The sequence below is a fragment of the Bufo gargarizans genome, chromosome 7 (assembly GCF_014858855.1).
Source record: "Bufo gargarizans isolate SCDJY-AF-19 chromosome 7, ASM1485885v1, whole genome shotgun sequence".
NCBI lineage: Eukaryota > Metazoa > Chordata > Amphibia > Anura > Bufonidae > Bufo > Bufo gargarizans.
This window is the reverse complement of record NC_058086.1, coordinates 20622048-20745230: the sequence shown is the minus strand read 5'-3', so window position 1 is coordinate 20745230 and position 123183 is coordinate 20622048. Positions and strand designations below refer to the sequence as shown.

At 44.6% G+C, this 123183-nt stretch overlaps 1 protein-coding gene across 2 annotated transcripts; it reads right to left on the bottom strand.

The window, feature by feature from the left end:
• Positions 1-11093: 11093 nt before the first annotated feature.
• On the bottom strand, positions 11094-121143 carry LOC122944029 (inter-alpha-trypsin inhibitor heavy chain H3-like). Of its 2 annotated transcripts, XM_044302229.1 has the most exons (21): positions 121017-121143; positions 116553-116674; positions 114569-114586; positions 99102-99268; positions 92710-92814; positions 80399-80561; positions 78578-78688; positions 75263-75388; positions 74068-74184; positions 70305-70473; positions 59786-59911; positions 56749-56930; positions 49504-49643; positions 47829-47995; positions 45435-45476; positions 43177-43206; positions 39368-39481; positions 34731-34935; positions 22260-22432; positions 21579-21690; positions 11094-11367 (listed from the first exon to the last, which is right to left on the bottom strand). In XM_044302229.1, exons 1-21 carry the CDS (start codon positions 121027-121029, stop codon positions 11220-11222), a joined length of 2550 nt encoding a protein of 849 aa, XP_044158164.1. In that variant the 5' UTR covers positions 121030-121143; the 3' UTR covers positions 11094-11219. The 2 variants fall into 2 exon arrangements, with proteins under 2 accessions (XP_044158164.1, XP_044158165.1); XM_044302230.1 differs by lacking the exon at positions 74068-74184.
• Positions 121144-123183: the final 2040 nt, after the last annotated feature.

Below are 123183 nucleotides of genomic sequence, written 5' to 3'. Positions count from 1 at the left end.
TGTTATGGGGGGGATCTGTGGATGACACATAAGATAAGATGCTATATATGTGTCATCCACAGATGCCCCCACAATGATCCCCCATAACAGTGCCACCCACAGATGCTCCCATAACAGTGCCACCCACAGACCACCATTAGTTCAAAAGCACACCTTTTGGTTAAAAATATTTTTTTTCTTATTTTCCTCCTCAAAAACCTAGGTGTGTCTTATAGGGTGAAAAATATGGTAATTAATTATAACTTTTTGTGAATTGGGACATTTAAACTTGCTTTTTTTAAATTTTTATTCCAATTTAAATCTAGTAGGGATTGGAGTCGGTTCATTTTTTGCCAACTCCAACTCCAGGTACCCAAAATTGCCTCCGACTCCACAGCGCTGCATTTGACGCCCCTGCACTTCCTGAAGCTCCATTGTTCCACTGAAGGAAAAAGCACACCAGACCATTATGGCGCCCCCTCCACTGTGGCGCGTAGAAAACATCTCAGGTGGGATCTGCTCGTCATGCCAGTAACGTTGGAAATCATCAAGGTTAAATTTTTTTCTCATCAGAGAATAAAACTTTCTTCCACCTTTGAATGTCCCATGTTTGGTGCTCTCTTGCAAAGTCCAAACGAGCAGTTCTGTGGCGTTCAAGGAGACGAGGTCTTTGAAGCCCTTCAGTCTCAGATGCCGTCTGATGGTTATGGGGCTGCAGTCAGCACCAGTAAGGGCCTTAATTTGGGTCGAGGATCGTCCAGTGTCTTGACGGACAGCCAATTGGATCTTCCGGCTCAGTGCTGATGAAATGCTTTTGGGTCTAACACTTGACTTTTTTTTGTTCCATAACCCTTAGGATCATAAAAAATGATAATTCCAAATGACTGTCTCACTGCGTCCCACCTGTGTCCCCCCCCAGCTTATGCAGTTCAGCAACCCGACCACGTTCAAAAAGGGAGAGTTTTTTTTGCCTTTGTCATCACAACGTGCGACTACCTGACAGAGAATGACAATGAATCCACAGATTTGGCCTTTTAAGGCCCCTTTCACACGGGTGAGATTTCCGCCCGGGTGCAATACGTTCACCTCACTCACTGAATCCTGACCCATTCATTTCTATGGGGCTGTGCACACGAACAGTGATTTTCACGCATCACTTGTGTGTTGCGTGAAAATCGCAGCATGCTCTATATTGTGTGTTTTCCACGCAACGCATTCCCCATAGAAGTGAATGGGGCTGCGTGAAAATCGCAAGCAAGTGCGGATGCGGTGCGATTTTCACGCACGGTTGCTAGGAGACGATCGGGATGGAGACCCGATCATTATTATTTTCCCTTATACCATGGTTATAAGGGAAAATAATAGCATTCTGAATACAGAATGCATAGTATAATAGGGCTGGAGGGGTTAAAAATAATAATAATTGAACTCACCTTAATCCACTTGATCGCGCAGCCGGCATCTCTTCTGTCTTCTTCTTTGCTGTGTGCAGGAAAAGGACCTGTGGTGACTTCACTCCGGTCATCAGATGATCCATCACCATGGTAAAAGATCATGTGACGGACCATGTGATGACCGAAGTGACGTCACCACAGGTCCTTTTCCTGCACACAGCAAAAAAGAAGACGGAAGAGAAGCCGGGCTACGCGATCAAGTGGATTAAGGTGAGTTAAAAATTATTTTTTTAACCCCTCCAGCACTATTGTACTATACATTCTGTATTAAGAATGCTATTATTTTCCCTTATAACCATGTTATAAGGGAAAATAATACAATCTACCGAACACCGATCCCAAACCCGAACTTCTGTGAAGAAGTTCGGGTTTGGGTACCAAACATGCAGATTTTTCTCACGCGCGTGCAAAACGCATTACAATGTTTTGCACTCGCGTGGAAAAATCATGCATGTTCCCGCAACGCCCATGTGAAAGAGGCCTAAAGGCATGTGGTCCGAAAATTTGGATCAGCTGAAAAACAGCCTGTTTCAGTTTAATCGTTATTTTTAATTAATTGAATGCTCAAAAAATGTTTTGTCTCACTCCCATTTCTTCTTGTTGCATATTGAAGCTCTACTTGGAACCTTGATAAGATCCAACAATGTAAAATATGATTTTTTGCCATTTTTCAAGTAGTCTTAAACTTTTGATCAGGATTGTACCTCGGTGGGTGGGTATTTAAATATGGTGGCCGCTCAAGAGCACCATAGCTGCTGGGTGCTGTTTTAACCCCTTAAGGACCCATGACGTACATGTACTTCATGAGGTCTGGGGGAAGATCGGGGTGGAATCGCTGCACCATGGGTGCTCTTACCGGCAGGCAGCTATGCCCTGCAGCTCCAAGCGCTGCGATTGGATGATCAATGTGTCGTCACATCGCAGCACAGGAAGCTGTCAGCAGCTGCTGGGAGGAGGTCAGAGGACAGTGGCCGGTGCTGAACTGGTCAGCACCGGTCACCTCCGAGGTGAGGCAGGGAACACCAGTGTTTTGGGTCCCCTGCCAGCGCTGCGATTGGCTGAAACAACGCTCCAGCCAATGGCAGCGCTATAGCTGCACAGGAAGAGGCAGAACGTCCCTGCATGCAGCCATTCTAGCTAGTGACTGCTTGCAGATAGGTTCTGTGCCTCTGTGGCTTGCTGGGACTTGTGCTGTACCACCACTACGAATTTAACGCCTTTGCTGCTGAAAAGAAGAAAGAACAACAACATCTGGAATAGCTGCACAATTTTTGCAGTCCCCCCCATCCTTTTTTTAAGGACACCATTTGGTCCGTGCATTTATTTATTTTTTTAACCATTTTCCAGCTCTGCATCACTTTTTCTGTTTGCAACCTGTGACCGCCAATGCTTTTCAGTGCGTACCTGCCTGATCAGCACCTGCGGACTATTTGTGCAGATTTTTTGGCAAATTTTTTTCATATAAAATTTTTGGGGGTTAAAAAAGAACTGGTAGTTAGGGCTTTATATAAATATATATAGAGTTATATATTTCTATATAGATATAAGTAAAAATTTTAGCCAATGTAGTAATGTTTTATACGATCTTTGGTGCTCTGCAGCGCGCACAATCAGTAGTGTGCTCAGTAGCATTTGCACATTTGAGGGTTTTTTTCTTTTTCACATTTGTGTGTGAAAAAATAACTGCAGTTAGTGGTAGTTAGTTTAAGTTAGTTAGTTAGATAGATACATAGATATCTCTCTCAATTTCAGTTAGTCAGTTTAGATTTCAGCACGAACGCACCATCTGTGTACGTGCATTTTGCAACCACTGAGCACCGATCAGTAGTGTCCATTACTGATCGCGTCTGCTCAGTTTGCGCTGCAAGTAATTTTTAATTTTTTTTTGCTGAAAATGTTTTTATTTTTTTAGAACTTTTCTTCTAAATTTAAATTTCAAATTTATTACAAGCCCCTTCAAGTGTGAAAACACTACATACACTCCCCACACTAAATAAAGGTTTACACGTTTCACACCTCAATAAAATAAAAATGTCCCATTCATCCCAACGACTATATTCAGCTGAAGGGGCATACGCCATGCTTGCCTCCGATACAGAGTCTGCCAGTGAGGAAGAAGAGGATGCCACTTTCCTCTACCCCCTCATCCTCATCCGCTGATGAGGGACCCTTTAGACCAGGCATGCTCAACCTGCGGCCCTCCAGCTGTTGTAAAACTACAACTCCCACAATGCCCTGACGTAGGCTGTTTAGGCATGCTGGGAGTTGTAGTTTTGCAACAGCTGGAGGGCCGCAGGTTGAGCATGCCTGCTTTAGAAGGTGCCCCAGGGTAGCAGCGGAGGCAGCCCCCCAGAGTGAGCCCACATGGACCCCACCCCCTGACCATTATCAGCCCCAAATTCCGGAGTTCGTGGGCCACTCAGGAATTCTGATAGATTGTGCGGACTTCGCTGAGCTAGATTTTTTCAAAATCTTCTCTGAAAATTTTGTAAATCTAATGGTGACCGAAACCAATTTAGACGCCCAACAATTCATTGCTCAGAACCCGAGTTCTCCATACGCTAGACCCCTAGGTTGGACCCCAGTAGATGCAGCAGAGATGATGAAGTTTTGGGGACTCGTGCTGCATATGGGCGTAGTAAAGAAGCCAAACGTTAGACAATATTGGAATTCTGACATTTTCTACCAGACTCCAATTTTCAGTCAGACCATGAACCCGAAGCGGTTTGAATGGCAGCTAAAACCCATGTCTCTGTAGGTAACACATAGAAAAGGTCTATCTGGTGTATGGGAAATAGACAGTTCTCTGTGAGCAGGCTAAACGCCATGTCTGAAGAGGACCTCACCAGCAGGAGAACCTCTCTGTATATAACACATAGGAAAGGTCCGTCTGGTGTATGGGAAATAGACAGTTCACTGTGAGCAGGCTAAACTCCATGTCTGAAGAGGACCTCACCAGCAGGAGAACCTCTCTGTATATAACACATAGAAAAGGTCCGTCTGGTGTATGGGAAATAGACAGTTCACTGTGAGCAGGCTAAACTCCATACCTGAAGAGGACCTCACCAGCAGGAGGACCTCTCTGTAGGTAACACATAGAAAAGGTCCATCTGGTGTATGGGAAATAGACAGTTCTCTGTGAGCAGGCTAAACTCCATGTCTGAAGAGGACCTCACCAGCAGGAGAACCTCTCTGTATATAACACATAGAAAAGGTCCGTCTGGTGTATGTGAAATAGACATTACACTGTGATCAGGCTAAACTCCATACCTGAAGAGGACATCACCAGCAGGAGAACCTCTCTGTATATAACACATAGAAAAGGTCCATCTGGTGTATGGGAAATAGACAGTTCACTGTGATCAGGCTAAACTCCATGTCTGAAGAGGACCTCACCAGCAGGAGAACCTCTCTGTATATAACACATAGAAAAGGTCCGTCTGGTGTATGGGAAATAGACAGTTCACTGTGATCAGGCTAAACTCCATACCTGAAGAGGGCCTCACCAGCAGGAGAACCTCTCTGTATATAACACATAGAAAAGGTCCGTCTGGTGTATGGGAAATAGACATTACACTGTGATCAGGCTAAACTCCATGTGTGAAGAGGACATCACCAGCAGGAGAACCTCTCTGTATATAACACATAGAAAAGGTCCGTCTGGTGTATGGGAAATAGACATTACACTGTGATCAGGCTAAACTCCATGTCTGAAGAGGACCTCACCAGCAGGAGAACCTCTCTGTATATAACACATAGAAAAGGTCCGTCTGGTGTATGGGAAATAGACAGTTCACTGTGAGCAGGCTAAACTCCATGTCTGAAGAGGACCTCACCAGCAGGAGAACCTCTCTGTATATAACACATAGAAAAGGTCCGTCTGGTGTATGGGAAATAGACAGTTCACTGTGATCAGGCTAAACTCCATGTCTGAAGAGGACCTCACCAGCAGGAGAACCTCTCTGTATATAACACATAGAAAAGGTCCGTCTGGTGTATGGGAAATAGACATTACACTGTGATCAGGCTAAACTCCATGTCTGAAGAGGACATCACCAGCAGGAGAACCTCTCTGTATATAACACATAGAAAAGGTCCGTCTGGTGTATGGGAAATAGACATTACACTGTGATCAGGCTAAACTCCATGTCTGAAGAGGACCTCACCAGCAGGAGAACCTCTCTGTATATAACACATAGAAAAGGTCCGTCTGGTGTATGGGAAATAGACAGTTCACTGTGAGCAGGCTAAACTCCATGTCTGAAGAGGACCTCACCAGCAGGAGAACCTCTCTGTATATAACACATAGAAAAGGTCCGTCTGGTGTATGGGAAATAGACATTACACTGTGATCAGGCTAAACTCCATACCTGAAGAGGACCTCACCAGCAGGAGAACCTCTCTGTATATAACACATAGAAAAGGTCTATCTGGTGTATGGGAAATAGACATTACACTGTGAGCAGGCTAAACTCCATGTCTGAAGAGGACCTCACCAGCAGGAGAACCTCTCTGTATATAACACATAGAAAAGGTCCGTCTGGTGTATGGGAAATAGACAGTTCACTGTGAGCAGGCTAAACTCCATGTCTGAAGAGGACCTAAAAAGCAGCAGATCTGATGGGGCTCATGCTGAGCTTTCCTTTGACCATGATGATGGTGAAATCACAGGTTACCGCCAGAGTATTGCAATCTGGATGTATAATTTGATGGTAACATTTCACAGATAACACTTGATGAATAGAAAATTTGAGCCGATACTTTCGTTTTCTCGGACACTGGAAGGCGGACATTTCTCAGTGATTAGAGGCTCCTCTGCAGCATCATCTGAGGTCACACCTTGTTCTAACAGGACTCGGGGTGAAGGGCGTCCATGATATGGATTCACGTTTTATAGTGATATTAAACAGTTAGGCCTCCTGCACACAAAAGTTTTTTGTTTCCGTTTAGCAAAAGGCTTTTTAAATCCCATATATGGAAAAAAAACGGAATGTACTCCGTATGCATTCAGTTTCCGTTTTTCAGTTCAAAGATAGAACAGGTCATATTATTGCCCGCAAATCATGTTCCGTGGCTCCATTCAAGTCAATGGGGCTGTAAAATGAACGGATACAGAATGCATCCGTATGTTTTCCGTATTTGTTCCATTTTTTGATAAACCGTCTATTGAAAATTTTATGCCCAGCGGAATTTTAGAATGTAATTACTGTATATGCCTTGTTTCCGTTCCTCAAAAAACGCAAACCAAACAGAAAAACGGAACGGAAACTGAGACAGTACTGAAACAAAAAAATTAAAAAACGTATCCTTTTAAAACGGACTTCAAAACCATCCGGTCTTCTGCAGGAGGCCTTATAAGGATTAAAAATAAAAATGAGATTTTCTACCACTCATCTGTTCAACTTTATTTGGCAAAATTTTTGTAATGGATCACATACCACAAAGGGTTAAGAAGGTCCTTACGGAGTATGGAGTTTAGCCAATTCACTTTGAATCAGCTAAATCCCATCATAGTTCTGTACCTAACCACTAGGGGGCTAAGAGGTCCGTACCGTGTATGGAGTTTAGACGGCTCCTATAGAGTTGGCTATTCCCCATACTTAGTAAGGACCAGGTCCGCACCGTGTATGGAGTTTAGCCAAATCAATGTGAGCTGGCTAAACACTAGCTCTGTTCCGGACCCGTCCACTAGGGGGCAAAAAGGTCCGTACCGTGTCTGGAGTTTAGACAGCTCATAGAGAGCTGGCTATTTCCCATACTGCAAAACGACCAGGTCCGTTTGGTGTCTGGAGTTTAGACACAACCGTGACGGAACACACGAAGCGGAAGAGCGACCCAATCACGAAGTCTCGCCCTGTGACAGCGCGCTCTGGAGACCCTCTTGTACGCGTGCCTATCCCGCGCATGCGCTATACAAGTGCCGGAGGTTCTTTTTTTTCCGCCTGGCCCCGGTAGCCGCCGAAATTTTGCTGTGTCACCACCAGGTCATCTTCTAGTTTCCGATTACGTAGAAGAACGTCCTGCCCCCTAGAGGTCAGCTCTGAGTAGTGACATCATCGGTCACTTTTCTCCATAAGAATCCCTAAACAACTGTATTTTCTACTTTCTGTTTATTATATGACGAAAACACGGGGAATTAGGAAAGATTGGTTTCTGGGCTAATTTGCGTTTTATAATTTGGCTGAAGTTGAGCTCAGTGTGGTGGCATTTATGGAAATCTATGCGCATGTGCAGTAACCTTTCCTTGCCCGTACACGAGAATTCCATCAGTTTTGCTTCTGGGCGAAAAAATAAAAAAATAAAGTTTAGAAATATATCCTAGCACCAGAGCTGGTGTGCCCCCCGTCCTTCCGCAGGCACAGTCCTTAGGACTGTTTTCACCTGACAATTATGGCCATGATTCCGGGAGCCTGAAGTTGGTTTCTTATTCGCATGATTTGTATTTTTGGGGTTTGTTAGTTTTTTTTAAGAATTTTGAGGAGACCTCGCCAATAATAGAAAAAGTTGCAGTGAGTGTATACCCATTTTCACTCAGGAAGCCCCCCTGATATGAGCAGTTCATGCTCCGATGTTCCCCCCTGCCCTGCGCTGTTTACATATTTACACTGCCAGGCGGAGGCTTCCGCTTAGCGTTGTCGCTGGTGACATCACTAGCACTGTACTCCGTATGCATTCTATTTCCATTCCGTTGAAAGATAGAACATGTCCTATTATTGCCCACAAATCACGTTCCGTGGCTCCATTCAAGTCAAAGGATCTGCAAAAAAACAGAACACATACGGAAATGCATCCATATGTCTTCTGTATCCGTTCCGCTTTTGCAGAACCATCTATTGAAAATTTTGTGCCCAGCCCAATTTTTTCTATGTAATTACTGTATATGCCATACAGAAAAACGGAAAAGAAATGGAAACATAATGGAAACAAAAAATGGAACAACGAATCTGTGAAAAACGGACCGTAAAACACTGAAAAAGCCATACAGCCATGTGAAAGAGGCCTAACGGACAAGGATAGTACTGTTCTATCAGGGGCCAGCTGTTCCGTTCCACAAAAAACAGAAAGCACACGGACGTCATCCGTATTTTTTGCGGACCGCAAAGTAATGAAAAAGCAATACGGTCGTGTGCAATAGGCCTAATTGTGAAAATTTGTCTGGACTTTGATTTTAAAACCATTAAAAAATAAAATTGAATGAATGGTTTTGCCAAATTTACAGCCCGCAGAGCACAATGGGAAAATCAGGTCACCTGTTATTCCCTTATTACCTGTAATATCTCTGGGGCTTTCACTGAATTCTGTGGGACGAAGATTGCTTCACAATTTTAATTATTGAATGACGCCTTCAGTCCACAAGATTGCATTAAACTGAATGCATTTAGACTATAGCTTCAGTTAAACAGTTAAAATTAGGCCTCTTGCACACGACCGTATGGTTTTTGTTGTTCGTTTTAAACGGATCCGTTTTTTTTTGTTTCAGTGGTGTTTCTGTTTCCGTTCAATTTTGCCATTCCGTTTGTCCGTTTGGTTTCCGTTTGTGATTCGTTTTTTGCGGATCGGGAATGGAAGCATACAATAATGTTTAAACAGTAAGTACATAAAAAAATTGGGCTGGTCATAAAATTTTAAATAGATGGTTCTGCAAAAACGGAACAGATACGGAAGACATACGATGCATTCCGTTTTTTTTCGCAGAACCATTGACTTGAATGGAGCCACAGAACGTGATTTGCGGGCATTAATAGGACACGTTCTGTCTTCAAACGGAAATACGGAAACGGAATGCATATGAAGTACGTTTCCGTTTTTTTTGCAGTCCATTTGACGTGAATGGTTCCGTATACAGAACACAAACGGAACGCAAAGAAACGGAAAGGGAACGGGGAAAAAAAAAAGATTGCGTGCAAGAGGCCTTACTTGCCATTCAGCTGCCTTAGCGAGTGCAAATATACATGCAGCTGAACAAAAAAAAACATCTAGTCGAGACATCAGGGGAAGCGCCCGCAGTCAGTCAGACTCACGTGAGCACAGCTCAGACTGTGGTGTGATGGAAATGTAAGTAGTAGTGAAATCCTCTTCCTGCCAAAGGTGTGAAAACTAGAATATTGTCAAAGCCCCTGAGGACCCCTTTAATTCACCTAAAGTGAATCCAAATGCTTCTTAGTTTTCTTAGCAAAATATGAACCCAATAAAAAAAAAGTCAATCATCTCTGGACGGTGGAGCTGGTGCAGAGGATAGGAGTGGTAGTGGCCCTGATGATGTTATGTCATGGTGTTCTTCAGGGGTTTGGTGCAGTGAAAAGGAGATGTGAAAGGATCAGCCAGACATAGAAGAACAACAAACATTTTTATTTACTGAGTGCAAAGGATGAGTTACAGTACATCCAATACAAGGTGCAATGTCTCTATCCTCAGATGATGAGGTATGGTGGCAGGCAAGATGGCAGACAATAGCACTCTAGTCCTTTTCTCTCTCCTGATTTCCTAACAATAACCTGGTATTTGTGAAATGTAGGCTTTTACATGTGCCTGTACTGAACTGTGGTGATGGTGTCTTAAATCGTTATCCCTTCACCTGCAAGGGAGTCTGTAGTGGTGATCACTCTGCTGTCCGTAAATGCTGTAGCTTGCAGATAATCTGGGACCGTGCAGGAATAGTGGTCATCACAGACAAGCTGTAACTTTAGTCCCAAGGCCCATGGATTGGGAGCAGATGGACAAGCTTCCTCACTCCAGGCATGCTCAGCTAACTCTCCCTAGAGCTCCCCCTCCTTGAAGAAAGTAGGACCAGCCAACTCCAACAAAGAATGGGGGGAATAGAATGGTAAGTACTATTCCAAATGCCAGCCATACCTTATCATTCATGAAGCATACAGCAGATACATAACACATAAATGATATTACAATATATAAAAAGATATTGCAGATACCCTATCTGAGGTATTGCAGGTACAGTATATATACACAGGTACAGGTATATAGCCTATATCCTTTCTAAAATGTTACTGGTTCAATAAAGCCAAGATCACTAACCCAGTACCTATGGAACTTATTTTTTTTATTTTTTAATACAGATGGAAATTAGTTAAAGAATGTCCATATATACAGGGGAAAATGGTATTAGCCTGATGGGACATCTTTAAAGCTATAATAGCAATGTGTGCGGTAGAGGTCAGTCGTAGAGTGCTAGTTATGGGGACTGATGTTACATAGTTAATACATTTGAAAAAATACATCAAAATTGCCAAAGTTGCCAAAATTACCATCCATTTCCATCCATCCGCATGTGAAAACCCCTCTTAAATGTATCATGCTTATTTTTATTTATAAAAAAAATTGTGATTTCAATATTCTCTTCATTTAAAGGGGTTGTCCCAAGAAAAATTTTGTAAAGATAACACACCAGCACCTGGATCTTAATTCTTTTGTATTTGCATGTAATTAAAGATTTTGTATTTATTAAATAAAATGTATCTGTATAGCTCCACCTGCTGTTTGTTATTTTTCTTATTTTTTTGTCCTGTTCATTGAGATGGCCGCACATGCCCAGTTTCATCCGTCAACTGCCTCCTGAGCTGTGATAGGGAGGCCATGGACACGCCCCCTGAGCTGCAGCAGAAAGGACACTCCCCTTCGGCATTCAACTTGATATAAATCTAGCAGAGCAATGAATGTGGAGATCTCTGAATCCATGTGAGGTACAGGGCTGGTCCTAGCTTTGTTAGAAAGGTATTGTCATGTACTATATGATGTCTGATTTTCATGGGATAACCCCTTTAAACCCAATCATTCCTGGTAGGCAAAGCTAAAGATATCAGGTACAATGTAATCAGTATGGGTTCCATCGATTAGTCCTTCTCCATTGGAATTCACAAACCAGCAGGGAGTTTTAATGCCTTTCCTGGGGTCCGATTTGTAGTCTTTTTCCGAACTCCTAAAATATAATAATAAATATTATAAATAGATATTATTTGTATACTTTCTTTTAAAGTAGCACTCTGGAAAAACGGATCCATTGTTATGCCTATTGCAGTGGGTAATGCATGGCACTTGACATACCATAACTCCATTTATTAGGGTGCCAGCACATGGTGCGGATTACACATGGTTTTTCCATGTGGGTTTTGTGCGGAAAAAAACACTGCAAAAAACCAGCAAAGTGTATGAGACTAGACAAATCTCAAGTGCACTTTGCATTTTTTTTTTTCCTTAGGTGTGGAAATTGACCTGCTTTGCACAAAATCGTGCCAAAAGACTATTAGTCTTTTCGGACCATTTTTTTTAACCCATGAGAACTAAGCCATTATCCTTATGAGGGCTTTTTTTTGGGGGGGGGGGGGGGGCAACATGTTTATATTTTTATATTGTATACAACGTAGTAGAAGCTGGAAAAAAAATCCAAATGGGATGGAATTGGAAAAAAAATGCAATCCTGCCATAATTTTATGGGTTTCGTTTTTACACGGTAAAACTGAGCTGTTACCTTCATACTACGGATCAGTATGATTATAGCGATACTACATTTATATAGTTTTTCTTGTGTTAATACTTAATAAAAACTTTGAAATTTTTTTTTGTTTTTTTCTTTGCTTCACCATATTCTGACGCCCATAACATTTATTTATTTACATCTACGGAGCTGTATGAGGGCTAATTTTTGCAGGATAATCTGTAGTTTTTTATTGATTAAGGCCTACTGCACACGAACGTGTGCTGCCCGTTGCCGTATTACGGACCGCATTTGCGCATCCGCAATACACAGGCGCGGTTCCGTGGGCATTCCGCATCAGGGATGCAGACCTATTCACTTCAATGGGTTCGCAAATCCGGAGGTGCGGAAGGGAATCACTGAATGGAACCCTACGGAAGCACTACGGAGTGCTTCCATGGGGTTTCGTCCCGTACTTCTGATCAGCAAAAATATAGAACATGTCCTATGTTTTTGTGGAACGGGCGGATCGCGGACCCATTCCAGTGAACGGGTCCGCAATCTGCTGCCCCACGGTCGGTGTTCGTGCAATTTGCGGCCTGCAGCATAGCCACGGGGCGCACACGTTCGTCTGCAGGAGGCCTAATTGTCACGATTAGTGTGGGGGGGAGGAACTCCACACTGAGCACAGGAGGGAAGGAGAACAGTAACTGGGCCTGGAAACTAGGAAAGAAACAGGTCAACTCCTAGACAACCCTAATCCGGGCCCTGATTACCTATCAATATGAATAGACCTTGAAGGTAGGAATATTCATAAGCAGGATACCTAGGCCCTGATTTCCCTATAAGGCCCTGTAATAAGTATTGGACCAGAGACAACCCATTCCTCCCCAGATGGACATATATAAGTCTCTGTCTTAGGCCCAGATACAACAACAGGGAATATAACAAATACATAGAAACGCGACACTTAACTTCTGTAGAGATGGAAGAACAGGAACACCAGAGAGGATCTCACACCAGCTCAGCCAAACCCAAATGAAGCTATCTACCGCATAGTCAGAAGGGTGGGGTGAAACTATAAAGGGTAGAAGTGATGACCACTGAGCAACAGCTGAGAAAAGGGAAATGGTCATTAACCCTATCAACACTAAATCAAGAGAAATCAAGGAGGCTGTTAGATTCCTCCACGCTCAGCCAATCTCCTTGATTTCCTGACATCAGTCACCTGAGGGACCGTGACACTAATAGAGAGGAAAATTCTGGCACCCGAGGTAACCACTGAAATAAAATCACCATTTATTTAAAAAAAAAAAATACATTGAGTGTATATGAATTTTTGCAAACTTTTTATAACATTTTTTTAGAGGTGAAGTGACAGCAATTTTTTTCTCTGTTACGACATTCACCATACTGGACAAATACGCTTATATTTTAGTAGTTTGGACATTTTGGGATGCAGCAATTCCTATGATCTTTATTTTGTTTATTTTTAATATGAAGAAGAGGGGGTGATTTGAATATAGATATTATATATATATATATATATATATTTTTTTTTTTATATACAGTACAGACCAAAAGTTTGGACACACCTTTTCATTCAAAGAGTTTTCTTTATTTTCATGACTATGAAAATTGTAGATTCACATTGAAGGCATCAGAAAAATGAATTAACACATGTGGAATTATATACATAACAAAAAAGTGTGAAACAACTGAAAATATGTCATATCCTTGGTTCTTCAAAGTAGCCACCTTTTGCTTTGATTACTGCTTTGCACACTTTTGGCATTCTCTTGATGAGCTTCAAGAGGTAGTCACCTGAAATGGTCTTCCAACAGTCTTGAAGGAGTTCCCAGAGATGCTTAGCACTTGTTGACCCTTTTGCCTTCACTCTGCGGTCCAGCTCACCCCAAACCATCTCGATTGGGTTCAGGTCCGGTGACTGTGGAGGCCAGGTCATCTGGCGCAGCACCCCATCACTCTCCTTCATGATCAAATAGCCCTTACACAGCCTGGAGGTGTGTTTGGGGTCATTGTCCTGTTGAAAAATAAATGATGGTCCAACTAAACGCAAACCGGATGGAATAGCATGCCGCTGCAAGATGCTGTGGTAGCCATGCTGGTTCAGTATGCCTTCAATTTTGAATAAATCCCCAACAGTGTCACCAGCAAAGCACCCCCACACCATCACACCTCCTCCTCCATGCTTCACGGTGGGAACCAGGCATGTAGAGTCCATCCGTTCACCTTTTCTGCGTCGCACAAAGACACGGTGGTTGGAACCAAAGATCTCAAATTTGGACTCATCAGACCAAAGCACAGATTTTCACTGGTCTAATGTCCATTCCTTGTGTTCTTTAGCCCAAACAAGTCTCTTCTGCTAGTTGCCTGTCCTTAGCAGTGGTTTCCTAGCAGATATTCTACCATGAAGGCCTGATTCACACAGTCTCCTCTTAACAGTTGTTCTAGAGATGTGTCTGCTGCTAGAACTCTGTGTGGCATTGACCTGGTCTCTAATCTGAGCTGCTGTTAACCTGTGATTTCTGAGGCTGGTGACTCAGATGAACTTATCCTCCGCAGCAGAGGTGACTCTTGGTCTTCCTTTCCTGGGGCGGTCCGCATGTGAGCCAGTTTCTTTGTAGCGCTTGATGGTTTTTGTGACTGCACTTGGGGACACTTTCAAAGTTTTCCCAATTTTTCGGACTGACTGACCTTCATTTCTTAAAGTAATGATGGCCACTCGTTTTTCTTTACTTAGCTGCTTTTTTCTTGCCATAATACAAATTCTAACAGTCTATTCAGTAGGACTATCAGCTGTGTATCCACCTGACTTCTCCACAACGCAACTGATGGTCCCAACCCCATTTATAAGGAAAGAAATCCCACTTATTAATCCCGAACAGCTGATGCCTTGAGCCGCGTACCTGGTCTGGCCGTTTGAATTGCTCCCGCATGTTCTCGGAGGTCGCTGTCGGAGGACGCCTGGCTGCCGCTGCTGGTTGCTGCTGGTGCGGGTGTTCCGCTCTCCTGTTGTGCCCCTGGACCCGGCTGCCTCGCTGCTCCGCTTCCTGTCCTTGCTAGCTGCTGCTCTGCCGTTTCGCAGCTCTCCCTGCCACTGCACCATCTGCTCCTCTGGACTTCCACCTTCCACCTTGCTGCTCCTGTCTGCCATTGGACTGCCTGTTACCCGGACGGATCTCTCGCTGCCACCCCACATCCATACTGCCGTTTCCCCTTCCCTTTGGTTTCGAACTGCTGTTGCAACTACGGCGGGGGTCGGAACTAAGGCACTGGACACGTGAGAACCGAGTTTGATTTATTTTCTACTCGCCGTACTGCTGATCTTTCCGCCTCACTACTACAATGAATGTATAACTTTTGTTGAAAAGTTCGGGTTTGCCTATTGCCTTTTTTCCCCCCTCCTCTCCTCCTCTGCGGTGCCTACTGCGGTGCCTACTGAAGGGGGAATATTGGAACCAACAGGGGGGAAAGGGGAAAGGAAAGGGAAATTTAGGGAGAGAGAGAGGTGGGGGAAGGGGAAGAAAAAAGGAAGGAAAAGGGGGAAAGGAAAACAGAAAGGAAAAAAGAAAAAAAAAAAAAAAAAAGAAAAGAAGGGGAAGAAAGGGGGGGAAAAAAACAAAGAAGTGGGGAAAATGGCACCAAAACGACGCTCAGCGGACTCCTCTGTTATTAAGCTGGGGGCTAAGACTCCAGAGAATAAAATTGACAAGTTTTTGAGATCGCCCTTTCTAAATGAAAAAAAATCAAGCTAAAATTAAACCTCCTGCCAAGCTGAAAAAATCTGCTAAAATTCCCCAAAATGATGATTTCTCTGAGGACGGATTAGAGGATGCAGATCAGGAGGCAGGTGAGGAAAGTCCCTCTGCACAAATACGAACTGAATATGACCCATTTGTCTTGGATAAAATCCTCTGTGCTGTGGAAAACAATGGCATTTTAGTCCAAGGAATGTCCACTCAATTGGGGTCCGTGCAGAGCGATATTTCTCTAATAAGAGAAGACCTAGCAAGGATACGGGATCGAGTCCTTAGTGTGGAAAAAATTGTTGACTCCTTACAAACTGACATGGGCATGTTGAAATCTAAAACGCTACTTCTGGCCTCAGAAAATCAAGCACTCCAAAATAAGCTAGAGGACCTAGAAAATTGGTCAAGGCGTAATAATGTCCGTATAATTGGATTTCCAGAAGGAGCTGAGGGCCGACATCTAGAGGAACAAATTAAAGATGTGGTCAGGCACAGTCTCGGCAGCGATAATTTCTCTTCCATGTTTCAAATAGAAAGAGCCCACCGAATTCCAGGAGGGAAGCCTACACCAGGAAGACCGCCGCGCGCAATTTTAATTAAATTGCTACTGTCCGCCGATAGAGATATGATCTTGAAAAGAGCAAGAGAATGCTCACCTATTGAATATCAGGGCACTAAATTGCTCTTTTTTCCTGATTTTGCGCGACAGACTCAGGAAAAAAGAAGAAACTTCATAGAGATAAAGAAACGCTTGGCGGCTAAGGAGATCAAATATTCCCTACAGTATCCAGCAAAATTAAGAGTAATCCATAAGGGGACTTCCCTCTACTTTGAGACACCACAGCAAGCGCTAGACTGGATGGATCAAATAGGCATCTGAAATCGCGCACTATTATGATTGAAGGGATGGAAGGGAGGGGGGGTTAGGCCGGGGGAGAACGGCCGGAGGTTAGAGGTTCGCTGATTAGCTCGGGCGGATCAAGGGAGAAGGGGGGGGGGGGAGGAATCCAACCTTGCAGGAATGGGTTTTTTTTTTTTCCCTTCTTTTTCCCTTGTTATAACTGATGTCCACTAGGATTGTAGCTTGGAATGTCAGAGGGCTCGGGGAATGGGTTAAAAGGCAAGCGATCATGGATGCAGCAAAGAGATATCTTCCAGCAATCATCTGCATAGTTGAAACTCATCTAACTAAAGAAACCCTGTCCCGTCTGACAACGGGATGGCAGTCTCAATCATATCACTCCACCTTTAGCGGCTCCTCCAGGGGTGTTTCGGTTCTTATTCATAATTCCATAGATTTCACCCTTATAAAATCACATATAGATGACCAGGGCAGATTTATTTTTTTACATGGCAAGCTGCATGGCCATAGTTATATTCTTGCCTTTTTCTACATACCTCCGCCATTTTCAATGTTCCCACTGCTTCAGCTAATGTTTTTTTTCGAAAAGAGACCAGAATGCCGCTTAATCCTGATGGGGGATTTTAATGCGGTTATGGACCCCAACAAAGATAGATTTACATTAGACGCAGAAAGGGGGAGGAACTTTTTTAATTCTCCGTTGCCTCAGTTTTGCTTAGAGGTGGGACTGGTGGACATATGGGAACATTTTTGCAGAGGAAAGAGAGTTTATTCTTGTGTTAGCAGGGGCGGCAGAGCAATGTCTAGGATCGATCTAGCATTCACCAATGAGAGCAACCTGAGTAATATCCGTAAGATGCGATATGGGGTAAGAACAGTTTCAGACCACACACCCGTTCTGGTTGAGGTTGGCAGCGTGGAGAATAAGGACATTAGGGGGCTAGGATTTAAGCTGAATCCATATTGGCTCACTATTATGGACAATCTTCAGTCGATTAAACTACTGATGTCCTCCTTTTGGGAGGTGAATCTACCCTCTGCTAACATCAACATAGTATGGGATGCCTTTAAAGCATTTCTGAGGGGTTTTTTTATAAGTGAGATTGCCGCAGTAAAGAGAACGTTTAGGAAGAAAGAGCAGGAACTGGACAAGACGGCTGCCCTTACAGCAGAGCGATATGCTAGCCAGCCTACTGAATACAATAGGGAAGAGATGCAGAAGGCTAGTTGTGCCCTAGGGAAATATGTAATAGAGAAGGCAAACCATAGGGTATTCTTTAAGGGGCTCAATTATTTAATCGAGTCTGGACGCCCGGGTAGGCTTTTAGCTAGAATAATTTCACAACAGGAAAAAAAAAAAATAATCTATTACTTCGATCCACAACGCAGAGGGGGAAACTATAGCAGATTTGGGGGGAATTGGGAATACCTTTTTACAATACTTTGCTCAGATATATAGATCCTCCCCAGGTCTGTCATCTGAACTGGCGATGCGGTTCCTGGAGAGAATTCCACTTCCTACTTTAAATGAAGCTCAAAAGGAATATTTGGAGGAGGGGCTGTCCCTCATGGAGCTGCAGGAGGCTCTTGGATCCATCTCGGGGAACTCATCGCCAGGATTGGATGGCCTTCCATACGAGGTCTATCGCAAGTATAGCGAGGTGATTCTCCCCAGGTTGCTACAGGTTTTTTCCCAAGCAATACAGGAAGGGCAACTACCATACTCTATGATGGAGGCCCTTATTGTTTTAATTCCAAAAAAGGATAAGGACCCGGCAGAACTGAGCTCCTATAGACCAATATCCCTATTAAACACCGATGCTAAGTTACTATCAAAAGTCCTGGCTAGGAGGCTCTCGCGGGTTATGCCCACCATTATCCACCCAGATCAAAATGGCTTCATGCCAAAAAGGGGTACCCATAACAATCTACACAGGCTATTCATGAATATTCAGTCCCCGGGGCATGGTGCCCGCTCCATCCTGTCGCTGGATGCAACTAAAGCCTTCGACAGGGTGGAGTGGATCTTTCTCTGGGAGGTCATGAAAAAAATGGGCTTTGGTCCAAGATTCATGGGGATGGTTCAGTTACTCTATAATTCTCCTGTTGCTAGGATCAGGATCAATGATTTGACGACAGAGAGTTTTACCTTGGGACGGGGCACCCGTCAGGGTTGTCCCCTTTCCCCTTTTCTATTTAATATTTATATCGAACCTTTAGCTGCCATGATAAGACAGGACTCGGAGGTGGCCGGTTTTGGCATAATGGGGAAGCATGACCGAGTATCCCTTTACGCAGATGACATCCTGGTTTTTATCCATCAAACAGACACCACTCTCCCTCGAATAATGGACCTTGTTGGTCTTTTTTCCGATCCATCTGGACTGCAGATCAACTGGGATAAGACCGTTCTCCTCCCTATAGATGAGCTGCGAGGTGAATGGAATAACCAATTAACAATTTCTGATTCAATAAAGTATCTGGGGATAACAGTTTCTGCCAAACCTCAGGAATATTTACAACATAACCTGATTCCTTTGCTGATGAAGTTGAGAGCCAAAATTAAGATATGGCAAAAAATCCTGCCAGCAAGAGCGGATAGAATTTCATTAATAAAAATGGTAGTGCTGCCCCAGGTTCTTTATATCCTGCGCAATTCGCCCATATGGATCCCAGACAAGTATTTTAGACTGATAGATCGTATGATCAATGATCTATTATGGGGGAGGAAGCGCGTGAGACTGAAGGCACTCTATTTTTCCATGCCTTACAATCGGGGAGGTCTTAACCTCCCCTATTTTAGGGGCTACTTTGTGGCTTCCCAACTCTGTCTTTTTAATGACTGGGAAAATAGCCCTTTTTGTAGTAGAGTGGTGAAAGATTCAGGCTTCTCGGATTTTTTCACCGTACTGGAATCTGACTATCTAGCAAATATCCCGAGCGGATACTCACTTTTTTGTAGAATGGCCATAAAGACCTGGCTGGCCATAAGGAGTTGGTGCGGAGTTAAGGCATCACTCGTCTGCACCCCATTATGGCACAACTCAAAACTTCTCATTTTAAATTACTTAAGCTGCCGCCAGTATTGGAGGATCAAAAATGTTCAGTACCTACATCAAGTAGTCAGTGGGGGACAAATTTTGTCCCTCATGGAACTAAGGGCAAATTTAGGTGAGGTGGCTTGGTATGCATATTTTCAATTGAGGTCCACACTCTCTAGCACTCTAAATAGTCACTCTTTTATTATAGATACTCCCGCATTTTTACACGATTTAATTTGTAGGAAAATTGTTACGAGAATTAAATTATCATACTGCTATAGACACTTAATGGATAATTTCTTTTTGGATGTTCTCTCTCCAGGGCAGAGAGCTTGGTCCTCTCTCCTTGCAGAGGCGGGTCATCCAAATTGGGATAAGATAGGGGAAAGCTTAAAGCTGGTTTCACACAATTTTAACCACATTGTTGTACAATTTAATATTTTGCACAAAATTTATGTGACACCCTTATGGCTACATAGAAGAGGACTCAGGGTCTCCTCCGAATGCCCACCTTGTGGTGACTCCGAGGCAGATCACTTACATATGTTCTGGGATTGCCCAATGGTGAGCAGGTATTGGAGTTTGGTCCAAAAAAAACTGGCGTGTAAACTTAAAATTGTTGTCCCTTTGTCCCCCAGGATATGGGTCCTAGGAGACCTATCTGAGGTTAATTACCAGCCCACAAAATGCCACCTCTTGATTAAAGTGATGTTTTTGGCTAGACTACTCATTTCTAGAGCTTGGTTTTCCTCTTCCGCCCCAGACTGTAATAACTGGCTGAGTTTAGTTGAGAAAGTGAAAAGCTACGAGAAGATACTTCATAAACAAAGAGGATCCTACTTGAAGTGGAGTAACCTATGGAAAGACTGGGACACAGTTAATTAATTAATTATGATTTTTTTTTTTTTCCCTGCAAGGTGGGAGGGTTGGTGGGTGGGGTGAGATAGGGGGATACTCCATTTGTCCGGCTCGCTCTATATGTATTGCACCGGGGAAGAATGTGAAGATATATTTGAGCACATGAGGATCTCTAGGAATGTTGAGGATGGGGGGACTTTCCGGCATTAAAACAAAGGTTGTAACTTTTGTTTATTCAGAAGGCTATATACATCTGCTTACTAGGCTCCGGATCCTGCCATCCTCCTCAGCTAGAGTCCTCCATTTGATTTTTAAAATATTTACACAATTATGGATATTTCTATGCAATTATTGTCAATTACGTCCATAGACTAGATTTGACGGACGGATGGACTATAAATTATTAGCTATGTATTTTGGTTATTAATTTCCTATTAAAACAATAAAATTTATAAAAAAAAAAAACCTGGCAGGGCACACCTGTGAAGTGAAAACCATTTCAGGTGACTACCTCTTGAAGCGCATCAAGAGAATGCCAAGAGTGTGCAAAGCAGTAATCAAAGCAAAAGGTGGCTACTTTGAAGAACTTAGAATATGACATATTTTCAGTTGTTTCACACTTTTTTGTTATGTATATAATTCCACATGTGTTAATTCATAGTTTTGATGCCTTCAGTGTGAATCTACAATTTTCATAGTCATGAAAATAAAGAAAACTCTTTGAATGAGAAGGTGTGTCCAAACTTTTGGTCTGTACTGTATATATATTTGTGGCAGGCCTCAGACCCTTCCTTCAACTGAACGGATCCCTTGATCTCAGCACGATGAAGCCATTCAAGCCCTGGGATTGCAACACTTCTGGGGTTTCACCACAATTGACCTTGGCATCTGAGAGGTTAAATGTCCGTTCCGGGTGTCTGCTATTAAAAACAGCAGAAATCAGGAGGCTATGGCGCCCATACATCTACAGAGGTCGTGATTAAGGGGTTAAATAAATACATTGTCCTAATAAGCCTGGAAATATACCTCATCTAGATTTTTCATACATGAGCTGAGCGGTCTGATAGATTTTAATGAGTAAGAACTGGTCAATACAGACAACCATAGCTATACTATTTCAGGAACCTCACACTTGCTGCCTAGATATTGAGTCAGAAGACATACTAAAAACTCATTTACTACCTTGTCACGGTCAGCTGCTTATTCTTCACGTTCATTGTTGCAACTTGTTTGCCTGTCTTTTCATTTTCTTGAAGGTTGGATATTTCATAATCAATACCATGAAAAAATTGTCCTTTAAAAACAAAATATGCAATAAAGCTGCAATGAAATATGATAAATGATGAAATCTGTAATAAAACACAGATTATAAATATTTCTCAATGATGACATAATGGTAGACCATAAAATATTGAAATATTAAAGGGTTTGTCCAAGTTATTTTTATTGATGACCTATCCTCAGCATAGGTCGTCAATATTAGATTGGCGGGGGTCCGACACCTGGCACCCCCTGCCGATCAGCTGTTTACTTCATTGTTTACTTGCTGTTCGTTGCATCTACAACGGTAAGAAGGTGTAATTACTGTACACCTAAGCCGTCCCATTCATTTCTATGGAACGGCTCGTTCCTATACACTTGTATAGGAGCAAGCCGTCCCATAGACGGCTTAGATGTAATTACACCTGCTTACCTCTGCAGATTCGACGGAGAGAAAGGAAACCATGAAGAGAAGGCAATGCTGATGCAGTCTCTTCACCCAGCTGATCGGTGGGGGTGCCGGGTGCCGGACCCTCACAGATCTGATATTTATGACCTATTCTGAAAATAAATTGCAAAACACAATATACTGAGAATGCTTACCCAAAAGTCCATGTACTTCTTTAGAAAATGTATGGTCATCTACAGTGTAAAAGCCTAGGAAATTCATAGGAACAGGATGATTTTTCCAAACTTCATGCAAAATAATGAAAAATGTTGCTCCTTCACCAAATGATAACGTCAGATTTTCTTTCTTGTTGATTACCAGATTAAACCTGAAAGATTTCATACATGAGACCCTTTCTAGACTTTGAAACTAAACATTGATACAGTCCAAGAATACAGAGCATGTTGTATTTTAATACTGTGTTTTATATACCCCAATTTGTTCAATAAAGAGGATGTCTCCTTAAAATACTGTACTGTAAGGCCGAATGCACACGGCCGTTGTTCACGGCCGTGAGCGGTCCGTGGAACCACGGCCTGGATTCCTCCTGAGAGCAGGAGCGCACGGCGTCATTGGTTGCTATGACGCCGTGCGCTCCCTGCTGCCGCCACAGTACAGTAATACACTGGTATGATCTATACCAGTGTATTACTGTATTGCGGCGGCAGCAGGGAGCGCACAGCGTCATAGCAACCAATGACGCCGTGCGCTCCTGCTCTCAGGAGGAATCCAGGCCGCGGTTCCACGGACCGCTCATGGCCGTGTGCATTCGGCCTAATCCTAATTGTATTACAAGCAGGAGACTCCATTATATGCTATACTTCTTTACTGGACTCCAATCAACAGCAAAGTTTAAATAAAAATAAGAAAAAGAAAAATATGTCAAGAAACATGCAGTGAGATACACTGGCAGCCAATCAGAACACAGCATAGGATATATAAGCTCCTGTAATGTGCCAATCCTCCTCTTTCTTTGCTGTTGACTCCAGCTAAGTGTACCGTTTTTTAAATTCACCTCATAGATATTTACCACATATAGCTACTACCACGGTACCTCACCATTTCCTGTGGTAAAGTGGTGCTTGTTTTGGGTTATCACCCAAATCTCTTACACTTCCCCTTAGTGTTAGGATCTTACTTTACCACTTCCCTGCTACTGTCCTCTGGTGGCTTAATCCACTCCCTCCGACGAGTCTGCATTTTCTCCCCCATGAGAAGACGCTGCTCTCCGCTGTGTGAGACCGACAGCCAACGCTGGTCATCAGCTGTGCCTCTCTGCACACAATCCCCTCACTGCCTCAGACTTGACACTGAAGAGATTTTCCCGCCAAATTTCAACTCTCTGCTCCATTTACCACAAGTATCCTTTCATATAACAGTTACAGTTTTTATACACAGTTTCCATCATAAAAGTATCTATATATGTCTTTCTGATAGCATTTATAAAGGGTTAGCTTTATATAGACAGTGAGAACACACAGAGAGAATGCACCAAACAGATAAAACACTGACTATGCTGGCAAGACATAAGTAAAGGTATTAAAAGCTGAGACTTTTGCCAATATGTTCCAGTCATGGAGATATCGGAGCCCACATGCACCACGTCACGGTTTCTCAGCATAGCAAGGGGTCCTAACGTGTTCACACCATAGTCAGAGCAGTGGTTAGGACCCCTTGCTATGCTGAGAAACCGTGACGTGGTGCATGTGGGCTCCGATATCTCCATGACTGGAACATATTGGCAAAAGTCTCAGCTTTTAATACCTTTACTTATGTCTTGCCAGCATAGTCAGTGTTTTATCTGTTTGGTGCATTCTCTCTGTGTGTTCTCTATGATTGCTACATTCTGTGTAGTTTGCTCTTGTGGTGCATGTGGACCGCGTCGATATCCTCCATTGTATGCATATTTTGCTGGGGTTAGTCGATTACTGCGGTCCACATGCGGTCGGGCTGCTCCCCTAACTAAAGACACGCTACAGTGTCATGGGCTGAGCAGCTCCTCCAGAATTGCCACTAAATTTTTTTTTTGTTTTTCATTTTCTGTCTTATATAGACAGTGGTTTGGCATATTGTATCTACATTCTGCCTCTCCTAATCACCTCATAGGTTACCATCTCATTATCACCAGCTGCTGTGCTATGCTGTGGTGCAGGGAGCTAATCACTCACTCTCCACACCACAAGCACAGGACATAGAATTTTGCCATATGTTACATTATTGAAATTCTTTTATTCCTTGACAATTGTTCATATAGTCCTCATGGCTGAAGGGAATGCTGAAGCAGCCTCAGACCCTCAGGGTCTTAAATTTTTGGACAAAAATTTCATCCAGTCTCTGATGGAACAAACCATACAAAAGTCAGTTCACGCGGCATTAAACTCTGCTATGTCATCTATGCACGAGGTTATTAATAAATCTGTGGCCCAAGCCATATCTCATTCCGCCACTCCAAATTTACCTCAAGCGATTCCGGCCACTCTGTCGGATATTTTTTTGTCAGCGGAAGATTCCGCATCTAATATCGCGCAGGACTTTGTGAACTGCAGAACCAAAGGTGTTGTATACATTTGCCAGTGCAGCTGTCCCCTAGACTACATCGGCAAAACTAAGAGGGAGTTTAGGAGAAGGATTTGCGAGCACATAAACGACATAAAAAAACAAAAAGATACACCGGTGGCCCATCATTTTAACAACTGTCATAAGGGGGATGTGGCCAGTGCTCGTTTTTCTGTATTGCAGGTACTCCCTTTACCTGAAAGAAAAGGTGATTGGGACAAAAAGATTTTGAAAAAAGAGGCCTTGTGGATCTATCGGTTCCAGTCCCAATCTCCACTGGGCCTTCACGAAAGACTAAATTTTACATGCTTTATCTAATATTTTTCCCTGTTCCTGATAATGCATCTTTTTTCTGTCGGTGGGTAGTTGTAATTATCGTGTTGGTATGTTAGCCCCCAACTGATCAAATCGATGCGTAAAGCATCTCATTTTATAGGTGACTCTAGTATCCGATCACCTCATCTTTATAAAGTTCTGTGTGGCCTCCCTCCAATTGTTAGGGGGTAACACAGAGAATTATCAAATTTTGGTTTATAAATTCATTTATCTATCTGAAAAACATGTATGAGATCCCTTTGCCCCTCCTGTTTAAGACTCCTACTGGAGGGTGGAGAGACACTTATTACTTCTAACAGCTAGCCATATACCCTTTTAGATGGTCCCAATCTCTGAGGGGCCTCTTTTAAGGGCTTCTGCAGCAACTGTCGGCATAGGGGGTGCATCTCGTCCGATGATGCGTTCCATCGCTGCGTTGCACCGGGCTCAAGTGACTGACGTTGCGTCACTTCCGGTTTCGCCGTGTGCTCCACCTTGCGTTCCGTGTTCCCGGAAGTGACTCGTAGACACTTGCGGCTCAGCATGCGTTCCAAAGGCCGGAACTAGCTCTTAGAGCGTCCGGAAATGAACGCTGGACAGCATGAGCCCTCAAATAGCTGTCTCCTCCGTAGTGGGAGTCAGCTTTGGACCCACAAGGCCCGTCTTGTTGTCTGGATAAACCCCCATCTCTCCCGCCGGTAAGTTAAAATAGCTTTCTGAAGCATTGTATATTTGTAAATCTATGGGCCTTGACCTGAAATGATGTCTATCTATAACTACTGTCTGTGGGAATGTCACACCTTTTATGCATTAATGAATTCAATGAAGCAGCCTGTTTAATTATGTTTTATATCCAATACTGAGGGCTGTCCTGGAGTCATGTATAGGTGTCCTCTGTGCGGCTTTTTTCTGCATTGTTGACTTGCCACTGACAGCCTCTTTTTCTAGTTACACCCTTTTTTTTACTCATTTCTAGGCATCTTTGAACGGGACAAAAGAGGTATTCCTTCCTCTTGGGGACCGACAATAAACGTATTGTGGGCTTGATATCTGGTCACAAAGTTAAGTACCACCAATCATATTACCCCCTGATGAACCTAATAACTATTAGGCGAAACGCGTCGGGGATTATTAGTGAATATCAGATTTTGTTTTTATAAAGAATAACGGTGACATTTATTCCATAAAGAGCACCTTTTATTCTTTATTATCCTGGAGTATTTGTTGTGTAGGGATAACTAGGGACCGGCTAGCACTAGGTTGGGGGACAGGGAACCTCCACCACCAGGGGGCCGCCCTGGGCACAGCAGACCTCTAGGGATTCTAGGGGTAGCTGGTTCTTGTTTCTAGCCCTGCAATTTAGCAGGCTAGAATTATTTCCCCGTACCCATCTATTTATTTAAGTGCATACCCTGTCACTATGTGTGTTTTTCCTCTTGGGGGCTACTACTCCCCCACTAAGTAACCCTAATAAATGTAGGTTTTTTTAACTGTTGGTATATACATACCTATACCCACTTATTTAATAAAGGTATTTTTAAAAAGTCACTTTCTATTGACATATGCCCTAATATCGCGCAGGGCCTTCACAGACAAGGCAAACGCTCTTACAAACACTGCTTTATAATTACCGATCCTCAGCGCAAGAAACAAGCCAAAATGGCTAAAACTAAAGAGGATCAGGTTCATACTTCAGGTTCATAGAAAAAAGCGTACATTCAGATGTCAAAAGTTTACATCCCACACCATCCGCCCCTGAGGAGTTAAAAACTAAGCGGGCTCTAAAGGCTTTGACTTCCCTAGTTAAGCCCAAGACATATATTACATCTCTGAGCGAATCTTCCTCGGATGAAATTGTCTCCTCTGACAAAGAGGAGAATTCGGAATATGAAGACATTTACGATGAGGAAAAAATAATTTGGCTCAAATACTGCGGATTCTGCCATTTTGGATGCCGCAGGAAACCCATTTTTCAATCCTAATGATATTAAACACCCCAGATCAGGGGAATGGGTGCCCCAAGCCCAGGTGGCTAAATTTCTAAATTTTTGGATAAGAAAACCCCTGGATAAGTCGGCCTGTAGCAAATTGCGGGCAGAGTGCCCTATACCCACTTTGCAATCAAAAGTGGCAAACACCCCTGACTTAGATTCAACTTTGGTGAAGTATTTAGCCAAATCGGGGAAAAACCCCAAGAAAAGCGTGAGCCGCTTCTTCAGGGCCATTCAAGATCGATTTTTGGATTTACTAGGGCCCTTAACAAAAATCCTAGATTTGACAGAGGAAGCCACAATTTCAGATGCCCCTATAGATTTATAGTGATAAGCGGGAGGTGCCATATTCGATTTCGCAATATTTTGCGAATATTCGATTCAATATTTGTTTTATATTTGTCAAAATCAAATATTCAGCATTATTCTATTTATCGCGAAAATTATGCGATTTAATTATTTGCGTATTGCGATTTTATTTTAACTGTATAAGGCATAAAGGCAACTTTCCTATTGGTTGACTATGGCACTATGTCTATGTGTATTATACGAATGTTCGCTATATTGCTATAACTTCGTATTTTAGAATATTCGTAATATTCTAAAAAACAAAGTTATCGAGATTTTGTGATATTCGTTAAATTCTTTTCTATGTCGCTCGCTATTATACGTATTGTATTCTAAATAATTCTAATTACTGATTTATAATTTTCCTCTTCATGTAAGATAGTTTATGTCATGCGATAAATCAGCAATTAAATATACAAGTGAATCGCATCGCATAAGGGCTGTATGCTATTGGGTTGGCTTGGTCAAATAGACGAAGATAGAGAATATAGCACTTCTTATATCAACAATTCTACCAAGCCAACAGTTACTTACAGTTGGCTTGGAAGAATTGTCGAATATAGCGAATATAGTGCTATATTCTCTATCTTCGTCTATTCGACCAAGCCAACCCAAGAGCATACAGCCCTTATGCGACGCGATTCACTCACATATTTAATTGCCGATTTATCGCATGACAAACTATCTTACATGAAAAGGAAAATTATAAATCAGCAATGACTCATTACTGATTTATAATTTTCCTCTTCATGTAAGATAGTTTGTTATGCAATAAATCGGCAATTAAATATGCGAGTGAATCGCGTAACATAAACTATCTTACATAAAGAGGAAAATATAAATCAGGAACGATTACTAATGAGAATCGTTACTGATTTATAATTTTCCTCTTTATGTAAGATAGTTTATGTTATGCGATAAATCGGCAATTAAATATACGCATGAATCGCATCGCATAAGGGCTTTAAGCTACTATATGCTATTGGGTTGGCTTGGTCGAATAGACGAAGATTGAGAATATAGCTCTATATTCGACAATTCTACCAAGCCAACCCATTAGTGATAGTAGTAATTTTTACTGTCACAAAATTTGTCATAGTAAATTACTAGCACTAATTTTGTGATATTAAAGTAAATTACTAATATGACTAATGGGTTCAGTTGGAAAATAAAAAGAAAATTCGTTATAACGAATATATCTTAGTATATTCGAAATATTTCGTGAATTTACGAAGTTGTAATATTCGTACGAATATTTCGCTATTCGAATATTCGCGCTCATCCGTATAGATTTACGAGAGCGGTGTGTTTATTTGGCAATATTAACGCCTCCATTTGCATGGAAAGAAAACTTAGTATTTTAATGAAGTTGGACCCCCAACTTATCCATATAGCATCATCTAACAGTAACACCCCCATCAGATGGCTACCTTTTTGGGGATTTCTTTATTAAGGCATTAAACAGATACGTAGGATTGTTTTCATCACTTGACAAAGCACAATCCTACATGAAAAAAGTTTTCCAGGGTTGTGTTTTTGGGAGGGCTGGGAAGAGAAGAGGCCAGTTTCCCAGCCATCCGACCCACGTAATTCAATATCCAAGAGGCCATCCCCGAGTGGACAGACATCCAGCTCCATCTCACTCCTTCAACCCAACGCCCTTTTTTCCCGGTAGAGGCCAACCCTGGAGGGCGAGAGGCCATAGAGGTTTTCCGAGAACCAGACCCTCGGCAGGCGAGTGTCCCCAGCCAGTATTTTTCACAAATACCCCTAGGGGGCAGGATAAAAAAAATTCCCACGTTTGGTCTCTGATTACATCAGACTCATGGGTCTTAAATACGGCCTCAGGATATCAAATAGAATTCCTATTTCCACCAATACAAACACACTCACCTCATCCAATAACTTTCTCAGAGTCAGACCGCACACTAGTTCAACTAGAAATAGAGGAACTCTATTCCAAAGGCGCTATTATTCCAATACCCTCAGAATCCCCAGGATTTGTAAGCAATCTCTTTCTAGTAAAAAAGAGAGATGGTGGTCACAAACCAGTTATCAATTTGAGATTCCTCAACAGTTTTGTGCTTTACCAACACTTCCAAATGGAGGGAATTCATCTCCTGAGAGACCTTTTGTTACCGCACGATTGGCTGGCAAAAATAGGTCTCAAGGATGCTTATCTCACAATACCTATGCATCTACTGTCCCAGCCATACCTCCAATTTGTTTGGGAAAGCCAGAAATGGCAGTTTGCCAGCTTGCCTTTCGGTCTTTCCACCACTTGGTGTTTCACCAAACTATTAAAACCAGTAGTATCTCTACTGCGGTTCTGAGGTGTTCGTCTGATAATATACTTAGACGATTTACTCATTATGGCCCAATCTCTGCCCCTCATACATCTCCACATTCAGTGGACCACGACCTTGTTGACCAATCTGAGATTCCTTCTAAATCTCGAGAAATCTGTTCTAATTCCCTCTCGGGAAGTAGAATTCTTGGGTTTTCTCATCAACACTCAGTCAGCCATTCTGAGTCTCCCTCCCAGGAAACTGAAAACCATCTGAAGAGAGATTCGGTCAGTCTTGAACAGACAGCGGATCTCACTTCGCACTTTAGCTCGGATAGTAGGTTGGCTATCCTCCTCCATTCAAGCAATTTTCCCCCGCTCCTCTACATTAGCGAGCCCTCCAACACTTGAAAACCCATCACCTCAGGGAAAGTTTGTGATATTCAGACGAAGTATCCCTTTCCTCGGATGCCAAAGAGAAACTCCTGTGGTGGTTGGATCACATCTAATTATGGAACGGGAAGGCCATCTTTAATTCGGTTCCAGATCTAATTCTGGAATCGAATGCCAGTTGCAGCGGATGGGGTGCCCGGTGCGGCTCCTTATCCACTGGTGGCAAATGGTCCGAAGAAGAAGAGGCGCTACTTCACATCAATTGCCTGGTTTTTCTCCCTCAAGAGTTTAGCAAGACACAGATCGCACTGTTGCATTCTCTTGCCGATGGACAACAACCCTGCAGTACAGTATGTGAACCGTTTGGGAGGCACCAGATTAGAAATCCTGGCCAATATAGCGAAATAATTCTGGCACTTTTGTCTCGACAAAGACATTACACTGAAGGCGGAATATCTTCCGGGCCTTTCCAACTCAGTTGCAGATTGGAACTCCCGCTTCCTAAGGCTGGGTTCAGACCTGAGCGGAACGCGCTGTAAAACGCTCAACAGGCAAGAACCAATGATTCCCTATGGGAATGGTTCTCACCTGAGCGTTTTACAGCGCGTACAATCGCGCTGTAAAACGCCAGACGCCCCAAGAAGTACAGGAGCTTCTTTGGGGCGTCTTGTCTCGCGTTCCCGTACATAGACTTCAGCGGGAAAACGCGACAATGGGCGTTCGCTTGTCTCTGTATGCGCGATTGCAAACGCCCGTACAATCACGCATACAGAGCGTACATTCAAGTATGCTCAGGTCTGAACCCAGCCTAACAGACCACAGTGACTGGCGTCTAGATCCTATGATTTTCCAACTCCTCGACTCACTGTGGGGCCCTCTCCAAATAGACCTTTTCGCATCATGAATAAACCGCCAGCTTCCCAAATTCTTCAGCTGGCATCCCGACTCAGAGTCGTTAGGCACAGATGCCCTCCTCCACCTCTTGGCTTCGAGAACTCTATATGCGTTTCCCCCCTTTGCTCTCATTCCGAGAGTACTGTTGTTGACCAGAACCCAGAAATCGACGATAGTCTTTATGACTCCGTTCTGGCCTACTCAGTCTTTGTTTCCTCAACTTCTGGGGATGACCATAGACTTTTCACGCTTATTGGCAAATCATCATTCGATTCTCCTGGACCCTTCCGGGAATCCTCATCCCTTAATCTTGTCAGACCTACTTCATCTAGTAGCATGGCTCATCTCTGGTCAGCAGAGTTTGATATCGGACTTTCCCACTCAGCTCAGGATATCCTCTCAGATGCTTGGGCCCTGGGTACCAGGTCTGCTTACAGATCAGCCTGGAGACTTTGGGCTGATTGGTGCTTACAACGGAATGTGGATCCCGTTCACGCACCTATGGTACAGGTCCTGAATTACCTATCAGCATCGGACGATTAACGTTTATCGTTCAGCAATTTCTTTTTATCACGCTCCGCTCCAGAATATGTCAATAGGTAAACACCCCCTTATCTGTAAGTTAATGACATTCCACAGACTTCCTTTACCCAAGTATCATTCTACCTGGGATGTTACTGTGGTACTTAATCTTTTTGTCTCCTGGGGAGATAATCTCCTATCGTTAAAGCTCCTTTCTTTTAAATTGGCTACTCTTCTATGCCTCCTCTCTTTCAAAAGAGTCTCCGATGTCAGAGCCCTAGACATACCCCAGAGACAATTTTCCCCACAAGGCGTATCCTTCTCCATTTCCCGGCATACTAAGACCAATTTTCCCTCCGTTTTTTACCCTGCCTTTCCTCAACAAGAACATTTGTGTATTGTTTGTTGTCTTAAGGTCTACGAACATAAGACTGAATCTCTTAGGCAACCAGCTCATTCCTAATTATTAATATCGTTTTGTAAACCTCACCTTCCGGTTTCATCCCCAACTCTAACCAGATGTATTAGGCAGTCTATGCAATTAGCAGGTATCGATACCTCCGTATTAGGGGCTCATTCCGTTCGGGGTGCCTCGTCTACAAAGGTTAGGCAGGCTGGTGCCTCTCTATCTGACATTCTTAAGGCAGCCGACTGGTCGTCAGAATCCACATTTAAAACATTCTACTTTCGACCTGAACTTCATACTTCCATGTTCTTAATCTATTTGCATAATATAGAGTTCAAGTTTATTACTCATGTATTGTATTAGCTTTAAACATGCATAGAATGGAGTCTCCTGCTTGTAATAAAATTGGAGATTTTCCTAGCTGTTTGTGCAGGAAAATATAGATTTTATTTAAGACAGGAGACGAACATTATCCCACCCTATAACCCACCCTGTTTCTGTTCTCGTCTAGTTTAATATTCTTCTGGGAGTCTTCAGTCGATCTCTTCCCTCGACATGGCTCATTGAATTTTGGATGATTTCCAGTTTTTCGTTCAGGAAAGACATGTGAGTTCGTTATTTCTGTTTGTTTACATCAAAGAAAGAGGAGGATTGGCACATTACAGGAGCTTATATATCCTATGCTGTGTTGTGATTGCCAGTGTATCTCACTGCATGTTTCTTTACATTTTTTTCTTTTTCTTATCTTTATTTAAACGTTGCTGTTGATTGGAGTCCAGTAAAGAAGTATAGCATATAATGTTCATCTCCTGTCTTTAATAAAATCTATATTTTCCTGCACAAGCAGCTAGGAAAATCTCCAATTTTATATAGTCTATTAGTGCCTGGGTGTTCTGTCCCCACATGAAGGCGAATGAAGGTGTAACTGATGATGACCTTGTGACTGTCCTACCTTCGTATCCAAGCAGTGGAGCAGACCGGACCGGCAGATGCTCAGGTTAGATGGATCCAGACGCAGACATGAGGATGCAATCAAACGTGGGTTTATTTGATCCAGAGCAGTGACATACAGTGATGCAGTAGATGCTGTGATGTGGATGTCTTTGCTGAGGCTAACTGCTGAGGCAACTGCTGAGGCAACTGCTGGTCAAAAACTGATGCCTTCACAAGCCAAGGTGTGAGTCTCCAGTCACAAGGAGTGCAGCACTGAAAATGGCTACAGGAAGTGACCAGGACCAAGGCTGCAAAAACCACGCCCAGCAGAGAAAAACTTTATAGATAAGGAACAAGGCGTGCAGCATACGAATTCCGGCCAGCAGATGGCAGCAGAGAAACAATACATAGAAACAACATAGTAAAAGGAGATATAATAATACGGTGCAGGAATTAAATTTGAAAAGAACAGCACACTGGGAAAGTCATAAAGGAGGAGTCACCTTCTTGGGAATTCCCACTTTTTTGTTAGGCCTCATGCACCCAGCCATGGCCCGGCCATTGCCGTATTGCGGCCTGCAAACAGCGGGTCCGCAATATGTGGGCACCGGTCGTGTGCTCCCCGCATCACAATCCGGAGCTTCGGTGCGGAATGGAGGCACGGAACCTCACAGAAGCCCTACGGAGTGCTTCCGTGGTGTTTCTGTCCGTGCCTCCGCACAGTAAAAAATAGAACATGTTAAATTTCTTTGCAGTGCGGACCGATCACGGACCCATTTAAGTTGAATGGGTCTCAATTCGTCCTGCCTGCCGCACAGACGTTGCGGTCCCCAAAGCACGGAACGGCCGTGTGCATGAGGCCGTAGGGAGAGTTCACATCACCGTTATTTTTCCATTCTGCATTCAAAGAAAAATGGCTCAAACTGATGCCAAATGTGCATAACAAATTTCTTTTTTACAGGATACTTTTTTTTTTTTTTTTTTCTGTTCTGATGGATCAGAAGAACGGAAAAATAATGGTGATGTGAACTCGCCCTAAGTAACATCAGTTTCTGCATTGGCAGACGCGGACAGTACATTATATTAAATGTAAAATGGCCAGTATGTAATCCTATGGTTGATCATGTAGTAACCACTGTACAATGCAAATATAGTGCACACAAAAAATCTGCAGACCCTTTTATTTTTTTTCACATTTTGTTATGTTGCTGCCTTGTGCTAATATAACAATAATTTCCCCATCAATCTGCACTCAATACCACATAATGAGAAAGTGAAAACAGAATTTTAGAAATTTTTGTTAATTTATTAAAAAGAAAAAACTAAAATTTTGCATGGACATAAGTATTCAGACCCTCTGCTAGGACACATTTAGACTTGGACACCTCTCATTTCTTAGGATAATCTTTGAGATGTTTCTACACTTTGAGCAGTCAACAAACTGTCCACTCTTTACATTTCAGACCTACTCTCCACACATGTAATCTCTGATCCTTCCTTTGCTCTCCTCTTGTCTGCTCCTCACACAATCTTCTTCACGACTTCTCACGTGCATCATCCATACCCTGGAATGCACTACCCCAGACTCTCCCCCAACATCCAAACTTTAAGAAGTAACTGTAAAACACACCTAAGGAAAAGCCTACAACCTACAATGAGAGAGAGAGAGACGGAGAGACAGATCTTTTCAAAGCAATCAGAGCACTTTGGATTCTGTTAATTAACTAATTTGGACACATATTTAATTGAACAGTTGATTCGGCCAACTTGGTTTCCAATAGAATCTTTAGAAGATGATAATCTCTAATTTTGAACCATCGCATGTAGCGTCCTCTCTCCCTCTGTACCTGCCCGTCAAACAGTTTATTCATATTTATTGTACTTGTTTTAATTTTATATGGTCCATGTAGAGCCATTTCTGTACAGCACCCTGGAATTAATAGCGCCTTGAAATAAATAATGATATTAAAAAGTTTCTTACCCTTCCTTGCTTATAGAGCCTTTTTTCTGCCATGCAAGCGTCTTCTTGTTTTTATGGTTCAAGACTGTGATTTTGTCAGTGGTCACCTCAATTCTTATCTTCTTTTCTCTATTTATAATCCCAAGTCTTCCAAAATAGGTTTGATTTGATCTCGCATTGTTGCCTGCTTTCTCTTTTCCAATAAGTTCTCCATTTACTGAAATACCTTAGGCAGAATGCAGCAAAACTGGTGTTAAGCTGAAGGAATGATGTAAGCATTTTTATCCTAAAACTGAAAAATATTCATCTACAGTACTAGTGAATTTTAATGTAGATTAATAGTGAAAGTCTGGTAATTATGTTTTATTCACTTACAGAGTGTAACAGACAGTGAGTGTGGACCCAGTGCGCCAACTTGCCAGTTTGACTTTGGTCTAAACCTAATGGCGTTGTCCTTGCAGTTCCCTGGTATTCACCCTTTAACCACTATGCAGGGATCTGGACTTCACTGTAGGGAAGCAACCAGGCTGCTACCTCCTAGAGTAGTCCTGGTTTAGTTGACAGCTGACCCATGGGCAGCACCAAGGAATCAGGAAAAAGGTGTAGTCTGAACACAGTCCAAGATCGGGGCAGGCTGAGTATGTGCGTATTCCAAATAGCAATTCCAAGGTCGGGGCAGAAGGCAAGGAGTAAAAACGACAAAAGGGCAAAGTACAGTACACGTGTAATGGGGAGCCGGTGACGCGCTTCCTCCTTGCAGCGCCACCGGCATCCCGTCTTAGTGAAGGAGTGTCTCCATGGGGAATAGGGGGCGGGGAGGACCCGGCCGCGCACACCTCCTCAGAGCGGCCGGCGTTCCCCTAGACTACGAGCAGCAGGGGAGCTGAGCACCGATAATGGAGGCCAAACCAAACCACAAACCATCGGATACAAAAAAGACCACCCAAACGGTCGAGTAAACGATAAAGCAACCAAAAAGTAGTCAAGAGTATACTTAGCTGATGGTCATGATGAGGGTCAAACTGAGAGGTCCAATGATGGTGGTCTCAGGAAGGGCCTCCAGGGGGCAAAAAAATGAGAAGGAGGGGGGGAAACGCGTCGGGACACGTGGTTTAACAACCAATATCTAATACATACTAGTACCCAAACATCCATATGGGCTAGTATACCAAGGGCATACCAAGGGCATCATAAGGATAGACAGCATAGGCACGTGGACGGAGTGTGCCTACCATCAAGGCACATCTTCGGGCTGAGGACTTGATAAGGGACATTACAGGGATAGACACTGATTTGGCACGTGTTGCCCCGGTGCTTTCCCTCCCCCCCTTTTTTTGTGTTCTTTAAGCCTAGCTTTCTGTCTGATCCAGACTTTCTCTATTTTGTGTAGTCGGTTGTGTGTGTTGTCTTTGCACTACTATGTATCCCTTTGGTAGGGAGTATTTATTTTAGATTAATTTAATAAAAGTAAATTTTTAGGTAGTCGTTTTCAGTGATAGCTATTAAACAGGCAGCCTGCTTGCCACAGGTTGCCTGTGATTGGTCTTTTGTTACCCTCACCAGCGTTCTCTTAGATTGTGTATCTCGTGTGTGCTTTGACCTCGGCTCTGTTTGTAACCTCCTTTTGTACTTGACGTGACCGTTTGGCTTCTGACCTCGGCTTTGTTTGTGACCTCGACCTTGCTAGCTCCTTTTGGTATTTACGCGTACTCCTGGCTTGACCCTTGCTTTGTCTATGGTATTTGTATTTGTCTTTAGGCCCCTGCACTTATCTAAGAAAGGGACCGTTGCCAAGTTGTACGCCATCAGTTAGGACGGGCCATGCGAGTAGGTAGGAGGTGCGGGTGGATATTAGGGCTTATGAACAACTCTCTTATTGTCCCCTATGGTGGAGGATGCAGTGTTTTATACTTACTATACTAATACCACTATTGTCCTTTGGACTATAATCACACCTCTTAATCCTGCACCTTTATACTGCTTTAAGACTTAACTTTTATTAATATACGACTAATACTATGTTACTAAAAGGTAAGTGATTTTAAAATTTCCAGCAGACTGCTCAGCTATCACTACTTTGTATATACTATAATATTCCTGCTATTTCTTCATAGCTAGGATTAGGGGGCAGCGTTGCTCATATGTTTTAATACAGCTACGACTCAGTGAGGCTTCAACAATACTAAATTAACAAGCAAGTGAAAGATACATTGCCCCTATACGCAAACTGGCAGCGCGTAGCCAGTAGGGGAACAATGTACTAATCCTAGCTATGAAGAAATAGCAGGAATATTGTAGTATATACAAAGTAGTGATAGCTGAGCAGTCTGCTGGAAATTTTTAAATCACGTACCTTTTAGTAACATAGTATTAGTCGTATATTAACAAAGTCTTAAAGCAGTATAAAGGTGCAGGATTAAGAGGTGTGATTATAGTCCAAAGGACAATAGTGGTATTAGTATATTAGATATCAGGGCTGCACTTATCCGCCCCTACCGTGACAACACGTGTAGCCAGACAAGAGATCACACCTTTGCTGGTTACTAGAGACTAGAAAACCTCTAAGCTCAGGTGAGGAGGTGAAACCACAGCCCAGCTAAATAGGGAGGATGATCAGCACCTTAGTCAACAGCTGAACAGTGAATGAATGAAAGGATTAACTCTTACAGTGCTGAAAGGAAGTTCACTGAGCACTTTATGTGTTAAAGATAAAAGTATAAGTATACCTTTATGGGCTAACCAGAAAATTATATTTGCTTCTGGAGCACTGAAGCCCCTTCATCAGTCAGGTTTACAAATGATTGACTGAGAGAAGAGCCCAACATTTAAGAAACTTTACACCATGACATTGTAGATGGCATAATACATCACTAAGATAAACCAAAGCGATAAAACAGAGACTTATGTTACGGATTGAAGGACACTAGGAATGTTATCGAAAGGTGCACATACAAGTTAGATTAATGTCAGGCGAACCTACCGATCTGTGTATGGGGGTGCCCCAACTTTTACCCAGGGACAGAAGATTTTAAGGGAAAGAAGGATCTGGCATGTACAATTTCAAGACCCCTAATACATTGTTCTCAACGTACTGAGCTTAGTTCCCTCTCCGCACTGACAACATATACATTCTCAGCCGAACTGAGCGTGCATGTTGGGATCAAGAAGAACGACTGTTCACTAAATGAGTGTTCAGGTGACAACTATTGTATTGTAACTTAGTGATGTAGGTGTGTGGCCACTTTCAGGACTTGAGATCTGGAGTCATTCATATGGGTCTGCCCATGTAATAAGCAATAAATCCAGTCCTGTAGTGCTGCATGCAAAATATGACCTATAATAGCGATAAACAAGGCATATGTCTGCTCTACATTGCCAGTTACAGTGGAAAAATAATAACAATGATATAATAATAGTAATAATTATTAAAATTAGTACATAAATAAAATAATAAGTAAACACAACATTGCATTTTCTATCTTTGAGGAACAGACTAAAAAAAACTAAGTAAAAAAAAGCATAAAAACAAAAAAATAATAAAGGTAAAAGTAAACGGTTTTAAAGTTGTCTTGTTCAAAAGGTAAAGGTTGATGGACTTGTACCTTTTTTTCAACCATACTATGTAACTATAAAGTAGCTTATGTAAGGGTTTTTCTGAAATTCCAGCAAAAATTATGAGGTTTTGGCACAGTTTCAGAAAAAAAAAAGCAACATGGCTCCAATGTGTGAATTAACTCTAAGGCCTCTTTCACAAGGGCAAGATTTCCGCGTTGGTGCAATGCGTGAGGTGAACGCATTGCACCCCCACTGAATCCATTCATTTCTATGGGGCTGTGCACATCAGCGGTGATTTTCACGCATCACTTGTGTGTTGCGTGAAAATCACAGCATGCTCTATATTGTGCGTTTTTCTCGCTACGCAGGCCCCATAGAAGTGAACGGATGTGGTGCGATTTTCACGCATGGTTACTACGAGATGATCGGGATGGGGACCCGATCATTATTATTTTACCTTATAACATGGTTATAAGGGAAAATAATAGCATTCTTAATACAGAATGCTTAGTAAAATAGGGATGGAGGGGTTAAAAAAAAAGTTAAATAATTTAACTCCCCTCATCCACACCCGGCTTCTCTTCTGTCTTCTTCTTTGACGACTAGGAGGTAAAGGACCTGTGGTGACGTCACTGCGCACATTACATGGTCCGTCACATGATCTATCACTATGGTGATGGACCATGTGATGAGCGCAGTGACGTCACCAAAGGTCCTTTTCCTCCCAGGTCCTCAAAAGAAGAAGAAAGAAGACAAGCTGGGCTGCGCGAACAAGTGGATGAGGTGAGTTTAATTTTTTTTAACCCCTCCATCCCTAATTTACTTAGCATTCTCTTTTAAGAATGCTATTATTTTCCCTTACAACCATGTTATAAGGGAAAATAATAAAATCTACACAACACCGACCCAAACCCGAACTTCTGTGAAGAAGTCCGGTTCGGGTCTGGGTACCAAACATGCCGATTTTTCTCACGCATGTGCAAAACGCATTAAAATGCTTTGCGGCGCCCGTGTGAAAGAGGCATAAGTCTTAAGACTCTCCCAAAATGTGTCAAATATTAAATACTTAGAATAAATAGTACTCATAATGGGTTAAAGCTTACCACGCTCTCGATCCTCAACAAGATTCAGGATCACACCCGGCTCCTCTTGAATATTAAAGCACAAAGCATCGTTCTTTTGAGGAACATTTATCACAAAATGAGGGTCTGAATCAACTGTTGATAGAAATGACGACAAACAGTAACAAACAAATACTTCTGCTGGGACAAGAGCTTCTGCCTGTTGGGAGCTCTCCACTAATAAATGGAAGTCTCGCTCTATGGCATTCATCTGTACTATAGAACATATTAAATGAAGATGATTTCTTAGGTGTTTTACATATGAGCAATAAAGACGGACCGCAAAGTTGGCATTGGATTACTTCCTAATATCAGGCAGCAATTAGTTCAGAATTGATTCCCTCATCTCATCTCTATTAGACATACAATATAAACAAAATGCAGGAAAAGCAAGCGGAAGAGGATTTACAGGAACCCATTCAGATAATGCAGAACATGTCTTGTGTGAGGACATGCTGCAGTTTTTCAAAAGCCCTGTCTGACGCAGCTTTCTTCCAGATTTATTTAAATGGATTTTACACTGCAATGCAAACAGTAAACTCTGCCACAACTTTCTTAACCTCTTTACAGTCACATTAAAATTGGAAAAACCCTCCCAATATGATACATTTTTATAGTACTTTTTTAATATGTGTCTGAAGTAAATCTTCAGTACACTGCACTCGAAATTGCATTGTAATACAAGTACTCACTCCATTCAAGTGAATGGAGCGGGTACTTGTAATTACACTATGCCACCGCTCCAGTGGAGCCAGGTGCAAGGAACACAGCTCCTCGTCTCACAGCTGATCGGTGGGGGTGCCGGGTGTCGGACCCAGTCTGATCAGATATTTATGACCTATCCTGAGGATAGTATTCTGGGCCGGATAACTCCTTTTAGGACCAGTAACATTTTCCTCCTTTGTGTTCCAACAGTCATAACTTTTAAAAAATGTTCTTCTAATTAATCTAATATTTATCAGTATTAGTTGTAGGTTTACTTTTAGAGGCAAAGACAAAAAAGCTGCAATTTTAACATTATTTTGTTGAATTTAATTACAGACGGTTCATTGTGTGGTATAAATAACATAACTTATGTCTGTCACTACAATGATGATAATGACACATTTCTATATATCTTTTATAATTTTTTTCTCTCCTCAATCAGGCTGTCAACTCCCCAACTGTCCCCCGATAATAAGCCCTAGCGCTATTTTGCAGAGTTTTTGGAGTAGGCTTAAAATATAAGCCCTACTCCAAAAATAAGCCCTAGATACAGCTGTATTTTATTTTATATAAAGGGAAGGTGGGGGAAATGTGCAGACTGCAGCAGCTCAGGAGCACTCACTAATGGCTCCTGAGCTGCCATGAAACTGTGGGTGGGTAGTGCAGGCTTCAGTGAATTAGCCTTCAGTGAAGCCACCAGCCCGCGCATACATCGCGGCACTAAGCAGCACCTGACGAACGGGCTGGCAGCTTCACTAAATGCTAAATTATGCCGGCAGCCCGCGCTTCCCTTTACTTTCACGTTGGGCGGGCTGGGGGCTTCTCTGTATGCCCTGTACTGCCGCGAGCCCGCACGTTTTTACTTACATGAAGGAGGCAGCAGGAGGAGCTCCTTCTCCTCTCTGCTGCCTGGAGGAGCTCCCTACATCTCTCCCGTGCAGTATCTGCTCTCCCTGGTTCGGTAGATTGCTGACTAGGTCCCTTGGGTAAGGACAGCTCAAGGGCAATATACGGTCCAGAATGAAAAATGTGTGGCAAATATGACTATAACCCCCCCTCATCCATAGGAATGCACCCATGTACTGCAGTATATGGGTGCATCCCTATGGATGAGGGGGGTTATAGTCATATTTAATAAAAACACTGTCCAGGGACTGTTCTGTAATTGGCATGTGTTTATATGAAATATGTTCATGGAGCCAAAATAAGCCCTACCCCAATAATAAGCCCTAACCCTTATTCGGAGAAAAAAATAATATAAGACATTTTCAAATAAAAACGGTAGATGGCTAGATCTACTCCCCCAACCAGCAATGGGAGGGGGAGGGGAACCACCTCCCAGAGGCAGGGCATTCCAAAACTCTGTCATGTGCTACACCTGAGATCTGCATATAAAGGAAACCTGTCATCACTTTCTAAACCTATTTATCAACTCACTTTTCTATACATACTTTTTAATACATTAATAATAATATTAAAATCTATTCTGAATGAACTATCAGTTCAGAGAAAAACCTAAAATAGATGTTCCCGTCATACATGTAAATGCACCTTAGATGAGTCCTGTCTCCTCCATGCTTCAGAGAGGAGTCCAGCGTTCTCTGACTCTGAACCCAGCCACGCCCACTGTGAAGGAGCCCAGCACCGCCCCGCATCATCCAAATCTCCTCCTTGCTCCCCGACGTCACAAAGCTAGAGCGCCGTAATCTCGCGCGAGCTAGCGCAAGCCCAGTTCATTCCCTGAGGCTGATACCAGCACAGGGAAGAAACACTATGCATGCGCTAGCTCACGCATCGCGAGATTATGGCGCTCTAGCTTTGTGACGTCGGGGAGCAAGGAGGAGATTGGGAGGATGCGGGGCGGTGCTGCGCTCCTCCACAGTGGGCGTGGCTGGGCTCTGGAAACGTTAGTAACAGCTCCTTGGGCTTCTTACTTGCCTCATTTACATATATATAAAATCTTTTTTTTTTTACACAATGAAAGCACACAGAGCTATGGGGACTGGGTATTGCGGATGTGCTAGCGGCGATCTAGCAGCCCATGTCCTCAGCTCTTTACCCAAAATCCCGGTGACAGGTTCCCTTTAACAGTATAAAAATACATATATGTTTATACGTCCCACAGCAAACAATACATAATACAAAATACCACAACACATTTGCAGCGCATAATTCACTTCTATTACGGCACTTTTTCTGAATCAGGACTCTAGCCTCAGGTATTTTTGCCCTGAAAAACTGCATAGTGTGAATGGGATAAAAAGTCAAACATAAAAAATAGGTATAAAATAAGAAGACATCTAAATTACTAGGACATCTTCATGTAGCTATCGGTGAAACAAAATAATGGCTATTGTTCGCTTGTGTATATTGGATTACAACAGTATTAATAAAAATACATCAGTTCTTTCCTCAGACTGAGACCCTGAGGGTATCTGGTATTCAGGCTGAGTACCCAATATGCCTCACGCTGCAAAACCCTCTTCTTCATATTACCACCTCTTAAAGGAACAACTACTCTTTCAATCGCATAGGTGCGGAAGCCAGTTAAAACTACGATTATGTACTGTTATAAAATGATTAGCCGCATTTGCTGTACCCATTGCTGAGGGGTTAGTAATGTAATTAACATGTTCCAACAGTCTTGTTTTAAATTTCCTGCGGAAACTCCCTACATACATGAGATCACACATTGTACATTCAATAACATAAATAATGCCCATTGTATTGCAATTAATATAGCTTTTTATCAGGAATGTTTCTGTATGTGTGGAATTGTGAATTTTTTTTGTTGGTGTGGCATATCTACACGTTTTGTATGGGTGTCCTCCACATTTGGTAAAACCTAGATATTTTATCCAGGTACCCGAGGATTTATTTGCAGTACGTGTGAAAAGCAAAGGGGAAAGAACCAGTAGCCAATGTACTAGGTCGCCTTGATACTATTCTGCATCCACTTTTTAAAGTAAATAAGGAAATGAAGATTGCAGACTGAAAATTATCGCAACTTGAGCACTAACATATAAGAAAAAAGATTTTCCTGGGTAAAAGGTGTTCATGGCCTTTAAATATAACGAATAACTTACCCCAGTTTGCAGACCCTTGAGTATGCGGTGCTGTAATAGAAACACTGGGTTTATTTAAATTGTTTTATAGCGTATGACTAGGATATATTCAAGTATAGGATTTATCTATTACTGAATCTTAGCCATAGAGGAAAGAAAACAAATGGATAGAGAGGGCACTTCTTGGGTGTAATATTTAGTGTAATTACAAGGGAATGGGACCAGCACTTGTAATTACACAGTGTAATATTGAATAATATAATATTGACTTGCATGAGCGCCACCTCCTCTTCAAACAGCTGATCAGTGGGGGTGCCGGGAGTCAGACCCCACGATCTGATATTGATGACCTATCCTGTCTAAGGGTACTTTCACAGTAGCGTTAAAGGGAACCTGTCACCGGGATTTTGTGTATAGAGCTGAGGACATGGGTTGCTAGATGGCCGCTAGCACATCCACAATACCCAGTCCCCATAGCTCTGTGTGCTTTTATTGTGTAAAAAAAAAAAAAAAGATTTGATACATATGCAAATTAACCTGAGATGAGTCCTGTCCCTGATTCATCTCATGTACAGGACACATCTCAGGTTAATTTGCATATGTATCAAATAGTTTTTTTTACACAATAAAAGCACACAGAGCTATGGGGACTGGGTATTGCGGATGTGCTAGCGGCCTCAGCTCTATACACAAAATCCCGGTGACAGGTTCCCTTTAAAGAGTTCCATCCTAGGGGCTCAATACAAGAACAAAACGCTTCAATTTTGTCCTAATGCATTCTGAATGGAAAGCATTCCGTTAAGTATGCATCAGGATGTCTTCAGTTCAGTCACTTTTACGGTGCTGCAGTATTTTCTCCGGCCAAAATTCTGGAACACTTGCCGGAATGCCGGATCTGGCATCATTTTCCATTGAAATGTATTAATGCCGGATCCGGTACCAAGTGTTCCAGAAAAACGGATCTGGTTTTCTGGTCTGTGCATGCGCAGACCCTTAAAAATGTAAAAAAATAATAATACCAGATCCGTTTTTCAGGATGCCACTGGAGAGACGGATCCGGTATTTCAATGCATTTGTCAAACGGATCCGGAAACAAATGGTATTCGTATGCACACGGATTTCAGCATCCAGCAGGCAGTTTCGGCAACTTTACAGCAGCACCATGGGCCATAGACACAATGGACAGGAGAGGACCTCACTGACTTACATGGGAGAGTTTTCTAGGCATGCTCTGTGACCCGTGCAGAGGTCATTGCACAAGGAAAGAATAGATAAGCTCTGACAAAGTATTGTGAATGGGGGATCCTGTCTTATCTGTACAAAGAGGTGATATCATTACAGGCAGGATTAGAATGATATATAACTGCAGTAAAGTGATCTGTACAGACCAAGAAATGGTGCCTATTATTAGGCTTGGTGGCCAGTGCCAAAACTGTAGGATTTTATAATTTTTGTTTAAATATAGTGGAAATGGAAAATTAAAAATAACATAAAAATGGTTAAAATTAAGTTACTGTATATCTCATACAATTAATGTAATTTACAGCAGTGGTATACCTACCATAGAGGTTGGGCATGCAACTGCTGTAAGCTTGTGTTGGCAGACCTAGCACTGAACTGCTCCCCCTGCTTTCCATGACACACAGCATGCACATTCATTTAGATACCACCGGTTCAATACTAGCTGTATAAAACCATATGACGCTAGCTCCTCCAGGTGATGGTGTGAATGGCGGCATGCAGTTCGAATTATATTAGAATTCGTCAATCATCATAATATTTATGTTAAAGTAATTATGAATTCTGTGTTATAAATGAATACAGAGATCTTAAATTGTATGTTCACTTTTTTGTTATATGATCACATCATATTTTTTCTCTAAATGGGACCAAAATTCAAGATTCATTTCATAATATATCTTTAGAAGGGTTAGAGTTCATGGTGTTTTGGGGATACAAATTTAGCCATAGAGTTAAAGGGGTACTCCAGTTTCATAATGAAGAGTACGCCAAACACTGGTAATGTTTGCCTCGTATACCTATTTTTCCCTTTCTCTTGTTTTCAGCTTCACTACACCCTGGCAGGATGTTTACATGAAGAACTTCCTGTTTTCATGAGCCTTTTTTTTTTTAACTAAACCCAGCATGCTTTGCTCTGTAATGCTGTGCTATACTGTTCTCTCTGCAGTAGTAGACATGTCAGAAGAGCAAATTGATCCACTTTAAACATAAAAAAACAAGATTATGTAGTTATTATTTTTCTTTTGTTAAATGCTTACGTCTTTTATGTGGAAAGGACGACGCAGTAAAATCTCTTTGCACTGCAAACAATGAAATGAAAGTTAATTGGGCAATATTTTATACTTTTAGGTTGAGTTTACACACTCTATTTATGGCATGCGGCCGAAAAACCCATTCGTGGCGACCATCGGCTGCGTGATTTTGTGGCTAAAACCAAAGTATTACCCAAAAAATCTTGTGCCACAGCGAGAGGGTGGAGTTTTTTTTCCAGATGTGGCAGCTGGAGTGTGTAAACCGGACCTTAGGATATAGATATAGTGCAAATATTTACCAAACTTCAAAAAACTGTATAACTAGGTTGGGTTCACACCATATTTCTGATGTATGTTTAGCACGTACGCTGGGAAAGCTCCTGGCGTGCATGCAAAATCTGTCCATAGGGTTACACTAGCCAGACTGAGGCTAAAAGAGTGACCTTTTGGCCTCTGTCTGGCCAATATATGACAGTGTACCAGAATAAGAGAGGTATGGAATAGTGTAGTAGATACACTACTTCATATAACCATATCCAGTAAGAAAAAAAGGATACATTAAATGAACACAATTTTTTTTATTGGGACCCACTGTATGCCATCTGTCACCGGCGTTCTGGAGTATATATTAAACAGAGGACATAAATGTGTATAAACTGAATCTTACATAGTAATGTCACAGTTTTCCCATATTTGTGGACACAGTAAGTAAAGCTATGGACACAGTTAAAAGCATTTGGAAGAAACGCATTAAAAGACCAATTAGAAGTGTGCTTGTAAAACATTCTTTTAATTGGCCTTTATTAAAAATTTGCAGCCTCTTGCTCCCAGCAGCCTGCCTGTTTACATACTCAATGCTGGCTGTTCTTTCTCCTTTCCAGTGAAATCAAATTACTAAGCTCAACTATAGGTTTTTGCATTGTTCTACGGTATTCTGTGGTATTAGTGACTTTTTAAAATCATTTTTTTGGTGTGTTTTTTTAAGGCCTCTTTCACACGAGCGTGGCGTGTGAGGGCCCGATAAGATGCGGGTGCATTGCGGTCATGTGCACAGCCCCATAGAAATGAATGGGTCCGGATTCAGTGCGGGTGCAATACGTTCACCTCACACATTGCACCCGCGCGGAATACTCGCCCGTGTGAAAGGGGCCTAAGTGAAAATGCCAGCTCCAAGTGTTACTGTAGCTGAAAGTATATGGGAAATATGAATTACAGAACACAAAAGCTTCTTTTTTACTCCTGCTGTTTTTGTTAGGTGGTGTTTTTGTCTTTATGGTTTCTTTTAAAAAAATCCAGCATGCTGTATCTGCATTTTTACATCTCTTTTAAAGGGGGACAATGCCTGAAAATATCTCAGTTCACAAAGCCATTTAGAACATAAAACACACAAACCACATGCGGTATGGAAAAAAGGAAGCAGTTTTTCTGGCTTAGGGTGGGTTCACACTAGCGTTAGGGATTCCGTTATGGCTTTCCGTGATAACATGGTTATAATGGAAAATAACAGAATGCAAAACGGAAGCCTTTAAAAGGCATTCCGTTTGCTTTCCGTCCTAATAGAAGTCTATGGGAAAACATAACGGATCCGCCTGGGTCCCATTGTGCAAGACGGAAAACAAAGTCCTGTCGACAGGACTTTGTTTTACGTCTTGCACAACGGGACCCAGACGGATCCGTTTTGATTCCCATAGACTTTGTTTAGGACAGAAAGCAAACAAAATGCCTTTTAAAGGCTTCCGTTTTGCATTCCGTCATAATACAAGTCTATAGGCAGAAGAACGGATCCGTCCTTCCGTCTTATGGATTCTGTTATTTTCTATTATAACCATGTTATAACGGAATCCCTAACGCTAGTGTGAACCCACCCTTAAGTGGTAAAAAAAACACAAGTGCAGATTGTTGTGTGTAGGGACCCTTAAAGTGTGTTTATGTGTTTTCAGGAGTGCAGAGATAAGGAAAAACTGTTGAAATGGAAAAATGTTTAAGCCCAAAATAAGGACAATGCTCTATTAGAAAACATAGCTGCTAAAAGTGTCCATATCCTTTAAAATGGTAGTCCCAGATATTGATTCTGATGACCTATCCTCAGGATAGGTCATCAATGTCAGATAGGTTTGAGATCTGACAGCCGGCTCCCCCAGCACAGCACTTCTGTGAGTGACGGATGAACGTGAAGTCACTGGCCTAGGAAGAAACCGCATTGCTCACCAGTGTGCCACGGTCTCTTCAAACAGCTGAATGGCGGAGAAGCCGGTTGTCAGACCCCCAGATACAGATTTCCCATCCTGAGGATAGGTCATCAATGTAAAAATCTGTGAAAACCCCTTTAAAACTGCAATTGTGGGAAACCATCAACAAAAATTGTATTTTTGTGTGTTGCATCTGTAATAATTCTCCTACCTGTACTTTCCACAAATTTATCAGCAATTATTTCTTCTTTGACCTTGCTTTCTTCCTCTGGCTTTGTAACTACCATTGATGTTAAAGGAGTCACAAATTTGAACTTTAGGGAGAGCTCGAGCGCTTGTGCTGTTAGGTTCCCTTTTTCTGATGGGTTTGCATGAAGTCTTGGATTAAACAAAATTATTTTAAAACCCTAAATGTAAATCTGGTTACAGGTAATTTGGTGAGCTGTTTTGGTTTAACAATGCTCAAAAATCATCTACAACATTTTAATGAGTTATAGGCATAAAAAATTTGTATGTTTACTTTTCCCCATTAGGCATAATATAATTTTTCTTACCTTAAAGGATTGTCTCATCACAGACAACGGGGGCATATCGCCAGACAGACAAAAACAGTTGCATGCAATGGCACTTATGCCGGAAAGCGCAGATCCCACTATAGTCAATGGGGTCCGGCAGTGAACGGCAGAATCTGGTTGGGAGGGATCCAAAGATCTTAGGCAGGCTGTTCTGTGCCGGGACAGCCTGACGGATTTGATAAACTGAGGTGTGTGAACCTACCCTTAGGTGCCTTTGGACCCTCTCTAACTCTGCTATGTCTTTGTTATGCACAGTTACCCAAAATTGTACACAATACTCCATGTGCAGTATTACAGTGATTTGTAAAGTGCTAGTTCTCATCATGGGCATTTATGACACTTCTGCTTATCCTTGGCAGCAGCTGCCTGACACTGGCTGCTACAGTTACAGAATGTTTACTGTAAACTAAAAATCATAAATCCCTGTCCAAGTCCTTTTTAACACTTGCAACATCCCCTTCATTCCCTTAAACCCTCCTTCAATCTCTTCCCCTGCATCATCCAGACAATTCTTCTCTTAAAACAGAGATCCATGTTCAGTGGCTACTCGGATAGTTTAAAGAGTCGCTGAGCTTTCAAAAAACGTTTGTAATGTCACAGCATCGTAACAAAGGTTTTGATTGAGGGTACTGAGTGCTTAGTCCCCGACTGATCGTTAAAACAAAGAGAGAGAAGTGCTCACATAGTAGTGACCTCCACCGATTAAAACCTTGGATATGCCGCTATGACATATGAAACGTTTTTGGAAAGCTCAGCAGTGACCAGCCTGTTTTGGGCCTTACTGACCAAGTGTTTTTCTTCCTTTTTTCATCTTTTTTCTTTAGTGCTATACTGACATTGACCAGCAGGCTGCGCCAGAGATTCACAGCCTGCTGGAAACTACTCAAGGCAGGATTGGGGCCTTCATAAGACCCCAGCCTGCATTTACACACATCGCCACCCTGCGATCGCATTTGGGGGGTGTCAATGGGAGACAGAGGGAGTCCGCTCCCTCTGTCAGTGCTTTACATGTGGCGGGCGCCATTGCCCATGGCATGTAAAGCGTTAGCCCTGATCGGCGCATCTGCATCTGGGCTGTTAGAGCAGGACCGCGGCTCTCGTGAGACCCATGCAGCACCCAGCCTAAGGCCCCTTAGTGAGCGCCGTAAAGAGATGTATGGGTTGTCACTAAGGGGTTAACATTGTTTGTTACTGTAGAAATTGAAGTGGAGCCCATTGGTTTCTTGGCCCCATAGCATCTGCTGTGCTTTTTACCCTGTAAGTCATGCCTTGAGTCTAGAATTCTGTACTACATTCTACCCCTTTACTTACCGTTTCTCTAAGAGCTGCTGTATGGTTAGGTATGCCCAGAGTCTCTCTGTAAAGTCACCAAAGATGTATTTTTGCTGCTTGCTCTCATCATCCTTTTCTTGAAGTTGGACATTTTCAGTATATTTTAAAGATGCATCTGCCTATTCATACAATAGCAGTAAGTTAAACCAAAGAAATCTAGATGCTTATTTGTCTGGTAAAGTATTTTCCTCTGTACAGAAAATACGTATCTCTTTCATATTTATATTCATATAAAACTTCTGCAGCAGAAAATCTGCAGCGAATCTGCAATCGGCTGCAGAAAAAAACTGGCCAAAATGGGCTGGCTTTCATGGTGGCATTGCTGGCAGGATCACATCAGATCTTCTGCTGCTTTCAAGATTTGCATTGCAAAGTGCAGCATACCGGACTGCAGGGGATGGTGTGGTGGATGGTGAGGTTGGAGATATTGCAATTGGTGGTATCAATGATGGTGGTGTAGTATTCTTGGTGGATAATCTCTTGCCCTCTAGCTTGCCCTGGACCACACCCTTTCTTCCCTCTGGACCCCCTTTGGCTTTGGGGCTCCTGCCTAGTGTTATGTGGGGTGCCCTTGGTGTTGATATTTTTTGAAGAGCAGGATCAAAGATAGGGGCCCGCAGATGAATGGTGGTGGAGTCAATAACCAGGCCCACTTGGTTGCAATAAAAAAAGTCTCTCTTTACTGAATAAATAGTAGGAGTAGTAGTTCATTCAACAGCAAAAGCCACAGTTCTGCCTAATTTCACTTTCCAATCTTCCCAGACAACCACAAGCATACAATTCCGTTCTCATTAACTTTTTCGCCATTTCCCAGGCTGCGGGGCACAGATCTTAGATTTGGGTGGTCAACCCGACTCCAAGTATGGTGGGCACCGAATTATACCCTGTCTACAACAAAGTCTTATTGCCATAAATATGCTGTACCTTACTGTCTGAATCCTGCATAGACTTGATGGTTTTAAACCTTTGAATGTCAGTTCTTTGAGTTAAGTTGTTCTCTGGCAGCTTTCTGTCACAGGGATGAAGATTCCCTGGACCAAGCTTCTCTTCAGGCTGGACCAAGCTTCTCTTCAGGCCTACTTCTCAGGAGTGCACTAATACATGTGTTGCCACTAGCTTTGCTCAGCTAAGACCAGGGGATGGGATCAGCTCATCACCCTGATACTGGGCAAAGACTGCCAGTGTTGACTATTTGTTTCCCATAAATAACCATTTGAGATACATAGTGAATAAAAAAAGTAAGTGCTTCAACAACAAATCACAACATTTAACATATACACAGTACCACGTCTCGCTTCCTCAGGGGACCCCCTGAGGAAGCGAGATACAAAACGTGCATCAGGGCCTGAGCTACATTGGTCAGTATTAAGATAGCCTTAGGCCTCATGCACATGACCATTGTGTGCACCCATGGCCGTTGATCCGCTTTCCGTGATTTTCTGCGGACCCATTGACTTTCAATGGGTCAGTTGAAAACTCGGAAAATGCACCATTTGTCATCCGCCTCTGCGATCCGTGTTTCCTGTCCGTCAAAAAAATAGGACCTGTCCTATTTTTTTGACAGACAACGGTTCACGGACCCATTCAAGTCAATGGGTCCGTGAAAGAACACGGATGCACACAAGATTGGCATCCACGTCCGTGATCTGTGGCTGTAGGTTACTTTCATACAGACGGATCCGAAGATCCGTCTGCATAAAAGCTTCGTGAAAACTCAGATCCGACAGTATATTCTAACACAGAGGCGTTCCCATGGTGATGGGGACGCTTCTAGTAAGAATATACTACGAACTGTGTACATGACTGCCCCCTGCTGCCTGGCAGCACCCGATCTCTTACAGGGGGCTGTGATCAGCACGATTAACCCCTCAGGTGCCGCACCTGAAGGGGTTAATTGTGCGTATCATAGCCCCCTGTAAGAGATCAGGGGCTGCCAGGCAGCAGGGGGCAGACCTCCCTCCCTCCCCAGTTTGAATATCATTGGTGGCCAATGTGCGGCCCCCCCTCCCTCCCTCTATTATATTATCATTGGTGGCCTGTGTGCGGCCCCCCTCCCTCCCTCTATTGTATTATCATTGATGGCCAGTGTGCGGCCCCCCCTCCCTCCCTCTATTGTATTATCATTGGTGGCCAGTGTGCGGCCCCCCCTCCCTCCCTCTATTGTATTAATATCATTGGTGGCCAGTGTGCGGCCCCCCCTCCCTCCCTCTATATTGTATTATCATTGGTGGAGAGTGTGCGGCCTCCCCCCCCCCATCATTGGTGGCAGCGGAGAGTTCCGATTGGAGTCCCAGTTTAATCGCTGGGGCTCCGATCGGTAACCATGGCAACCAGGACGCTACTGCAGTCCTGGTTGCCATGGTTACTTAGCAATATTAGAAGCATCATACTTACCTGCTGCACTGTCTGACCGGCTGGGAGCTCCTCCTACTGGTAAGTGACAGATCATTAAGCAATGCGCCGCACAGACCTGTCACTTACCAGTAGGAGGAGCTCCCGGCCCTTTACAGACAGCACAGCAGGTAAGTACAAACCGGATTTCAAAAAAGTTGGGACACTAAACAAATTGTGAATAAAAACTGAATGCAATGATGTGGAGATGGCAAATGCCAATATTTTATTTGTAATAGAACGTAGATGACAGATCAAACGTTTAATCCGAGTAAATGTATCATTTTAAAGGAAAAATACGTTGATTCAAATTTTCACGGTGTCAACAAATCCCAAAAAAGTTGGGACAAGTAGCAATAAGAGGCTGGAAAAAGTAAATTTGAGCATAACGAAGAGCTGGAAGACCAATTAACACTAATTAGGTCAATTGGCAACATGATTAGGTATAAAAAGAGCTTCTTAGAGTAGCAGTGTCTCTCAGAAGCCAAGATGGGTAGAGGATCACCAATTCCCACAATGTTGCGCAGAAAGATAGTGGAGCAATATCAGAAAGGTGTTACCCAGCGAAAAATTGCAAAGACTTTGCATCTATCATCATCAACTGTGCATAACATCATCCGAAGATTCAGAGAATCTGGAACAATCTCTGTGCGTAAGGGTCAAGGCCGTAAAACCATACTGGATGCCCGTGATCTCTGGGCCCTTAAATGACACTGCACCACAAACAGGAATTCTACTGTAAAGGAAATCACAGAATGGGCTCAGGAATACTTCCAGAAACCATTGTCAGTGAACACAATCCACCGTGCCATCCACCTTTGCCAGCTGAAACTCTACAGTGCAAAGAGGAAGCCATTTCCAAGCAAGATCCACAAGCTCAGGCGTTTTCACTGGGCCAGGGATCATTTAAAATGGAGTGTGGCAAAATGGAAGACTGTTCTGTGGTCAGACGAGTCACGATTCAAAGTTCTTTTTGGAAATCTGGGACGCCATGTCATCCGGACCAAAGAGGACAAGGACAACCCAAGTTGTTATCAACGCTCAGTTCAGAAGCCTGCATCTCTGATGGTATGGGGTTGCATAAGTGCGTGTGGCATGGGCAGCTTGCATGTCTGGAAAGGCACCATCAATGCAGAAAAATATATTTAGGTTCTAGAACAACATATGCTCCCATCCAGACGTCATCTCTATCAGGGAAGACCCTGCATTTTTCAACAAGATAATGCCAGACCACATTCTGCATCAATCACAACATCATGGCTGCGTAGGAGAAGGATCCGGGTACTGAAATGGCCAGTCTGCAGTCCAGATCTTTCACCTATAGAGAACATATGGCTCATCATAAAGAGGAAGGTGCAACAAAGAAGGCCCAAGACGATTGAACAGTTAGAGGCCTGTATTAGACAAGAATGGGAGAGCATTTCTAAACTTGAGAAACTGGTCTCCTCAGTCCCCAGACGCCTGTTGAGTGTTGTAAGAAGAAGGGGAGATGCCACACAGTGGTGAAAATGGCCTTGTCCCAACTTTTTGGGGATTTGTTGACACCATGAAATTCTGATTCAACATATTTTTCCCTTAAAATGGTACATTTTCTCAGTTTAAACTTTTGTTCAGTGATTTATGTTCTATTCTGAATAAAATATTAGAAGTTGGCATCTCCACATCATTGCATTCAGTTTTTATTCACGATTTGTATAGTGTCCCAACTTTTTTGGAATCCGGTTTGTATGATGCTTCTAATATTGCTAAGTAACCATGGCAACCAGGACTGCAGTAGCGTCCTGGTTGCCATGGTTACCGATCGGAGCCCCAGCGATTAAACTGGGACTCCGATCGGAACTCTCCGCTGCCACCAATGATATTAATACAATAGAGGGAGGGAGGGGAGCACACTGTGCCACCAATGATATTAATACAATAGAGGGAGGGAGAGGGGCTGAGGGGAGGCCGCACACTGTGCCACCAATGATATTAATACAATAGAGGGAGGGGGGTGGGGGGGCCGCACACTGTGCCACCAATGATAATACAATAGAGGGAGGGAGGGGGGGCCGGGGGGAGGCCGCACACTGTGCCACCAATGATAATACAATAGAGGGAGGGAGGGGGGGGCCGCACACTGTGCCACCAATGATATTAATACAATAGAGGGCGGGGGGGGGGCGCACACTGGCCACCAATGATATTCAAACTGGGGAGGGAGGGGGGTCTGCCCCCTGCTGCCTGGCAGCCCCTGATCTCTAACAGGGGGCTATGATACACACAATTAACCCCTTCAGGTGCGGCACCTGAGGGGTTAATTGTGCAAATCACAGCCCCTTGTAAGAGATCGGGTGCTGCCAGGCAGCAGGGGGCAGTCATGTACACAGTTCGTAGTATATTCTAACTTGAAGCATCCCCATCACCATGGGAACGCCTCTGTGTTAGAATATACTGTCGGATATGAGTTTTCACGATGTAAATCAAATCCGATGGTATATTCTAACATAGAGGCGTTCCCATGGTGATAGGGACGCTTCAAGTTAAAATATACCATCGGATTGGAGAAAACTCCTATCCGATGGTATAATAGGGACTCCTGACTTTACATTGAAAGTCAATGGGGGACGGATCCGTTTGCAATTGCACCATATTGTGTCAACGTCTAACGGATCCGTCCCCATTGACTTGCATTGTAAGGCCTCTTTCACACTACCATATTTTTTTCACGGCCAGGAAACACGGATCACGGATGCGGCTGCCAAACGGTGCATTTTCCGATTTTAAAAGTCAATGGGTCCGTGAAAAAAAACTGAAAACGGCACAACGGCCACGGATGCACACAACGGTCGTGTGCATGAGGCCTTATTGGTGTGGAAGATTAATTCTGATATGCACAGGCGTGACTCCTAAGTAGCCATTTTGTTTATTGGTGTAAAAACATTTTAATCTGTAGCATCAGGTTAAACTCTTTAGCATTAAATTAACCCTTTAGGCCTCGTGCATGCCGTTTTTTGCGGTCCGCAAACCGCGGATCCGCAAAAAAACGGAAGCCGCCCGTGTTGCCTTCCGCAATTTGCGGAACGGAACGGGCGCTGGCAATATAAATGCCTATTCATGTCCGCAAAGCGCGGACATGAATAGGACATGTTATTTTTTTTAATGGGGCCGCGGAACTGAGCCACGGATGCGGACAGAACACGGAGTGCTGTTCGCATCTTTTGCGGCCCCATTGAAGTGAATGTGTCCGCATCAGAGCCGCCAAAACGGCTGCTCGGATGCGGACCCAAACAACGGTCATGTGCATGAGGCCTTACAGTGATCCTCCAGGTCACTTCAAAAGGTTGAAAGTCTCTGGTGACACCTGCAGCATAAATTGACATGCTGCGGAGTCTTTTTTCCAGCATGTAAATACTACAAATTGTATGCACAAAATATTGCTTTAGAAAGTCACAGCATTTACACCATGTGTAGCTGTACCCTTAGGCCCCTTTCACACGAGCGAGTATTCCGCACGGGTGCGATGCGTGAGTTGAACGCATTGCACCCGCACTGAATCCTGACCCATTCATTTCTATGGGGCTGTTCACATGAGCGGTGATTTTCATGCATCACTTATGCGTTGCGCGAAAATCGCAGCATGCTCCTCTTTGTGCGTTGCGGTGCGATAATCCACGCAACGCAGGCCCCATAGAAGTGAATGGGGTTGCGTGAAAATCACAAGCATCCGCAAGCAAGTGCGGATGTGGTGCGATTTTCACGCATGGGTTCTAGGTGACAGTCTATTCACTGTATTATTTTCCCTTATAACATGGTTATAAGGGAAAATAATAGCATTCTGACTACAGAATGCATAGTATAATAGTGCTGGAAGGGTTAAAAAAATAAAAAAGTTAACTCACCTTATCCTCTTGTTCGCGTAGTTCGTTCCCGGTCTGTTCTTTGCTAGCTGTGGGCTTGGGCTAAAGGACCTGTGGTGATGTCAGATCACATGCTCCATCACCATGGTGATGGACCATGTGATTGGAGCATGTGATCTGACGTCACCACAGGTTGCAGTGCATAAATACAGATGATGTCCATGTTGCATCTGTTTTTGTTTTTTCTTGGAACCATTGACTTCAATGGGTTCGTGGGCCACACTTTGCAGCCAAGTATAGAACATGTTCTATCTTTTTGCAGAATGAACATAGGAATGCGGAAAGCAGACAGATGATATGTGTGCTTTCTGCGTCCAAATGTACATTCAACAAAATATAAAACATGAACTATTCTTGGCTGCAAAATGCAACCCAAAGACCCATTGAAATAAAAATAATAGATGCAACACGGAGGCCTAATCCATAGTTAAATCCAACACACACATAGAAATGTTGGTAACTATGTACGGTATACAGTATGTGTTCACGAACATTTGGATGTCTGAAAGAACCAGGGATTTCAACTGGAACAGCTCCCTATTACTGTTCTTGCACAGATTGCATGTTATACAGCCATAAATGGCACTCATAGAAGTCTATGGGACCCTACCGTACATCCAAATGCCTCTGATTTCATATAAAGACATACAGAGTTATATTCTGAGGAATTCATACTAAATGCATCAGAAAAAAATGTGGCATGCTCCATCGGACCCTTGACCCTGGTGCCCCTGATAATTATGGTTTATACCTGGTAGCCCAGCACTTTATGCCTTTCGCCAATAACCAATTAGTTTGTTAGACATCCCTAGTTATCTAGTGGTCCATTGGCTCAGTAATATCCCTGGTGGTCAAATAATCATTACAAAATATGCAGAGTGTTTTTAGCAGTTAATGATGATAAAAACCATAATACTTCAATATAACAATTTACCTGCAACTGCAAGTCTGCATCCGAGTCTTCATATATGCGACGGGCAATTCCTGAATTTTCCAGTGCTAACTTCTCCAGAAAAGGATAATTGACTCCTTGGCCAAAACCAAGACTGTACAAGGTGTATTTGCCCTGAATGGCTTTCTTAGCATTTTCCTCGATTTTTGCAGGGTTTGATTCACCTTAGGAGATATTACTTTGTTTACTTTTTAACCCTCTCTGAGACTTTTAAGGAACATTCCCCCCACCCCCACTCTACAGCCTTTGTAAGTAACTACAGCCATATTCCCAGCAGGTGTAAGCCATGTAAAGTAGTATGACCTTAAAGGAGTGAGGCCTGTGTCACATATGCATGCAGCGGAATTTGTCCGGCCTATTAAAGTGAATGGGGCTGGATGGCGGTGCGGTTGCTTCCGGCAATGGTGGAATGCAGAGAGATTCAACAGGCTGTTTCCTAACTGATCTCAAACCGCAGATGTTAAACGGGTCTAATACAGTTTTAACATTTTATTTGATCTAAATTGTCAATAAAATTGTATGGAAACATGAATAGATCTTGGGCCTGTATCAGCAACATGCGTGTTACTGCACATACACTCACCCATGCAGCTGCATGTAGAAATCAGCTGCGGCATAGATGAGTGGATTCACTACAGTGAATTCCAGAGCAGCTTATAATACAGTCCTGATCAAAAGTTTAAGACCACTTGAAAAATGGCAAAAAAAAATCATATTTTACATTGGTGGATCTTAACAAGGTTCCAAGTAGAGCTTCAACATGCAACAAGAAGAAATGAGAGTGAGACCAAACATTTTTTGAGCTTTCAATTAATTGAAAATAACGATTAAACTGAAACAGGCTGTTTTTCAGCTGATCCAAAGTTTAGGACCACATGCCTTTAAAAGGCCAAATCTGTGCAAACATGTGGATTCATTGTCATTTTCTGTCAGGTAGTCACACGTTGTGATGGCAAAGGCAAAAAAACTCTCCCTTTTTGAACGTGGTCGGGTTGTTGAACTGCATAAGCAGGGTCTCTCACAGCACGCCATCGCTGCTGAGGTGGGACGCAGTAAGACAGTCATTTGGAATTTCTTAAATGATCCTGAGGGTTATGGAACAAAAAAGTCAAGTGGAAGACCCAAAACATTTTTATCAGCACTGAGCCAGAGTATCCAATTGGCTGTCCGTCAAGACACTGGACGATCCTCTACCCAAATTAAGGCCCTTACTGGTGCTGACTGCAGCTCCATAACCATCAGACAGCATCTTAGACTGAAGTGCTTCAAAAACAAAAAACATTTTCAAAGACCTCGTCTTCTTGAACGCCACAGAACTACTCATTTGGACTTTGCAAGAGAGCACCAAACATGGGACAGTCAAAGGTGGAAGAAAGTTTTATTCTCTGATGAGAAAAAATTTAACCTTGATGTTCCTGATGGTTTCCAACGCTACAGGCATGACAAGCAGATCCCACCTGAGATGTTTTCTACGCGCCACAGTAGAGGGGGCACCATAATGGTCTGGGTGCCTTTTCCTTCAGTGGAACAATGGAGCTTCAGGAAGTGCAGGGGCATCAAACGGCCGCTGGCTATGTCCAGCATGACTGAGGGCCCTCGTCTGTGTGGTACCGACTGGGTTTTTTAACAGGACAACACTACAGTACACAATGCCCGCAGGACAAGGGACTTCTTCCAGGAGAATAACATCACTCTTTTGGCCCATCCTGCGTGTTCCCCTGATATAAATCCAATTGAGAACCTTTGGGGATGGATGGCAAGGGAAGTTTACAAAAATGGACAACAGTTCCAGACAGTAGATGGCCTTCGTGCGGCCGTCTTCACCACTTGGAGAAATGTTCCCACTCACCTCATGGAAACGCTTGCATCAAGCATGCCGAAACAAATTTTTGAAGTGATAAACAATAACGGCGGAAATACTCATTACTGAGTTCATGTTTGGAAGTTGGATTTCTGTTTTGTGGGTTTTTTTTTTGGAGGTGTGGTCCTAAACTTTTGATCAGCTGAAAAACAGCCTGTTTCAGTTTATTCGTTGTTTTCATTAAATTGAATGCTCAAAAAATGTTTTGTCTCCCTCCCATTTCTTCTTGTTGCAATTTGAAGCTCTTCTTGGAACCTTGTTAAGATCCAGCCAAAATCAAATATGATTTTTTGCCATTTTTCAAGTGGTCTTAAACTTTTGATCAGGACTGTATGTGCATTATATACACATTCTAGCGCCAATGTCTTTAAGGGCTCATGCACACGATCGTATGTATTTTGCGGTCTGCAAGAAATGGATCCCCATAAAATACGGATGACATCCGTGTGCATTCCGTATTTTGCGGAACAGCTGGCCCCTAAAAGAACAGTACTATCCTTGTCCGTAATAGACAATAGGACATGTTCTATTTTTAGAAACAGAAATATGGACATACAAACACGGAATGCACACGGAGTAACCTCCTTTTTTTGGGCGGACCCATTGAAATGAATGGTTCTGCATACGGTCTGCACAAAAAACGGAACGGACACGGAAAGAAAATGTTTGTGTGCATGAGCCCTAAAACGCAGGGTCTATGTATTGCCACACCCTAATCCCTTCCCAGTTTAGTCATATGGTGCCAAACTCCATGCGACCTCACTGGTGAGACTGGGTCGTGGCATTCTGCCTCCTGTTCTACCAGATATATCAGGAGAAGTGACAGATTCACACACACACACACACTTGGTGCTCCCAAGCGGTACAGCCCTCCTGGGTCACATACCACTTAGGACATGTCACTGCTGCAGCCAGTCATTGGCTGCAGCGGTGAATGTGACTCCAGTCTGTGCAGAAGGTTTACCTATGAGGACCAGAAGTCCAAAGAAGACAGCCTGGGACCCATAGGGATGGAACTGAGAGTCGGGGAGCTGGTAAGTATGTTTCCTTTGGGAGTTAATTTGACTAAACAAATTAACATTGAAAACCCCTTTAAGGGTTCTCCTGGGAGATACATATCTTAGTGTATCAATTTAAAATCACTTGTATTTTACCTACCTGTATTGGGGTCTCCATCAGTAAGAAGAATAATTAAGGAAACACTTCGCTCTGGAACAATTTTAAGTTCATGCGCTTTATTCAGCTGCTCCACAGCCATTAATACTGGACTATTAATGTTTGTAACTATAATAAAACATATTATAATGATAAGGTGCATGTTTACATTTCACTGACTTTCTATATAGAATTAACATACATAAAACGTTGAGTACTTTTCCCCCTCTCTCTATTAATATGAGCTGATTGTGTATGTTTATGGTGGATTTGGAAGTAGAGCGATAACTAACAGTTCTCTCTTGTGGACGTCCAGTTTAGAAATCCAAATTTGCAATCTGCTGGTTGCTGCCTCCACTAGGTGGCAGTACAGTGACAGCTTCTTTTCTGATTCTAGTTCGGCTTAGGAGTCCCTGCTCTGACTCCATATATAGCTATATACATATATGGAGTCAGTGCTTGGGGACACCCCAGTGTATTTAAATCTAATTTCTGAAACTTTTCTGCCAGGATTTGAAGTCCCAAGCTTGTACATTACAGGCAAGGACCTTATCCACTCAACTATAAAGCCGAATGCTAAATTGTGTCAGAAAAACCTCATAGTAGTTTCTGATTTAGTGAGTATTCCTATTCAGCAGAAGACTTATTTTATATTTTTGTGCAGGTTAACATATATAGTGCAGTGGTTAACATCCTTGCCTCTAATATACAAGCTTGGTAGTAGGGCTGAAACGATTATTCGAATAACTCGATTAAATCGAGTCAAAAAATTCATCGATGCAGTTTCCCTGCATCGAGGAATCGTTTACATCTCATGATCACGGAGCGGGAGTGAAATTAAGCGTCTCACTCACCGCTCCGTGTCCTCCGGAGGTCAGAGAGGCAGGACTGAGCCGGCCGGCACAGAGGAGGGAGGAGGAGGGAGTCCCTCCCTCCCCACTGTGCGCGGCTGCCGCTGAACACCAATAAGGACAGAGTAGGAGGTGGAGCGGAGGGACTGTGGCCACTGCGCCACCAATGAATGTGCCGGCCATATCCCACAGGGTCCCCCTCCTCCCCCCCATCATTGGTGGCAGTGTCAGTTCCGATCGGAGCCCCAGCAGTGTAATGCTGGGGCTATGATCGGTTACCATGGCAGCCAGGACGCTACTGAAGTCCTGGCTGCCATGGTAAGTTAGTGAGCAGAGAGCAGCGCATTATACTCACGTGCGCTGTGGCCGCCGGTCGCTCCTTCTTCTGTCTGTGCGGCGGATTGCTAATGCTTACAGCATTAGCAATGCGCCGCACAGACCTATGAGAAGGAGCGACCGGCGGCCACAGCGCACGTGAGTATAATGCTGCTCTCTGCTCACTAACTTACCATGGCAGCCAGGACTTCAGTAGCGTGACTCCTGGCTGCCATGGTAACCGATCGGAGCCCCAGCATTACACTGCTGGGGCTCCGATCGGAACTGCAAACTGCCACCAATGATGGGGGGGGGGGAGGAGGGGGACCCTGTGGCCGCTGCCACCAATGATTAATACTGGGGAGGGAGGGGGGTTGCGTTACCAGAGGGGGCAGGCAGATCAGAGGCTGGGGGGAGGCAGATCAGAGGCTGGGGGGAGGGGGGAGGCAGATCAGAGGCTGGGGGGAGGCAGATCAGAGGCTGGGGGGAGGGGGGGGGAGGCAGATCAGAGGCTGGGGGGAGGCAGATCAGAGGCTGGGGGGGAGGCAGATCAGAGGCTGGGGGGGAGGCAGATCAGAGGCTGGGGGGGGAGGCAGATCAGAGGCTGGGGGGGGAGGCAGATCAGAGGCTAGGGGGGGAGGCAGATCAGAGGCTAGGGGGGGAGGCAGATCAGAGGCTGGGGGGTAGGCAGATCAGAGGCTGGGGGGGGAGGCAGATCAGAGGCTGGGGGGGGAGGCAGATCAGAGGCTGGGGGGGAGGCAGATCAGAGGCTGGGGGGGGAGGCAGATCAGAGGCTGGGGGGGGAGGCAGATCAGAGGCTGGGGGCAGGCAGATCAGAGGCTGGGGGCAGGCAGATCAGAGGCTGGGGGCAGGCAGATGGAGAGAGAGTGGTTAATGGAGGCTGCAGGCACCACCTTGGCATGTATAAAGTTATTGGTTTAGAGAGGGGTTAATGAAGGCACCTCCAAGGTGCTTTCATTAACCTCTTCAAACCAATAACTTTATACATGCCTAATGCCAAGGTGCTTCCATTAACCCCTCCAAACCCAATGGGCATGTATAAAGTTATTGGTTTGGAGGGGTTAATGGAAGCACCTTGGCATTAGGCATGTATAAAGTTATTAACCCCTTCAAACCAATAACTTTATACATACCTAATTACGTACGTTATTTTAAGTAGCTTTTTCTTATTAGATTACTCGATGAATCGAGAAATATAATCGATAGAATACTCGATTACAAAAATATTCGTTTACTGCAGCCCTACTTGGTAGTTCAAATTTCAGCAGAAATAGAGATTACATTTATATATTTTATATTGTTTTTTAGTAATTGTAAAAAATGTATGCCACAAAATAAATGTGTAATTGCTAATATATATTATATATATATATATATACTACAAAGAAAAAATATGGGAGATTCAGCCCGCACAACCCCTAGCAGGTGCAGATTGCTATGGCGAAATACAGATACAAACGCAAAAACGCAAAATGCAATCGCACTCTGCAACCAGCACTCTGCCCTGCCTCTATGCTGGATGTTGAAAAAGGCATTGGTGTACATTTTGGCCAAAGTGTAATAAGCCACTCACCACGTCAAGGTCGCCTTAATGAGTGGTCCCTAACACTAGTTCCTGTGTGGCTGTCATGGCCCATAAAAGGTAGGAACAAGTGTTAGGGACCACTCATTAAGGCGACCTTGACGTGGTGAGTGGCTTATTACGCTTTGGCCAAAATGTACACCAATGCCTTATTCAACATCCAGCATAAAGGCAGGGCAGAGTGCTGGTTGCAGTGTGCGATTGCATTTTGTGTTTTTGCATTTGTATATATGTTGGTAAGGCTGATTAGTCAGCCTGCATTTGTGGGAGGGGCGGAGGCTCTTCATATACGAGCCACACCCTCACTCACAGGTGTGTGTTTTCAGGTGCCATTAGCACACTAGCTTCTCTGGTGGTAGGATTCTTTCTTTGCAGCATGGAGCTTGTTATTTTGCTCTCTGCTACCGTAGCATGCACGCGCCATATTACGTAAGTAGGTTGGGCCAGGGCCGTCTCTCCAGGCCGGTCGGATCCGACTTTGCTAGCGAACGGGAGGCTTTGCCTCAGAATCTGCTACCTCAGGTTTGCTCGTTTGGGCCTAAATACTTCCATTTGCTTTTCATTTTTGTTTGTTGGTAATAAGAGTTGGTTCCTATAAATCTTACAAGTTTCACTTTGCTTCGTTCGTCTCGCATGAAAAGTTTCTTTACAGCAAACCGGCTGAAGTAAGAGTTACCCGGGCTGCACCTGACGTCATGTTTGGAGATCGGATGCAGTGTTTATTGTTTAGGCCTTTTGCTGTAGCTGTTCCTTGCCATGTGTCCCCCCCCCCCCTCTTTCCCCCCCGCTACCACCATCTTTAAACTTAATGTATTTCACTTTCGTAAGCCGTGTACCGGGGTGGGCTCCCCAGGATACAGCAAAGTCACAGACATGGAAGCAACACTGACACCAGCTCTATATGCAAGAATATAAACTTTACTTTGGAAACAGTATTAACACAAGTACAAACAGTATAAGTAATACCCCAGGCCCACAGTCACCGTCCCTGTCCGAGGGACAGGCCTAGCCTGCTGGCGTACACAGCAGAGCCTACAAGTCACACTGTGCCGCTATAGAAGACACACCTAACCGGTGGCAGACGCAGCAGAGCCTGCAAGTCAATTACTGCGCTGCAGTCCAGTACAGTAAGGCCTAACAAAGCTATAACCCTATCTAACTAGCTAATACAAGGCCTAGGCTAGTCTCTCGTTACTTTAGGCGCCAAACAGTGAAGTACAATTGGTAATCAGGTGTACTGACCTGCATCCGTTCTGGGCCCTAGGATGCCGCTTACCCAGGATGGACACCAAGCTCTCAGCAACCGTGCGGCCTTGCTTGATGCTAAGGTTTTCTGTCCATACACTGGAACTGGTCTTCCTGGGACAACCTCTCTTTCAAAGCGCTGGATCCTGACAGGGGACAGCAGACGCTCTCCTTCCGTTGAGTGTCCATTCACTGCCGGACATCTGCAAGCCAGGATGGAATCGGATTCAGTCCCTCACAGCACAATCCTTCCACCATGTCAGATCAACACTTACTGGTTCACCCAGAAGCATGCTGACTGTGCTGCAAAACAGCGGCCTCTAGTGCCCGGAATGCCAAATGACAGCTCCAGTACATTTAAACATAAATATACAGGCAGAGCTTATCCACAATCTCACACTTTCATGCTCTGCTGTTATCCTGAGCGGCATTTACACTTTCGGCTTTTATTTCATGTCTTATGCTGCATCCGCACATCCTTACTATACTGCACTTTTCTACTCTTGGTTCGTATTCACTCAGATTGGTCTCACATTCAAGCTGCACTCACCTGTTGGCTGTTACATCTCATTCCGTCCCCAGCCGACAGCCGGATCCGTATTACATGCCTGTTATTACATGTTGTATAATCTGCTTACAGCCATAGCTGCTACTGTTACTCCGTTTTCATGCTCTGGACGCACCACCCTGGTGTTCCCACCTTGCTCCACTCACAACCAGAGCTGCGGTTATACCAATTTTCATGCTCTGCTTATACCCAAAGTTGTGTTCACACTTCTCCTGCTACACCAGGTCGTATACCCCACTCACCAAAGCCGCTTTCCATGTCTGCGGTCACATCAAGTTAATATTTCATTCACATCCAAAGCTGCGTCCGCATGTCTGCTTTTCACATCTTGTCCTATACTCCTTTCACTACTAGAGCTGCGTCCACATGCCTGCTTTCGCATCACGTCAATACTCTGCTCGGTTTCAGGTTGTATTTACACGTCTGCTTTATACCATGCTTTTCATGTGCTACCCATACTCAGAGCTGCGCCTATACCATGTTTTTAGGTACCACTCACATCCAAAGCTGCATTCACCCATTTGTTGTTACATCATGTGTTGTACTCTGCTCCCACTCAAAGCTGCATTCTCCTGTTTATTGCTACATCATGGTTTTGCTCAATCTCACCGGGGCAGTCTGCACCCACCGCTCTGGTACCTCTCTCCTGACAAACATAACTGCGTTCTTTTCAGGCTATGTTTCCTTCCTCAGTGGTCTGTCACATTCCATAGGCCTACTTTCTGGTTAATCCTGGTTCGTATTCACTCAGACTGGTCTCCTTTTACTTCTGGTTTGTATTCACTCAGATTGGTCTCCTGCCCCAGTTCACCAAACAGCTCCTCAGCGGAGGTCAGTGGGTCGATAGGAGTACGTTTCCTGCTATGTTTTCACAAGCTGTTCATTTGTTTGTCACGATATGAGACTTCTCTTAGCGAACTTGCAATGCCTCAGGCATTTCATGTTTACGTTTATGGTTCACGGTGGTTAGTGTTTTATGTACGCACGTGCTTCGGATTACTAATGTCTATATTTTTAACACCTGTCGGCAGTGATGTTCCTTAGGCCACCTTCTAGCCAATCATCATTCAAGTCGCTTCATATGCCATCAGGTCCGGCTTACGTTTTAATTACTTAATTTAATTGCTTCAGCCCCATGGCTTCAGGGGTCTGACCAATGGTTGTCTGTCCACCTGTGCAGCTATGCTTTTGAATGACTCATATCTTTACCTGCTTGCCAGCTTATGTTATTAATTTTAGTTAATGTCCGTTATTATCTCCATTTTGTGTCACGTTTCCCTTCGTCTTTTCAGGTCATGCAGTTGAACTATTGGGGTCACCTTCCACGTCAGTCAGGTCTCGTTCCTAACGATATTTCACCTTGCATGTTATTCAGGCCACGTAGTTTATCTTGGGTATCGCCTGCCACATCGGTCAGGCTCATGGTTTAATTCACGTGCACCTTATTCATGTCACTTTTCATAGTTATAATTCTTTAAAAAAAAAAAAAAAAAAACTCGGCCCCATGGCTTCGGGGGCCCGACGACTGCTTCGGCCCCATGGCTTCGGGGGCCCGACGACTGCTTCGGCCCCATGGCTTCGGGGGGGCTGACGTCTGCTTCGGCCCCTTGGCTTCGGGGGCCCGACGACTGTTTTCAGTCCTGCTGGGCTGATTGCCTGGTTGGTTGTCCATCTGTGCATCTAGGCTGGCCCCTATGTATCGCATACATACCTGCTTTCCTAATAATCCATGTTGATCGCTCCATGTTGATCCATGGCTTCGGGAGCCCGACGACTGCTTCGGCCCCATGGCTTCGGGGGCCCGACGACTGCTTCGGCCCCATGGCTTCGGGGGCCCGACGACTGCTTCGGCCCCATGGCTTCGGGGGCCCGACGACTGCTTCGGCCCCATGGCTTCGGGGGCCCGACGACTGCTTCGGCCCCATGGCTTCGGGGGCCCGATGACTGCTTCGGCCCCATGGCTTCGGGGGCCCGATGACTGCTTCGGCCCCATGGCTTCGGGGGCCCGACGACTGCTTCGGCCCCATGGCTTCGGGGGCCCGACGACTGCTTCGGCCCCATGGCTTCGGGGGCCGACGACTGTTTTCAAACCTGCAGGGCTGATTGCCTGGTTGGTTGTCCATCTGTGCATCTAGGCTGTTTTGGCCCCTATGTATCGCACACATACCTGCTTCCCTAATTTCCTAATAATCCATGTTGATCGCTCCATGTTGATCCATGGCTTCGGGGGCCCGACGACCTGCTTCGGCCCCATGGCTTCGGGGGCCCGACGACCTGCTTCGGCCCCATGGCTTCGGGGGCCCGACGACCTGCTTCGGCCCCATGGCTTCGGGGGCCCGACGACCTGCTTCGGCCCCATGGCTTCGGGGGCCCGACGACCTGCTTCGGCCCCATGGCTTCGGGGGCCCGACGACCTGCTTCGGCCCCATGGCTTCGGGGGCCCGACGACCTGCTTCGGCCCCATGGCTTCGGGGGGGCCGACGTCTGCTTCGGCCCCATGGCTTCGGGGGCCCGACGACTGCTTCGGCCCCATGGCTTCGGGGGCCGACGACTGTTTTCAAACCTGCAGGGCTGATTGCCTGGTTGGTTGTCCATCTGTGCATCTAGGCTGTTTTGGCCCCTATGTATCGCACACATACCTGCTTCCCTAATTTCCTAATAATCCATGTTGATCGCTCCATGTTGATCCATGGCTTCGGGGGCCCGACGACCTGCTTCGGCCCCATGGCTTCGGGGGCCCGACGACCTGCTTCGGCCCCATGGCTTCGGGGGCCCGACGACCTGCTTCGGCCCCATGGCTTCGGGGGCCCGACGACCTGCTTCGGCCCCATGGCTTCGGGGGCCCGACGACCTGCTTCGGCCCCATGGCTTCGGGGGCCCGACGACCTGCTTCGGCCCCATGGCTTCGGGGGCCCGACGACCTGCTTCGGCCCCATGGCTTCGGGGGCCCGACGACCTGCTTCGGCCCCATGGCTTCGGGGGGGCCGACGACCTGCTTCGGCCCCATGGCTTCGAGGGCCCGACGACCTGCTTCGGCCCCATGGCTTCGGGGGCCCGACGACCTGCTTCGGCCCCATGGCTTCGGGGGCCCGACGACCTGCTTCGGCCCCATGGCTTCGGGGGCCCGACGACCTGCTTCGGCCCCATGGCTTCGGGGGCCCGACGACCTGCTTCGGCCCCATGGCTTCGGGGGCCCGACGACCTGCTTCGGCCCCATGGCTTCGGGGGCCCGACGACCTGCTTCGGCCCCATAGCTTCGGGGGCCCGACGACCTGCTTCGGCCCCATGGCTTCGGGGGGGCCGACGTCTGCTTCGGCCCCTTGGCTTCGGGGGCCCGACGACTGTTTTCAGTCCTGCTGGGCTGATTGCCTGGTTGGTTGTCCATCTGTGCATCTAGGCTGGCCCCTATGTATCGCATACATACCTGCTTCCCTAATTTCCTAATAATCCATGTTGATCGCTCCATGTTGATCCATGGCTTCGGGGGCCCGACGACTGCTTCGGCCCCATGGCTTCGGGGGCCCGACGACTGCTTCGGCCCCATGGCTTCGGGGGCCCGACGACTGCTTCGGCCCCATGGCTTCGGGGGCCCGACGACTGCTTCGGCCCCATGGCTTCGGGGGCCCGACGACTGCTTCGGCCCCATGGCTTCGGGGGCCCCACGACTGCTTCGGCCCCATGGCTTCGGGGGCCCCACGACTGCTTCGGCCCCATGGCTTCGGGGGCCCCACGACTGCTTCGGCCCCATGGCTTCGGGGGCCCCACGACTGCTTCGGCCCCATGGCTTCGGGGGCCCCACGACTGCTTCGGCCCCATGGCTTCTAGGCTGATTTGACCCCTATGTATCGCATACATACCTGCTTCCCTAATTTCCAATAATCCATGTTGATCGCTCATTTTTTGTTTTTACTGGTCCGGTTCGCCCTACAGCATTATTGTCATGTTTTACGCAGATATTTTGTCTTTCTTTAATTGTTCATGCTTTCGTTCAGGTCCTGCCAGAGGAAGAACAAGTAGGGCAATTCGCTCTAGCATTTTAGTCTCTGATTGTAGTCGATCATATCTTGTCAACCAGGTCCCCACGCAAAGTCTTTGCCTTTTTACCACGACCAGGAATTCATTTTCGCCAGTAGCTTCATTGCATTGCATTCCCTCACTCATGGGAGGGCATAGACAGAATCTTGTATATTATGGCTTCATAGCTTCTTGCCGCACTAACCTCAGACTCCCTACAACCACGTTGAATCGGATTTTGGACAAGGTCCAGCATTTTCTCACGGTAGAAGATACAGATAGTAGGCCGGTCTTCACGTCTCAAGCGTAAAAACAATTCTCAGGGGCGCACAGTAGAACAAAGCGCGGATAGCTGTTGTCTGGGTAACTATTCAAGGATTCTCTTCCTATCTACATGGTTCATTTTGGCCCTCATTCCTGCATAGTCTAGGCAGTTAGGTTTTGGTCCCACGATCTCCTGACGCTAGGGCATTGCCAGTACTCGCACTAGAACCAAACTTTACAAGTTTCAGTTGGTTTTTATGATCCATTTTACAACGTATTCTCGGTCCTCCATTCCGCTTTGGTGCAGTATCCGCAATATTGAGCATCATGTCTCTGGCCTTGTCATCCACAAGATGGGTTGTAGGTTTCCTACTGGTCTTGCCTCACATACCCCGAATTTTCGCTCTAGATCCCGGATGCCTTGCAGTTGGCTTGGGGATTAGTTTGCACATGCCATTCAAATTCCTTTTCTACCCTACTTGGCTTGGTTTTTGCCCACTTATAGGCCTACCCACGATCATGGCTTAGGGCACACAACAAGCCATTTAGTCAGGTCAGCTAAGACACGCCTAGCTGGGTTAGGTTGTTCCTGTTGTTTTCTCCCTAGGGTTCTTCGGATACCTCTTGGCCGTAGCCATGACCACAAGTTGGTAAGGCTGATTAGTCAGCCTGCATTTGTGGGAGGGGCGGAGGCTCTTCATATACGAGCCACACCCTCACTCACAGGTGTGTGTTTTCAGGTGCCCCACCCTCCCTCCCTTATCTTCTCATTTCCACAGGGTATGCCCACTTATAGGCCTACCCACGATCATGGCTTAGGGCACACAACAAGCCATTTAGTCAGGTCAGCTAAGACACGCCTAGCTGGGTTAGGTTGTTCCTGTTGTTTTCTCCCTAGGGTTCTTCGGATACCTCTTGGCCGTAGCCATGACCACAAATATATATATATATCTATCAATATAGTGTTCGGCCGAGCATGCTAACCTGCATCAGTTTTTTTTTTTACAGGGGCTCAGGCTGGATGATAAACCTGGTGCAGGACAAAAGACAAAGGGTACTTTCACACTTGCGTTTTTGCCTGATCCAGCAGGGTTCAGCAAAAACGCTTCTGTTACTGATAATACAACCATCTGCATCAGTTATAAACACCATTGAAAGTCAATGGCGAACAGATCACCACTTATGTACACAGCCTCATTGAAGTGAATGGGTCCGGATTCAGTGCAGGTGCAATGTGTTAACCTCACACATTGCACCCGCGCGGAATTCTCACCCGTGTGAAAGGGGCCTAAAGATGGATTTACATGGCCAGTATTAAATGCCTGTGTATGGGCCACAGTAACATATTTTGCACCAGGGACCCGGAGCTTCCTGTTATGCCTCATTCACACAGTCAGAGTTTGGTCAGTGATTTCCATCAGTGATTTTGAGCCAAAACCAGGTGCGGCTCTAAACACAGAACAGGTGCAGATACTTCTGGCGCAGATCCTTTATACCTGTGTAGCTTTATGTCTGTGTAGCTCCACTCTTGGTTTTGGCTCAAAATCACTGATGGAAATCACTGACCAAAACATTGACGTGTGAATGAGGCATTCCATCTTTGTTTATTTGGCACAATATAAATTGCTGGTGGATACATTTACATAAGACAATTTAACTTACGGCCATCAGGAATAATCGACTTGACGAAAGTTCTAGCCTCTTCCAGGTTTTCTGGAGTTGCTTTAACTAAGGAATCTTTCCAAACTTGACCATCATCGGAAAACAGTATGAAATTAAAGTGATCATGCTGGGCCGTGTCATTCAGAATGCGAAGAAGGGCTTGTTTTGTCTAAATACAGACACATTCTTGAAGTATACATGCATACACAGCATGTAGGGCTCATGCACACTAACGTACAGTGCCTTGCAAAAGTATTCACCCCCTTGACTTTTTTTGTATTTTGTTACATTACAGCCCTAAGTTCAGTGTTTTGTTAATCTGACTTTTATGTGATGGATCAGAACACAATAGTCTAAGTTGGTGAAGTGAAATGAGAAAAATATATAAATAAAACAGAAAATTGGCATGTGCTTATGTATTCACTCCCTTTGTTTGGAAGCCCATAAAAACTCTCCAAACAAGTAAGGGACAATGTTGTTGAGAAGTACAAGTCAGGGTTAGGTTATAAAAAAATATCCAAATCTTTGATGATCCCCAGGAGCACCATCAAATCTATCGTAACCAAATGGAAAGAATATGGCACAACAGCAAACCTGCCAAGAGATGGGCGCCCACCAAAGCTCACGGACCGGGTAAGGAGGGCATTAATCAGAGAGGCAGCACAGAGACCTAAGGTAACCCTGGAGGAGCTGCAGAGTTCCACAGCAGAGACTGGAGTATCTGTACATAGGATGACAATAAGCTGCACCCTCCATAGAGTTGGGCTTTATGGCAGAGTGGCCAGAAGAAAGCCATTACTTTCAGCTAAAAAGAAAAAGGCACGTTGTGCGTTTGCGAAAAAGGCATGTGGGAGACTCCCAAAATGTATGGAGGAAGGTTCTCTGGTCTGACGAGACTAAAATTGAACTTTTCAGCCATCAAAGAAAACGCTATGTCTGGCGCAAACCCAACACATCACATCACCCAAAGAACACCATCCCCACAGTGAGACATGGTGGTGGCAGCACCATGCTGAGGGGATGTTTTTCAGCAGCCGGGACGGGGAAACTGGTCAGAGTTGAGGGAAAGATGGATGGTGCTAAATACAGGGATATTCTTGAGCAAAACCTGTCCCACTCTGTGCGTGATTTGAGGCTCGGACGGAGGTTCACCTTCCAGCAGGACAATGACCCCAAACACACGGCTAAAGCAACACTTGAGTGGTTTAAGAGAAAACATGTAAATGTGTTGGAATGCCCGAGTCAAAGCCCAGATCTCAATTCAATAGAAAATCTGTGGTCAGAATTAAAGATTGCTGTTCACAAGTGCAAACCATCTAACTTGAAGGAGCTGGAGCAGTTTTGCAAGGAGGAATGGGCAAAAATCCCAGTGGTAAGATGTGGCAACTGCTCATAGAGACTTATCCAGAGCGACTTGGAGCTGGTATTGCCGCAAAAGGTGGCTCTACAAAGTATTGTCTTTAGGGGGGTGAATAGTTATGCACATTGACTTGTTCTGCTATTTTGTCCTATTTGTTGTTTGCTTCACAATAAAAAAAAAATACATTTTCAAAGTTGTGGGCATGTTCTGTAAATTAAATTATGCAAATCCTCAAACAATCCATGTTAATTCCAGGTTGTGAGGCACCAAAATACGAAAAAATTCAAGGGGGGTGAATACTTTTGCAAGGCACTGTATTTTTTTTCGGTGTCCATTATGTTTTTTCGGCTGTTTGTATGCGGAACTATTCACTTCAATGGGTCCTCAAAAAAAACGGAAGTTACTCTGTGTGCTTTCCATTTCCGTATTTCCGTTCCGCAAAAAAATAGAACATGTCCTATTATTTTCCGTATTACGGACAAGGATAGTACTGTTCTATGAAGGGCCAGCTGTTCCGTTCTGCAAAATACAGAATGCATACGGATGTATTTTTTGCGGATCCGTTGTTTGCGGACTGCAAAATACATACGGTCGTGTGCATGAGCCCTTAGGCTATGAAAATATACACATGAAAGTGCTAGCAGTCTGCAGGAGTGGTCTGCAAGAAGACACTAGGAGAGCATGTGATACCAATAAATGTCATATCTGATACATATATAAGATACATATTTCATTGAATATGAAACTTGAATATTCAGTATATGCAACTGCTGCATCTGAAAAATATTTTACCATTTATTTTCATCTTTGATATTTTTTGATATTTTTGAGTCAATGTTAAAAATGGATCCAGCAGGAAGGAGAGGCTTTAGCTAAAAAAAAAACTGCTTGAAAAAATGTATCATAAACTGCAGCAGTTTAAAAAAAAGTGGGTGCCTCCACCTTAATAAATGGTGCAACTTACAAATATAACAAAGTGAGATTCTACTTCACAGATTTCTGAGAGTTTCAGTAGAGACACTAGACAAAGTATAACTACAACTTGCATAAAGTTTCTTTGTACAATGACTAAGGCCTCTTGCACACGAACGTTGTGTGCCTGTGGCTGTATTGCAGCCTGTGTGCACTCCGCATCACGGATGCGGACTGATTCACTTCTTCTATTTTTTGCGGTGTGGACGGATAACGGACCTATTCAAGTTGAATGGGTCTCGATCCATCCTGGCCGCGGTGCGGACGTTGCCCATGCATTGAGGACCGCAAATGGCACGGAACGGATGCACAATGTTCGTGTGCAAAAGGGCTTAAGCCTCATAAAATCTGAAAAGAAAATGAGTTTAAAAGGGTTTTCTGTAATTAGGCTCCACTCAGATGTCTGTAGTATATTGTGGATCCACAAATTGCGGATCCGCAATACACCCGGCCGGCACCCCCATAGAAATGCCAATTCTTGTCCGCAATTGCGGACAAAAAATAGGACATGCTCTATTTTTTTCCGGAGCTGTGAACCGGAAAATCGTGGCAGCGTTCCGGATATGCGGATGTGGAGAGCACATAGTGTTCTCCCCCATCTATTCCTGCCCCATAGAGAATGAATGGGTCCGCACCCGTTCTGCAATTTGCGGAACGGATGCGGACCCATTCTATGGATGTGTGAATGGACCCTTATTATGGGGTTTTAGATATGCTCATGTAATTGCTTACCTCATGTATATCTTCCTCATGCTTTTCTTTTTCAGTTTGGAACTGTTTTTACCATGTAAACCTATCATCCTGTATATAGCACTTCCTGTTGCTGTATCCAACCAAACCCATGATGCACTTCTCCTTTTTCTGCCACAGTTCCAGCACCGCCCCTAACAACGCCCAGCTACTTTGTAGCTCCTCCCACCCAGATATTTACATAGACACTCCTCTATTACTGCCCATAATAACACCCAGCTAGTTTATAGCTCCTCCCACCAAGCTAGTTACATAGACACACCCCTATCATTGCCCTTAACAACACCCAGCTAGTTTATAGCTCCTCCCATCCAGCTAGTTACATAGACACTCCCCTATCACTGCCCCTAAAACCCAGTTAGTTTATAGCTCCTCCCACCCAGCTAGTTGAACAGACACTCCCTTAACACTGCCCCTAATAATGCCCAGCTAGTTTATAGCTCCTCCCACCCAGATAGACACTCCTTTATCTCACTTATGGACATAACATCACAGGAAATATAATAAAGCTGCATGGACATGGTCATGTGACAGCCCAGAACGAGAGATAGCAGCAATACAGATAAAAGAAATACAGAATTACAGCTACCTATATAAATGATTATTTTAACAAGATATTGATGCAACCTGGAAAACAAACCAACTATGAATGACTCTTAATTTGACATAGATGTATCTTACCTGCTCCATTTTTTGACCAATCATTGATCCACTTTTGTCTATGATGTAAATTACATTTTTTGTTACACTAGGCAATTTAGAGGGAGCAAAAAAGTGAACAAAGTATCCATTGACAACCTAAAAAAAAAAAAAGAACACAGATATTTCATTGCTATTGAAAACCATATTCTTCCGGATCAACGTACAGTTGATTGGGCACTGCCAGACCTTGGGCCATCTGGTGGAATTTATTCTGAGATTTAACCATTCATTTCACTTTTAAGTATATCTAAAATACTCATTTGTGTTCTCGTCTTTAGTAATATTTTCCCTATAGGCCATTTATTAGTATATGTATTTTCCCAGCTCTACATTAGTTTTTTTTAGCAAGAGATAAAGTGTAACTGTTATGTTTTAATAAAAAAAAACATTTTGGGGCATATGTTACTGCTGCAGGAGCATTATGCATAAAGCAATCTTTAGTTTATTCACATACAACTGTTTTCCTCAAACTTTTCCCTTAGTTACTGCAGTTCTGAACCCTGCATTATAAGAATCTGCTCGAGATGGCTCCTTGGCCAGTTCTCTGAGGCCAAAACTGCCTTTCCTCACTTCTCATACAAACTTGCTGTAGCCAGCAACTTCCAGCCAGCCAATCAGATTTGATTACTGAGAGACACTCCTCCTCACTCTGAAGCCTAATGCAGGCATGCAGTGTGAAGGACCGCCCCTCCGTCTTCTGTATACACTGAGCTGAAGACAGGGAAGACATAGCAACACTCTGTTAAAAGGGTTTTCTGGGAATTTTTTTTTACTGATGGCCTATCCTCTGGATAGATCATCAGTATCTGATTGGTGGGGGTCCGACACCCGGGACCCCCGCCAATCAGCTTTGTAAAACTCCCAGAAACCCCTTTTAAGGGACTAATTGAAAGGAATATGGCATATTAATGAAAGCTGTTCTTATTAGGTAATTACAGATATTTTGACAATCATTGACAGACTAATTCAGGTATACATGCCTAGCTCTAATAAAATAGCAAATAACCCAAAAAATATGACAGTTGCACTTTAAAGGGATTTTCCAGAATTAGGAAAACATGTCTGCAGATATGACCCGGGTATGGTGCTGTTTCTAGAAGGAAGCATTGTGTTTCTACTTTTGAAAAACGTAATAGCTAATTAATTAGAATGTACAGTAATTATAAAACCTCACCTGTATGTTTCCAGGGGATTGTCTATTAACATCATAGGTCACAGTAAAATCTCCATCCAGTAACGTGGTATTACAGTTGGCACATGATCGCTGCTGATCTATCGTGGGTTTAAAAGAGATATGACCCTAAGGACAAAAAAAAGTCACTGTAAATATTTCATGCTGTCAGCATTGTGCTGCATTGGAAGCTTCAGCATGGCACAGCATTGGGCGCACTGGTTGGCATAGTATTGGGACAGCAGGATGCACAATTTTGGAGGCTGGGGCAGCAGCAGACACTACTGAGGGCAGCAAATGCTACATTGAGGGAAGCAGATTAAAGAACAGATCAAGAAATTACATTTTTTTTTTTTTATTCATTAAAGTGAATCTGTCACCATGAAAATGCAGTGCAATCTGCAGGCAGCATGTTATAGAGCAGGAGAAGCTGAGCAGATTGATATATAGAGGTATGGGAAAAGGTTCAGTATAATTTGAAATGTATTCATTTAAGTCTTTGCCTAGGAGTCATAAGGCCGGTCTAATCAATGATTGACAGATAACTCTGCACGACCAACCATACACAGATAGCTGTCAGTTACTGAATAGGACCGTCTACATGACTCCTAAGCATAGACTGAGCAGAGATTTAAATTACCAGTATTACTGAATATTTTCCATTAAAACTATATATATTATTCTGCTCAGCTCCTCCTGCTCTTCATGGTGGCATTTTCATGGTGACTTGATCCCTTTAAATTATGACTTAAAGTACACTCATTGACAAAATAAATAAATAAATAGCCCATCCAGATTGAAATATTGGATTGCTGCAGAACTTGGCATGCAGATATGTGTCAGGCAGCTATGTAAATGATTACAGGTGTGATCTGATTAGACATGGGGTCTTATAAAGTCATAGAAAATAATGCACTGTAGTAATAGATGCAAACATAACATATGGACTAAGCCCTCACTCTAATGATAAAATCTGAGACTCTTAGCCAATACATTTTGATCAAAATACATCTGTGCCCACCTACCGAGCCCCAAGGTGGTCTCAGTTCAGGCAGGTCCTACGCTAAACCTCCCTATGCCGTAATGAATTTATTTTCAGGAGCGTAGACCCTGCACATATAGTGTGTTCTCCTAGTTACCTCTGTGTGCATCAGCAGCCAATGAGAGGTGGAGCACACACACCTATATGTACCACCTTAATCAAGGTTGCCTATTAGATACAGTGAGGAACAGAAGTATTTGAACACCCTGAGATTTTGCAAGTTCTCCCACTTAGAAATCGTGGAGGGGTCTGAAATTCACATTGTAGGTGCATTCCCACTCTGAGAGACAGAATGAAAAAAATAGTAATTAGGAACTCACATTGTATGATTTTTTAAAGAATTTGTCTTGCACTGCTGAACATAAGTATTTGAATACCTGAGAAACAGCAAGAATTCTGTCTCTCAAAGACCTGTTACTGTGCATTTAAAAAGTCCACCTCTACTCCACTCATTAATCTAACTTAGTAGCACCTGTCTGAGCTCTTTAAAGACACCTGTCCACCCGACAGTCAGTCAGACGCCAACTACTACCATGGGCAAGACCAAAGAGCTGTCCAAAGACACCAGAGACAAAATTGTGGACCTCCACAAGGCTGGAAAAGGCTATGGGGCAATTGCCAAGCAGCTTGGTGAAAATACTCTGAGAGACAGAATAAAATTGCGGAACAAATGCGGACCCAAATTACGGACGTATGAATTGACCCTTAGCATAGGACCTGACTGAACTGAGACCAACTTGGCGCTGGGTAGGTGGGCACAGATGTAATTTGATCAAAATGTATTTACCAAGTGTCTCCGATTTTATCATTAGAGTGAGGGCTTAGTCCATATGTTATGTTTGCATCTATTATTATAGTGCATTATTTTCTGTGACTTTATAAATGTAGCCATGTACTGTACATCCGCAACATTCATTATCATATTGTGCAGGATGTTTTATATCTTTTTTTCAGTGATTTGTTAGACATGGGGTCTTGCCATAAGAGGGTATACAAGTGTTTCCCCTCTATAGAAAGGCTCTCAGAGGCTTCTTTTGAGTAGTGTACCCTCTACAGTGCTCTCAAGGATATTTTGCTCAGTTGACAGATTTTGAGAGGGGGTGCATCATTGAACTGCGAGAAGCAGGATGAATTGCTCGCCATCTAGGCCATTCTCGCCTAGCTGTTACGATTTGTTGGCAGTAGTGGTTACGTGAGGGCAAGCACACACTGCAAATATGCTCCAGATAGCCTGGATAGCCAACCAGTAGAGAGGATAATTTGATCCACTGACAAGCACAAGTAGCTCCCACAATTTCGTTGTCCATCATCCAAACACAGGTGGCACCTTTATTACACACCCCTGTCTCTGCCCAAACCCTTTCCAGGTGCTTAGCAAAAGGAAATTTGGTGTTGCAGTGCCCATTACGTGTCCTGCCAGTGACAGCCAGTTACCATTGCTCATTTGCAGTGGTGTCATGAACAAGAAACCAGGATTGCAATGGACTGGAACCATATCATCTTTAGCAACAAATACAGGTTCTTGTATGGAGGCCTGGTGGTGAACGCTTCAATCCTACTTTTTCTGTGGGGGTGGCACACTGTCACAAATGCTGGTGTGATGATTCGGGGAGCCATCGCATACGACAGCAGGTCACCCCAAGGACACTAACAGTTCCTGCGCCACATGTGTTGTCTCTCATGGCAGGGCTTCCAACTTGCATTTTCAGTGGGATAATGCTCGCCTACACACAGCAAGGGTTTCCCAGGAATGTCTCCGTCTTCCTTCGCCTGCCCAGTCGCCAGATTAATTGCTAATTTTTGCATTTATGGGACCACCTGGGATGTCAACTTTGGCAACCTTCAAGTGTGCAGGATGTATAGGCCCAGCTGTAACATCTGTGGGCAAATGTGCCTCAGGATGCCATATGGAACCAGTATGCCTTCCTTGCCCAACCGTATCTCGTCTTGTATCCAGGTTAGAGGCAGCCCGACAGGGTCCTAATACTTCCTGTATTAGGACCCTGTCGGGCTGCCTCTAGCCTTCTATTGTACAATTTTCCCAAATAAACCAATCATTTGACTCTAATATTGTAATCACTTACATACAGTATATCCTCATTCCATTCACACATAAAAAGTTTCATTCACTCCCAACAACTCATTCTTGGTGTGTTCACTTTTTTGTGAGTGTATAAATGTTAGAAAGCTATTAATATATTTCTGTACATTTTTTGTATACTGTGATGTTGAATTTATAGTAATTTTTACTACTGCATAGCGCACAAAAAAATTACCTGTTCACCAAATAGAGATTTTTTGATAGCAGATTGCAGGTCATTGCTTATGAAAGATGCTTGAGCATCTAGAAAGCTGATCCCTTGTCCTTCATATATGTCTACTTCAATCTAAATGAGAAACAAAATAATTAGGGCAATATATATAAAATTCAACTGGTAAACTGCAGTTCTCTGGACTGAGGACAATATCACAGAGGATTTCCAGAACCTCATCCTTGCCTTAGTGTATACATGCTTATTATGTACTAATTTGTTTTCGGCTTGAAGGGGCTGTGCAAGAAAGAAAGGTTGGAGGGGGGGTTGACTGATTTCCCTTGTGTCATGTGACCATTTGTCAGGAAGTAAGGAGAGCCAATCACAGTCGCGACCAGTGATCGGCTGCGGCGATGTCAAGTGAGGGAGCTCAGCAGAGCATCACAGGCCGGGAGGAGAAGAAGCAGGGAGCCAGCGCCGGGAAGCAGGTAAATAAGCAACTCTTTTAGTGGTGGTTAAGTAGTTAAAAATCATTCTGTTTTATTGCAAACACATCCTTCCCTAACCTTTTGTTAAGTACGTGGAGGGCTTATGCTTGTAAATAGCTTCCAATCTAAATATGCAGAGCAGAACTGCTAAAGGGGTTAACCAATGAGATAAAACTTTTTTAAAGTAGGTGCAGAATGGGTTAAAAAATAACTGAAGCATTATTCCCCTCACCAATCCACCACCACTGCCAATCTGATTCTCACTGGGGGCCTGTCGGTCTCCTCTTCTTGTTCCCAGCTCTACACACATGAAATGGCAGCGAATATCTGCTCAGCCAGTCATTAGGGACAGCGGCCACTTACCTCAGTCAGTGATTGGCTGATAGCGAATCTCGTGTAAGCATCAGAATGGCCGTGGAAGGAGATTGTTAACGGGTTTTTTTGTTTTTTGTTTTTAAATCATTGTAGCCCTTTTCTAAACATTTTATTCCATCAGACAACCCCATTAATCGTTGGGGATGGATGAAAAGCATTCTCATGCTTCATGAAACAATAACCGTATGCATATGTCTGATGTCTTGTCTGATATGATTAAAGGGGTTGTCCGGATTCAGAGCTGAACCTGGACATATCCCCTTCTTCCCCCACTCAGCCCCTCTGACATTTTATGCTCCGATGCTCTCCCTAGCCCTGCGATAAATCGAGCAGGGCAAGGGCTTTTTCTGGAGATCCGGCTCTCCATGGGTAAGCTCGGCGCAGGTTTCTGCCTAGCAGTGAGGCTGGTGATGTCATTGACACTAATTGGCGGGTATTAGCACTTCCCTAGCCTGTAAAACGGCTAGAGCAGAGCTACAGCCCGCCCATCAGTGTTGATGACGTCACCGGAAACACTGCTAGGCGGAATCCACCGCCCAGCAATGTAAAAATTTCAACAAAAAACGCTTTCTAGCTGAGTGGGGGAAGAAGGGGATATGTCCGGGTTCAGCTCTGAACCTGGACAACCTCTTTAACTAAAGAAAGTACCGATTAGGCTGAGTTCACACTTCAGTTGTTTAGCCAGTTTTTTTCCATCAGTTATTGTGAGCCGAAACCAGGTGCGGGTCAAAAACACTGAACAGGTGAAGATCTTTCCATTACACCTGATCTCTGTGGAGGCTTCACTACGGGTTTTGGCTCACAATAACTGATGGAAATAACTGACCAAATAACTGAAGTGTGAATGGGCCTTGAACTGTCCAAGCCATTAAGGTCCAAAACCTGGCTCTAGCACATTGACACAGCTTTACTATTTGTATTTGTCTACAGGCAGGAGGAACAATGCACACTTTGGATTATATTAATATTGCATAGACTTCACCTGAAAGCTTTTAACAAGAGTTTTAGGCTGAACTTTGATGAACATCTCATACTTTCCAAGGCGACGTTTCAGCATTTCTTCATAGACCAACTCAAATGTGACTTTACTTTCTGGAGCCACATTAACAGACACAGTGAACTTCTCCGTCTTCCTTCCAGAGGCCCTGAGTAAGTCATCCACATGTTCATATAAAGTCATACATAACAATTAGGCCTCTTTCACACGTCTGTCAATGGTTGACGTGGACAGCTCATGTATCCACCAACCTTATATTGTTTCATCCTAATATTTAACCCTAACATTAAAGGGAACCTGTCATCAACTTTATGTTGCCCAACGGCAGTATAAAGTAGATTTTAAAAGTTAAAAGTAAGTGGTTGCCGCGAACCAACATCACAATCATTGCAGACTGGGCCTGGAAAAGAGTCCCGGCCACCTGAGAAGAGTCCTGGTTATTCATAAATTCCTGCTTTCCTGCCCACCTGCTGATGACTGACAGTCTTCTACCTAGTTTTCTCCCTTTCTCTCTAGGAGAGAACTGCCAATCATCAGCAGATGGGTGAGAGAGCAGGAGATTATGGATAACTATGACTCTTCTCAGGTAGATCTGACTCTTTTCAAGTCCTGGGCTGCAATTATTATGATGCTGGTTCTCGGCAACCACTTACTTTTTGCTCATGAGTGACACACGGCTGAAATCAGTATTTCTGTCACTATTTTATACTGCCCTCAGTAAGGTCAGCATAAAGTTGATGACAGGTTCCCTTTAATTTGTTAAACAGAAGAAAGCAAAGGAAGCCCAAGTCATCAAGGCAGTAATAATGAGCATAGGCCAGAGTTACATGGATCATAAGATTGCCAAAGCCTCCATCCCCATAAATAAAAGAATCTATAAAAATGGTGCTGCATAGCCACATGGAAGCTAAATGTAGTACTGCCATTCTCAATATTCATAAATTAGTTTTCAATATTTACAGTATTTACATAAATATTGAACATTTTTTATTAGATTATCCACAGTATATATAAATGATGTACAGTGTGCAGTTTACAGCAGAAACCATGGGTCATAGATACAATGGACTGGCGGGGGGGTTGGGGTTGGGGGACGACAACACTTCACTGACTTCTATGGGAGAGTTTTCTAGGCATGCTCTGTGACCTACTGTATACAGAGGAGGGAGTAGATAAGCTGTGATGTCACTTATTCTGAATGGTGGATCCTGTGCTATCTATACAAAGGTGATATATGTCATTCTAATCCTGCATGTAATGATGAGGAGATAACGCAAGTAGGGCTACTTTCACACTTGCGGCAGAGTGATCCGGCAAGCAGTTCTGTCTCCGGAACTGACTGCCGGATCCGGCAAAACGTATGCCAACTGATGGCATCTGTAAGGGTACTTTCACACTTGCGTTGTTTGATTCCCGCAGGCAGTTCCGTTGCCTGAACTGCCTGCCTGATCAGGCAAACTGTATGCAAACGCATGTAATTTTTTCTGACTGATCAGGCATTTTTCAGACTTATCACCATCCTGATCAGTCTGAAAAATGCATTGCAATACCGGATCTGTTTTTCCGGTGTCATCCGGCAAATCGGATCTGGTATTTATTTTTTTCACATTTTTAAAGGCATGCGCAGACCAGAATACCGGATCCGTCAATGCAGCAATTTGAATGCCGGAGATAAAACCGTAGCATGCTGAGGTATTATCTCCGTCCTGAAAAGTCAAAAAGACTGAACTGAAGACATCCTGATGCAGCCTGAACGGATTACTCTCCATTCAGAATGCATTAGGATAAAACTTATGAGTTCTTTTCCAGTATTGAGCCCCTAGGACGGAACTCTATGCCGGAAAAGAAAAGAGCTAGTGTGAAACTACCCTAAGTGCTCATGCCCACGAATGTGTGTCGGCAGGTCCGCAATACTTGGCCACCGGCCGTGTGCATCCTGCATCACGGATCACAGACCCATTCACTTGAATGGGTCAGCGATCCAGGAGATGCGGAACGGAGGCACGGATCAGAAGCCCATGGAAGCACTACAGAGTTTTTTGCGGTGCAGAGGTACGTACAGTAAACCCACGGAAGCACTCCGTTGTGATTCCGTGGGTTTACTGTACGTACCTCCGCACCGCAAAAAAGTAGTGCATGCACTACTTTTTTGTGGTGCAGACCCATCGGATGCGGATGGCGGACCCCATTTAATATAAATATTGACCTGTGAATTAAAAATAATATCATTAAAATTCTTTAAAAATATGTTTAGCACTAAAACATGATTTAAAGGCTATGTACATTTTTTATTATTGCATTGTACTCATTTTGAGCTAAAAATAAAATAAATGGTCTTTACTACGTATATGGAATCCTTTTTTCTGTACAGATCTGAGATGCTCTAACAGAGAATTTTCTCTCTCTTCTGTCAGCCAGCTAACCTGATCGGCCCCTTATCTCTGATCTCTGACCTTATAAACACTCATTAAAGCTCAGTTCTTCTCTAACTGATAAGAATGTGGCTTAAATAAGTGTTTATGACCTCTTAGGCCTCATCCATTCTGTTTTCCGTGGAAAATGCGGACAGCACATGTGCCTATTGATTTAAATGAGTCTATTCACACAGTTGCTTGCGGGTCAGTAAAAAAAATGACAGAGACATGAACTACTTTGGTCAGTGATGCAGACCAAGCACATCCTATTGAAGTCTATGGGTCCGTGAAAATCACGGACAAAACACGGTTGGCATCTGTGTTGTGTCCGTTTTTCACGAAAGACAGATAGGGAATGCTCTTTAAAGTCCATGGATCACGAATGACACACGGAGGATAAAAACGGACAAACAGACAATCCACGGATCCATCACAGACATCTTCATGGGTTAAATAAGGCATGAATAAGGAAATGAACAAGGCCGGCCTAAGGGGCTAATAAGGATTATTAGATGACGATAAACAAAATGAAAGTAAAAAGTACTATTCACACAGCTAGACAAACTGTTAACCCTTTGTGACAGAATGGCTCAATATTTTTAATAAAGACCAATTGAAAAAAATGATTTTTAGGCCAAAAGGAGTACAATGCAATCATAAAGAAAATTTGCCTCCAAAGGTGTACAAAGCTTTTAAACAAAAGTTTATTTTCTGATTTCTTTTAAAAAGTTACTATTTCAGAGCATAAACTCCATACTCGACCTGGGAGCAGAGTTTTTAAGTCCGTCTTTTAAAGGTGGCCTGAATGGCCACCCTACCTGTCCCTGAATTGTGGCCTCCACAGCACTTCGCTCCCTTAACAGTGTTATCCACAGCACCATGCCCCTTTAAAGCTGACCTACAGCAGTGAAGAAAAATGGCTGGGTTGTTATGGAAACCTGGTGTAAAACTGTGTGTATGTGAAGACTAAGGGCCTGCAAGCTTCTATTGGCTGATAAGTGTCATGTGACTAGGCTTCTATTGGCTAAGGCTACTTTCACACTAGCATTTTAGTTTTATGGTATTGAGATTTGTCATAGGGGCTCAATACTGGAAAATAACGCTTCAGTTTTGTCCCCATTCATTGTCAATGGGACCTAAACTGAACAGAACGGAGTGCTCCTCTGCATTCCGTTCCATTTAGTTGCGTTCCCATACCGGAGAGCAAACCGCAACATGTTGTAGTTTGCTTTCTGTCCTGGGATGCGGAGCAAGACGGCATCCGGCATGAACCTCAATGCAAGTCAATGGGGACGGATCTGTTTTCTCTGCCACAATATGCCACAAAAGAAAACATGTCTGTCCCCCATTGACTTTCAATGGAGTTCATGACGGATCCATCTTGGCTATATTAAAGATAATACAACCGGATCCGCTCATAACGGATGCAGGTGGTTGTATTATCAGTAACAGAAGCGTTTTTGCTGAACCCTGCCGGATCCAGTTAAAACGCTAGTATGAAAGTAGCCTAATGCATTTTTTGCGACTATCTCAGGAACGATACGTGCTAGAAACCTGAGACCCGGTCTAAAACCTTCCCGGGCACCTGATGTACCTGTGTGCAGACATACACATACACTTTAGAGTTAAAAAAATAAAAACTTCCAAAAGGAAGGATGAACAGGAGTCTACTACAAACAATAGGGAAATGCAACACACAGAACCCAAACAAAATACAAAAAGGGAAAGGAAAGCCTTAACTTCAAAGAGGCTATGGAAGCACCAGGAACTCAGCTGAGATCCAACCACAAACAATTCACAAGCACAGAAGCTATAAACCGCACAGTATAGTGGGAGAAGCAACTATAAATACGGAAGGTTAAATGACCACATAATCAACACCTGGAGGCAAGGGGTGTGGACATTACCAGAAACAATACAGACACCTATTGATCCACAAGGAAAACCTGGCAGATCAAACCATGTGTTGCCAGTCTCACAGATCTCCTGCCACTCACTGTCTCTGGGACATCCGTATGTCTTGATGTGCTGTTTCTTTCAAATTTAATTAATGCACTGTATTATTATATCTCCTTTTACTATGTTGTTTCTACGTATTGTTTCTCTGCTGCCATCTGCTGGCCGGAATTTGTATGCTGCACGCCTTGTTCCTTATCTATAAAGTTTTTCTCTGCTGGGCGTGGTTTTAGCAGCCTTGGTTCTTGTCACTTCCTGTAGCCATTTTCAGTGCTGCACTCCTTGTGACTGGAGACACACATCTTGGCTTGTGAAGGCATCAGTTTTTGACCAGCAGTTGCCTCAGCAGTTAGTCTCAGGAAAGACATCCACATCACAGCATCTACTGCATCCCTGTATTGTATAACCGTATGTTGCTGCTTCGGATCAAATAAACCCACGTGTGATTGCATCCTCATGTCTACGTCTGGATCCATCTAACCTGAGCATCTGCCGGTCCGGTCTGCTCCACTGCTTGGATACGAAGGTAGGACAGTCACAAGGTCATTATCAGTTACACCTTCATTCGCCTTCATGTGGGGACAGAACAGTCAAAAACTGCCTTAAAGCCATATCCCCCAGTAAATACCCGTCTCAAGTCCAATGCCCGGCTACAGGTTCCCTCAGAGCCCAGTGCCACACTCAGGAACCTCCCTTGCAACAGGCCCACTCGCAGCAAATCTGCCCGGCAACAGTGCACGTCCCATAAGCCCAAGGGGAAGCACGGCGTGTCCGCAGTAGATATACTCTTGCCTGGAAGTCCTCCACTACTTGCCAAGCTACTTTCTACATCCTATGTTAACCCTTGCTCGCATGATATAAGAACTGTTTATGCACGCGGGGCCTCCCTCAAACCAAAACCCCGCAATTCACTGAAAACACTTTAGGAACCTTATCGGGGTGCCTCATCTGAGCCGCACGGCAATTTTCAGCCCCCAATTCGAAAGTTCATTTTCTTAAAGAGACAGCGCACCTTAAATCAAAATGGCCGAAAATGACCTCGTACAGTTCCCCAGTGATGAAACAAAGCAAATGCAACCTGATACTGATCATTATGAAGAGCTGGAGGTAGAACTCACACTTCCAGCAGACCAAGTCACACGACCAAGGCGCTCTCTCAAACCAACTATAAAGATCACGGAAAATTATCACACCAGGAAAGATGAGCTATGTGACAACCTGGAAGAGCTATGGGAACGTGTTTCCTCCCTCATATCAGGAATTAAGTCCTCCTCAGGCGATGCCACCAGCCTACAAGTTGCCGCCGGGCGGCTGAACGCAGCCCACGAAAGATACAAGAGACTGTCCACAAGGTATATAACCTTTCTAAAAGACTCTAATATTGAAGAAGCCCCGTCAGAATTGTGCAAGGCAGAATCAATAGACAGACAAAGAGACGCCATGGTGCTGGATGCTAAAGATAAAGTGGAACTCCGCATCTCTCATTTGCAAGAAACTAGATCACACAGATCGTATTCATCCAAACATTCCTTGCGGTCCTACAGATCATCATGCTCTAGAAGCTCCGCCCTGAGCGACAGATTACTAGAGGCCCGCATAAACGCAGAGCAATCCAAAGTGAGGCGTTCCTTCACCGAAAAAGAAGTCCTTGCGAGGGCAGAAGCACAGACGGCGGCCAAGAGGGCTGAAGCGGAGGCAGAAGCCAAGAGGGCAGAAGCAGAGGCGGTGGCCAAGAGGGCAGAAGTGGAAGCCAAGAGGGCAGAAGCGGAGGCAGAAGCCAAGAGGGCAGAAGCAGAGGCTCGAATAAAGATCCTTGAATCAGAGAGGGAAGAGGAAATTGCATTAGCAAAAGTAAGACTACTTGAGCAAGCATTGAGCCAAGGCCTTGATTCAGTCTGCTTACCACCAGAGGAGATAGACGATCCAGTTGATCGCACCAGCGACTATGTACTGAAACAGTTATCTGCACCACCCCCAGTGTGCAGTACTGTCCAAGCCAACAACACTGAAACCTCCAAGTCAGCTCTACCTGCAGTGCCAGCGATACCCACAGCACCCGAGCGACCCAATAACAGTCGCCCAGACGCGCCCTCTCAAGGGCAGTTATTACAGCAAGATGGCTACCAGGTGTTTCCTGGCCTACCTCCACAGCTCAAGCGGCAGTCATCAGAATCTACAGAGGCTAGACCACAGCTCAACCCTGCAGCAACATCATTCTACCCGGAAGCATCTCACCCTTTCACGCCACGCAGCCTATACGCCCCAGGGGCATCACAAGTTGTCATGGCAACAAGCAGTGAGAGATCAGATATGTCTGAGTTTGCCAGGTTTATGGTGAGCAGAGAGCTAATTAACACCAGTCTCTCAAAATTTGATGACCGTGCGGAGAGCTACAGAGCCTGGAAGGCAACCTTCAAAGCTGCCATCGCCAACCTCAACCTAACTGCAGAGCAGGAGCTCGACCTCTTAATCAACTGGCTGGGCCCAGGCTCCACAAATCGCATCAAGAGCCTTAGAACTGTCTATGTGGGACAAGCAGAAGCAGGTCTCGCTACAGCCTGGCAAAGACTCGAACGCACCTTTGGCAGTGCAGAAGCAATAGAGAAGGCACTATTCAGGAGACTGCAGAACGTTCCCAAGATCAGTCTTAAGGATGTCCACAAGCTTCAGGATTTAAGTGATTTGCTCATGGAACTGGAGCTCGCCAAAAGAGATCCTCGTCTGTCCGGGCTGTGCTACCTGGATACTGCCCATGGGGTGAACCCAATTGTCGTGAAGCTACCATACAGCCTGCAAGAGAAGTGGGCGGCATCAGTCTCAAGGTACAAAAGAGTGCATGACGTCACCTTTCCCCCATTTATTCATTTCTGTAGGTTCATCGATGAACAGTCCCAGATGAGGAATGACCCCAGCCTCGACTTCCTGGAGTTCAATACTACAGCTTCAGTGACACCATCATCAAGGTATGAAAGTATTGTGCATAAACACAGAGACTTTAAGAGCAGCGTGAATGTTAGAAAGACTAACCTACCATCATCTGCAGTACCCACTGGTAAACAGTACACTACCTCATCAGGAGACAAGGCCTTCAATCGTGAATGTCCCATTCATAAAAAACCACACTCACTGAACAAATGCAGAGGATTTAGATCCAAAACCATACAGGAGCGCAAGGAAGTCCTCACCGAGCTTGGGGTATGTTTCAGGTGCTGCGCTTCATTGGAGCACATGGCTAAGGACTGTAAATCCATTATCAAGTGTGAGGAGTGTCATAGTGAAAGACACGCCTCAGCTATGCACCCAACTCCACTTACAAGGGATTCACCGGCTGCTGTCACCACCAGTCCCGCTCCAAGTCATGGCGGGGAGCCCCAAAATAACGCTAACACAGCCACTGCTGTTTCCTGCTCATGCTTGGACGTATGTGGGGAGGGCCAGAGTGAGAAATGTTGTGCCCGCATATGCCTTATCAAGGTCTACCCGGAGGGGCTACCAGAAAAGGCAGTAAAAATGTATGCCATCATTGACGACCAAAGCAATCGCTCCCTAGCAGGACCTAAATTCTTTGAAGCCTTTGGAATAAAGGGACCGTCAGAACCCTACATCTTAAACACCTGCTCGGGTCGCATAGAGACTAGCGGCAGGAGGGCACAAGGATTCATCGCTTGTTCCGTCAGTTGGAATACAGAAATACCTCTACCGACGCTGATCGAATGCGATCAAATACCCAACCATAGGGATGAGATTCCTACCCCGGAAGCTGCATTTCACCAACCACACCTAAGGCACCTAGCCAACGTTATCCCACCTATGGACAACAACGCCGAGATTCTACTCCTGCTTGGCAGAGACAATCTAAGGGTACACAAGGTGCGTCAACAGTGTAATGGTCCCGACTATGCACCATACGCCCAGAGACTGGACTTGGGATGGGTAGTCATAGGAAATGTATGTTTGGATCAACAAAGAATCCACTCTTTCAAAACGTACGTGCGTGGAGATGGACGCACAACTTGCATTAAGCCTTGCCCTAATCACTACGAGGTGAAAGAGAAGCCTCCAGACCCCATACAACCACCTGACGACATTCCTCCCTTCTTTGCCGACAACTTGGGAAGATTAGTCTTTCACACAAGCAAGGACGATGATAAAGTAGCTTTGTCAGTAGAAGACAGAGAATTTATTAAGATAATGGACAATGAGTTCCTTAAAGACGAAACCAATCACTGGGTTTCTCCATTACCCTTCCGAGCTACCAGGGTGAGACTCCCGAACAATAGAGAACAAGCTCTGTCTCGATTTAACTCTCTTCAGCGTACTATGAACAGTAAGCCTGAGATGAGAGAACACATTGTTGCCTTTGTCGACAAAATATTCCGCAACAACCATGCAGAACCAGCTCCATCCTTAGGGAAGAACGACGAGTGCTGGTACTTGCCTTTATTTGGAGTGTACCACCCACGAAAACCTAATCAAATTAGGGTTGTTTTCGACTCAAGCGCCAAACATCAAGGTGTATCTCTTAATGATGTCCTTCTTACAGGTCCAGAGTTTCTGCTTGAAGAGGCGGACAAATATGTACAGGAAGCTTTCAGCATCCAGGATCCGGAAAATGATCCAGAAATCCGTGCTGAAGTTAGCACATTAGTCACTGGAACTAAGCAAACAGCCAGCTTCGGTTGTCAGCGCTTTGAGCGTTTCTCCAGTTGGATGAGACTCGTCAGAACTATTGCAAGGTTAGTGCACATTGCAAGATGTTATCATAATACTCACCAAGATAAAGATTGTCATGGTTGGCATGCCTGCCATAAACCCTTCTCTGCTGAGGACATCTCTCATAGTGAGTACCTCATAATACGTCACGTCCAGCAGGAAAATTTTAACATAGAATGGAAGTGTTTGTACAACAAACAGCAGATTCCTTTAAAAAGTCCTCTCGCCAACTTAAATCCAGTTATCGACAGTTTTGGCTTGCTGAGGGTTGGTGGTCGTTTGAATCAAGCCCACCTGGGAATTGCAGAACAAAATCCTCTCATCATTCCCAGCAAACATCATATCACCATCTTGCTAATCCGACACTACCACGAAACGGCCGAACACCAAGGCAGGCAAATTACTGAAGGCAAATTACGGTCTGCAGGCCTTTGGATTATAGGTATGAAAAAACGTGTGGCCCAAGTACTGCATCAGTGTGTGCACTGTCGTAAAGCAAGAGGAAAACAACTACACCAACAAATGGCCGACTTGCCTGCAGATAGACTATGTACAGACCCGCCTTTCACCTATGTTAGCCTAGATGTCTTTGGGCCATGGATGGTATCCGCACGCAGGACCCGCGGCGGTCACGCAAACAGTAAGCGTTGGGCCGTACTATTTACTTGCATGAGTGTGCGAGCAGTTCACATAGAGGTGATAGAATCTATGGACACATCCAGCCTTATTAATGCCTTAAGACGGTTCTTCGCAATCAGAGGACCAGTAAAACAATTGAGGTATGACCAGGGAAGCAACTTCATTGGAGCCTGTAGAGAACTTAACATCGACACCAAGTCCATTCAAGATCAGTTGGCGGAAAAGGGTTGCACCTGGATTTTCAACCCTCCTCACAGTTCCCACATGGGGGGCTCCTGGGAGAGAATGATCGGCATCTCACGCAACATCTTAAGTTCTATGTTGATGGATGTAAACTCGTCTAGACTCACACATGAGACTCTAGTTACTCTTCTCGCTGAAGTTTCAGCCATTATCAATTCAAGACCCCTTGTGCCAGTGTCTATGGATCCTGAGACACCAGCCATACTGACTCCGGCTATTCTACTTACCCAAAAAACTGAGAGTACGCTTATTCCTAGTGGAGAATTCACTCATGCGAACATCTATCAAAAACACTGGAAACGTGTACAATATCTAGCAGATTACTTCTGGAACAGGTTGCGAAAGGAGTACCTCAGTGTTCTTCAAGGAAGAAGAAAATGGCAACACCACAAACCAAACTTGAAGGAAGGAGACCTTGTATTGATGAAAGAGCAACAAACCGAAAGGATTGACTGGCCTGTTGGGCTAATTTCAAAGGTTTTCCCTAGCAAGGATGGTAAGGTCCGGAAGGTGGAGTTGAAGATCTTCAGGAAAGGCGAGCTTAAAACGTTCTCAAGACCAATCAATGAACTCATCTTAATACTACCCATCGAGAACGTCCCTGACGGGTGAACAGGACTGTATTTAGCTTCGCAGATCTTCTCCATTCCAAGTTGAAAACAGGACTATCTATGTTTTGCATTCTAACATGTTTTTTTTTACAGGTTGTTTATATTTTATGGACATTCGTCATAGTGAAATCCCCAAAGTGAATTTCAGACGGGGAGTGTGCTGTTTCTTTCAAATTTAATTAATGCACTGTATTATTATATCTCCTTTTACTATGTTGTTTCTACGTATTGTTTCTCTGCTGCCATCTGCTGGCCGGAATTTGTATGCTGCACGCCTTGTTCCTTATCTATAAAGTTTTTCTCTGCTGGGCGTGGTTTTAGCAGCCTTGGTTCTTGTCACTTCCTGTAGCCATTTTCAGTGCTGCACTCCTTGTGACTGGAGACACACATCTTGGCTTGTGAAGGCATCAGTTTTTGACCAGCAGTTGCCTCAGCAGTTAGTCTCAGGAAAGACATCCACATGACAGCATCTACACTGCTACTGCATCCCTGTATTGTATAACCGTATGTTGCTGCTCCGGATCAAATAAACCCACGTTTGATTGCATCCTCATGTCTACGTCTGGATCCATCTAACCTGAGCATCTGCCGGTCCGGTCTGCTCCACTGCTTGGATACGAAGGTAGGACAGTCACAAGGTCATTATCAGTTACACCTTCATTCGCCTTCATGTGGGGACAGAACACTTGATACATCCTTGACAGTAACTAGCTGGGTGGGGGGAGCTACACACTAGCTGGGTGTTGTTAAGGCAAGTGATAGGGGAGTGTCTATGTAACTAGCTGGTGGGAGGAGCTATAAACGAGCTGGGTGTTGTTAAGGGCAGTGATAGGGGAGTGTCTATGTAACTAGCTGGGTGGGAGGAGCTATAAACTAGCTGGGTGTTGTTAGGGGCAGTGATAGGCAGTGTTTATGTAACTAGCTGGGTGGGAGGAGCTATAAACTAGATGGGTGTTGTTAGGGGCAGTGATAGGGGAGTGTCTATGTAACTAGCTGGGTGGGAGGAGCTATAAACTAGCTGGGCGTTGTTAGGTGCGGTGCTGGAGCTGTGGCAGAAAAAGGAGAAGGGCATCATGGGTTTGGTTGGCTACAGCAACAGGAAGCACTACATATGGGATCGAAACCAACCAGAGTGATATGTATATATGGTGAAAACAGGACGGGTGAGTCCAAATTGAGAAAAAAAAAAGCTTTAGGAAGAAGTACATGTGATAAGCAACTACATGAACAGATCTGTTAAAAAGCATACTAATCCAGTCACCACGTTGCATGATTTAGGTGGCAGAGACTCTTCTGTAGCAGGGATGAGGAGGCTAGGATGTATGCATGTTTCTCCATAGATGATATGTAACCCGTGTGTATACATTGTTGCAAGTAATGAAATTAAATGTGAACATTTTTAATAACCTGAAGAACAAGGGATCAGGCATTATGATATCCAACACACCCAATTTCCAGTCAGGCTGCTCCCAAATACAACAGGCTGTTGACAGATCTGATTTGTATCTTAAACTGGGTTCTTATCTGCTTGTCCTATATAGTTTTCCTCCAGCACGGTACAGAAACTGGGGAACTGATTATATCACTAATCCCATCAATTGTGTCCAGCTCTGGTATAAAACATTGGCCAGACACAGCTGATGTATGTGGATCCAGACTAATATAAATGGGCATACAATACATTCACAGTTTCTGCTCACTGTATCATAGTGATATTTACCTGACTAGTCCAGCTGTTTGGCCCCTTGATACAGCTTTATCATACTGTTTCTTAGCAGCTTCCTTTTCCTTAATCACTCCTGAATACGTTACTCCGTCTATTATCCTGTAAAATAGATTTGGTGCTTAATCGTAAAGCTAGGGCTATTTAGTAACTTTGGCCCACACCAAAGTGAATAGAGTCGTGTTGTGACCTGTGGATTGTCACGATCCAAGATTGGCAAGAAATCCAGCATGGTTGGTCACAATGCAACCCCATTGACTTGCAGTAGTTGCAATGCAGGAAGACAAGGCATACACTTTTTAAACCAACTTATTGTATAATAATAATAAATCATGCTAACTACTAAAGCAGTGAGAAGAGTTCTCTCGAAAAACATTTGGCCAACTACTAGCTTTTTTTTTTTTTAAAGCTCTTTTTAGATCTGTGCTGGAGGCTCTGCATATTCCATCAAAATAAAAATAAAAATGTTGCACCATGCAGCATAATTTTTTTCCAGTAAAATGATGGACTCCATGACAGAAACCCGAATTTTTAATCAGTCAGTGATCAGGAGTCTGGTCAGGGGCACCAAAAGCCCATCTAGTATAGGCCTTGTCAAAAGGTTACTGATTGAAAATGGGTATATAATTGGGTTAATAGATTAGACAGGTCTGGAAAACCAAGAAGGGTGCAAATGTTTGCAAAAGCCTGAAGAGTTCAGGCTTGAAATGGGCTTGAAGGACATTCCAGGACTGGAAATACTGAAAGAAGGTCGTATATAAAACACTATACGTGAATCTTAACTGGCAAAGATGCACAGACCAGAATTATCAAGGGACACCTGAACCAAATAATTTACCTGCAATACAACCCAGAAAGCAACCCCTGGAAGGGTATAAAGATGAGGTTAGTGAGGATTATACCACAGTAGGGTAATGGGAGAAAGTGTGAGGCCCATTCTTGATCCTCAATGAACCATATGCTATGATCCACATCAGAGCCAGGGGCGTAACTACCATAGCGGCAGACCATGTGACTGCTATGGGGCCCAGGGCAAGAGGAGGCCCAGTCTTAGTTATCTTCTCTTCTACTGGAAGTAACTTAGTCAGGACTCTCTTGGAAAAAGGCCCAAGGGTCATTGAAAAGGGTTTAGGCAGAAACCTTTCTGTCCTGTGTGGGGGGCCTGGTTTGATCTTTTGCTATAAGGCCTTTACTTCTCTATGTACGCCACTGATCAGAGCCATTGTCCTACAGGAAGAGGAAGGCTTATACTGATACAATAGACTAGTTAGGCTCCTGTATGAGCTCAGTAATTCCCCTGCCAATACTACGGCCTCATTATTTAGGTCAACATTAATGCATGAGTAAAATATAACAAATGGAAGGCAGTGAAGTGAAGGTTTATGTTTGGGACCAAAATACATGTTTGAGTACCAACATGGTGTTTAGGGGCCGGTAAAGAAGTCAAACTGAAGCTAGGAGTTTGACCTTGAGAATAATGCAACCAAAACAAACCTTCGAAGAGCCAGAATAAAATATTGAGTAAAAGTAAAAGGGAGACATGAAAGAAATATAGAGATGAAGGCAAGTAAATAAGAAATACAATGTGGCTCATAATTCACAGTGATAGATGCTGCCTTGATATCACGTGAAGAAGTTTAATAGACGTTATTACTGGTTTCAAATTGAGAGAAAAGAAGCTGCAGACGTTCAAGGAAAATATCCAAGAATTTTATCCAGTCAACATACCCCAAAGAACAACTAGCAATTAAAAGATAAGATAGTAACCTGGAATTAAAGGGAACCTGTCACCGGGATTTTGGGTTTAGAGCTGAGGACATGGGCTGCTAGATGGCTGCTAAGCACATCCGCAATACCCAGTCCCCATAGCTCTGTGTGCTTTTACTGTGTATAAAAAGAGATTTGATACATATGCAAATTAACCTGAGATGATTCAGAGCTTGAAAATATGACTCTTCTTTGGTCACACAAGTAAGATATGACTCTTTTATGTCAATTTGCATATGTATCAAATAGTTTTTTTCTTACACAATAAAAGCACACAGAGCTATGGGGACTGGGTATTGCGGATGTGCTAGCGGCCATCTAGCAACCCATGTCCTCAGCTCTATACACAAAATCCAGATGACAGGTTCCCTTTAAAGGAACCACTGCTGATTTAGTCCAATTCACCCTCAGACCTAAAAATGTGCTGAATTCAGGCTGAGCAAGGAAGCTAAGAAAAGACCATCACTAGTCATTTAAACCAACCTAGGGATAAGCAAACCTAGGGATATGAATAATGGTTGAGAATTGTCAGTGCTAAGAGTTCAAAAGCCATTGAAAAGACACGTAGGGTATCATTCTTGCTTCATTCCGCCTCCTAAAGAGAAGGGTTTAGAGATATTAAGATTAGTGTTGAGCGAACCCAGGTTCGCCGGGTTCGGCCGAACTTCAGGTCAAAGTTCGGGTTCGGGACCCGAACTTGACCTGAACTTGACCCCGAACCCGGACGCCATTAAAGTCAATGGGGACCCGAACTTCACTTTATTATTTTCTGTTATAACATGGTTATAACGGAAAATAATACTATTAGCTTTTTCAGATCTGAGTTTTCACGATCGTGAAAACTCAGATCTGATGGTATATTGGGGATGGGGACGCTTGAAGTTAAAATATACCATCGGATTGGAGAAAACTCAGATCTGATGGTATATTCTAAACCTGAGGCGTTCCCATGGTGATGGAGATGCAAATCTGACAGGGCGCTGCCATCTGCGGCACCTGAAGGGTTAATTACGTGGATAGCAGCTCCCTGTCAGAGGTCGAGTGACGGGAATGTTTCTACAATGTTTGCATTGGCGGGAGTGCGCCCTCCCCCCCTGGTATTAAAATCATTGGTAGGCTGTGCGCCATCCCCCTACCCCCCCATCATTGGTGGCAGCGGCAGTTCCGATCGGAGTCCCAGCAGTGTAATGCTGGGGCTCCGATTGGTTACCATAGCAGCCAGGACGCTACTGAAGTCCTGTCTGCCATGGTCAGTTAGTCAGCAGCATTATACTAAGGCCTCATGCACACGACAGTTTTTTTTCACGGTCCGCAAAAACGGGGTCCGTGGGTCCGTGATCCGTGACCGTTTTTTCATCCGTGGGTCTTCCTTGATTTTTGGAGGATCCACGGACATGAAAAAAAAAGTAGTTTTGGTGTCCGCCTGGCCGTGCGGAGCCAAACGGATCCGTCCTGAATTACAATGCAAGTCAATGGGGACGGATCCGTTTGATGTTGACACAATATGGTGCCATTTCAAACAGATCCGTCCCCATTGACTTTCAATGTAAAGTCTGGAGTTCTTTTATACCATCGGATTGGAGTTTTCTCCAATCCGATGGTATATTTTAACTTGAAGCGTCCCCATCACCATGGGAACGCCTCTATGTTAGAATATACTGTCGGATATGAGCTACTTCGTGAAACTCAGATCCGACAGTATATTCTAACACAGAGGCGTTCCCATGGTGATGGGGACGCTTCTAGTTAGAATACACTACAAACTTTGTACAAGACTGCCCCCTGCTGCCTGGCAGCACCCGATCTCTTACAGGGGGATATGATAGCACAATTAACCCCTTCAGGTGCGGCATATCCCCCTGTAAGAGATCAGGGCTGCCAGGCAGCAGGGGGCAGACCCCCCCCCTCCCCAGTTTGAATATCGTTGGTGGCACAGTGTGAGCCCCCCATCGGGCCCCTCCTTCCTCCCTCTAATGTTAGAAATCGTTGGTGGCACAGTGTGCGCCCACCATCGCCCCCCCCTCCCTCCCGCTATTGTAATAAATAGTTGGTGGCACAGTGTGCGCCCACCATCGCCCCCCCTCCCTCCCTCTATTGTAATAAATCGTTGGTGGCACAGTGTGCGCCCACCATCGTCCCCCCTCCCTCTATAGCAGTAACAACATTGGTGGCAGTGTGCGGCCTCCCATTCCCCCCCCCATCATTGGTGGCAGCGGAGTTCCGATCGGAGTCCCAGTTTAATCGCTGGGGCTCCGATCGGTAACCATGGCAACCAGGACGCTACTGCAGTCCTGGTTGCCATGGTTACTTAGCAATAGTACAATAGTAGAAGATTCATAGTTACCTGCTTGCTGCTGCGATGTCTGTGTCCGGCCGGGAGCTCCACCTACTGGTAAGTGAAAGGTCTGTGCGGCGCATTGCTAAAGAACTGTCACTTACCAGTAGGAGGAGCTCCCGGCCGTTCACAGACATCGCAGCAGCAAGCAGGTAAGTATGAATCTTCTACTGTTGTACTATTGCTAAGTAACCATGGCAACCAGGGCTGCAGTAGCCATGGTTGCCATGGTTACCGATCGGAGCCCCAGCGATTAAACTGGGACTCCGATCGGAACTCCGCTGCCACCACTGCTGGGGGGGGGGGAATGGGAGGCCGCACACTGCCACCAATGTTGTTACTGCTATAGAGGGAGGGGGGCCGATGGTGGGCGCACACTGTGCCACCAACGATTTCTAACATTAGAGGGAGGGAGGGGGGGGGGCGATGGTGGGCGCACACTGTGCCACCAACGATATTCAAACTGGGGAGGGGGAGTCTGCCCCCTGCTGCCTGGCAGCCCTGATCTCTTACAGGGGAATATGATAGTACAATTAACCCCTTTAGGTGCCGCACCTGAAGGGGTTAATTGTGCTATCATATCCCCCTGTAAGAGATCGGGTGCTGCCAGGCAGCAGGGGGCAGTCTTGTACAAAGTTTGTAGTGTATTCTAACTAGAAGCGTCTCCATCACCATGGGAACGCTTCTGTGTTAGAATATACTGTCGGATATGAGTTTTCACGAAGTGAAAACTTAGATCAGAAAAAGCTTTTATGCAGACGGATCTTCGGATCCATCTGTATGAAAGCAACCTACGGCCACTGATCACGGACACGGATGCCAATCTTGTGTGCATCCGTGTTCTTTCACGGACCCATTGACTTGAATGGGTCCGTGAACCGTTGTCCGTCAAAAAAATAGGACAGGTCATATTTTTTTGACGGACAGGATACACGGATCACGGCCTCGGCTGCAAAACGGTGCATTTTCCGATTTTTCCACGGACCCATTGAAAGTCAATGGGTCCGCGAAAAAAAACGGAAAACGGCACAACGGCCACGGATGCACACAACGGTCGTGTGCATGAGGCCCAACATGCGCTATGGCCGGCCGGCGCTCCTTCTTGTAAGTCACAGGTCTGTGCGGCGCATTGCTTATGCATTGCAGAAACATTCCCGGCACCCGGTCTCTGACAGGGAGCTGCCGTCCACGCAATTAACCCCTCAGGTTCTGCGGATGGCAGCGCCCTGTCAGGGGTGCGTCCCCATCACCATGGGAACACCTGGGGTTTAGAATATACCATCGGATCGGAGTTTTCTCCAATCCAATGGTATATTTTAACTTCAAGCGTCCCCATCACCATGGGAACGCCTCTGTATTAGAATAAAATAACCCGAACACCGAACCAGGACTTCATTGAAAAAGTCCGGGTTCGCGTCCGTGTACCAAAAAACTTAAAGTTCGGTACGATTTGTTGGAATTGTAGCTCTAAGGGATTCATAGAGTAGTGGACAAACTCTTGTCTCATTACAAATAGATGCAACCTGTGCACCCAAAATCTTACAAAACCAAGTAGAGCCAGCAGCAGTAAGAGGTCTGGGAAAACTTGGTGACAAATTTTATTTTATATTGCCAGAAATATTGGCTGCCACCTAGTTCACAAAGAAGCAGCTATTAATAGAGAATTTTCAATAAACCTATAGGGGATGAAAGCTCAAGGTCTTATGTTTACAAGTTATTTTTCATTTTTTTTTCTTTTTTAGGGCTTTTTCATATTTGACACATTTTTTCCCTCCATTAAAAATCTGGTTAGTTGGATCATGGACATACTCTTGCTGGTGATCACTGCTACACAATAAAGTTACAAAATGGGAATAATGTGCAAGTGATAGTCATAGAAAAGTGGAAACAAATACAGTGATGTCACAGACCAGGGATAACTGACACAGTGATGTCATATAACAGAGGTATTAAATACAGTGACGTCACAGAACAGGAATAACAAACACAATGATGTCACAGAACAGGGGAGTCAAATACAGTGATAACAAAGTGATGTCACAGATATAAAGGCAATGATGTAACAGCACAAAAAATAAGCATGATAAGGATAATGTACAGTGAACTTGCAGCACAGACAGAATAAACCCTGATGTTCTCATATGTGGTGACTTCAGGCCCTAAGGCACATTTGTAGCCTCTGCTCTCCCATTAGTTGTGACCCTATCTCCGTGTACCAGTGTGTGTTACAAGCTACTGTATAAATGTAAACCTGCAACAACTACACATATACATTTGTAGTACTTACATGCTGAAATTAGTGATAAAAGCAGTTTTTGGTAGATCCACATCAAATATGGCTTCTTTTGATATATTGGCACGATTAACAGCTCTGCTTGTGATGACATTATGGGCAAAGCGAGATGTCACCTGACTGTTGATGTCTATCCTGTAGAACTCTATGTCCTTCACTGGCTGAATGGAACAACAATACAGTGGATTATTATAACATGAAAAAGTAACTTAAAGGATAACTGTCACATTTAGACCCTAATTTCAATTTTCATATATGTAGTTACTAATAACATGATATTCCAGAATCAGTTACTATTAGACTGACTTACCCCATATTTAATAAGATTCAGCCCTTAGCAACCAGTCTGTATAAAACTGCAATTTCACTATTCAGTTAAGATGGCCGCCACTGCCCTCACCCTGAGGCTAATCCCGCCTGCCCCCACTAGCCAGTAACAATAGCCCCCCAAAAGTGTCAGTAACCAGAGCCCTGCCCCCTAAAGGGTTAATCTACTGCAGCACAAAGGGGTCCTCTTACCACATGCTGCTTTCATTTATACACTGAGCAGATGGCAGATCTCCCTTCCCTAGTGTGCGCTGCTCTAACTCTGCATTCTCCAGCTCTGCTGAGTGAGGGAGCGTCTGCCAAGCGCAGGGACAGGGAGAAGTGCACACAGCCCAGGCACTGTTATCAGCTGCTGGGGAGGACCTGGCTTTAATCATTTACTACAGTCCCTGGCCTGCTTCTGCGTCCTCCGTCCTTCAACACATAGACGGACCTGCCTAACAACCTTATTTTAAGCACAGGTAAAAGCAGGCAGTACAGGGAACAAAAATGTGGAATTAAGGGGTAATTGAATACAAAGTGAAAAGTTTAAACAGGGCCACCAAGGAGATATTAATCACCACAATCCAATACTCCCAAGAAAAATATACGACAGTTATCCTTTAATTAATAGTCTTCAAGCTTTTTGAAGGACACATTTGTTAAGGTTTGTGTCACGACCCTTGGCCATGGTCGTGACTCCTTGGGAGCCGCATGCTGTCACCCGCGGTTTGCCGTTGTCAACCGCAGCTGGGAGCACTTAGTTGTTTGCCTCAGGTGCAGTTGCCGCGGACAATAGGCATGCGTGCGGTTGCCCTTGGCAACGTGTTTCTGTGTGCACTCCCTTTGTCCGTTGGTTGTGCACGAGGTGGAGTTTGTGTGTATGCACGTTTGTATGTCTGTGTGCACTTTGTGTTGTGTGGTGTGCACTGACATCCGTTCCTTCACTGCAGTATCCTTACTTACTACAGGGCGTCTATCACGAACTGCGTCCTTGATCTAGTTCATAACTCTACCTCAAAGCTTTGGGTGGAAATTGAAAGAGATATGTCTCCTCATTTAGTGCCTGGACTCTTTTGGCTCCCGGCAGATACGTGTAGCCAGATCCCACATTTACATTTATCTCCTTTACTGTCATCTTTAGCTTCACTATGGGATAGATTTGCTCCTAAGTAGAGTTGAGCGGACACCTGGATGTTCGGGTTCGAGAAGTCAATGGGGACCCGAACTTTTCGGCACTAAAAAGGCTGTAAAACAGCCCAGGAAAGGGCTAGAGGGCTGCAAAAGGCAGCAACATGTAGGTAAATCCCCTGCAAACAAATGTGGATAGGGAAATGAATAAAAATAAAAATTAAATAAATAAAAATTAACCAAAATCAATTGGAGAGAGGTCCCATAGCAGAGAATCTGGCTTCACGTCACCCACCACTGGAACAGTCCATTCTCAGATATTTAGGCCCCGCACCCAGGCAGAGGAGAGAGGTCCCGTAACAGAGAATCTGGCTTCATGTCAGCAGAGAATCAGTCTTCATATCATAGCAGAGAATCAGGCTTCACGTCAGCCACCAATGCAACAGTCCATTGTCAGATATTTAGGCCCAGCACCCAGGCAGAGGAGAGACGTCCCGTAACAGACAATCTGGCTTCATGTCAGCAGAGAATCAGTCTTCATATCATAGCAGAGAATAAGGCTTCACGTCACCCACCACTGCAACAGTCCATTGTCAGATATTTAGGCCCAGCACCCAGGCAGAGGAGAGAGTTCCCGTAACAGAGAATCTGGCTTCATGTCAGCAGAGAATTAGTCTGCATGTCATAGCAGAGAATCAGGCTTCACGTCAGCTACCAGTGCAACAGTCCATTGGCATATATTTAGGCCCAGCACCCAGGCAGAGGAGAGAGGTCCCGTAACAGAGGATCTGGCTTCATGTCAGCAGAGAATTAGTCTGCATGTCATAGCAGAAAATCAGGCTTCACGTCAGTCACTACTGCAACAGTCCATTGTCAGATATTTAGGCCCAGCACCCAGGCAGAGGAGAGAGGTCCCGTAACAGAGAATCTGTCTTCATGTCAGCAGAGAATCAGTCTGCATGTCATAGCAGAGAATCAGGCTTCACGTCAGCCACCACTGCAACAGTCCATTGTCAGATATTTAGGCCCAGCACCCAGGCAGAGGAGAGAGGTCCCATAACAGAGGATATGGCTTCATGTCAGCAGAGAATTAGTCTGCATGTCATAGCAGAAAATCAGGCTTCACGTCAGCCACCACTGCAACAGTCCATTGTCAGATATTTAGGCCCAGCACCCAGGCAGAGGAGAGAGGTCCCGTAACAGAGAATCTGGCTTCATGTCAGCAGAGAATTAGTCTGCATGTCATAGCAGAGAATCAGGCTTCACGTCACCCAACATTGGAACAGTCCATTGGCATATATTTAGGCCCCGGCACCCAGACAGAGGAGAGGTTCATTCAACTTTGGGTAGCCTCGCAATATAATGGTAAAATGAAAATAAAAATAGGATTGAATGAGGAAGTGCCCTGGAGTACAATAATATATGGTTAAGCGGAGGTAGTTAATGTCTAATCTGGACAAGGGACGGACAGGTCCTGTGGGATCCATGCCTGGTTCATTTTTATGAACGTCAGCTTGTCCACATTGGCTGTAGACAGGCGGCTGCGTTTGTCTGTAATGACGCCCCCTGCCGTGCTGAATACACGTTCAGACAAAACGCTGGCCGCCGGGCAGGCCAGCACCTCCAAGGCATAAAAGGCTAGCTCTGGCCACGTGGACAATTTAGAGACCCAGAAGTTGAATGGGGCCGAACCATCAGTCAGTACGTGGAGGGGTGTGCACACGTACTATTCCACCATGTTAGTGAAATGTTGCCTCCTGCTAACACGTTGCGTATCAGGTGGTGGTGCAGTTAGCTGTGGCGTGTTGACAAAAGTTTTCCACATCTCTGCCATGCTAACCCTGCCCTCAGAGGAGCTGGCCGTGACACAGCTGCCTTGGCGACCTCTTGCTCCTCCTCTGCCTTGGCCTTGGGCTTCCACTTGTTCCCATGTGACATTTGGGAATGCTCTAAGTAGCGCGTCTACCAACGTGCGCTTGTACTCGCGCATCTTCCTATCACGCTCCAGTGCAGGAAGTAAGGTGGGCACATTGTCTTTGTAGCGTGGATCCAGCAGGGTGGCAACCCAGTAGTCCGCACACGTTAAAATGTGGGCAACTCTGCTGTCGTTGCGCAGGCACTGCAGCATGTAGTCGCTCATGTGTGCCAGGCTGCCCAGGGGTAAGGACAAGCTGTCCTCTGTGGGAGGCGTATCGTCATCGTCCTGCCTTTCCCCCCAGCCACGCACCAGTGATGGGCCCGAGCTGCGTTGGGTGCCACCCCGCTGTGACCATGCTCATCCTCATCCTCCTCCACCTCCTCCTCATCCTCGTCCTCCTCGTCCTCCAGTAGTGGGCCCTGGCTGGCCACATTTGTACCTGGCCTCTGCTGTTGCAAAAAACCTCCCTCTGAGTCACTTCGAAGAGACTGGCCTGAAAGTGCTAAAAATGACCCCTCTTCCTCCTCCTCCTCCTCTTGGGCCACCTCCTCTTCCATCATCGCCCTAAGTGTTTTCTCAAGGAGACTGTCACAAGGGTGTCAAGAGCCACGCCTGACTCCGTTGTACCCGGGGTCAGGAGGTCGCAGCGGTTGGCTGCACGCTCTATGTCAGATAGGGAAGTTTCCTTATTGTAGCTTTCTGGGTTTGCTTTACAAACCCTTTTGGCTCACTCAGGGATCCGTAGCTCCTTCTCTCAGCTGTTCCTTGTCCAGCACTCCCAATCCTCCTTATATTCCCCTCTCACACTTCTCTGGTTGCCAGATATAGAGCTTCCTGCCTGGACATCTATTCTGACCCACTGGAGCTGTGTTGCTGCGTTCTCTGAGTGTTGCCTTAGAACGCTACCCTCCGGATCCCTGTTGGACCTTTGTGGACAATTGTTGCCGTCCACCTGGGTGTTTGTGTTTGTCTGTCCTCTCCCTGGTGTTTCCCTCTTAGTGCAGTGGTGAGGACTAGCGATCCCACCGGCCCGTTCATTATCTAGGGCTCATTTCAGGGAAAGCCAGGGTTTAGGCACGTGATCGCCGCACGGGTGAGGAACCCGTCTAGGGACGTCAGGGCAGGCAGGTGCCAGCTGCAAGGTGAGTTAGGGGTCACCACCTTTCCCTCTCCCTTGGGCAGGGCTTTCCCTGTTTTCCTCCCTGTGCGTGTTGCCGGTCATTACATTATATCTGGCCCTTATTTTTGTGTAGGTAAAAAAAAAAAAAAAAAAATTTTTTTACCTACTTAGAATCCAGTATGGATCCAATTGCTGCTCTGTCCGAACAATTTCATGGCCTGTCTTTGGAGGTGGCAGGATTGAAGGCGTCGGTCCTCCAGCAACAGCAGCAATTACAACAGACCGCAAGCCCAGCGGTTGCTACTGGTAACCAGGTTGTTGCGGAACCCAAGGTCCCTCTCCCTGACAGATTTTCTGGGGGAAGGGACAAGTTTTTGACATTCCGTGAGGCCTGTAAACTATACTTTAAACTGCGTCCTTACTCCTCTGGTAATGAAGAACAGCGGGTGGGTGTTGTTATTTCCCTGCTGCAGGGGGACCCGCAGTCCTGGGCGTTCTCTTTACCTACTGATTCCCAGGCTCTTCGGTCAGTGGATGAGTTTTTCGGGGCCTTGGGTCTCATATATGACGACCCTGACCGAGTCGCACTGGCTGAATCAAAATTACGGAGACTCCTACAAGGAGAGCGGCCGGTAGAGGAGTATTGCTCTGACTTCCGTAGGTGGGCTACGGATACCCAATGGAACGACCCGGCTCTCAGGAGTCAGTTCTGCTCTGGGTTATCCGAAAGGGTTAAGGATGCGCTTGCATTGTATGAGACCCCCTTTTCCCTTGATGCAGTTATGTCCCTTTCTATCCATATAGATAGACGCCTTAGGGACAGGTTGAAAAAACCAGAGCCATTGGTAACCCCTCCCAAGCAGCAGTTAGTCCGTACGGACTTAGACGAGCCTATGCAGCTAGGAGGAACTACTCGCTAGGTCCGTCCTCCTGAGGTTCGCCGTAGGCGTGGGGGTTGTTTTTTTTGTGGGGAGAGGGGTCATTTCATTAACATCTGTCCTTCTTTCCTCAGAAACAAAAAAACCGTCGGAAAACTACTAACCCCAGGCTGTGTGGAGGATGTCAGCCGGGGGGTATACGTTTCCTCCATACGTACATCGCAATTTGTGTTGCCAGCGGTTATTGTTTTTGGTGATAAGACAGAGACTGTTTCTTTCTTTCTAGACAGTGGAGCAGGGGTAAATTTGATAGATGCCCATTTTGCCCGCACTATGGGTTTGTCTCTCTGTACGTTACAGAGACCTATTCCCATATTTGCTATAGATTCTGCTCCTCTGTCTCAGAGAAACCTCACCCACATCGTTCATAATTTACACCTTCGGGTAGGGGACCACCATAACGAGATGCTCTCATGTTATGTTCTGGAGGGGCTTCCCACTCCGGTGGTGCTGGGCCTTCCCTGGTTGGTAGCGCACAATCCAGTGGTGGATTGGCAGGCCAGGGAGATATTGGAGTGGAGTGAGCCGTGCAGAGAAAATAGCAATTGCTTAGTCGCCTCCATAACTACCCTACCTACATTTGTTTCGGACTTTGAGGACGTTTTTTCTGAAAAGGGTTGTCAGAAGTTACCACCTCATCGTCCTTATGATTGCCCGGTTAACCTTATTCCCGGCGCAAAATTACCCAAGACCAGGTTATATAATCTTTCAGGTCCAGAAAGACAAGCCATGAAGGATTATATCTCCGAGAGTTTGGCTAAGGGACACATCAGACCCTCTTCTTCACCCGTGGCTGCAGGGTTTTTCTTTGTTAAAGAGAAAGATGGGGGCCTGCGTCCTTGCCTAGATTTTCGTGAATTAAATCGGATAACAATCCGAGACCCATACCCTCTTCCTCTCATTCCTGACCTGTTTAACCAGATTGCGGGTGCTAGGTGGTTCTCCAAACTCGATCTTAGGGGGGCCTACAATCTGATTCGTATTAAAGAGGGGGATGAGTGGAAAACAGCTTTTAACACCCCTGAGGGGCATTATGAAAATCTAGTTATGCCTTTCGGCCTGACCAATGCTCCTGCCGTCTTTCAACATTTCGTTAATGACATTTTTAGTCATCTAATCGGCAGGTTTGTGGTAATATACCTAGATGATATCTTAATTTATTCGTCTGATCTGAAAACACATGAGGAGCATGTCAGACAAGTACTACAGGTCCTACGGACGAATGAATTATATGCTAAAATTGAAAAATGTGTTTTTGCCGTTCAGGAGATACAATTCCTAGGTTATTATTTATCTGCGTCAGGTTTCCGTATGGATCCTAGGAAGGTCCAGGCAATTTTGGATTGGGATCTTCCTGAGAACCTCAAAGCACTACAACGGTTCTTGGGCTTCGCGAATTTCTATAGGAAATTCATTAAAAATTATTCGGTGATCGTAAAACCCCTTACTGACATGACTAGGAAGGGGACTGATTTTTCTAAATGGTCTGATGCCGCTAAAGTTGCTTTTTCCTCTCTAAAAGAGAGGTTTACCTCGGCACCTGTACTAGTCCAACCTGATGTCTCTCAGCCTTTTATTGTTGAAGTCGATGCATCAGAGGTGGGAGTGGGGGCTGTACTGTCTCAGGGTCCGTCTCCTGGCAAATGGCGTCCTTGCGCTTTCTTTTCTAAAAAACTATCTGCAGCAGAACAGAACTACGATATTGGCAATAGGGAACTGTTAGCTATTAAACTTGCGTTTGAGGAGTGGCGTCACTTTTTAGAGGGGGCCGTCCACCCCGTCACTGTGTTTACGGACCACAAAAATCTGCTGTACCTCAAATCAGCTAAACGTCTCACCCCTAGACAGGCTAGGTGGTCGCTATTTTTTACCAGGTTTAACTTTGTGATTACCTATCGTCCTGGGGTAAAGAATACCAAGGCTGATGCACTATCTCGTTGTTTCCCTGGAGGGGGTAATGTGAGTGATCCGGTACCCATTCTACAAAGAGGAGTGGTTGTCTCTGCGGTACACTCTGCTTTGGAGGGGAAGGTGTTAGAGGCCCAGGGGGACGCCCCGGTCTCTTGCCCCTCAGAGAAATTGTTTGTACCGTTGAACCTACTTCTCGAATTATTAAAGGAACATCATAATTCGGCACTTGCTGGGCACCCGGGTAGTAAAGCAACCTTAGAGCTATTGTCTCGTCGTTTTTGGTGGCCAAGGTTGCGTCAGGATGTATTGGATTTTGTGTCTTCTTGTTCTACCTGTGCGCGCGCAAAAGTTTCACATACACGTCCTGCAGGGTCTCTATTACCACTCGTCATTCCCAATAGACCATGGACACATCTGTCTATGGATTTTATCACTGACTTACCTTTGTCTGCGGGTAAAACAGTGATTTTGGTAGTAGTGGACAGGTTTAGCAAAATGGCACACTTTATTGCGTTACCCGCACTACCTAATGCTAAAACTCTTGCTCAGGTATTCGTCAGTGAGATCGTGAAGCTTCACGGGGTCCCCTCCGATGTTGTTTCGGATCGGGGAACCCAGTTTATTTCTAAATTTTGGAAAGCTTTTTGTTCCCGTTTGGGGGTTCACTTGTCCTTTTCCTCAGCTTTCCATCCTCAGTCGAATGGACAGACTGAGCGTACCAACCAAAACCTGGAGACATATCTATAAGATGTTTTGTGTCTGAAAACCAAGAGTTGTGGTCGTCATATTTACCGTTAGCTGAGTTTGCCATAAATAATCGCCGTCAGGAATCCACTGGCAAGACACCTTTTCTTGGTGCATATGGTTTTCATCCCCAATTCTGTACTTTCAAAGAGGGGGGGTCTTCTGGGGTTCCCGAAGAGGAACGGTTTTCGTCATCTCTTTCATCAGTATGGCAGAAGGTGCAAGCTAACTTGAAAAATATGGGAGGTAAATACAAATGCATGGCTGATAAGAGACGGTCGCCAGGTCCGGACCTAGGAGTGAATGACTATGTGTGGTTGTCTACTAGGAATATCAAGTTGAAGGTTCCCTCTTGGAAACTGGGTCCTAGGTTTATTGGTCCTTACAAGATTGTAGCCATCATCAACCCCGTGGCTTTTCGCCTGGAGTTACCTCAGACTTTTAAAATCCATAATGTCTTTCATAAGTCGTTACTCAAAAAATATGTTCCACCTCTAGAACCGTCACCGCTGCCACCCCCTCCTGTTGTCGTGGATGGTAGTTTGGAATTTCAGATATCCAAAATTGTTAATTCTCGTCGGGTCCGCCGCTCTCTCCAATATCTGGTGCACTGGAGAGGTTACGGTCCCGAGGAAAGAATGTGGGTTCCTGCATCTGAGGTAAACGCCGACAGGCTAGTCCGGATTTTTCATGCCTCTCATCCTGAGAGACCTGGTCCTGAGTGTCCGGAGGCCCCTCGTAGAGAGGGGGGTACTGTCACGAGGGTGTCAAGAGCCACGCCTGACTCCGTTGTACCCGGGGTCAGGAGGTCGCAGCGGTTGGCTGCACGCTCTATGTCAGATAGGGAAGTTTCCTTATTGTAGCTTTCTGGGTTTGCTTTACAAACCCTTTTGGCTCACTCAGGGATCCGTAGCTCCTTCTCTCAGCTGTTCCTTGTCCAGCACTCCCAATCCTCCTTATATTCCCCTCTCACACTTCTCTGGTTGCCAGATATAGAGCTTCCTGCCTGGACATCTATTCTAAACCACTGGAGCTGTGTTGCTGCGTTCTCGGAGTGTTGCCTTAGAACGCTACCCTTAGGATCCCTGTTGGACCTTTGTGGACAATTGTTGCCGTCCACCTGGGTGTTTGTGTTTGTCTGTCCTCTCCCTGGTGTTTCCCTCTTAGTGCAGTGGTGAGGACTAGCGATCCCACCGGCCCGTTCATTATCTAGGGCTCATTTCAGGGAAAGCCAGGGTTTAGGCACGTGATCGCCGCACGGGTGAGGAACCCGTCTAGGGACGTCAGGGCAGGCAGGTGCCAGCTGCAAGGTGAGTTAGGGGTCACCACCTTTCCCTCTCCCTTGGGCAGGGCTTTCCCTGTTTTCCTCCCTGTGCGTGTTGCCGGTCATTACAGAGACATAGAAGTGGTATTGTAACGCTGATATCGCCACTGGCCATGTTGGTGGAGTACTCGAAACAGCGCAACAGGGCACACAGGTCTCGCATGGAGGCCCAGTCATTGGTGGTGAAGTGGTGCTGTTCCGCAGTGCGACTGACCCGTGCGTGCTGCAGCTGAAACTCCACTATGGCCTGCTGCTGCTCGCACAGTCTGTCCAGCATGTGCAAGGTGGAGTTCCACCTGGTGGGCACGTCGCATATGAGGCGGTGAGCGGGAAGGCCGAAGTTACGCTGTAGCGCAGACAGGCGAGCAGCGGCAGGATGTGAACGCCGGAAGCACGAACAGACGGCCCGCACTTTATGCAGCAGCTCTGACATGTCGGGGTAGTTGTGAATGAACTTCTGCACCACCAAATTCAGCACATGCGCCAGGCAAGGGATGTGCGTCAAACCGGCTAGTCTCAGAGCTGCAACGAGATTTCGCCCATTATCGCACACCACCAGGCCGGGCTTGAGGCTCACCGGCAGCAACCACTCGTCAGTCTGTTGTTCTATACCCCGCCACAACTCCTGTGCGGTGTGGGGCCTGTCCCCCAAACATATGAGTTTCAGAATGGCCTGCTGACGTTTACCCCGGGCTGTGCTGAAGTTGGTGGTGAAGGTGTGTGGCTGACTGGATGAGCAGGTGGAAGAAGAGGAGGAGGAAGCCGAGAAGGAGGAGGTGGCAACAGGAGGCAAAGAATGTTGCCCTGCGATCCTTGGCGGCGGAAGGACGTGCGCCAAACAGCTCTCCGCCTGGGGCCCAGCTGCCACTACATTTACCCAGTGTGCAGTTAGGGAGATATAGCGTCTCTGGCCGTGCTTACTGGTCCACGTATCTGTGGTTAGGTGGACCTTGCCACAGATGGCGTTGCGCAGTGCACACTTGATTTTATCGGATACTTGGTTGTGCAGGGAAGGCACGGCTCTCTTGGAGAAGTAGTGGTGGCTGGGAACAACATACTGTGGGACAGCAAGCGACATGAGCTGTTTGAAGCTGTCTGTGTCCACCAGCCTAAATGACAGCATTTCATAGGCCAGTAATTTAGAAATGCTGGCATTCAGGGCCAGGGATCGAGGGTGGCTAGGTGGGAATTTACGCTTTCTCTCAAATGTTTGTGAGATGGAGAGCTGAACGCTGCCGTGTGACATGGTTGAGACGCTTGGTGACGGAGGTGGTGTTGGTGGTACATCCCCTGTTTGCTGGGCGGCAGGTGCCAACGTTCCTCCAGAGGCGGAGGAAGAGGCCGAGGCGGCAGCAGCAGAAGAGGCCGAGGCGGCAGCAGCAGAAGAGGTAGCAGGGGGAGCCTGAGCGACTTCCTTGTTTTTAAGGTGTTTACTCCACTGCAGTTCATGCTTTGCATGCAGGTGCCTGGTCATGCAGGTTGTGCTAAGGTTCAGAACGTTAATGCCTCGCTTCAGGCTCTGATGGCACAGCGTGCAAACCACTCGGGTCTTGTCGTCAGCACATTGTTTGAAGAAGTGCCATGCCAGGGAACTCCTTGAAGCTGCCTTTGGGGTGCTCGGTCCAAGATGGCGGCGGTCAGTAGCAGGCGGAGTCTCTTGGCGGCGGGTGTTCTGCTTTTGCCCACTGCTCCCTCTTTTGCTACGCTGTTGGCTCGGTCTCACCACTGCCTCTTCCTCCGAACTGTGAAAGTCAGTGGCACGACCTTCATTCCATGTGGGGTCTAGGACCTCATCGTCCCCTGCATCGTCTTCCACCCAGTCTTGATCCCTGACCTCCTGTTCAGTCTGCACACTGCAGAAAGACGCAGCAGTTGGCACCTGTGTTTCGTCATCATCAGAGACATGCTGAGGTGGTATTCCCATGTCTTCATCATCAGGAAACATAAGTGGTTGTGCGTCAGTGCAGTCTATGTCTTCCACCGCTGGGGAAGGGCTAGGTGGATGCCCTTGGGAAACCCTTCCAGCAGAGTCTTCAAACAGCATAAGAGACTGCTGCATAACTTGAGGCTCAGACAGTTTCCCTGATATGCATGGGGGTGATGTGACAGACTGATGGGGTTGGTTTTCAGGCGCCATCTGTGCGCTTTCTGCAGAAGACTGGGTGGGAGATAATGTGAACGTGCTGGATCCACTGTCGGCCACCCAATTGACTAATGCCTGTACCTGCTCAGGCCTTACCATCCTTAGAACGGCATTGGGCCCCACCATATATCGCTGTAAATTCTGGCGGCTACTGGGACCTGAGGTAGTTGGTACACTAGGATGTGTGGATGTGGCAGAACGGCCACGCCCTCTCCCAGCACCAGAGGGTCCACTAACACCACCACGACCATGTCCACGTCAGCGTCCCTTACTAGATGTTTTCCTCATTGTTATGGTTCACCACAACAACAAAAATATTATTTGGCCCAATGTATTGTATTCAAATTCAGCTGAATATAAATTTGAGGCCTAGTATTTAGGCGCTGGGTGACAGGTATAGATTTACTGACAGAATTAGACTTGGAAATGCACAGTAGCGTGTGTGTGAAGTTATTCTGAATGACCCTATGTGCACCTTGAATATTATATACCCTTTTAGGGATAGATTTAAAGTAGCTCTGATACAGCAGAAACCACTAAATTAGGAAATTGCTAAATTGGGAATTGTATTTCAACCCAGAACAAAAAATGTGCTTTGACGGACACTAAATAACTTGCCCAGCCAGAACAGTACAGCAGTAACGACAGATTTAGCGGGATATAAATTTGAGGCCTAGTATTTAGGCGCTGGGTGACAGGTATAGATTTACTGACGGAATTAGACTTGGAAATGCACAGTAGCGTGTGTGTGAAGTTATTCTGAATGACCCTATGTGCACCTTGAATATTATATACCCTTTTAGGGATAGATTTCAAATAGCTCTGAAACAGCAGAAACCACTAAATTAGGAAATTGCTAAATTGGGAATTGTATTTCAACCCAGAACAAAAAATGTGCTTTGACGGACACTAAATAACTTGCCCATCCAGAACAGTACAGCAGTAACGACAGATTTAGCGGGATATAAATTTGAGGCCTAGTATTTAGGCGCTGGGTGACAGGTATAGATTTACTGACAGAATTAGACTGGGATATGGCCAAAAAATAACCACACTATTGCTGGTTAAATGCACTTGGTGTGACAGCTTGACCAACCACACTACTGAGGGTTAAATGCACTTGGTGACGGGCGCAGCTTGCCCCTGATGTAGTTAATGGCCAAAAAATAAACAGACTATTGCTGGTTAAATGCACTTGGTGTGACAGCTTCACCCTGATGTAGGCTTTAGCCAAAAAACAACCACACCATTGAGGGTTAAATGCACTTGGTGACAGGCGCAGCTTGCCCCTGATGTAGTATATGGCCAAAAAATAAACAGACTATTGCTGGTTAAATGCACTTGGTGTGACAGCTTCACCCTGATGTAGGCTTTAGCCAAAAAACAACCACACCATTGAGGGTTAAATGCACTTGGTGACAGGCGCAGCTTGCCCCTGATGTAGTATATGGCCAAAAAATAAACAGACTATTGCTGGTTAAATGCACTTGGTGTGACAGCTTCACCCTGATGTAGGCTTTAGCCAAAAAACAACCACACCATTGAGGGTTAAATGCACTTGGTGACAGGCGCAGCTTGCCCCTGATGTAGTATATGGCCAAAAAATAAACAGACTATTGCTGGTTAAATGCACTTGGTGTGACAGCTTCACCCTGATGTAGGCTTTAGCCAAAAAACAACCACACCATTGAGGGTTAAATGCACTTGGTCGCAGCTTGTGCTGGCGCACCACAAGACACAAAATGGCCGCCGATCACCCCAGAAAAAAGTGACTGACAAACGGTCTGGGCAGCCTAAAAACAGTGAGCAATTGAGTATCAGCAGCTCAATGACCCACAGCTGCAGATCGATCAATAAACAAGTCCTTTGGAGAAGTTAATCTGCCTAATCTCGCCCTACTGTCGCAGCCGCAACCTCTCCCTACGCTAATCAGAGCAGAGTGACGGGTGGCGCTATGTGACTCCAGCTCAAATAGAGGCTGGGTCACATGGTGCTCTGGCCAATCACAGCCATGCCAATAGTAGGCATGGCTGTGATGGCCTCTTGGGGCAAGTAGTATGACGCTTGTTGATTGGCTGCTTTGCAGCCTTTCAAAAAGCGCCAAGAAAGCGTCACAAAAGCGCCAAGAAAGCGACGAACACCGAACCCGAACCCAGACTTTTACGAAAATGTCCGGGTTCGGGTCCGTGTCACGGACACCCCAAAATTCGGTACGAACCCGAACTATACAGTTCGAGTTCGCTCATCCCTACTCCTAAGCTAAAATTGGTCTCAAAGCCGGGACCTCTCACAGTTTAGAATGGGCATCCAGCACTTTCTGACTCCCTTAAAAATCTGCCGAGCTTCGCAACATCAGCTGTGCACTCGATTAATGTCAAAAATATACAAGATGATAAGGGCTTGCTTCCCCTGAATGATTTGTCTCACATCCTTCCAAATACGCCAGGTAGATTTTTTTTTTCTTATTTTCAGTTAAGAAATGTTATATGGTCCTTGACACCTGGGTCTCAGCCCAATACACGACTGACCCCATTTGAGAACTTATGTGTCTCTGAGTCAGCTCCAGGTCATGCGGTCTCCTTGATTTATAGTATGATATAGTATGAGTTATTAATGATGGAGAGATTGAGGATAAAACTCATGGGATACATTCCCAGGGAATAAAATTGGTTAGAGCGTGGGGGGAAGAGTTGGGAGTTACTATTTCCCCAGATCAATGGAAAAGATCTTTATTATTCACACATAAGTCCTCCATTTCAATTGGCCTCCAAGAGCTTAATTGCAAAATCTGGACCAGGTGGTATAGGACTCCGGTAAAACTACATAAATTCTATCCATCGGTACCAGATATCTGCTGGTGTTGCCAAATGGATATAGGCACAATGGCTCATATATGGTGGGACTGCCCTGGAGTAGCCCCTTTGTGGAAAAATGTTTTCTCTCTATATAACCCTCTTTACCGGACTACTATATCGCTGTCTCCTCTGATAGCATTTCTCTCTATTTTTCCAGGGTGAATAAAACATGTTAAGAAGGGTATCTTAAGATTTTTTTTACTTGCCATGAGGCAGATTATTCCCCATAGGTGGAAGTCAACAGAGAGTCTGCAGAGGATTACTTGGGCAACTGCTCTGGATGCCCTGGCGCGCCTAGAAGAGTTAAGTGCTGACTCAAGTTTAACCGGCCCGGTCCATACAGTAACTTGGGAGTCTTGGCTCCAGTTCTGTTCCTCCCCGCGCTTCTCGGCTTGGTTGAGAGATGGCTCTCTTTCCTGACCTTTAAGTTCTCTTGATGTTATCAGTTTAGATATGGTATATCTTGTTTCCATGCATTCTCCCGATATCCGTGTTCCTTACCTAATGTCTCTGTCTTGTCTCCCCTTCTATCCTCCTTCTTGTTTCCTTACTCCTACATTTTTGTTATTTGTTTATTTTTTTAGTTCTCCTTATTATACTCATATTCTCAAATGTTTCATAAGTGGATACTAATCAACATTACTAGTGTCTTATATCTTTGGATATATTACATCTTTCATGTGTTTTTCACAATTACCTCCTACAATGCTTGGTAATTATTATTGCTAATCTGCTTGGATAAATCAATAAAAACTGATTAAACCATAAAAAAAAGTCTAGAGGAGATGTATAAAGGAGGACATTTCTTATACCATAGCAAACCCCACTGGTATACAATGCACTAGAAATATTAAGAGGTAATCATTGTGGAGCATCGTTGGGAGCTCCATGTGCCAGGAAAGTAAATCTACATCAGCTAGGGGCCTGGTTTTATGTGCAACAGTTTTCTGGTGCACATGTTAAATGAGTTGGACGACTTTTGTCTATAGACATACTAATTTGACACATCCCCCTCTGCCAAGCGTAGCGCTGACCTTAGGCTACATGTAATGTGTCAGTCCCAGTACTTACCCTATCAGTGCTTCTTTTCTATAGAAAAAATAGAAGAAGAAAATTTCATATAAAACATATAGAAAATATGTTGCATATCATACTATACATCAGTCGAATGATTTCAAACAAAAACAACAATGTGAAAATAATATTAATTTAACCTGGTTGTAACTTATTTTAGTTTTATGATGTCTTCTTCTTTCTATGTGCCTTTCACTTTAAATTTCTAGCACTATTGTACTATATATTGAATATTGCATAGTAAAGATTATATGGCAAACCAGAGCAGGATCCCATCTGACCTGATGGTGTTTGTTTATGTCTTGCAGCGATAAGGCTACTTTCACACTAGCGTTCGATCGGATCCGTTCTGAACGGATCCGATCATATTAATGCAGACGGAGGCTCCGTTCAGTACGGATCCGTCTGCATTAAAATGGCAAAAAAAAGCTAAGTGTGAAAATAGCCTCGGACGGATCCGTCCAGACTTTTAATGTAAAGTCAATGGGGGACGGATCCGCTTGAAGATTGAGCCATATTGTGGCATCTTCAAACGGATCCGTCCCCATTGACTTACATTGTAAGTCTGGACGGATCCGCACGCCTCCGCACGGCCAGGCGGACACCCGAACGCTGCAAGCAGCGTTCAGCTGTCCGCCTGTCCGTGCGGAGGCGAGCGGAGCGGAGGCTGAACGCCGCCAGAGTGATGCAGTCTGAGCGGATCCGCTCCATTCAGACTGCATCAGGGCTGGACGGCTGCGTTCGGGTCCGCTCGTGAGCCCCTTCAAACGGAGCTCACGAGCGGACACCCGAACGCTAGTGTGAAAGCAGCCTAACATGACATCTTGACACATGTCCGTGGCAGCCAATCACAGGCTACATTGTTGACGTGTCAGTCCTACTAATATCACCATTGTGCCCTATGACTGGCTGCCACATCCAAGTGTCAATATGATACATCAGTGCTGCAGCAGCACAAAGAAGAGGTTGGAAACGGTCATTGCAGGAGAGATGGTGATTTAAAAGATAAGTTACTGTTTTTATGTATTTTAAACCTACTATACTGTAGTTCATTTAAAGGGATATTCCCATTCCATAATGTTACAGCATATTACTAGAGTATGCCATAACATTATGATTGGTGGTGCCAATTGAACTGAAACACTGTTCTATATCATTAGAGGGGTTGTCCCACGAAAATATTCTACAGTTTTCAAACCAGCACCTGTATCTGAATACTTTTGTAATTGCATGTAATTAGAAATTTAGCATAGACATTGAGTTATTCAATCAAATGTATCTGCATAGCGCCACCTGCAGTTAGTTTTTTTCCTATTTCTTTGACCTGCTCACTGAGAAGGCCGCACATGCTCAGTTTCATCCTTCAACTGCCTCCTGAGCTGTGATAGGGGGAGCATGGACACGCCCCCTGAGCTGTGATAGGGGGAGCATGGACACCACCATGGTTAACCATTTCAGATATTCATCAGGAGTCTAAGAGGACATAGCTCAAGAATAGGAGCAGGCAGACAAAATAAAGAGAGCCATGCCATAATATGTTGACAGGTCATATTTAATGGGATTTTTCTACTATACTAAGTGATGGTTTATTGCAAAGATTCCAACTGCTGGGATCACAAGTGATCCTTAGAATGAAGGGGCCACGTCACTATCTTAATGCTGTGTCTCCTTTACTTATTTTCCATTCCCAAGCATCCCTTTCCTTCACTGACTGAATGGCATAGCACAGGTGAATACAAATGTTACTATAGTATGAAAAATTAATATAATAGTCTAGAGGCTTTATCTATAGACTTGTAAAGTGTTTAACCCTTTGGATGAAGTCCTGGGTTCAAATCAGACCAAGGACACCATCTGCATGGAGTTCTCTAGTTTCCTCCCACACTTCAAAAACACATTGAAATATTCCGTGAAAATGACCCTAGTGTGTGTGCTGAGATGTACATATGCACACAATAGATATGATAATCATTTTACTGACCTGAATGCCTCTTAGTCCTTCAATCAGAAAATCACCATTTATCGGAGACAGGACATAAAAGAGTAGGGTAAAAACCAGCAGGAGTTGATCCATTTTGAAAATTCGCACCACCCGTCTATCACCTGAGTATTACAGACAATGCTAAGGACTATGAATGTCATTCACAAACCTATTTCTTCTAACTGCATTGCAGTGGCGACATACCATATGCACATCCTGGGTAGTTGTACAAGACGCGGTCAATGAGTGGGGCTTTTTAACCTTAAAATAAGCAGCAGTGTGGAAGTGTGAGAGATGGGTTTTGTTCCTCTATGTGTATGTGGTGTGAACATTCTGTGGTGCACATTTTTGTGTAGTACTGATTTTTGTCCACTAGATGGCCGCAAACCAGATGTTTGAGACGTGTGTGCATTCTTTGTTTTAAGGTCGAGGGGGAAGGGGGGAGTTAGGTTGCAGTTTTCAAATCTACCTATGAACTCAGAGTTGAAGTTGCTGAAACCACTCCTATCAGGTTAAGGAGCCAATAGTCTCTTCTTAAGGAACACTCCTTTTGGGATGTCATGTCTGCTATTTAAATCAATGTAATGTGAATAAAGCTCTTGTCACGGCCTTTGATTTGCGCTGTGACACTGTTGCCACACTTGCGGTTGCCCGCGCCAACGTGTTGCTGTGAGAGCATGCGGTGGCAGTGTCTCGGCCTTCTGGGTGATTGCCGTGACATGGTTGCTACGCATGCTGTTGCCGGTGGTAACGTGTGGTTTGGTATGCCTGTGTGTTCACTTCCTCTTTTAGTGGCTTCCTTCCTCTGTCTGGTGTTAACTCCCTTCCTAGTGTTTTGTGAACACTGGGTTTATGTGTGTGTGGGTGTGGCTGCTTGGGCTATTTAGCCTCTGCTGGATGCCTGAAGCTCAGTGTTCCTCCAGCCTTGGTGTATGCTGGTGGTTCACTGTTCCTGGCTTTTACCTTCTGTCCAGTGAGGGCCACCCTTGTGGTCATTGATGTTATTATGGTGTCTCTTTCCCTTCCTATCTTTTGGTTTGTGTGGGTTATGTTCAGGGTTTTGTATGTCTTGTTTGGTGTCCAGCATGTTTGTTAGACATTCCCCTGTCTCACGTTTATTGCAGCTATGGCTGTCCTGGGTTCCTGTGTTGTAGTTTGTGCTGTGTCCTTTAATGTTGGTGTGGACAGCAGCACTTGTGCACGGGTTCCAGTCAGTGTGTCTGTGGCAGGTAAGTGTGTTATGGGTTTCGCTTACCTGCCATCTCCATATGCTGTATGTGTTCCCCTCTCCTTGCAGCCTGGCCTCAGATAGCGACTCCTGTTCCTCCATTACTGGGATGAACAGGTCGTCTCTCCCCTGCTCCTTGGTGAGGGATTACCAGGGCGACTCAGGGTCTCTAGGAATCCAGTGTATGAGCTGTCCTACCATCGGGGTCCGCTCATACGGTGAGAAGTCAGGGAGAGGATTAGGGACGCTGTAGGAGGTGACCTGCTTCCGTATTTCTCCTTTTGGCCAGGCTAATCCCCTTTTACCCTTTGACACCGCACGGTAGGGGGTTTCCCCCACTCCCCACCGTGACAGCTCTCTCTTCTACCATGGCTCAGGGGGGATGAGAAGATGCTTTCATGAAACCACCTAGTGTGTCTGGTCTCATTATGAAAGCAGCATAGCACGTGCATACTTATACTTCTAATTGACTTGGCACCACACAAACAAGATGAGAAGCGCATGAATTGCGCTGACAGAAGGGTGGGTTAGCAATGTTTCCTCTCACAGCAGTAAGGCCTCTCTGTCATAAACTTTGGGTTGTAAATGTGTTTTCTTGGCTGTAGAAGTCTCAGATGTGGGTTCTCTGATCTTGGGCGTAGCTCGGACGCGCTTGCATATATAGGTCTTCACTGTTGCTCAGGCAGAACTAGACTCACTAACTAATCAGGGGGCTTACCTAGGTCCATCTACTGGCAACATAACTCAATCAGTCTAGAAGGTCACCATCAATTGTTCATACAATGCCTTTAGGTACACAAACCTGGTAAGTCACAATATTTAACTTAGCAATGTGACATTGTAGCAATTAACCCTCTGCAGTAAACCTGTTCTGGGATACTGAAGTGCCTTATCCTGATCTGTTTGAAATTAAGAGGCTCATACACAGTTTTTGTACTCAGACCTTCTGCTGACCTCTTTGTTTTCCTGAACAATGACTTCCAGGATTTCTGATACTTAGCAGTATGCATTCTTTCCTCTATCAACTTACCGACATGTGACCCTAAAGCATTGCACAAACAACTCCATGGTTATTTCCTGAAGGCAAGGTAATATTTTCTTGGCATCCTTATCTTTTTTTCTACAAGCATGCTTTGGTGATTATAGCCAAAGAGTTTAAAGGGGTTGTCCAGTTTAAGGAGGAAACTAGATAACGCTCTGCACCAGCCTGGAATAAAGAACTGGTAAATACTTTGGTGTATCCTCTACTGCTGCTCTGGTTCTCCCATCGGGGCTACATTTACCCAACTACAGCAGTGAGGTCATGTCAGCAACACGTAACCACTGCAGCCAATCCCTGTCACGTTGATGCACCCCTGATTTCAGTGATTGGCTGCAGTGGTCCCATGTTGTCGACGTGACATCACTGCTGCAGTCATGTAAATAGAGCCTGGCTGGGAGAACCAGAGCTGGATCTGCCAAGTAGGTACTTACAGTACCAGTTCTTTATTTCAGGCTGATCCCGAGGGTTGTCAGATTTCCTCCTGAAATCAGACAATCCCTTTAATCAAGCGGATTCCAAAATTGCTCTAGCCTAATTTACTGTTGTCACTCCTGCATGTAGGTCATGCTTATCAAAGCAATGGTGGACCGGAGATGCATTATCATTGCAATTAATAGAAATTGTTGACGGGCTAACCGCTTGAAATTAAATTAAATAACATCAAAAAGTTACAAAATCTGTAAAAAATGCAAGTGTTTCTTTCAATTCTAAATATATTTTTAATAAACAGAATAATTAAAGCAAATTTGGTTTACTTCTTTATTCTGTTAGATTTGCTAAGGGTAAACAGGAAATACATGATACTTTTATACATAGGATATCCTCAACTGTTGAGGAGATTGTATTGTGGAACTGATATGATTTATTTTGTGATCCTGTATGATCATCATGTACCATTACTCTCTGATGGTTTTAAGGGAATAGGTCGCGGTTGAACCAGGTACAATACCTTGTAGGACTAGTATGTAAGGATATATGCTAGAGAAAAAGTACTTCTACATATGCAAATGAGCAGTTAAGTGCACTGAGGGCGGGACCAAACCATTGCTCCTCCTGCTTGCTGTCAGATCATGCTCTGCTTCGAGATTTTCAGGACCAGGTGAGATGATTATTGAGGAACTTGGCCCTTTCAATCAAGCAGGAGAGAGAGGCTGGCAAGCAGCAGTAGGATCAAGGGTGCACAGAGCGGCTTGGGTCCGCCCTCAGTGCACTTAACTGCTCATTTGCATATGGATTAAAAGTACTGTTTCTCCAGAATGAAGCAAGTGAAAAGAATCATTACATTCAGCTAAGCTAGCGCTACATGGTATTGTGTCTGGTTTAGGCTACATGCACACAAACGTTGTTTGTTTCCGTGTCTGTTCAGGTTTTTTTGCAGATAGGTTGCGGACCCATTTATTTCAATGGGTCCGCAAAAAATGCAGAAAGCACACCGTGTGCTTTGCGCATGAGTATGTCCATTCCGTAGCCCCGCAAAAAAAAAAAAATATAACATGTCCTGTTCTTGTCCGTTTTAGGTATTGTTACAATGGATCCGCCAAAAAAACAGATGGCATATGGATGTCATCCGTCTTTTTTTTTGCGGATCCGCATACAGTCGTGTGCATGTAGCCTTAACAGTGATTTTCCTGCAGCTGGTTTATAACAAAAACAAAAAGCACATTTCAGATAAATAAATGTCAAATACAAGTGAAAGTGAAAGGAACTTTTACAAAATATAGAACAAGACATATTTCCTTTCTGCAATGTAGTCCGGATTTAGCAGCATTCGAGAGATTTAGAAAGGAATGCTGGGCCGTCCTATATAAATAACGATGACCATGTCAATGCTTTACTGTCCAGGCGGCTGTATTATTGTGAGTTATTGTTCTTTTGTTGTTTTAGCAATACAGTGTCTGGTGTCTACTCCAGGGAAAACTACCTGTCAGTGTCAGTGACTGTGCTATGTGGATCGCCTGGCTTGTTGCTGGGTTTGGAAGTTTCTGTTCCATCCTCGTCATAATATAACCTGCTTGACATTGATGTGTGCTGTGGAGTGGGGATTGTGTGCTAGACAAGCAGTTCTGAATGTAAATGCTTTGCAGAACTTCCTAAACTATTGCAGACAGAAGTGTTACCACAAAAATAGTATCTGAAGCGTAAAACATAGTAAAATAACCAATGATAATAGTAGAATATCTGTAACAATACTCACTGCGATGGAACATGTATTAAAGATGGAGATGAGGATATCCGTCCTTCCAGTAATCCAGTCTCTTTTGTAAACTGTCCCACCCACAGCACTCCCTGGAGTCAGAAGGTCCTACTCATGTCTGTTATTGCAGGGATCGCATGTATTGGATACTTTACTTTTGCATGAGAAAATTCTTTCTACCTTCCCCAAATTCCTGAATTTTAAGGAGGAGTCTTTTAAAGAGGTTTTAAATGATATTTTTGGAAGTGTTATCATAAGGGTAAATTAAAATTAGTGCTAGTCCATTTACCAACTATCATGTAGAAGTACAAGGGCTGGAGGGGGGCATTTTGAAAATACCACCTCAGGCACCAAAAAGGTTTGTTTCCTCTACCTTAGGGCTCATGTACACGAGCGTTGCCCGGCCATGCCCGTATTGCAGCCTGAATCCTGCCGTTTGTGCACCGCATCACGGATGCGGACCCATTCACTTGAATGGGTCCGCAATCCGTAAGGTGCAGTGCAGAACGGAGGCACAAAACCACACAGAAACACTACAGGGGGCTTCAGTCTGGTTTCTGTCCATGCCTCCGCACAGCAAAAAAGTAGTGCATGCACTATTTTTTGCTGTGTGGACTGTTGGATGCAGATTGTGGACCCAATTCAAGTAAATAGGTCCTTCGTCCGCATACAGCGGCCCTACGGTCAGTGCCCGTGCATTGCAGACCGCAATTTGCGTCCACAGCACGGGCCTGGCCGGCACACATTTGTGTTGCATAATCCCTTAAAGGGAATGTGTCATCAGGAAGTGACTTATCGTTTAAATCACATTTATAAATATTTGTTTTGTTATTTTTTTAATTTTCAATGTCAATAACTATATTTAAACAAGAACCATAAACTCCTGCTATTTTTGCACTGACCACTAAGCCTAATAATAGGCTCCACTTATTGGGTTGTACAGATCACTTTACTGCAGTTACCTGCTTATCTGTACACAGAGATGATATCATTGCAGGCAGGATTAGAATGACAGATAACCCAGGATCCACCATTCACAATACTTTGTCATATCTAATGCTATTCTTTCCTTGTACAATGAGCTTTGTACAGGGCACAGAGCATGTCCAGAAAACTCTCCCATAGAAGTCAATGAGGTCCTCTCCTGACGATTGTGTCTATGGACCATGGAGCTGCCATAAAGCAATTTTCTTAATGTTTTCTAAATGCTGTTAAGAACAGATCAGACAAGATGATCACATCCATAATCATGTTCAGAAAATAGAAAGAATAAATCTGCAATCAAAAAATAAAAACAGATTACAAAAAAGGACGTGTGCTGGTATCTGGTTTTAACTGGCCGAAAAAAAAATTGGTGACACATTTCCTTTAAAGTCAGTGTCCACGTTTGACTACTATTTTGTCTTTTTCATGTTGAAATAAGTTGAAAACTGCTTTAATTCTGAAAGGCATTTTCTGAGCAGAAACCTCCTTAAACATGTGGTGGCTTTTGGCACAAAGCTGATTTTGCCATGGGGAGAGACAGGGAGCTGGGCATTTCTACTGTAAGAGATATGTAGTATAACATGGCGGCCAAATAATATGGCCATCCATATATTACAAGGACAGATACAAGTCCACCAGAATGGGAGCTGATCCTATGGCGTATTTCTCTGTTCTGGCTACTAAAGGATCCTAAGCATAATGTCCATAGACCCTAATAATACCTATAGTCAGGAGTTATCTTCATATGACGAACCCCTTTGATATGTTTTATTGCGCTTGGAACCCCTCCTGCTAATTTCTGTGATTAATTTATGAACATGCTTTTTCCTGGACAACTTATCCCAAAATCACAGACAGCCAACATTTTTTACAGACAAATTAGAAACCCATAATGAATGATAAAGATTATAAGTATTACCTGTCTATAGCTCAATATACTGAAAATAACTCACTACCAGCATTTACTGTGAGCTGTAAAATGAGGATAATTACCACCAAAATAAGTAGTCGAGTAACATCAGCCTCTAAAAAATCATGAACACAAATATTGTTTTCACTGACACAGGAGAAAAGTCACCTATTTTTATGGACTGTCCAGAAATTTCTGGATGGTTGACAACCCTGCATGTGTAACTCCCCAGAATGGCATTACCACCTTTGCGCCTCGCTACTATCTCATATG

What these genes read in the sequence shown, in the direction of transcription:
- LOC122944029 (XM_044302229.1), bottom strand. An exon ending in TTGGTCAAAAAATGGAGCAG is followed by an intron (nt 70,474 to 74,067) that starts GTAAGATACATC and finishes GTCTGTATTTAG; the next exon opens with ACAAAACAAGCCCTTCTTCG. An exon ending in TCAAGGGTCTGCAAACTGGG is followed by an intron (nt 39,482 to 43,176) that starts GTAAGTTATTCG and finishes TTCTATCAACAG; the next exon opens with TTGATTCAGACCCTCATTTT.